This window comes from Diadema antillarum, unplaced genomic scaffold, assembly GCF_040938485.1.
Source record: "Diadema antillarum isolate AM-2024a unplaced genomic scaffold, OU_Dant_1.0 seq00001338_RagTag, whole genome shotgun sequence".
NCBI lineage: Eukaryota > Metazoa > Echinodermata > Echinoidea > Diadematoida > Diadematidae > Diadema > Diadema antillarum.
The window spans coordinates 520123-664301 of NW_027272107.1; the positions used below are offsets into that span (position 1 = coordinate 520123).

General features: G+C 39.4%; 2 protein-coding genes across 2 annotated transcripts; one reads left to right on the top strand and one right to left on the bottom strand.

Moving 5' to 3' along the window:
• Positions 1-5380: 5380 nt before the first annotated feature.
• On the bottom strand, positions 5381-117619 carry LOC139708458 (serine/threonine-protein kinase BRSK2-like). The gene is given in 17 exon segments (XM_071620411.1): positions 5381-6414; positions 7851-8034; positions 8764-8890; positions 10803-11090; positions 12846-12969; positions 14460-14560; positions 15608-15626; positions 15629-15719; positions 17214-17271; positions 17795-17829; positions 18955-19101; positions 20709-20777; positions 32340-32490; positions 35625-35765; positions 37217-37302; positions 107483-107577; positions 117456-117619. Coding segments are annotated over 17 exon segments (2073 nt in total). The 5' UTR covers positions 117526-117619; the 3' UTR covers positions 5381-6127.
• Positions 117620-129667: 12048 nt separating this feature from the next.
• On the top strand, positions 129668-138944 carry LOC139708459 (lipoyl amidotransferase LIPT1, mitochondrial-like). Its single transcript, XM_071620412.1, has 9 exons — positions 129668-129826; positions 130864-130922; positions 132371-132545; positions 133138-133296; positions 134536-134643; positions 135309-135455; positions 136736-136804; positions 137905-138076; positions 138817-138944. The coding sequence occupies exons 1-9, from the start codon at positions 129710-129712 to the stop codon at positions 138942-138944; spliced, it is 1134 nt and encodes a 377-aa protein (XP_071476513.1). The 5' UTR covers positions 129668-129709.
• Positions 138945-144179: the final 5235 nt, after the last annotated feature.

Consider the following 144179-nt stretch of genomic DNA (forward strand, 5'->3'; position numbering starts at 1 on the left):
GAGCACAAAGCTTACGTCAAGGCTTCATTGGTATCATTGGTATCAATGAAAGGGAACACCCCTTCCCCCCCCCCCCCAAAAAAAAAAAGAAAGAAGAAAAGCACCAACAAACTTACAAACAAACAAACAAACAAACAAACAAACAAATTACATACATTGCACTAACAGAAACACAGCAGACACAAAATATCAAAATGATTCACCATTTACGTGCCCACGCACTTGGCTTAATATTAAAGCTGTTTCATCGGTAAATAATTCAGCCAAACTTTATCGAAACAAAAAGTTAGCATCTCACTTGCCTGTAGTAATATTTCTCATTGCTGGTAGGACAAGGTGGCACAATATGAATTACGGGACCTAGATAAGATCCATGCATTGGCAAGTACATTGTAGTTTCTAGACATTTCTGCCAATCGGCACACAACAAAGCAGAGAAGGGGTTCAAAGAGGATACTATGACACGCAATCAAATAAGCACACACAACCTACGTATCAACAGGTAAGAAAGACGGACATTACCTAGGACATAATAAGGCCGAGCATCCGAGCTCCCCCCATCTCATCCCCCTCCCATTTACGTAGCAGTGTTTTTGGTACTAAACCATGGAGCCCATTAAGACCCATGACGATTAAACAGAATCTGTGCAATAGCTGCAGTACAGTTAGTAGTGGATGGCAGTATGAGTGAGGTGAAATAAGCCATGAAATGCTCATCAGCAAGCCAGCCAGTTGAAGGCTTACCTCATGAATCATTGAACACCACGGCCAGCCGAGTGCCAGTGCCTGTCACTGATGCAGATTTTTACGACCTCGTTTGTACTTGTACCTTGCCAGCCAACCATAAATCATAAAGCGTTTTTCACTTTCCAAACAAGATTATTCTCATGTTTGTTTTTTTTGACAAATATCTATTACATTTTGTTAATTGTATGTTAATTTTTACTGGGAATCATGTCATACAAGTATTTCCCCTCCCCCACCCCCCCCCCCCCACCCCAAGAATCTATCATTGCACAGTGAGAACCAGCTTACACATACATCGTACATCGAGGTCTGTTGCATGCTGCTTATATTATGTGCTACAAGCTGGCACGCAAAAAAACATGTATGATATTGCAGTTAAAACTTGACGTCCATTTTTTGTCTTGATAGGCCATTATTAAACAGAAATTCAACTGCACATCTTCACTGAAAACCCTGACATTTCTGCAGGAAATCCACCCAAAGAAATATCATGACGTCAAACACAGCGTTTGGGTGCAGTCAGGAACAAACAACAAAATGGTAGCCAACTCGCACTTGCACTTTCACCATCCCAAAAATAGATGAGCGGTTATCTCTGCCGGCTTTCAAACCATTCTCCACAAACAACTCAGCAGCCCTGCAACCTGGCCAAATCCAGTGACTCTTGATGGGTCCAGTACCAATTAAACAATGAATCTCATAATTATCGATGGGGATTATGAAGATTATATGAGCCCTTTCCATTGATGGTTCAAGGTTTCATGAAATCTGTAGCAATCGACTATTAATTCAGCAGGCCAGCCAAGGGAAGTGTCAATCAGCAAGTCCAGCAGAGGAAGGGGGTGTACTAGTCTTTTTCAAGGACCCTCAGGTTTGTTACTACATATTAAAGTAGCAATGACAGTCGTGAAGCTAGGTGCATTAAAGGGACTGTACAGTACTGGTTAAGGTGGGGATTCGTGTTTTGAACATTCCTAAGTGAGATAATGAGAAACCTCCTGTGAAATATGAAAGAGCATGTAATTTTAAGAAGGATTCAACGTTCATTTGATGAAAATTGGTTTTCAAGTGGCTGAGATATCCAAAAAAGTGATAATAATAAAAGGCGACAGGCCACGCCTTTTATTAGGATCTCTTTGTTTCACCTTGTTTTTGGATATCTCAGCCATTTCAAAACCGATTTTCATCAAATAAACTTTTGATACCCCTTAGCATTGCATGCTCTTTGACATCTCATAGAGTGGTTTCTGAACATCTTGCCAAACATTAAAAGCTAAATCCTCACCCCAACCAGAACTGTACACACCCTTTAATACCAGGGCTTTGGGATTTCTTCAAATGTGACAATTATTCATGAGCCTGGAGATAGCTTAATGACAAGCCACTCCTGCCAAATAATCATATACTAGTAGTTACTTTGACCAATAAAACTGCAAGATACATGTATATTAACTTCTTTGAATGACATGGTTTTGATCGGTTGTGACTTTGCTACACACAACGGTAGCGAAATTGAGTAATTGAGAAGGTTCCCATCCTTTGCTTGCTTTTCTATCTTAAATTCACTACATACAGGGAGCCTTGAATTAAGACTAGGCCAATGCAGGATTACACGCAGAGGAATTCAAATGGCGATAAACAAGCAACATACTGCAACACAGGACTGTAGCCTTTGGTTTCAAAAACCACAGAGGCCAATACAAATCATACTCATTGAACAATGTGATAGGAAATAATAACAGAGACTCCAACCCACAGTACCTTCTGATCTGGAGATTCTCCCGCCTGAAACCCCTAGCAAACGGGAGACTCAAAGTTGATGTGTGCGAAGCGTGACATTCCCAGGGTTCTAGATGCTCTCTGGTGCTATCTAAGGCTTATTTTTTCAACATATGATAGAAAAATGTAAGAAATCCTTTCCAACAGGAGACAAAGAGCCAGGGCGGGAGAAATTAAATCTCAAACGGGAGAACGGGAGATTTTGCAAAAATGGGTTTTCGGCGGGAGATCTCCCGTCGAAAACGAGAGAGTTGGAGTCTCTGTAATAAAGCCGTTGGTGGTGGAACATCATGTTGCACTAGCACACAGAGCAAGAGAGGGCAGCAGACAGAATGTCCTTTAGCAGCATGATTCACTACCTTCTGGAATGGCTGAAGCACCCGTCTGTGCACACTTCAAGTCATGTAGACTGTCAATATACTTCAAATGAAACAAACTCGTCTCAACCCTGTATATCATTTTAAAATTGCACATTTTACTCATATTGGACTGTTTCAAATGACGGGCAAGAAATACCCAACATTCACCTCGTCTTGTAAAAGAATTATTCACCGAAAGACTTCACGTAGGGAGTAGATGCAATGGGACTTGTATGCTTTATCCCATGTTTTTATTAAGTCGTGAAATTAGATTTCACTACTAGTGTGCTGTCATTAATTTTAAGGAACTCTTTTTATTCCCCTTAGACAAAAGTTCAAATTATGTTATCTTTAATATGCATGCATGAATAAAAAAACAAAACAAAACAAAACAAAAGAGTTCATATATTTTCTTCCCAGTGGTTGCAGAACCCTACTGCATTGTCTCCTAGAAAAGCATCAATGGTGAATCTCAGATCACCAAGCTTGAATTCAATGGTATGAATAGAAAATGAAGGAAAGTTGTTTGAACAATGGTGGGCTTCATTGCATGAAACTAAATACAACGACTCCAACCCCAAGCACCTTCTGATCTGGAGATTCTCCCGCTTGAAACCCCTAGCAAATGGGAGACTCCAACTTGATGTGCGCGAAGTTCTTTGGCCAGGGTCCTGGGGCCCTGGAAGCTCTAGGGTTCTAGATGTTCTCATGCTATCTGAGGCTTATTTTTCAACATACGATGGCAATAAGTAAGAAATCATTTAAAGCGGGAGAAATTAAATCTCAAGCGGGAGAACGGGAGATTTTGCAAAAATGGGCTTTCGGCGGGAGAGTTGGAGTCTCTGTAAATATAGACACCATGATATGAGGAAAAGAAGGTAGATTGCACAGTCATAAGTAGAACAATAACAAAAACAAACACAATTCACCTCAGTACTCTTAGCACGTGAGTAGGATGTCTCATTTAAAGGTACATAGCATCTCAACAGGGCACTACATGTACCTGCACTGGTGATACAAGTCACAAATACTGCCACAATTACTCCGTCTCAGTTTCTTCAAGGACTTAGGGTTGGGGTTATAATTGTGATAGGGTTTGAGGTTTAGTTTGATGTGAGGATTTAATAAAAATTTGATTTAATAATAAAAAAATTAAAAAGGTGGATGGTAATTAAATGCTCATTTTTCTTCCTAACTTGTGAACTTCAGTGCCGAGTCTGTATATGCTGAAGGGCTCTCGGTCCACTTAAATGAGGTCACCCAAGTTGACTTCTTTTTCCTTTAGATGAGCATTGGTCCAAAGATTCTCCTTACTCTACACTTTGACTGGTATCTGTGGCATTTTCAGGGTGTGAACGAATAGATGCATTCTTCTTTAACATCAAATTTCATCTACATGTAAACTGATAAGAACTCACAAAACACATCAGATAGTTCTATTTAAAATGCACTTGTTTTGGTCAGGAGAACAAGAAACAACAGTTCAATGCCCTGTTAAAATGATTACCTATTGCTGATGAAGATGGGCATTAACCCCAACGTCATCAGCTATGGCTGATCGAGCTAGATACATTTGTAGTGAGGTACAAATTTCCAGGAACTGAAAGCTCCGTTTTGGTCATTTCAGGAACACACTAGACACTGCTACAACGAGATTGATATAACCGGAGATGGGCATAGATACAGCGATTCCTTGTGGAATCACATTACCATCATTTCTAGATGGAGGAGAAAGACTTCAAGTTTAAAGCTGTGTAGTACCCAAAATCCATCCTCAAGGATCTGCCCAAATTTTCATGTTTAAATAATTGGGAAAGACATGAAGCTGCACGGCTAAAATGAACAAAATATACACTGAAATATAAGGTTCAAATTTGCTCTATTAAGTAGTTGGTCATACCATAAACACAAGGCATAAATTCATGGACTATATTCTAAAGTTGCATGGGCCAGCCATATGCAAATCAAAACTATAAGAAATGCAGGACATTGGACTCTAGTATTGAATCGCTTTTATATGATGAAAAAAAAAACAATTAACCCTTTGTGTGTTTTGTGTGCTAATTGGCACAGGAAAACCCATAGCATTGTACACACTGTCCAAAGTCTTTGGCACAGAAAGGGATAAGACTGTCTTTTCTCCTCAATCTTTCCTCTCCATCAGTTAAATGCCTCATTTTGTGTACTTCAGTCCTGGAAGTGGTCTTTGCACAATGTGGGGAAAGTTTCTTTTTCTTACATGCTGCTGAAGAGGTGCTGTGAAATGTGTATCAAACATTTTCTGCCATGCAAAACGATTGCACATAAGGTTCGAACATCATTCCATCACTTTAGAGTGCTATTTTTAGTTGTATGCAGTAAATCCTACATCGCTGCCTGGGGAACTGATTAATAGCGACAAATTTTCTTGACTGTGCTTCACTCTTTGATAATTTCATGTTAAAACAACAGCTAACCTGAGGACCTCCTACAAAGGCTTCAAATGGGTGGTGGAATCATGGAGTGGTGGAATGGATGTGTATCAGGCAAATAAATATTCAGGAAAGGTACACTGTACAAATTACATAATGTGCTGTTTAAGTACACACAAAAATGCACACATTATTGCAAATACTGCTACTCATCTCTCTCAGCCACAGCGTGAGCGAAATCGCAGCGGCCATTTTTGCGCAGCGAATCCAAGCAATGCGGATCTGCACGTTCAAGAGAAAAGCCACATGCTCTCGTCTGAGGCTTTATACCAGCTTTCTGCCAAGACTATACTATGAAACAGCATTAACAAGAACATCGACAGCAATGACAAAAAGATCACAGCAGTTATGTGATAAGCTATTGCAACAGATTTGATGGCATTCTCTGCTAAAGACTCGTGGGCAAGCAACATCATACAGTCTTCTTTTTGGTTTGTTTGTTTCTTCCTTTTTCTTTCTTCCTACCAACTGTTGAAGCTTCTGCTACAGCTACATATCACAAGGACAATATGTGAATATAGAAGTTTTTTTTATCAGCAGCTTTCAGAAATTCAAGAAAAAACTAGACAGTATGGCGATAGATCCGGGACACTGCCTACAAAAATCTATCTCGAGGACTGATCATACATAATTATATACATGTGTACTGGTAAAATTTCATCTTACATGTATGAAATTGCATGAGGTTGAGGACAAACAAACAAACAGACAGAGACATGAGAGAAAAGTGGTTGGCATGGCAACGGGATGCTCTCATCATCATTGTCATCATCAGCAGATGTTATTTGACACTTGGCTACAGGCACGATCCTTAGCATCCGCCATCAGGCCCTCCCGCGACACGGAGCGGCCGTCCGCGAAGACCTCATCCCCGTCGTCCTCGCTGAAGGAGGGGTTCACCGGCCGCGGTGACACGGCGTAGTCCACGCTCGTTGACGACGAGCTGCCCGTCGAGGAGGAGCGGATCGGCCCTGGGAGGGACTCAGTGGAGTTGACACGCGACGATGATAGACGTGACTGGATGAGCTCCACCAATCTTCGGAATCTCCTCACAGGACCTGGATAAAGCCCAGACATTATCGTTGCAACAATTAATACCTAATATTTGACCGAATAACGGAAATGACTTGGCTCAAAACATTCAAGCCAAAGAGAGAGAAGAATTATTAAAAAAATGACATCGGCAAGAAGCGTGCAGTACTGTTGCAACTTGGAATATGTATTCACAAGCAAGCTTGTTGGCATCACCGTTGCCAAACCTAGAACCTTAACATCATTAAAAAAATGCTTGAAAAATACTGTTAGAGTCTCTACAGGGAACTACGAGCAGACAAGGTTATACTTGTTTACTGTATATGCCGTATATTTCGCAAGGTTTTTATTTTCACGAATTTTGCGAGTCCGGTGTTATTCGCGAAAAGACACACGAGAATAATGACTCTGATCCCGATATGAATGTGACGCACATGTATTCATGTCTCTCTTTGGTACAGTACTCCACAATCGCGAATTCAACCACTCGCGAAATCGTCGGGAAGTCCCGATTCACAAAAATTTAGACTCGCTACATATATGGCATATACAGTAATCAATGTCCATCATTATGGGCATCAGAAGACTTCCTGTCACAAAATTACATGAAAACAGGTGCATGCATGTGAGGCAGAGCCAAGTTTGTTTAACCCTAATGCTGTGTTTACACCATATTCCCGGCGGTCACGGCAGCCATATTTGCCCAAAACGTAGTGAGCCATGGGTAGATGAGACATTCTCCTGTTTTCCCCTCTTGTATTCTAGTCTTGTTCATTTCAGTCCTCGCCCCGGAAAACATATACACCTGTAGCTATCACAAGCTGTTTTCACGGCATCTGGTCAGGTTAGACTTGTTTTCACGGCGTCTGGTCAGGCTAGACTATCAATATTTTCCGCTGCGTCCCGCTACGAACTGCCTGCAACCCGTCTTGTAATGGCTTTGTATAATGTACGTGTCGTCATGTTTTGTTACGTTCATCTCCCATTCTAGTATGGCATACAAGTTTTATCATTAGCACCGGGACTGCCGTGGCAAATTTTTTTGACTGTTTAAAAATCTGACATGGCATCCACGGCAATCATGGCCTGTCACGTTTGCCTTTCCCATCTCAACACGTTGTTTCACGTCCAACCAGTTTTGTCCATGGTTGGCCTGAAAAGTGATTGCTGTGGCTGCTCAAAACACGATGTAAACACAGCATTACCATGTTGTGCTTGCTGCAGTGCTTTCTTTGCCATTAAGAACAGAAGTCTGCAAATTATATAACTTATGAACACAGATTACCTTATTCCCTCTATTGTGTTACCATGACCTTTATTGTTAGACTGAGGCACACAATGACATCTGAGTGGGTTTGCTACTCAACGACTCAGTCAGGCTTGCATGGATTACTGAATACTGATGAAAAAGACCTTCTAGAAGATACTGTTGCCATGGAGACAAGAAGTGATGCATTCTCACCTGAAAGCAGGAGAAAGTGGAGGATGTGGACGCAGTTCTCCTTGGAGGTATCCGCCCCTCCGTCCGGCATCAGAATCTCCACCTGGAACTTGATTGGCTTGGCAAAGACCGCACCCGACCCCGCCCGTTTGAACTCCGCCCTGAACGAGGTGGTCGACTGGACGCTATGGCTCATGTCTGGTATCTAGGGAGGTGAGAGGAGAATGGGAAAAGTACGCTAAAATTAAGTTCTTGTTATACTTAATCTTACCAAATATGTCATACCACTGTCTTTAGGAATAAACTTTCTCTTTTGTTTCCACTTTCCGACTTGCCTTGGTATTTCATTAACCCCAAAAGGGCGAGAGGCAAATCTGCCCCCTGCTACATTTCGCACGATAATTCTGTAGTGCGAGAAGTCCTCGTCAGGTTTTTAAACCTTTTTTTTTCTCAAGTCTCATGCAACTTTTGAGACAAAATTTGTGGCGTTGGTGCATACTGTTATGAAGCCCCCCCCCCCCCCCCCCCCCCCACCCCAATACTGTAGCATAGCCCCAAACCCAGGCTGAGTAGGGTAAGCATGAGTCAAGCTACAATGTACAATGTATCTCATCCTCCTTTTACTAACAAAGAGTACATGAAAATTGGCATTCAAAATGTTTATACTTATCAAACCAGAAATTTTTGAAGCCCTTCCCATTCATCTCTGTCTGACCACTATTGAAATATCCTAAGAGAGAGATAAAAATACTTTCTTGCTTTAAGATGTGAGTGACTATAATTTTTTCATGTAAGTTTTCTGAACTTTGTCAGGAATGAGAATGTGGGTTGAACATGAACCACTTTACCCCTCCAGGATAAATAAAAGTGGTGCCCATATTCAAGATTGAAAGTCTCCCCTTAAATAGGGGCAGAATAAAAGATCCAGTCCTACCGTAAGGAAAGCTTGAACCAGCTCAGCCTTGATGGATCCCAGCGACTTGTCCCTGACGGCTATCGATAACTCCTCGTCCACCCTGTCCGATGCCATGAAGCTGCTGAACCATGACTTCTTGGACATTCTGCAGCAGATGCAAATCAAAATAGATTACAATCATTCACCTAACCAAATGTGTCAGGCCTATGGCTTTTTCACACTTATTATTTTAGCGATGGACATTTCTTATCTCAAAGTTTGGTTCAGATATTTGTGACCCGCTACAACAAAAGGATCCTAAAGTCGCTGACGGGCAAGCCAATCATGGCCCAGAAAAATGCTATTTTCAGGCCTTTCCTTTGATCATTTAGCTTCGAAATTTCGGAAGATGGTAGAAGATACATTAGACTACAAAATTATGTTAAAAACAGAAATCCAAACGTTTAGACAGATTTTGGTGATCTGACTTCAAACTCGATTTTCTCAGCTCACCCGTCAGCGACTTTAGGATCCTTTTGTTGTAGCGGGTCACATTTATCATCTTCTGTGCAACTGGTCTGAATTAATATTTGATCCTCATAATGAATTGTAGAAAACAAAGCTTGAGCACTCAAGATTGGGATCTTAAACATTATCTTGAGAGGGAAAAATGCTTTGAGTAGGGGTGGTGACATACAGGCAAAGATTCTATATGTGACCGTGCACCACAAAACAAACAAAAAGTCGCACTCCTTGATTTTACGTAAGGAGTCTTAACAGGTGAAATGGGTCAACACAGTCAATCTTAAGTTTTTCATATTTTCTGAAAGAGCTATCTTTCTTCCACAATATTATTTAGTTTGGGATCATAACACGAATGGGAAAGTGTGTTTTCAGCAGTTTTTCTACAACCCCTTTTTGGGGGAGAGTACAAGAATGATCAGGTATGTATTAGAGGCCCCTTTTCATTTCTTAAAATCGTTTGTACTCTCTTCTAATAACTATTGAAAGGATAATAAAATTGTATTGAATAAATTGATGACGGCTATCCCAGCAGAGTTAGAGCATGATATGAAACTGGTCTTGAGTGGGATTGTTATGATCGTGATCTCCAAACCATTCATGCAAAAAAAAAGGAAGAATGACACAATAGCATTCAAATAATTGCTGTTTGGTTATCCATCCAGCTCTGCATGTACAATGTATGTGGAATTTCATCATTATCACATACCTGCCAACTCTGAGACTTAATAAATCTGAACAAATAAAGAAAAATTATTCAAAAATCTGAACTTTCATAAATTTCATATACTGTACTATTAACAGATATTTCCAAAAATCAGAACACAATGAAATTAAAGCATTTTCGTTCAGTGAAAAATCTGAATATTCAGATTGAAATTGAACAGTTGGCAGGTATGTAATCATCATCTTATATTGATCGGGGGGGGGGGGGGGGGGGGGGGGGGAGGGTAGATATGTAGCTATATAAACATAAAAACATAATTCATGCAGAGTACAATGAAAGATGCAAGGAGTCTCAGGGACAGGGGCATTGGATGGACTGTCTCTTCACTGAATGGGGCAGAGATGCTCCCGTGACATCTTGTTCATCTTTTCGACAATATGTGACCGTGCATCACAAAACAAACAAAAATCGCATGCACTGATCTTGTGTGAGGATTTACATAGGCTAGGAGAGCCCATTTGAATTGAGTTATACATCATTTTAAAGCTTAAAGTCTTCTCTTTCAGAATCTGCTCTTAATTAAGAATTCATGTCTGGCGACTTTTTGTTGGTTTTGTAATGCAGGGTCACATATTATGATGTCAAAGTTCAAGTGTCCCTCTCAAAACTACAACGACAGAAAGCTGGGAATGAGACAGACGCTTGCATCCGTTCTTTTGATCTTTTGATGGTGTAGCATTACAGAATAAAGAACAAGACCCGATGACAAACACTTTCACATAAGTATGCATTTTACACTGGCAAATCTTGGCTTCTCGCAAAATTCACATAAATTTTATGCATGCGACAATTTCTGATTGTACGGTAAGCTGACGGATGGCGCACTCACTCTGGTGAGTTGTCTGGCGTGAGGGAGAGTTCGTCCGGTTCGGCCGGTTGCATCTTGCGCCGGTGGAAGCGGGGCGAGCCGAGGATGGAGTTCTTGAGGCTGTTGAGGCGCGCCCTCCAGGGCGTGGACTGCTGCTGCTGCTGGGAGGAGGTGGCGGTGGGGCTGGCAGGGGGTGTACTACCACCACCGGAGCCTGTGGAGACCAGACTGCTACCGGAGTGCTGCCGACACACCTGCCGCGGGCTGTGGGTGGGTGATGCCAGGGGGCTGCTGGTGACACTCCTAGACCTGCAGGGTGGGGCACAGAGGGGTGCATTAGATCCCATCAAACTGGTCTTTGACCCCATTTCCACAAAGTTTATGGTGTTGAAGTAAAAATCATTGTTTTGAAGTACACACTGTAGTTATAAAATCTTCATGGTAGCACCATATAGATTTGAAACCCGGAAATATGTTCTGCTGTTTTCTCCGCATGGCTGTTCCCTTAATTTTCCATGGTATCGTGTCATAAGGCCTCTCACTGAATTCATCATTCTTATTGACATTACTCTAAAGGATTAATCACAAGAGAACAGGCTGGAGTAACATTTGAACGTGGCAGCAACACTAGTGTACATGTAGTTCAAAGCTCATCTCTCGTGATGGTGCTAGAAGACATTCATCGGCAAAAATTTGTGTCCCAAATGTAAAGTAAATCAACCCAAAGGCAGAAATTTGCTAACTTTGCTTCATGACACATGATAACAGATATTTCTCCTTCATCATCAATTGACCACTTGCAAATTGTCTATAAATTCCAATTCACACAAACTATTTTGCTAGGGGTGAAATGTGCTGTATACAATAAATAAAAAAAGATAGGAGAGATACAAATTGGAGATCTAATCTCCTTTTACCAGTTGAGGATGAACTGATTTTCCTACAACACGCAATTCACATAGACACCTGCCCGAGTTTACTCGGGACTAGTCTTAAACAGGTTCACCACTGGTAGCAGCGACATTTGATGCATATATGTATGTGTAGGTCATTTGTTTCACAAAACATCCTTCCATATAAAAATTTTGTAATAAAGCCTGAAATATAAGGAGATATCACTATTTTTCTCCATAAACCATAACTGTAGACGGTTTATTCTAGAAACAATTTTATACCCCCCCCCCCCAGATCTCGGCCGTCGATCGCGCAATTGCCATGAAATTTGGCACGCGCATTGCCTGTGGCGTAATCTACCAAGTTATACAAAAAGAAATGGAAATTTTCGTCAAAATAATTGATTATGCTAATATATGCATAAAATCATACATTTTGCTCTAAATCAGAAATTAAAGCTCCTAGAATCCTAATTTTTGGTGAAAACATTCTTTGTAGCATTCCTAACAATGTACTTGAAGAACAAATTTGGTATCAAAATCAATTTCTTATGTATTTTATTGTTTTATGAATTTCTTATGTATTTCTCTGTTTTTTCGACCTTTCGTTTTATCATTTTTTTCTGCAAAATTTATGACAGAACCTATATCAAGCATAATCATGCTAAAATTAATTAGTTTCAGCCTATAAAAGTGAAAATAATCAGATCTTTATGAATATGAAGAGAAAACTCCATTTGCATAGACTTTATACACAAAATAACGTTTTTGAGCCATTTTCGATCTGACAGGCATGTATAAAACGTTATGCAGTGTCGTAACGGTATGCATGATTTTTGCGAAAATGGTGTCAAAAGATGCGCGAGACTTGAAAGTAAAAAGTCAGCGAACGGCGCGGTCAAAAAATTTCGCGTGGTGGAGAAGTCTCGAAAAATGTCGAGGGGGGGGTGATTCAACCCCCCCCCCCCCCCCCCCCCCCGGCCTTTTTAGGGTTAAAACTATGTGTACTTTGAAGCACTAAAGCTGGGTTTTTGTTTCATCTGCAAATGTTAAATAATGCTTTTAACCCCCTGAGGACAGGCTGATTTTGCTACAACAGGCATTTCCCACAGACATCAGCCTGAGTATACTTGGGAATAGCCTTCAGCGGATTAAGGAGAGATGGGCTCACCCTGAGTTGTGATGGGACATGGCACGCCTGGCTGGTGACATGGATCCATCTCGAGGCATATCAAAGGACTTCCTCTCTGATCTCCTCCGGTGGTAGGAGTCCACTCTCTTCCTGGGCGGGTCCGCTGCTCGAGAGAGATGGGCAACCATTAGCACCCGCATCATTTTTTATTCAGTTATTTTTTTTTGTGCTGCAGCAATACAGGTATGATTAACAGTGTACATCATATCATCAAGGAAATGACACACCAATCAGTGACTAGATAAACGTGATCACATGACAGCAGACCATTTGTAAAGTTTCCCCACGAGCAGATTGTTAATCATTATGTAGAGAAAGCATAAACTGCCCAAAAGTACCATATTTCTACTCGTCTTTGAAGTTGACGCAGCACTGAAAAAGGAGTAGGCCCTACGCAACAGCATATAAAGCAATTATGCAAGATGTTTGTGCGCTTGTGAATTATAACAAGATTTTGAGCACTAGTAGCAAGCGTTTGCACACTCACGAAGCGCTTGGGCAACAGATGAGACAATATATGGTGTATCATTGAGCAGCCAGTAACAACGGTAGCCTATGGGGAAATAATCTATTGGCCTATGCATTTCGTTCAATATGCTCTCATTTTGTACAGAAAAATGAGAAGACAACAATATGTTGTCCACTCAATATATAGATGATAATGCATTATGTTGTTACTACAGTCCTTAAACCTTGCCAGTCATGAGAAAGGAGCTTTTAAAGACTTTATGAAAAGAACACTGTAGAAAATATTATCACCTGGCAGGTCGGCCTTACAATTCATTTTTTGCACAACTTAAATTCAATAACACAAAAGGTTAAAATCTTCAGCTCTTGTTTAATATAGCGATGACATTTTCACAATGACAAATTGTTGTGTATAAACATACATAAGCTTTGGTTTCTCTCTCTCTCTCTCTCTCCCTCTCTCTCTCCCTCTCTCTCTTTCTCCAGTTTTCACTACTAAATACATCTTCTGTCTGAAAAGGTAAATATTATGTTTAATAGAAATGATGACATTTACATACAATATAGATTTCTCATATTTCTGGAATGACACAATACATTGTTACACTCAAATGTCAGCCACAGAGGAGACGACTGAGCTAGAATGACATGCTTGTCGTCATGGTAACATTTCAGTCATGGTGAAGTCTTGGAAATATTTGCATCCTTACTACCAAGAAAAGTTGATGGAGACAGAAAATTCCAAGGTTAAAATTTTATGCAACCATAATTATGTACTTGAGAAAATGTTTCATTCCTCATGACATGTATGTATCTTATTTGCATACAAAATTAAATAACTGAACATAATCCTCCTGCCAAATGTGTTGCCAATTTAAGGAAGTTTTCAATTCAACAGGTATTTGAAGGTTTTTGATATTTCAAATAAACAGTAGGATATTACAAAATTAGGACACAAATGAAATCCATTCATTTATTTTTTCAATCATATGAAATACTGGTATGAAATAATAGAAATCAAAACAGAAAGTTACAGCTGCAAACAACCAGCCACGTTTATGGTTAAAAAGCTTCACAAGTTCCTGCATCATGGGACACATGAACCAACAAGGACTGGAAACTCACCAGAATCTGATCTTGTCCTGTATTCCAGCTCATCTTCAAAGCTGGGTTTTCTCTGTTTTCTGTCTAATAGCAGTGAGTATATCACCTTCTCTGAATTGTGGCTGAAAGATAGAGAGAAAAATATTATATATAATATATAATGATGATGGATTCCAATCAAACAATCAGCTGAAAGCTATCACGTGATCAGATTTTAGTATTTTTGCCGAAAGGTCCAACTTTACTTTTCATCACGTGCTGGTACATTAATGACCACGACTTCAAAGTGCTGGATTGCCTACATATTACAAAGATATTGTAATAGTTAGTGTGTGTGGTTCAGTAAAGTTCGGAGCTGGTGCCTGCCTTTTTGAAATCTTCCCACAATGGCTACTGTCGAATTCAAATTGTGTCACCCATTCTATAAAACAAATAATGCACATCACTTGGTCAGGCTCAGGGGGGATACATTCATAATTTGTACTCAACTGACACTCTCTGTGTGATATGATTATATTATTTGTCACTGTACAGTACTATCAATAAGGCATTAGGCTCTTGTAAAGACATGGCCATTATAGGAAAGTCACAATGTCACCATAGCATACACTACAGAATCACTCAATAAAACATGGATGGTTTTTCCCCATCAACGAACTGTGAACACAAAGCAATTCTCGGTATCACCAATGCCTACGTAGGTGCCATGCGCAGAGCAGCGTTGTAGATGCATTATGGGATGGAATAGCTCAGGTGACAAACTTGCCCCAGTTTGGCTGCACATGCACTCAGATCACGCTCTGTCTTTTCCAGAGGTATTTTTTGTTGAAGATTTCTCGCTTTCCATCATGTGACTAGCACATTGAAGCCCTGCAGTAGTGAACCATGACTCAAGTGACTGCAAATCAGTAAAACTTAGAAACTTTCAACTCTTTAAAGCTGAATTATAGCCAAGAAAAAAAGGGGTAACAACAGAAAAGCAGACAAATAACTCCAGTGGATCGTATGGAACTGCGACTCGCGTGAGACAACCAGAAGCAAACAAGGGCACCAAGGAATCCCACAGTGCAGCTGTGACAGAGCTCTTCAGCAATACTGAGAATTGCTTTGACTGTACACTATTTATCACGGTCTTCGCTAATGGAGTTAGCCTCCCCGGAGAGTCTTACTGGGGTGAGAGAAGATCCTCAGGAGCTTCTGTTTGTCTTTGAAGCAGCCGAGTGAAGCCATGCTGGCGATGACATCGGGATCAATGTCTTCGTCGCCGAGGATGGGAGGTATCTGGGATGGATGATGACAAGAAGATTTTAGACCTTTTTTTTTTTCAAATTCAAATGAATTTGTTAGGAATTTTCTGTATCGAATGTATATTACACATAAAATACAGTCATTTCTTTTTGTTTACAAGACAATAGAACATACAGTGTGTACATCCGAATATAAAACTGAGATATGCGTGTACAGATTGAAGAAAAGAATAAGAGAACACATCAATTGGGAACCACTCAGGATAAAGTGAATCATTATGATCTGACTGTTATGGCACATGTACTGGGAGTGTGAATGCAGAAGACTGTCGTTAAATAAGCACATAGCTTGCAGACTGTCGTCAAATAAGCATATACCTCAGTCTACATATTATCTGTGGTAAGCTTCAAACCATGAATACAGTCAGGCAAGGAGAGATTTGGCCCTTTCTCCCCTGCAAAGTTTTTCTCTAACCCCACAAGTTACTCATCTCCCCCCCCCCCCCCCCCCCCCCCAATTTAGTTCCATCAACTTCAAGGGGTCAAGTTTGGCCCTGGGTACTACTCTCATTAGCTTGCTAAAAAGATTCATCTGATTGGAATATCAACTGGTTGAAAGTTCATTTTGTCACAATCAGTTACAAATTACCTTTGCTTGATGAGACTTTCGCCGACTAGATCTGTAGGCTTCTTCAGACCGAACGCTGTGCGAGAGACTTCCCACTCCATAAAACAACAAGGGAAAACCTTCAACCGAGACCTGGGGCAATACTCACTTTCCTCAATATACGATCCCATTTTCTCAGATCGGCGTGCGCCAGCTACGTCGGCTAGTGGAAGTCTCTCTCGCAGAGATCGATCTGAAGAAGCCTACAGATCTAGTAGGCAAAAGTCTCATCAAGCAAAGGTAATTTGCAACAGATTGTGACAAAATGAACTTTCAACCTGTTCTCATTAGCTGTTGTTTAAAGTGAGCTCTCCACATCATTAGTCCAGGACTATCTTGTACTGCACTGATTTGGAAGGCCATATCAAACAATTTCTAGTACCCCCAGGCCATCGATACTACATTGTATGTGGTACCTATGGCAGGTTGTTCTGTGCAAACCTGGGGCCCCTTTCAATATCAGTGACAACTGCCACATTTCTAAGACAAATTTTCTCTCAGCCAATCAGTTGCAAGGATTCAGTAGCTTGTCACATCTATGAAAACTTGTCACTGGTAACAAGTTTTATGAAATGGGGCCCTGGTCCCATGTTTTATCAAACATACCAATTTGTATGTTTTCAGAGCATGCCTTGGTGAGGTATTTTAGTAATTGAAAAAAAATAGATACTAGATAATTATGGTTGTTTTTTCATGAAACATGAATTTCAGTTCACTGATGAAATATTACTGTGAAAATGTTCAAGGGAGTAGAGTGGTGTCAGTTATAAAACTAAAGCTCTACCACAGTACGTAAGCTGACCCAGGAGTTTTTGTGTTTTTTGTGTAATTTGCATATTAAATCAAACTCTAGGATCTTACCTTAATGTGATGCTTCTTGGGAAGATCTGACTCGGGTTGGTTGTCATTCCTCGTCCCTCTGGAATCATATGACACAAAGATAAAAAAACAAAATCAAAATGAAACAGAAAGCACTTCACTAGGGCTGAATTAACGGACAACAAAATCACCATCTAAACATACGACCACACATATCATTTCCTCACATGCTATAAACAGTTCTAACACACACACAACGTTTTGCGTTATTACAGTTTTTAAGGGTTCTGCAGTCTAAAACGATCTACTTCATGGGGTTTCTTATCATCCATTTCTACATGATAGCATACTCTTACAAGAAAAAAAGGAATAAAAAAGTAAGATTTTTTGAATAGATAAACACGTATGGAAACATTATGTTCCATGATGGCTAAGTACATACTGTATGTACAGTGTATGAGGCATGACAGAGCTTACCTAATGCATTTTCATCTGCAAAGTTCTTAAGAATTTGATTTCTGCCATTCCTCCTATATCACACAATTATCTACTCATTGGGGCCAGAACATAATAGAAATGTGCAGTTATTTCAAAGACATAAAACACTGTACAATGATACTTACAGTACAAACCAAGGATGCCTCTGTATTTGTGACAGCTGTAAAGAATCAAAGAAAGGAAAGAGACTCAGAACAACAAAATAATTGAAGATGTTTCATGGATCACATTCAACATCCAGAGATTACAGATATGCAATCACAAAACATGCATACAAATAACCTAATATATTACTCTTCACCAGCTGGGAAACATAACACACATTGTAAAATTATGATGCACTTTAAATTGCATTTCTGCGGTGACAGCATTAAACATTCCACTTCTGATGCTAGCTCACTTCTATCTTTCTGATAGTGGAAAGCATGTCAAGTATTCACAGAAAAAAAAAAAATGGTGCTGACCTGGAGGTGTAGCTTTACACAAAGTATGACCCATAGAGATGCATACCATTTTAACAAACGATTTGGCACTCCGTAAGCCCGGCTGTCATCATACTCAGGTTACGCAATTTGAAGCACCATCATCAGTTCTTAAGATGTACAGTACACACTGCTATCATGGCGGCCACATTTCAGCAGTCGGCAATGAAGATCCCAATTCACCCTTGTTATGATGCGTTTAACGTAATTCCAATTACAATAATTTTCTTTTCAAAATCCTTTCTTCTAAAAAACTCTTGTATAATTCTGGACTTGGTAATTTAGAAAGGGATCAGTTTAATCCACAAACTTGGCTCATTATTACTGTTGTATTGTCGTCTGTGGACTGATAATGTATAGACTGTAGTGGTACTGATGCACATGGATGCACTGCCTATGCCATTACTGTAGCACGGGGCATTTTATCATGACACTGTTTGCTAACACATATGCTGTACACGTATCATAATTAGAGAGAGAAGAAAATAACACCTGATATGTTTCCCTTTATTTTTCACTATCCTAAGATCATTAAGACACCACAAAATCTTCCTGCATAAAGGATTTAAAAACTTCCTTCACCTATTTTTGGGAAACCCAGGGTACAGCACTAAAAAGAAAATAATGAACAAAATGGTAAATTTGTAGTTCATACCCCAGGGTACTGAATGCAGCATATGATCTTATACCAATGCACGACCTACATTATTCTGTAATTGATGGTACTGAAAGGAATTTGCATAGTATGTGTACAGGCGAGTTGGTTAGTTTTGCCAGCCCACACACATCACCCCAATACTCACCGTCAGCCGCTTGTCTGCATTGACCTCCACCATGCCCCGCAGGAGGTTCTGGCAGTCAGGCGGGACGAAGTGCGGAATGTGAAACACCCCCCTCTTTACCTTCTCCAGCAGGTTACGCAGGTTGTCATCGTCAAATGGCAGCGCCCCCTGGTGGCGAAACGCATTTAAAGATTTGATTCAGAGTAGCGAGTTTACTGTAAAACCAGAAATTCTCGCATGCACGAAACTTTTTTCTAATTTTGAGAAGGGTCAAGATTTGTGAAAGTAAAATATGCACAAAACTTTTTCTCTACACAATGCACTGAATGCTAGAGGCAATTTGATCACACAAAGTTTCATGCCGCAAAATAAAAAAGGCCATCAGCTTCACTTCAGGAAAATGTCATGCCGTGAATGTTTATGGTTTTACAGTATGCTGGATAATGTTACAGAACTAACTGTGAAAAGGATGCCAACCTCGTAAACAGCATTGCAGTATTCTGAGGGCTAAAAATACATGGTGCAGTGGCGGATCCAGAGGGGGGTGCAGCCGGCGCACGCCCCCCTTTATTTTTTGTTAAAAACAAAAGAAATAAAAAGAAAAAAAAATGAAATGAAACCCGGAAGTGGCACCAGAAACATTAGTTGCGCCCCCCCCCCCCCCCCCTACAGAATTCCTGGATCTGCCCCTGTGGTGGGAAGAGTATCATTTACCTTCACTGCAACAGACAAGTGTAGGATTACACTTTTGAAATTAAACAGGATTTTCCCTGAAACCTGCATTTCTTTATGTTGACCAAAAAAAAAAAAAAGATTAAGTACAAAAAAGATACTGCAAAAAAAACATTAAGCTGGCGTCTCTCCTGTAACTCAATAGGCTCCGTAATGTGATTAGTGTTGCTATGAGTTTCTAACGCCACCTGTATGATTAGTAAAATGTAACATTATGATACTGAGCTCTGACGTTTGCAGGTGTCATTGAATTAGTGACTCTAAATAGGATAGCTTGCACTTAAATGGAAACTTCTTGTCTTTTCTCATTTCCAATCCATCTTCTTGGGTCTGACGTCAAGAAAAAATACCACCTCACATGAAACACACAAATGAGTGTCTGATGTGAATTGAGAGCTTCAGGGAAGCAAGACCAACAATGATCCAAATATAGCTGCCCTCGCAAAACACAAGAAGAAGAGAGGAAGGTGCTGTCTTAAAATTCACTCTCTTTAAAAATGTACAATGCAGAATCCCTATAGATTCTGCCACAGATTAAGCCTTAACATGCTACAAAATATAAAGTGAGTTCCTAGCCGGTGCTCGGATGCTATTAAATCCTCCAGTGCAATATTTACCGTAAAACATATATTTTTGCATACATTTGAATTTTGCAAATCTTGCGAGAGTCAAGATTTTTTAAATTAAAATGCACGCTAAAGTTCTTGTCTACACTATATGCATAGAATTCCAGTGGCCATGCCCTAAATTTTCATGCCGCAAAAAAAGGCCGTTGGCTCCAATTTGCGAAAATTTGATGCCTTGAATATTTTTTTATTCATACAGTATTCAAAGACTTTAAGTTTAAAAAGAAAAAAAAACCTATACAGAGCACTACGGCAAAAGTTTTAGGAAGTGGATCAGTTATTTGTTATCTACCAATCATGTTGTAATGGACCATCAATAGAATCAATGGGACTTTCTGCATATATCGCACCATACAGTTGCTTTGTCAGAAATGATGAAAAAAAAATCAAAAACTTGAAATAAAATGATATACTTACAACAAGAAGGGCGTAGAGAATAACACCAGCACTCCACACGTCTGCCTTCCTTCCATCGTACTTTTCACCCTGCATGGAAGGAGAAAAATCAAAATGCAAAAGAAAAGAATGATGCAATATTAAAAGCAGCACAGAAAGGGAGGTTTTATATAATACAAACCAACTTGCCCACTTGCCCCTGGTGACCAAAACTTTACTCTTGGGCAAGTAATAATGAATGAGCACTAACCTGAAGGCTTACTTATCAAAGTTACAATTTTGAACTATATTACAATACAAACAAATGCCATAGAGCAGCAATTTTTCTGCATGTAACGACTTAAACCATGGATCCCTTGCCCAAAGCCTTATCAAGCAAACGGGGGAGAAATATATATATATATTTTAATTTACACTTCTTTACACTTCTTGTAAAAAATAAAATAAAATAAAAAAATAGAAAGACACTAGCATCATAACCCAGCCTGATAAAGACACAAAACAGCCTGTATTACTGACATCTTTTTTTGATCTTACAATGTACGTCCATCGGCGTGCTTGCCCTCACCAACAATTTTACCAGTATCAAAGGAACAAGATGCCTTGTGATGTGTGGATGCAGCATTCAGTGCAATGTGCTAATGAGACATACTTTTATGCCAATTCACATGAAAAGAAAACAAATACTCAAATTGGCAATGTCAGGGAGCAAAAACCAGACGGATAACTTCATTTCAGCAATACTTAGACTAATTCCATCATATCTGTACGATACAAGGTACTACAAATAACTTAATTTGCACATACCTTGTATTGTATGCAGTACAATAATGCAGGGTGAGAAAGTTAGAAAACACAGGAGGTGAAAAAGAAAAAGTACACTTGACATGAGCAGTGCTCTCATGAGCTTATTGTTAGACTTGTCTACTCTCCCCTTCATGAATATTCATGTTTGTGTAACACATACATACAGAGACTTCAACCCCAAGCACCTTCTGATCTGGAGATTCTCCCGCCCGAAACCCCTAGCAAACGGGAGACTCCAAGTTGATGTGTGTGAAGCGCGAAGTTCCTAGGGTTCTAGATATTCTCTGGTGCTATCTAAGGCTTATTTTTTCAACTTAGCAATAATTAAGAAATCCTTTCCACCGGGAGACACAGAGCCAGGGCGGGAGAAATCAAATCTCAAACGGGAGAACGGGAGATTTTGCAAAAATGGGCTTTCGGCGGGAGATCTCCCGTCGAAAACGGGAGAGTTGGAGTCTCTGTACATAACATTCCTCCACACACAAAGTATGCTGTACTCTAGCTGTAACAAATGACGATCTGATGAGGTTTTTGTGTACAGCACATTGTAGGTTAATGGCTAGTACTGTTTCACTACCCCCCTCTCAAAAATGTCTGCATGTTTTCAAACTACGCAGTATGTCGTGGGCGAGTTTTATACCACGCTGATCCCATGCGATACAACAGGAGATCTGCTGCTGAGATACCATTCTAGCTGAAAACGTGTTACGGTCACTAATGCATGCAAGCACGAACCCCATGACCCTTGTATTACTTTATCTCTATATCAGGGCAGATAATAAGATTCCAATGTCTGAAGCTGATATTTATTTTGTATTAACGTCATGCCACATCAACTATCATTTGGTATGAAAAGCACAGGTACAAATCTAGGATATTGTATTAGAAAAAAAAAAAAAGATAGCTTTACTGACAACCACTGAATGCAGGCCTGTTCAATTTTTGTCATATGTTTGAACTGAATTCTCGCCTGTGTAAATCATTTGATATCCATTCTTCAATATTGTACAAAGAAAAATAAAACTTTCAGGTATCATTCATGCTTGGAAAAAAAAAGCTCAGGTTTCACACGATAATAAACTTTACACTAAATATCACACTAGACTATATCCTGATTGTACGTGTAAATAAAACTTCTACTATTTTAAATTGCCTTTAAAAGGAACCCATACCTACAAATAGTATCAACTATGGGGGAAAAGATCTGAATGCAAATTACTGCATGTGTTAGTTGCAAAGTTTAATGTTAAAGCTACATAACACCACCCATCACCATCAGATTGTACGAAAAGAGTTCAATTCAAATTTTAATGGCAATGCCACAAAAGAAATACATCCATTGTATCAGTGAGAAGAACACTATGGCTTTATATGAAACTGCATTTATATGGAAGGAGCCTGCCTACCATGCAGACAAAGAAGAAAATTGACATTTTAAACAAAATGAACTGAAATCTAGAACAAGAGACCCGCGGGTCACGCGCTCACCTGAGTATCGCAATTTCACCTTCCATGCATTCTTGCACACTCTTACCTGAGAACGTTGGAAACTTTAGGTCTGCATATGGATCCCTCTCCCCCCCCCCCTCAACTCGGGGGGGGGGGGGGGGGGGGGGGAGAGAGGGGGCAGGCAGTCCTGGATCTGAATCTGCAATTAACAAACTTGGAACTAAAGTCATCAATGTACAAACTCATGGTATTAACTTTGCTTTATCATTTCTGGTTCTAGAGCAGAAGATTTTAAATATTCCTTAATGGGGGGAGGGGGGGTGGGCCCCCTAGGGGGCCCCCAAGAGGGACATGGTGCCCATTTGAAGGAATTGAGATTCTATCCCCCTAGGGATGCTACCTGCTAAGTTTGGTCAAAATTCATCTTGAGGTTTTCAAGAAGAAGATGAACATGTACAATTCAGGCTCCATTACAAGTGTACAAATGTGTAGGACTTCTCCCAAGCCCTCTCCTGGGTCCTAAGGGCGTGGGGGGGGGGGGGGGAATGAATCCGCTAACCCCATGAACAAACTTGAAACTACAGTCATCAATGTACTTACTCATAGTATCATCTATAAAGCCCTATCACTTCTGGTTCTAGAGAAGATTTTTAAAGGTTCCTTAATTTTAGGGGGTTTGGCCCCCTAGGGACCCCCCAGGTGGGCAATGGTGCCCATTTGAACAAATTGAGATCCTATCCTCCTAGGGATGCTACCTACCAAGTTTGGTGAAAATCAGACATGGCGATCTCAAAGTGAAGATGAAAATGTACAATTTAGGCCCCATTAGGACCCCTCCCCACCCCCCTCCCCTGGGTCCCAAGGGGGGCACCCCTGATTCCCCCATGAACAAACTTGAAACTACAGTCATCAATGTACTTACTCATAGTATCAATTAAGCCCTATCACTTCTGGTTCTGGAGAAGAAGATTTTTAAAGATTCCATAATTTTAGGGTGTTTGGGCCCCCCTGGGGCCCCCCCAGGTGGGCCATGGTGCCCATTTGAACAAATTGAGATCCTATCCCCCTAGGGATGCTACCTACCAAGTTTGGTGAAAATCGGTCATGGGGTTCTCAAGAAGAAGATGAAAATGTAAAAAGTTTACGCACGACGCACGACGGACGACGGACGACGGACGACGGACGATGCACGCCGGACGCCGGACGAAGAGCGACCGCAATAGCTCACTTGAGCCTTCGGCTCAGGTGAGCTAAAAAAAAATAATAAAAAACGGTGTAGCGGCTCTCCACTTTTCTGTCGGGGCTGAAGCAACAGATGAATACAGAGACAAATATTGATGTGTTTTTTATGCAAGTGCACTACCTCTATGGTACTACGATAGATACATTCAGCTGGATCATAGCACATCCTTTAAAATCTAGGAACATCTCCAAGAAGAAAAAGGGAAGCCACATTTTGTAGTTTGCCGACGCTCTCTGATGCCGACAAGCTGTCATGGTTGTCGTGGCAACATGCAGTGTAATAAAAACATGATGACGTGGTGTCGCTTTCCTATAAAATAGATGCATAATAAAGTAATGCAAGGCAGTTTCTCCTTTCACAGATTAGAAAGGTTCACTCACCGCTAAAGGTTTTGATTCTAATTCTCATTTTCCTCGATCTTTCTTGCGTTTTTCCTTTCCTTTCTTCTCTCCTCATGCCTCTTCCTTCTTCATCTCCTTCATATATTTCTCTTCTTCTACTTCTTCCTACTCCTCTTTCATCTTCTTTCTTCTCCTTTTCCTTGTTCTTTTCCTTTTGTTTCTTTTCCTTCATATATTTCTTCTTTTGTCATTCTTTCTGTCTACATAATAGTGACCCGCCACAACAAATGCATTCAAAAGTCGGGGGAGGTCGATTTTCAGAAAATAACATGATATTATTCCCTTACTCTTCCACTGTAATTTCATATCTAACACGATTCATAAAAGAACTTGGTTGTGGAGATATTGATGATTTTAGTAAAGCATGTGAAGGGGTTTAGGAAATCAGCATTTTGAGGAAACCGCCTTCAAAGTTTTCCTTCAGACGCAATCGTGATCAAGGGGAGGCAAGACAGTTTTCACCTTGAAGGTATGCGCCTAGCAACCTCCGCGATGTTCATTCAAGCTTAGCGCCAGCGGTCTCTACGCACGACCAATCAGTAACCAGGATGCCATGCACTAGCCAATTAAAGATCACTCCCTCGTTGCTAGGGGCGGAGTCTATGTGCAGCGTTAAATCCAAATCTTCGGACACGTTTCCGTTCCGCTGAAAGTCGGAAAATCATGGCCGAGAAAAACACGAATTTCTTGCCTTCTCTTTGATCATTCAGCTTCAAAATTTCAGCAGATAATAGACAAAATATTAGACTACAAAATCATGTCAAAAACAGAAAGTCGATTTTCTCGGCTCAGCCGTCAGCGACTTTCGGATCCTTTTGTTGTGGTGGGTCACGTACAATTTGTATTAAAGCAACACTCTTCTACTTCCTCTTCCTTCTCCTTGCCCTTTATTCTTCCTTTTATCTTCATCAACTCTTCTCTCTTTCTTATTTACTGTTATCATCATCACACTCTTCATCCTCATTACTGTACGAGCTGAAATTTTCGCGGTGGTTTTATTTTCGCGAATTTCGCGAATCGCCTTTGAACCGCGAAAATAACAACATGCGAAAATAACAACGCACAAATAGTTACGTTCAGTTAGACCTTCGCAACCGTGAAATTAACAACACGCACAAATGTCCTCCAAGTAGCAATTCGCGAAAATATCTGTACGCGAAAATTTCAGCTCGTACAGTATCGTATCATCTTCCTCTCATTCATCTTCCATCTCTCTGTTTTTTCCCTTTCCTCCCTTCTTTCCTTCCTTCTTTCCTTCTGTTTGTCCGCTTTAGGCTTCATTTGATGCATCACGCCTTACCCCGGGGTACCACGTTGTGCAGCGCCACCTAACGTCCACTCGAGGACAGCCGCAGAGAAATGCATGCACTGTGTATGCGTCTACAGTCATTCCCATGCCACTGCATGTGATACTATGCATGTGTGGTATGCTGTGCTAGCAATATAGCGTGTGCTTCAGTGCAGTGCAGTGCAGGCAGTGCAGTGGCTAGCGCACGCTAGCTCAAATAATTTCCCACTTTTTGGCACCCAGGGTACAACCTTTAAAAAAGAAAATAATACTTCAACAAAACGGCTGATTTTTATTTGGTACCCCGGGATACCATTTATTTCATCACTTACTGTAACATGAGAAATGCTTGCTTGCATTACAATTTCACAAATTTTGTGAGAGCCCATACTCGCGAAATTAAAATGCACGTGAAAGTTCTTGTCTACACATTATGCACTGAATGCCAGAGGCGCTCTGCGAAAATTTCATGCCATAAAGAAGGCCATCCCTTCCAATTCATGAAAATCTCATGTTTACAGTACTGCTTGCTTTCCAGCCAAAAATCATTCAGCACATTTAGATTTCCTGCGGCAAAAGAACGTGCCAAGTTTGAGGAAACCCTATACTTCTCTGGGTTATTGCGTATGATCGGGATCATTTTTGCATCAATACTTCATGTGAAGTCCTAACAGTGGATTGTTCTGTCATGTTGCAAAAGCATGTAAAAGTTTTGTACCAAGAGTCTCACACTGAGCACAGTATGAGTCACGACATTAAATTTATGATTTGAACCTTGTACCTTGTTCCCCAGATTCACTTTGTCAATCTATTGAAGGTTTGTTTTTTTTTTCCTGTTTTGAAAGTGTGTGATGAGTTAAATACTAATTTGTAGTTTCTCCTATAGCAACATTTTGGCGCAAAACAATTGGTAATAAATTTTCCATAAAATTACCTGAGTGTGAGCATTTGTCATGTGTTATTATTTGTCAAGTTTCTTGAGAATCTGGGGGGCATTTCATGAAGCGTTTTGTCAGATAATTCGTCTGACAAAATTTTAAAAGCTACTGAAATCATTGCATCTGATTGGCTGAGAGCAAATTTGTCCGACAAGTTGTCGGACAAAAATGCTTCATGAAATGCCCCCCAGAAGCTTTTATTTCGCTTGAGTGAATATAATAATGGTCGAAGTTTAGACACCATCCCAACACGTGAATTGACAGAATGAAGCACCGTGCCAGGTTTATTTATTTATTCATTTTTTTTTAATTGCAAGAGCTGTATGCATACAATATCACCATGAGTGAGTTTATCTTGCAAGTTGGACCTTGCTGGTGACTCGCAGTGGACATGAGATGTTAGTATTATCCATATATGAGAGAAATGTTTTATAGTGCCCTCCCCCCTTTGGATACGATACAGTGGCGGATCCTGGGAGGACCGCAACCGGCGCACGCCTCCCCTTTAATTTTGTAAATGCGCCCCCCTCTTTACGGAATTCCTGGATCCGCCCCTGCGATATCAATACATTATATACCCCTCTGCCATGGGAGGCAATATTTTCAAAAGTTCTCAATTTCATACGTATCAGTTCATGTTACACATTTTGTGAAAGTACAAAACGTCGTTAAAGATACCATCGATATACAGTCGGTAGTTGTTGCATTGGTAATTACTGTCATGAATGTAAAACCAGTAGTACACATTAAACCCTCTTTTCATGTTGTTTGGAATTGCACTTGATCCAGGTACTAGTAGTCTCAGGCCAATTCTCACCTGAGGAAATATTTCTGTACTTTGGACTTCAAACCTGTCATTAGTTAAAGTATGTGTGTCCCTTTTGTACTGTAGCTCTGAACACTGGATAATTTTCATAAGCTGGTACATGTTGCATATAGCAGGGCTGCCAATCTCACGCATTGAGTGTGAGACTCACGCAATTCGAGCAATTTAGACTGTCTCACTCTGATAAACAAATCTCACGCTAAACCCCCAAAATGGAATGTACTTGACTACAAAAATAAATATATCTCTAAATTCTCTGATATTCCAAATATCGATATCCCCAAGCCCAAAATTTCGAGATTTTCCCGCGCGGGTGTAAAGCTTAACCAATAATAATCGTTTTCGTTTCGCGCGCAAAGACGAGCTATTGGATTACGATTGGTTTCTACCTATACCACGTGAGCGTAGCTTGTACTTTTGGCAAATTACAGTACATGTATGGCTATGACGTGTGCTTTACATCGCTTTACATACACTGACTGTGTACGTACGGCCGCACAGCAGGCCGCCAGGTGCTAGCCAGGAGGTCGCTCCGCTCCCTCGCTGTGTCTCACGCCAAACTCTCACTCAAGGTTGGCAGCCCTGATATAGGTACACTAAGTTTAGACCTTTCCTCAGAATGATAAAACTGGATATTTCTTTACGCTGGAGAGGGAAACAATAACTATAGATTTCTGGTGAATTTATTTGGATCCGCCCAAAAAAATTCCAATTGTTATTCTTGGTACAAGAGGGGAAATGTATTCTGGAGTCACATTGGGTTAGTTCTCATTTACTTGTTCAATATTTTTGTGTATTACAGTAAAAAATTTCATACACGATGTTGGGAGACATTATGCTTCAACCACGCAAAATATTATCAATGAGATTTGCAAGAGGGATAAATATGACCTTCAGGTTTCTGCTTCAGTTTTCTTTTAATGACTAAAGAAAAAAATGAAAAAACAATCAACAAAAAGAGAGATAAGGAGCATTCTTGATTTCCCACCTTGGATATGATGTGGTGTACTTTTATTGCAGAGGCAATATTTTTGGCTTGCTATCAATTTGCCATCATCAGTTAAATTATTACTTAATTTTCCACAGATACAAACACTGTGACATATATGGCGCATACGGTAATTCACAGATGAGCCAATGCGATTGTGCTCGGGACAGCTACGGCAAAATCATCTATTCATGAAAATGTAAACTCTGTACCTTCAAGCTTTATACTTTACACACATAATCGGCTTTAATGTTTAAGTCTAAGCACCATCTGTTCCAGACATAATAGCAAACTTAACCCTTTTTTAGTGTCGCTAACATCAGCATGCTCACAGTTTGACGGTTGCATGGCACTTTGCACTGGGGAGGGGGGAAAGGGGTTAATCCATTTGGGTTTGGGGATGACACTGAGAGGATTACATCCCGAATTGCTAATTAGGGTGATTATCACTGGCCGTAATTGATTCAACTGGCAAGTGGATTGAGGGATTAGTTGCTCTTGGCAACAAATCTGACATGCCTTCAACTATACCCCCTTGCCACCCACCCCCCCCCCCCCCATGTGGCTGTAAGGGAAAAGTAAATTAATTAACAGCAAATGGTCTCACTTTAACTACAGACTTACATGCTCTTTATACCCCACATAAAAGTGGGGAATTTGCTATCCTCTCATCATTAACCCGTTGAGGACAGTATGATTTTGCTACAACACACATTCCCATAGACACTAGCCCGAGTACACTCTGGACTCGTTCTCAACGGGTTAAATTCATATAGACGAGAGAGAGAGCAGATGGAATTTGTTTAATTTGTTAAGACTGCGCTAAATCCCAAATATATTTATCAAAACTTGCCAATATGAGACAGAAAGATGAAACTTTAATATTCTTTGTGTTGCCACAGATATGCTGTATTAAAATTGAACACTTGAAACAGTTGTTGAAAATTCTGTAATGGAAATGATTATTAATGAATAACAAATGGCTCTGATGTATGATTTTTTCCCACTCATCCTAATGAACAATAACAATGAATAGTAAAGAAAAAACAAAACAAAACAATGAACACATCCATGACCAAGCAACAGTAATGTTTTTGTTTTCTCTTTAATTTGGGGGGATTTGCTGGGTTAAAGGGGAGGGCTAACCACAAGAGAAATCTCAAAAGCGAAGTACTAATTCACTTTATCAGGTTGTTCATTACCTTCGTCACACATCATTACATCTCTCAAGCTCATGCTTAAAGGGACTGTACAGTACTGGTTGAGGTGGGGATTCATGTTTTGAACATTCCTAAATGAGATAATGAAAAGCCTCTTCAAGAGCATGTAATTTTAAGAAGGATTCAACGTTTATTTGATGACAATTGGTTTTCAAATGGCTGAGATATCCAAAAAAGTGCTAATAATAAAAGGCGACATGCCACAACTTTATTAGGATCTCTTTGTTTCACCTTGTTTTTGGATATCTCAGCCATTTCAAAACCGATTTTCATCGAATAAACTTTTGATACCCTTTAGAACCGCATGCTCTTTGACATCTCATGGAGTGATTTCTGAATATCTCGCAAAACGTTAAAAGCTAAATCCTCACCTCGACCAGAACTGTACACACCCTATAACACCTTGTCTTGCTATTTGCCTGGAAAAAAAGTTATTGACCTTTTCTGACATACATGGATATGGTATTTCAGAAGAGGGTGAAAAGGCACAGCAATTTTCACCAGCCATGTTTTACGAAATCACTGTTTTGGGTCATGAATTCTGAAAGTATCACACAAGTTCTGAGTACTTTAGAAACACCGAACACACAAACAACTGTGGAGGGAAAGTGCACTATAAATCTATGTAAACACAAAAATGTCTATGGAGGAAAAGTACACTTGTTTGCAGTCTAGTGTTTGAATGGAAGGTAGTTGCAGCACAGATCCAATGGGAGAGAGATTCAAACGGACCGAGAGCAATCAGCCGGTATTAATTAGCCATCATTGATTGATGACAGTGACGTATGATAGATTGATGATTCAGGGTTCAGCGAAGACGAGCAGACTCCCCCATCCCGAGGCATGATTCTACCCTGATGAGTGTCAGTCAGTCTAGATTCAGGGCGGTCTATCGAAAGCTAAAACAGGTCGCAGCATTTATGTTCACTGCCTCCTAAATGATTCTACTGGAATTTGCACAAATCTGGCTATGAATTTTCAATCGCAGACATGCGGTAAATGTTTGAATGAAAAAGCAAAGCAACACAAGAGAGATGATCTGGGAAACTGTTACAAAACTCTTCCTCCAGATTACTCCAGATCAATCAACCCTTTATCTTTCAGGTACTCCACAGGCAGAGGACTTGTAGATTATGTGCAATATCAAGAGCTATTGAACGAGTGACTAAAAACAGTCAGAGTGTGGTGACTATGCAAGTATTGGAGTGGAGTTGAACTTTTCAGGGCTTTATTGTTTTATGTGGTTATCTACAGTCTGAAGGACAGAAACGCAAGCATGACCACAACACTGTCGAGGAAAAGAAAGGAATTGTCCTACGAAACTTCCATTGCAGCCAATGTTACATATATTTTGTTTGTTTGTTTGTTTGTTTGTTTGTTTGGTAGGGTAGCGGGAAATGATCACACGCCAACAGAAAAAGCTTGGCAAACTTTTAACTTTTTAAATGAAAATGTTAGTTACGCAGAAGCAGGCACAATTTTGTCAGAATGAGTTATAGAACACCTTATTGTACACTGTATATTGTTCTGTGGTCTCTGTGTTAATGCTTCCAAAAAATAAATCAAGCAAGGAAGAGAAATACTGTATTAAATGTGGCATACATTGCAAAGTTTCTACTTAAAATTCACAAATTTCCTGAGTGAAATGATACAGAATGAAATTATCAACTCCCACAAAGGTTGCTTCCTGTAACACAAATGTAACACAATGTACAAAATTGTAGTCTGCATAGTGGGCAATCGCTACCTTTTTGCTTGAAAAGGGATCAAATCTATTTCTTGCTTTTTTTTCTCACCTTCCTCACACATTTAACCACTTGCAAATCATCTTTAATACACAACTCCTAAATCGCTGAAAATATCATAGTCTCGATCTATGTGGCGTATGTAGTATTCTTAACCCCCTGAACACTAAACCGGAGTATACTCAGACAGGTGTCTGTGGAAAGTGTGTGTTATGGTAAAATCAGCCTGTCCTCAACGGGTTGAAGAGGAATTCTTGTCTGCTCCCCCCCCCCCCCCTCCTACCCTACCCCTTCCCCACTTTAGGACCAGGCCATTTCTACATTGGGGGTGGGGAGGGGGAGGGGGAGGGGGACTGCTACTTACCCTAATGACCTCTAGCCAAGCATAGTTGGGGGAGCCACAACTGGTCTGTGAGAGGGAGCGGTCTAGCTGCAAGAATGCCATCCCAAAGTCAGCCACCCAGATATTAAAGAGGACTTCTTGTTTGGTCCTTCTTCCACCCCCTTATAACCGGGCCCATTTTAACATGGTGGGGGGATGCTACTCACCCTTATGACCTCTGGGCAGGCGTAGTGGGGGGAGCCACAGCTGGTCTCTAGGAGGGAGTGATCTAGCTGCAGGGATGCCATCCCAAAATCAGCCACCCAGATATTAAAGAGGACTCCTTGTTTGGTCCTCTCCCCCCCCCCCCCCCCCACCCCCTTATAACCACGCCCATTTTAACATGGTGGAGGGATGCTACTCACCCTTATGACCTCTGGGCAGGCGTAGTGGGGGGAGCCACAGCTGGTCTCTAGGAGGGAGTGGTCCAGCTGCAGGGATGCCATTCCAAAGTCGGCCACCCGGATGTTGTTCTTGTCATCCAGAAGGAGATTCTCTGGCTTCAGGTCTCGATGACTGCAGAGGAGGAGGAGGAAGAGGAGGAGGAGGAGGAGGAGGAGGAAGAAGAGGAGGAGGAGGAGGAAGAGGAGGAAGAGGAGGAGGAAGAAGAGGAGGAGGAGGAGGAGGAGGAGGAAGAAGAGGAGGAGGAAGAGGAGGAAGAAGAGGAGGAGGAGGAGGAGGAGGAAGAGGAGGAAAAGGAGGAAGAAGAGGAGGAGGAGGAGGAGGAGGAGGAAGAGGAGGAAAAGGAGGAGGAGGAAGAAGAGGAGGAGGAGGATGGAAGAAGAGGAGGAGGAGGAAGAAGAGGAGGAGGAGGAAGAAGAAGAAGAGGAGGAGGAGGAGGAGGAGGAGGAGGAGGAAGAGGAGGAAAAGGAGGAGGAGGAAGAAGAGGAGGAGGAGGATGGAAGAAGAGGAGGAGGAGGAGGAGGAGGACAAGGAATGGTCACAGGAATAAAGTGGGTGAAGGAGAAATGTATTTGACTTGTATTAAATTCAATTCCTTTCACTTAAACATAAAACCCTGTTCAAAGTAAGAATGAGGTTTTAGCCAATAGACATAAATTTGTGCACAAGTTGCGTACAATGTCAACCCGTTGAGGATGGTTTGATTTTGCTACAACACGCATTTCCCATAGACGCTTGCCCGAGTTTTCGGGCCTCATCCTCAACAGGTTAATGCTGCATTCCTACTGTTGTGTGATCCCCTATGAAAGCCATAATTAACCATTCGTAGCTGATTGTGGAATGTATCACAATCTGCGCCACTAATGAATCATGGTCTGATTTGTGGAGTAATCGTTGTGATCATATCAGATCTTGACGTCAGTCATGCAGTCACGTTGATCATACGACTATGAACAATTCTATAAACGTCCAAGACTTTTCTATGATCATCAGAACTGCCACAACTGACCTCATGATCTGATTAGATGTGATACAATCAAGATTACTCCATGATTCCGACCATGATTTCGAGAGTGGAGCAGATTGAGATAGACAGTATAAACAAAAATTCTATTGATCAAATATCAATGGTCAACTAAAGGATGATTAACAGATCATACAACAGTGGGAACCCAGCAAAAAGATATTCATATGAGTGGGAAAGGAATAGCACATCAAAAAGTCTTGGACACCACTAATAAATGCACAAGATACAAATGAATAGCGAAGTGCCGAAGTTTGTGTGTGTGTTAGTACGTGTTTGTGTACATGCAATGTGTGTGGTTGTGTGAGAATGTGAATTGTCTCCTGGTTCATACTGTATATACAATAACAATGTAAATTTGACTCTTTCCTCCAGCAAAAAAAAAAAAAAAATGATAGTGCAAGAAACCTTTTAGGTGCTGAAGGGTTAAATGACCATCTTCCCTTTGGCCCGGTGCCCAGCTTTCCAGGGATTTGTGCTTTGCCATTACAACAGACTCAACTTCCTGAACGACTTCCTGCTTTCATCTACACAAAGTGTCGGGGACAAGGATCCAGTTTCCGCTCTGTATTCAGAGCACGACGACCTGCCGTTTGTTGGGTTTTAGGGGGGAAAAAGACAATTTGGTCTCGCGGGACCTTCTGAAACAACTGAGCTGCATTTGAGCATGGCTGTCTATTTTGATATCTGTCATATCAACATTGTAGGGATGTCTGAATATTTTAGGTTTCAAATATCATCCCACAATGATAGAACTCCTCAAAAAAAGAAAAGAACTACACACACAACGTCCATCAAAATATATCTATAACAGACAACAAAAAGACAACCTGCATACACTATAAAAACCACTAAATTCTGTTTCCCTACAAAGCCTTCTGTGTGTGTTTGTTCATGAACCTGTCCTTTAAGCTCACCTGCTCATAAAGACTACTTTAACCTGCTGTTCTCCAGTGATCTTTGTATTGGTATGCCACTTAGAGTTTTACTGTAACTGGCAGCGAGTTAGGCTGCTCAAATTGCATCACTTTCTGAATACTCTGAAACTTACAAGTCTGAAGTCTCACAGTCCAGTCTGTAACGTAAAGTCAAGGGGATTTTAAGCTGGGGGTCGTGGAAGAATTCAAATATCACGGCTTCATTGCATGGGACTTTAACCCGTTGAGGGCGAGTCCCGAGTATACTTGGGCAAGCGTCTATGGAAAATGTGTGTCGTAGCAAAATCAAACCGTCCTCAGCGGGTTGAAGGAGAGTGAAATCCAAATGGCTTGAGTGAAAGCAGCAGTCTGACAGTATAATATCATAATCATGATGATGATAAAAATATAATAATATTACTAACAATAATGATATTATTACTATTATTATCATTATCATTACAATAATTATCATTATTATTATTTTTATTATTATCATCATTATTATTATTATTATCATCATTATTATTATTATTATCATCATCATTGATATTATTATTTCATCACTATCTATTTTAATATCTATCACTATTAGAATTGTATTGCACAGTTCCATAGGAATATACTATTTTATACTGTTCAGAGATAAGTATTTTAATAATGAAGTTTGATTTATGGGAAGATTGGACAATTCTCATCATTCAGTACACCAACTCATTCTCTAATTGCTACACGAATGTGAAAGCCACTATCAAGGTGCTTATCTGTATACTTTCAGGGAAGTGAGAAACGTTGTGCTGAAGAACGAAGGAGAAATTTGGAAGTGACAGGATATAAACATTGCCAAGCATCTGCTCAGCTGCACTGAACCACCTGACAGCTCAGAGTTAAAAATATCTGGAAGTCTGTCAGACCAGGAGCTGATCGACTACACACGCACACATCCCAGACTTCGAAGGAAGTGAAGGGCATTGTTACGATGCAACAGACAATTTTGGGAGTAACAGCCACTATACAATTGTGGTCCCTAACCTTATATTACCTACCCCCCCCCCCCCCTTCATCTCGCTTATAATACTGCATGCTGTTATTGGTGAATCATATTCAGCAATCACTGCTGTCCATAACAGAGAGGCTGTTCACCCAATCTCTGATTCCCATCATGTTCCGCTCGTGCCTCGCTCTCCTTTGCACCCTCCTCCCGCCCCAAAGCCATCCCTTTTTTAATCTTCCGCCCCAAACACTCCCCCAGTGCGACAATGACCTCCGTTGTCTGTTTCGAGCTCGGCCTTGAACCGCTGACTCACCATATTGAGAAGCTGTGACAGAAGTCGATGGCGGAGATGATCTGTCGGAAGAACCTGCGTGCCTCGCGCGGCGTCAACCGACCTTTCTTCACTAAGTAGTCGAAGAGCTCGCCGCCTGATACGTGCTCCAGGACGAGATATCTGACACGAAGAGAGGATAACATGCAATGGCAATCAAAGTGGAACAGTCCCAACAAAATCAAAATATACACTCTTCTATAAGATTAAAACTGGAGACAATTTTTACAGATTTATTAGTATTCATATTCATATATAATTGCAAACATTGAAACTGAAACCAAAGTTTCATTGTGGGCGTGTTCGAACGTCATGAATGTATTAAAAGTGACTTTCAACCAAACATATGGTACGCAGGATTGTTTAGTATTTTTAAAGCAATTGTGTGTATCAAAAGTAACCAGGTACAATTCCTGTAATGACTGCTTTTCCAACAATTCTATGATCTTATCACAGCCCAAGGTAGAGAAAAAATTGACCAAATGTTTGATCAATGGAGGCATATTATTGCCCAAAAAGAATGTAAAAACCCCAAATTTTTCCATGTGGCAACTGGCACATATTCATGGTGTATAACATGACAGCAGAATATTTTGTGTGAAGAAGATGGTCATAAAAACGAGCCCAAGAAATATAAAATCTGCCACCTAAATCTCACTTTTCATCTGCGTGAACACAGGTTTACAGGATGGAGGTTGGTACGACATGTTTACAAAGTACAGAGCTAGAAGTAATATCTATGCAGATTTAGTCCCCAGACAGTAAATCTACAAAAAGCATGATTTCTGCCGTCTGTCACTACGACATGATGCTGTGATTATTCCTGTCTAAAACCTGATGTTGTCCTGGTTACTGTGAACTTATCCATGCCAGTTCACCATGACAACCTATCAAAGTTATAACGAACATCAATTCAAAAGGTTTATTAGTATTTTATACATGTTTAAATTCTACAGACTATCATATGTTTTCCTTGATGAAGACTAATAGTTCCATCTTATTTCTAAAACCTATCAAGACAAATGTTTAAGGAACTGGAAAAGTAAAAAACAAAGGAAACTGAATGTGGAATCGTCCATAGTACAGATTATAGTGCACATGAAATTAGGCATCTAACACTGATGTGCATAGGCGTAGAAGAAAAAGAAATCAAAAGTTTCATTACAAAACAATACGGTCTCAAATTTCACATTTTTTTGAAACATTAAAATTCAGATTGCAAAGCGTTAAAACTGTCCCTTTTAATTTAATCATATTCCTCTTTTTTTTTAGTTATTCAAATCACTAATGGTTTACAGTTTTCTCAATTATTGCACTATCCGATCTGTATTTATATCAGAGTGGTGATGGTTAAAACTATTGAAAATGAGATTATGCCAAGCATGCTTTCCATACTAAAGAGGATCATGTTCTCCTTCACAATATCACTTTATTTATAAAAGCACTTTGTTTAATAGAATAAAACAAGTATATGAAAATGTGAAGACGAGAAAAAAAATGTGAGAATAGATACATATGCAAATTATCATAGGAACATGGGTTAAATGCATGTAAATGTTTAGATAGATACTCACAAGTACTTTCTGTTTTCATAGACGTCGTAGAGGCCAAGTACATGAGGGTGTTCAATTAGTTTCATAATGGCAATCTCTCGTTCCACCTGCCAAGAACAATGAAAGATCACTTAATCAATTTGAAGTGAAGCCATGAGTGCAGACATCCATTTTGTTTATAAAGAAATATTGCAAAAGCAAAACAATTTGCATCCAAAAAACTTTCACAAACTTTGCCAAGATTCTCAGAGTAAAATGCACCCAAAATGTTTGTCTAGACACAAAGCGTTGAATGTCAGGGGCAATTTGCGAAAGTTTAATGCCGAGAAAAAGGGGTCGGCTCCAATTTGCTAAAGTTTCATGCCGCAAATATTTCTGGTTTTACAGTAGACTTCACAACTCCCCATTACTGTATACGCTATTATATTTTGCGAGTCTAAATTTTCACAAATCGGGAATTCCCAACGATTTTGCAAGTGGTTAAATTCGCGATCGTGGAGTCCTCTTCTGAACGGAGAAGTGTTCACACGTACGTCACATTCACATCGGGATCAGAGTCAATATTTTCGCTTGTCTTTGATTTCACGAGTAGCACCCGACTCGTGAAATTCGCGAAAATAAGAACCTCGCGAAATATTCGGCATATACAGTATCTGACAACTCATCCAAGAATCAATGTAGGAAATTTTGGAGTGTTTCTTTTTTTTACTTTCATCATATGTACATTAATTTGGAGAATAAAAGAGAAGATGATCAATATTTAAAACCACACAGAATTCTGAGACGTGAATATGAAAGTAAGACTTGAGTAAAATGGTGAGTATGGCCGAACAACTGTGTACCTGTCCATACGATGAAAGACAGAATGCCATGTCATAAATACATCATAACCAATCGAATACATACACAAAACCTGGTTTGGTATACAAATGATTGTTGATATTTATGATACAATCTGTACACTGTGTGTGAGTTTGGAATCTGCCACTCTCGATTCATTATTAATCTTTTATGTGCCTCTAGAGGCACACAGTGTAGCCTTGATAGCTTGCCACACTCTTTTATCAGCATTTAGTAATTCATCCGAGCTTGTAGTTGTACAGTCAGCAAGCCTACTCCAGGGGGGTGTTTCATAAAGCCGTTCATAAAGTTACGAATGACTTACGAGCGACGAGTGATCAGTTCTTGTCCTGAATTATTGAAATTCTGATAAGTATAGCACATCACAACTGATCACCAGTCGTTCGTAAGTCTTTCGTAACTTTATGAACAGCTTTATGAAACAGGGCCTGGGTGTAGCAATGTAGCTCATTCCAAGAAAAAGGCCGTAGTGACACAATTTGGGGATTAACAGTAAGGGGATTAGGTAATTTCTATTTAGTGACAATTAGTTTCCGAGACATCTGTGCCAATTCAATGGCGAAGAAGGCAGGCACTCCAAGTGCAGGCAAAAAGGCGTACGAAGCACATAACATCTTCTATTGCATAATTTGTGATGCAAGGGCTCCTATCTGCAGAAAGGTCATTGGATGCATACAAGTTTATGCCATGTGGAAATATTATCATGATATATTTTCCTTGTGTGGAATTATAGCGGTTGAGATAGATCGTCCTAGCCACCTCTGTACACAGCACACTCTGCTCGACCTCACCAACCCAATACCGACACGGATTACCATCTAATCTCCGTCGGGCTCGAGCAGATACAAGTGGCTGCGCCGACAGATTCCGTGTCGCGAAAATGAAATTTGACACACCCGCCCTATGTGAATTAATTTTGTATACATCGGATACAGTGTGCTGTAAATACAATTCCCAGAATGAGGTACAGTGTATACACCTGTACGGTTTTATGCACCTCAGCAGTTAAACGAGAATTTCTTGTCAGGGCGGTCAGGGTACACATGGATATTGATGTTGAATTGGCAGAAAACTTTGCAAACATGCTTTGTTGTGTCTACAAAGTGACATCTACAGTATAAAGACAACTACATTTGGTGATTAAATCCACCAACTAATGGCATGTTTTGATATTAAAACATTTCAAAATTACTTTGATTGTTCTGGGCTTGGTCAGGCAAAGGGGAGAAGGTTTGATAGCGAACTATAAGATGATTAATTTTACTGTCTGCCTGTCTGTTTATACAGTAGCGTGAAGATGACACAGCCAATTAGATGTAATCTGTGCAATCTATAAATCATTTTATATGCTGTCTCTTGCTTTTAATTTCACAGTCCCTTCTCCAGACATCTACAACAATTAATTTGTACGTATTAAAGTAATAAAGTGTACGTATATTTGCCGTGTGCTATTAAAAAATCAGACTAGAGGAAGGTTCCACAGAGCAATCAAGAAGATTATGTGTTACATGGTGACAAGGGACATGTAAGCCTCTGCAACAATTGCTCCGGTCTTACTTTCTTTAAGGACTTTAAAAGGGTTACGGGTAGGGTTGCAATAGGGTCTTAGGTTTAGTTTGATGTGAGGATTAGGATTAGTGTTATGGTTATGATTGTGGGTACGTTTTATGTTTGGCTGAGCGTGCAGATATTCAGGAGCAATTGTTGCAGGAGCAAATCGTCGGGTGCCCGTGCATTGGCCGCTAACGCAATACAATTTGTATTGCGTTAGCGGCCAATGCACGGGCACCCGACGAAATGCCACGGGGACATGTTACAACATACAACCGTATGCGATAACAGAAGAAAATATGGGTTTTCAAATTCTCTGTTGTCAAAGATATAATCAAATTTGTCAAGCTTTTAGAAAGCCTCCAATGATAGAAGGAAGACTTAGCAACTCTGTATTTAAAAGAGAGAGCCAAAATAGCATTTAACTGCATCTTTCAATACTCATTCCCTGCTTGGTTGAAGTTTACTTTGAATATGATGGAATCAGACTGAAGTGAACTGAACTGAAATAAACTGATTTAGACTGAATTAAATGAAATCAAGTGTACTGGAATTAAACAAACACTAAATTTAAATTGATTAAAATTGAAAAGATTTGAATAAAACTGAGTCTGGATGGAAATGACTTGAATTAAACTGAATAATAGTAATCTTCATAAAACGAAGAATTGCTGATTCATACACAAGAGGAGATCTTGTGAAAGACCCGCTAGCAAGGAGAGATGTGGCTGGTCCAATTAAATCAATCTTCATTGGCTACCTACAGAGTACATATGAAAACCACGACAGCACCCATGAGCGAATATGTGCATCGACGCATTACATGGTCATTAGTAATGATAAGACTTCAGTCAAGATTCCTCAGCTGTGTGTGTGTGTGTGTGTGCACTTTCTCACTGTTTTTTTTGTTGTTGTAAAGATCAGTAATAAAGCTGTACACAGGTTGTTACAAGGATTATTCTCAAATACAGTATGTCCCCCCCCCCAAAAAAAAAAAAAAATAACAATCAAATTTTCGCGTTGATAACACCCAATATGATTAAACTGTCTAAATGCTACTTCAGGGTCTTAAAATATAACATATTAGCTCTATTTTGCAGAAACACCCCCATTCAATTTGGTTAAGCGGTCACAGAGAAATGTGGAATGTTGTAAAGCATGTGGTGGGTCTGATTCTTCCAAGTTTAGCAGTTCGATGCTTTTGTGTGTGAAAACAATAGACAGAACTTGGAGGGAAGAGATTCCGGGACATCCTCTACAAAATTCCTCATTTCTCTTTGACCACTGAAGCAAATCGAATGGGTTTTTTTTTTTTTTTTTGTAAGATGTGGGCAATGAATTGTAGTTTCATACCCTTAATTTGTATTTGGATTGATTCACTATTTTTAAAGATATCATCGCAGAGGGTCCTGTTGTAATTTTTTGGGGGGACATACGGTGTATCCGGGTGCTGTTCGTTATTCCGAAGATTCGCTATTCCGAAGGTTCGTTATTCCGAAGGTTTGTTAATCCGAAACACACAAATTCCCTATACCTAGTGGTTCGTTAATCCGAAAATGAAAAAGAGTTCGTTAATCCAAACATGTGTGGTGTTATTCCGAAGGTTCATTATTCCGAAGATTTGTTGATCCGAAAATGAAATTCGGAATAACGTCAGATTATCTGTGAAGTCACCTTAATATTTCATCTGGTATGGTATACAATGTAAAGCATTTTATCCTCTGATGAAACTGAATACTGTATACGCTATAATTTTCGCGTACATAAATTTTCGCGAATTGCCTCTGTCACACATTTTCGCGAGTGGTTAAATTCGCGATTGGGGGACCAGAGAAAATATGAAGTGGCAAAGAAAGTGTGAATTTTCAACTTACTAGCAAATAAGAATGATACTAGTTATACACTGCATGAAAAAAACTTACCAAACTCTGCGAACTAGTAAGTTAGAATTCAACATTTTTGAAGTGGTTAAGTCCATCGCGCTAGATTTCTGACGAGTGGTCCCCTTGCGATAATGGATTGGCTCTCTACAGTATTCGTAAGTAGACGTGGACGTGCGTAAATAAGCTTAGCCAGTATGGTCTGTTCGGTAAGCCGTGACATGGTATACTAGTACTGAAATGTTCGTATCATCAAGGCAAGGGATTTATTTTGGAAGGTAATATTTTCGCGTGTTGTTAATTTCGCGAATAGCTCCCGACTCGCGAAATTCGCGAAAATAAAACCCCCGCGAAATATATAGCGTATACAGTACATGGAGTGGTGGTAGAGAATGTTTAAGTAGTTGATTGAGTATGCAAGGCAGACTCAGCTTGGTAATCTCAGAAAATAAGAACGATCCAACAATTATGGTCCATCCATGCGCAAGCATTTATTAAGCGTTACATAATCCCTTTCCACAGTCAACTACATGATTGTGCCATCGAACAATGGAAATATTGATCGGGCACAAGGTATGAATAGAGCGTGTGCTGATGTGCTCACAAACTCTTTTGTTAATGTTATACAGAAAAGACACATGTATAAAGGTCAGCAAAGTCAATCTACTGAGCTCAACCTTGACCACTATGTACATGTACATTACATCTTTAACCCACTGAGGACGAGTCCCGAGTATACTTGGGCAGGTGTCTATGGGAAATGCGTGCTGTAGCAAAATCAGCCCGTCCTCAACAGGTTTACGAGTTTTACGGCAAAACAAGAACACACTACATCAGAGAAAAGGCAAATAATACTGCAATACACGCAATTTTCATGCAGAAAGAAAACAAATATCAATAGAAGAAACCCTAATGTTTCTATTACAGCCATTTAAGTGGGGAGAATAGCACAAATTAACATGAATTTAGGTCATAAATGCAAGCAATCCTGTCTACATCTTGGGAACCTGGTATAGCAAGTTCCCATCTGTTGACGCTACGGGAACACCAGGTTCCCATAAGGAACGGGTTTGATACGAGATAATCATACTCGGTCATTCTGTATGAGCTTTGGCTAATCATATGATGGATAACATGTGATAACATCTTCACATTTGTCACCACTGCGTTCCTTAATTAAAGAACTTAGTATTTAAAACCACAAGCATTCTTGCCTCTTAATGTGAGTACCCTGGAATGAAAAACCAAAGTATCCAAGAAATGTTTGGCTTTTCGACAGCAAAGCAGGGATGATACTGGACCTACATAATTTGTATGTCGCTTGTGGGGTATTTAGCAAAAGGATGGGAGAGCAGATTGTGAAAACCTGTGCATGATAGCTACTGGTATATGACGCGTTATGTGTGTGTTTTCAGAGTACAAATGTATGTGCATGCACAAAATGGACGGAGGGATGGATACGACACGCTGCACTTTGGTCCCTAATTGCACATGTGAACTATGCTAATGAATTCGGCTAATGGGGGGTGTCGGATTGACTGTCGGGGAGAAGATTCCATGGCCGCAGATCCACCGAGTGTCAATGGCATTGATCTCCGGCCAGCGGGATGGACGGACGCTTGGCAAGTTACAGGTGAAGGGCTGTACCTTTGTCTGGTAGTCAAGGGTGGGGATACAATTGTGTAGTTGTCAGGGCTAGGGAAATGAGGGAGGGAAGTGGTATTAAAAGTGTGAAAGCTACAAAAGCTGCGATGGATCACATAATGGCTACATGCTGTTAGATTTGCCCCACAGCTTTACAGTGTAGGAGGTTAAAATGGAGCCCACACTCCCGCATAATAATTAGTGACTGTAATTAGTGAGCAATAATCAATAATTAGCTTTTTTACACACATAAAGCAGCGAGGGGCCATGTTGCCGTGGCCAGATCATTTCAGTTGTGATAATCTTAATTTGAATGCCCAGCACATGGAGCCAGCCTAATGAGCTGCAGAGGGGGGCGTCCACACACACAACATGGCTGATGAGTACACTGTATGTGATTCCCAGAAACATGCAATGTACGTAGGAGGATAAATTGCTATTGATCTTTAGCGAACGTCCTTCTGCCTCTAATGTGAGGAATCTCCCCCTCCCCCCCCCCCCCCCCATACACATACCCACCAGACTTCTTGACAAAACCTAAAATACTGAACCCTTTATCCCATGTTTAAAATCCATGGCAGGGAACAATTTTCCTAGTACTGCACTGCAGTTTGCTCTGCATTTTTTTAAACTGCTCCACAAACTATTTTTTGTACCTAGCAGTTTCATTCCACAAAAGTGTAAGTGGAATCAAATTCAGTTGGTCTCAGAGTACGTAGAAGGCAACAGGCTGAAATGAGTTAATGATTACTGCAGTCCAGGAGTTCAATCCAAATTAAAGAAAAGGAAAGAAAATGAAAGAAGGGTTTAACATTACACTTGCTCATGAATAGAATACTCTTTCCTTCATTTATGCTGCAGCATTTTTGTTAAAATGTACACCTTCAATACATAACTGAAAACCAATTAGAAAGCATTTCTTCATACCAAACACCAAGTAGCTATAAAATCACAATTTCAAATGCCATACTATACATTTGTACATTGTACAATAATGTACACTCATGTTTGGCTTTCCTAAGAAGAATTAAAAGTCTATTTGATGAAATTCAATTTTTAAATGGTTGAAATATCCAAAAACATAAATAAAAACAAACACACGATTCCTCTGTATGCTCTTTGATACACGTAGTTCATATTAAATAAGTGGTTTCTGATTATCTCACAAAAACATGAAATCTACATCCCTATCTTAACAAAACCTATACCATCCCTTTAAAATAAGCAGGTTGAACAACCTTCAGAAAATTCTGCAACCCACACAGTTTTGTATCTGACAAACAACATATTAGGCTCAAATGAATGATAGTCATTACTCTACATTCTAAAGTATTATTAATGTCTAACAGTAATTATAGGCAAAGACATAGCACCAAAAACACAAAAACAACAAAATTAGTATGGTTTTTCGTGGTTGATGAGTTGATATTCAAGCCTTTAAATTACATGTATATTGTATGTGCACAGCAAGAGTACTTCAATAATTCAGGCTGCCAATATTTTCATCCTTTTCATCGATTTATTTTCTATCTATTCTTCGTCTTTCTTTTTGCTTACTTGCCCAATCAGATTAAAGACATAATTTACCATATGGGCAATTCCATGGGAATATGGACATGGCACTAAAATTTCAGCTTTATCATAATGCAAAAGAATTACTCATTATGTATTACCCATATATTGAAGTTAAAGAAACTCAAAGAATTATATCAATCGGTCAAATATTTCCCGAGAAACAGCTACAAATGTTTAAGACAATTTTTCAGTCATCCAAATTGCTAAAATGCATGCTTAACTTAATATAATTTTTTTTAATAGAAAAATTCTGCTAGCACTTCAATTAATTTATTTTAAAGAAGCAAATTGGTTCTACTTCAGTCTCCCATGAGGAAATTTTTATGCCACCTTCAAAAAATTCTAATCACCACATGAAAGTTCAGCCCTTGAGCCATGTAACGCGAGTTACCGAAACAAGAAATATTTTTCATTCTGAAGGAAGCAGTGGAGGTAATTTGTTGGGAATCATAATTTTCTAAATTCATCACACCCTGATACTGTACACAGGATGCTGACTTGAATATAGTCCAGTCAAAATAGGGTTTCACCCACCACTAATTGCAACAGTATGAATTCCACTGCAGTGCAACTTGTTATGGGCTCCTAAACACCATACTAAAAGTCCCAAGAAATCCAATGGGGTAAAGTGGCTAAATTTGCATAATATGCAAATTAGCTCCATAATGATAAAAATACAGTGTTTCCATGAAAACTATGCTTCTAGGTTTCAGATTGGAAAACCGAAAGTGTTTTAACGTATGTTTACAATGTCAGCTAGTGCGATGCAAACATTTCCATGGACATGATCTGGGCCTCATTTGCATAATATGCAAATTAGCTCCCATAAAATTTGATAAAAATACAGTGTTTCCATGAAAACTATGCTTCTAGGTTTCAGATTGAAACACCGAAAGTGTTGAAACTTATGTTTTCAATGTCAGTTAGTGCGATGCAAACATGTCTATGTACATATTCTGGGCCTCATTTGCATAATATGCAAATTAGCTCCAATAATGATAAAAATACAGTGTTTCCATGAAAACTATGCTTCTAGGTTTCAGATTGGAACACCCAAAGTGTTGAAACATATGTTTGCAATGTAAGTTAGTGCGATGCAAACATTTCCATGTACATATTCTGGGCCTTATTTGCATAATATGCAAATTAGCTCCAATAATGATTAAAATACAGTGTTTCCATGAAAACTATGCCTCTAGGTTTCAGATTGGAACACCGAAAGTGTTGAAACATATGTTTGCAATGTCACTTAGTGCGATGCAAACAATTCCATGTACATAATCTGGGCCTCATTTGCATAATATGCAAAGGGTACCGAGCCAACGGAATATTCAAATACACCAAAGTGCCCGATATGAGCATATCAAGAGTGTTCAAATGTGACATTTCAGTTTCTCTTCACCAAAAACAAACTTTTCAGCATTAGAAACCTAGCATGAATAATTTTAAGCGAATAATAGTTTGTTATCAGAAAGATAATGATAGCTTATCCATTAATTACTTAGAATCAAATAATATAAACAACTGTCAACATCTATAACTTGTCCAATTTTGTAATTAATGAACTCTATTTGGAGAGGTGCTTATTCGAATCTGGATGATTCAGCTCTTGCACCCTTGAGGGTTTTGAGATATTGAAGATAGCACAGTCAAAGGAAACTCTGTGGGTAGTGACCAAAGTTACCCCTATCGATCATATCCCCACGGCCATTTGCAAAACATGCATCAACCAACGCGATTTCCGTTGTTCTAAGCGTACAAGATTTTTTTTTTAAGTCGTTTGGCCGTCTAGCAAAGACTATTTCTATGAAAGTATATCTTTAAAAAGTGGTGCACATGAGTCAAAGCGACTCGGAGGGAGGTACCCGAATTTATCCCTATACCCTCACAGCCCGGTACAAAACACAGTATATACACGTGAATACACCCTCTATAACCCTCTATAACGTCCTTTTCGTTTCATTTCCATTAAATTTCAGTGGAAGTTATAGAAGAATTATTGTTCTACAATATCTATAAGATGAAAAGGTGAAATCCTAAAGGCAATGAAAAACATGCAGTATATACAACAGCGAAAAAAATGTTCCATGGGTACATGCCTCTGAAAAGTTCTTCCGCCTGTCTAGCACATACTCTTTTATTTTCGTAAAATGCAATTCAGGTAATACAGGAGACGTTGCTTTACAATATCTATATTGTCAAAAAGTTGGACATTCAAACGCAAGCCCTTGAGAAGTGCCCAAATCACCCATACCTTGACCTTCGTGGTCCCAAAACAGGTTAACAAAACATGCATTATATGCCGAAGCAAATTCAGTTGTACATGCACGTAGAAAGTCGTTTTGCCGGGTTGTAAATAAAAACACTTTACTTTTCATGATTTTTAAATGGTAGAGACACTGCTTTACAATATTCATATAGTCAAAGGGGTGCACACTCAAAGGCCACCGAGTGGGATGTGTTCAAATCATCCAACCCCCAGGGCAATATAGGAAACATGCACTATCATTTAGCACGAATATGTTCCAATTTTCCAACGGTTGTACAGCAAGTGCCCTATTGTTTTCAAGAAATGCAATATAATTGAAAGAAGAAAAAATTGCTCTACCTTAACTTTATTGTCAAAAGGGTGAACATTTCAAAGCAATCCCTTGGGAAGCGTCCAAAATTACACCTCCTCTCAAGCCCCGTAATTACAACACACGGATACTATGAACGCAAATACTGATGTTCTTTGGTACATGGTTTTAGAAGTAGTTCCGGCAATACAGCTACACACTTTTATATCGATGAATGTCGTGGAAATGATAGAAGAAGCATTGCTTCACAATATCTATTCAGTGAGAGGATGCACATTAAATTCCAATCCTGTGGGATGTGCCCCAAAGTACCCCACCCTCACGGCAATATAGAAAACATTGAATATCATTAACGCGAATATACTATATGTTCCAAACGTACATGTTTCAAACTTCGATCATGCCATGCAGCATGGGCACTTTTGTTTTCAAAAATACATTGTAGTTAATAGAGGAGACATCCCTTAACGATATCCATATTCTCTAAAGGGTGAACATTAAAGGACAATCCCTTGGGAATGGTCCAAAATTACACCTACGCTCACGCACCCTTAAGACAAAACACAGATATTAGCAACGCAAACACCGTTGTTCTAGCGTGGATGGTTTTAAAAGTAGTCCCGGCAATACAGCGAATACACTATTTATCAATGAAAAGTTATGGAAATGATAGAAGAGGCTTAACCTTACCAGATCTATACAGTGAAGAGGATGCACATTAAATGGTAACCCTGTGGGATGTGCCAAAAATATTCAACCCTCACGGCAACTTAGAAAACATATAATATCATACAACGCGAATATATATATGTTCCAAACGTACATGTTTTCAAAATTCCATCGTGCTGAATAGCAAAGGCACCTTTGTTTCCAAGAAATGCAACTAATTAATAGAGGAGACATTGCTCTACAATAACTATATTGTCAAAAGGGTGAACATTCAAAAGTAATCCCTTGGGAAGTGTCCAAATTCACATCTACGCTCACGCCCCCTTATTACAAAACACAGATATTAGCAACGCAAATACCGTTGTTCTAGCATGAATGGTTGTAAAAGTAGTTCCGGCAATACATCAAATACAATTTTCATCGATGACAAGTTATGAAAATGATAGAAGAAACTTAACTTTACAAGATCTATACACTTAAGAGGGTGCGCATCAAACGGCAACCCTGTGGGATGTGCCAAAAATACTCCACCCTCACGGCAATAATAGAAAACATATAATATCATATAACGCGAATATATATATGTTCCAAACGTACATGTTTTCGAAATTCCATCGTGCCGTATAGCAAAGGCACTTTTGTTTCCCCAAAAAAATGCAACTAATTAGTAGAGGAAACATTGCTCTACAATAACTACATTGTCAAAAAGGTGGACATCCAAAGGTAATCCCTGGGGAGGTGTCTGAATTTACACCTACGCTCACGCCCTTTATGACAAGATACGGATATTAGCAACGCAAATGCAGTTGTTCTAGTGTGAATGGTTTTAAATGTAGGTCCAGCAATACAGCAAATACGCAAATTTGCTTTACAAGATCTACACAATAAAAAGGGTGCTTATTGAAGGGCGACCCTGTGGCGTGTGCCCCCGAAATGCCCTTTATCCTCTTGGCAATATAGAAAACATATAATATCATATAACGCGAATATATATGTTCCAAAAGTACATACTGTCAAAATTCGATCGTGCCTTACAGCAAGGGTATTTTTGTTTTCAAGAAATGCAATGTAATCAATACAGGAGACATTGCTTTACAATACTTATATAGTTAAAAGTGATGCACATTTAAAGCGGCCCCTTGGGAGGCGCCCAAAGTTACCCCCTCAACCCCGCGTCCCCATATGCAAAACGTGCATTGTGCCAACGTGAGTACTGTTGTTATGAATGTACTCTTACAGTTACCGCTAATTTGCATTTTATGTAAATTATTTTTGTACGACCAATTCGAAAAGGCATCTATCGTGTTCATTGACCTACAAAATATAAGTTTATACATTTAAATCTTTAAAATTGGATAACGGGAAGCTGAGATCTGTCAATTTCCTCTCATTTCAGGTGCTAATTTGCATATTATGCAAATTTTACTAAATTGCCCCGCTGGATTTTTTGGGACTTTTAGTATGGTGTTCAGGAGGCCTCAACAACTTGCTCTGCAGTAAAATTCCTACTGTTGCAATTAGTGGTGGGTTACCCCCTAAAAATCGCTAGATTGACTGGACTAATAAACACTGTTATCACCTTAAAGAATGTCAATGAAAAGTGTAACGCGAGTTACCATGTAATGCGAGTTACCGGCATGTAACGCGAGTTACCAACTATAAACACAAGTTTCCCCCAACATAAGCAAATTTTAGCACTTAATTGAGCTAGATTGTGGTGAAAACAATCAAATGCAGTGTTACATGTATACACACTATGCTGGACTGAAACAAAGGAGGGCAGCCTAATAAACTGTGATTAGCATCAAGGCCACTGATCACATGCCACATTGAAGAGTCTAGCCAGGCTTTCACTGCATGTGTACAATGTATCCCCCAGTGAATGAGACCATTCAATTTATCTTTTGAATTTCCTGCATCAGTATTACAGAATTTTTATTACAGAATGCTATAAAGCACAGCAAGTGTTGGTTCTAATCCTTGTTCGGTGGTCTACTGAAGATGACACCTGTCCCGAGATCAGGAGGTTGTGGGTTCGAATCCTGCTCGAGTATGTATGCCCATGATTTTTTATCATGGCTACTAATAAAAACACTGATCAATTCAGGGAGCTTATTAAAGATGATGTAGGGCAATTTGTCAATCAGTTGCAATGAAAACATCTCAACGGAAGAATTTCATGAATTTGAATAATTACGCAGTACCCACTGCATGCTATAAGGATTAGAACCAGCACTTGCTGTCGGGCGAAAGCACAGTGGTCTAGTAGAGATGACGCCTGTCCGGTGATCAGGAGGTCGTAAGTTCGAATACTGCTCGAGTATGTACGCCCATGACTTTTTTTATCATGGCTACTACTAAAACACTGATCAATTCAGTGCTTATTTACGTCGATGTAGGGTAATAAGCCAGTTTGTAATTACACTGTAGCTCATGTACACATTGGTACAAATGACCTTTCTTTTTTCTCAGTTGGTTCGGCACTTCACTTGTTTTCAAAGCAGCATAATGCATAAGCTTGCACGACATAACGATTTATGGAACTTTTACACATGTATGTTCAAAAAAAGAATGAACTTGCATTTCAGAATACTCCCATCATTATATAATTTAGCAGGCATCCATTTCATTGTTTTGTATTGAATGCAGTAACAGCTTATTTCCTTTTATATTGCAAAATACAGAATGTACTATTCTTGCTGTGAGGTGGATGTGCTGGCAAGCATCATTTAGATACAGTTTATAAGGATCGCATGAATAATCATCGCATCACAGATGCTTATCTCAGTGAATTTACAAACCAGAATGCCTGTTGGTACAAATGACCTTTTTTTGTTCACGCACAAAGTGGAATTACGAACTGGTCTTTTTGTCAATCAGTCGCAAAGAAATGTACTAGTTTTCACTCCTCACAAAGATAGGATTTGAATTTTTGAAAGATTGTAAGCTTTTTTGTAAACTTGTAGATAGGGTTTGATACTTTTATGTTTTGTTTTAAAAAGACTTTCAACATTTTTCATCTTTACACTCTGAAACTTACAATGCACTTAATACACCTAAATCATCTAGATATTCAAATATATTCAAGGTCTCTATGAGGAGTGAAGCTCTTATTAGTCTGAAACGCACTCTTCTATTGGGTTTATTAGTAAAATATTTGTTTAACATTTATTCATTTTACTATCTACACAAATAAGCATCTCTCAGAATATTCAACACAAGATTCAGTGCCATCAGTGGACATAATGTAACGCGAGTTACCGTAACGCGAGTTACCGACATAAAGGCTCCCTACTTTTTTCCAGGTCATTGTTACTCAACTTCGATATTGTTAATTTATGAGTCCTAACCCACTATCAATTCAAGGTAGGAAAACTTTTATCAAGATTGTCTAGTATGAGGAGACTTTCCAAAAAGAGGTCTTCATAGAATTGACCATGTCCTTTTTGTGTAACGCGAGTTACCGAAATCAAATGATCCAAGAATCCCAACATGTTTGTCCTTTATTTTTCTTTTTGGACTCATTTAGTTGGTGTATGTCTACTTAACCCATGATGAAAAAAGTAACTTGTAGATCCTACCAATTACAAAGATATTGGCACATTATCCCATAAATGTACCCATTATTTGTAACGCGAGTTACCGTGGAATTGCCCACTTGCAGATGAAACAAAAACCCAGCTTTAGTGCTTCAAAATAGTTCTAAAATGTGAGTTAGGGATAGAAACAACCAATGTAAATATTTGAATCAGAATAATCGATGTTAAGTATTGTTAAATATATACAAAATGTGAACAATAGTTATGATAAAAATGTTTTTAGAATAAACCATCTACAGTTATGGATTAATGAGAAGAATAGTGATATCTCCTTATATTTTAGGCTTTGATGGCAAAATTTTCACAGGGTATAACTGTTTTGTGAAAAAAACTGACCTACACATACAATGTATGCATCAAATGTGATATCTCGGAACATTTTTAAAATCACTGCTCCCAATGGTAAACAGTACCTTCAAGTGGGAAAAACAACTGATGTAAAATGCAACAATATATAAAATTCGTTGAAGATTGTATTTCAAAAGAAGTGATAAAAGTAGCCATCCACTTATAATACCAAAATTAATCCATTCTCATGTCCTGGCACTATGCCAGTGTAGATTATCATGACTGTGTTGTATAGCAACATGACAGTTCGTGGAAGACTTTCCATTTTGCACATACTGCAGGAAAAGGTCATTTCTGATAACACGCATGTTGTTTTCCAAATTCACTGAGATAAGCATCTGTGATATATTGTGATTATTCATGTGTAACACCCCTGTAGGGGTACGGGGTGCTAGGATGATAAAAGGATGAGAAGAAACAGGTTGATGGTTGTGGTATCAGCGTGCATGTATAGAATGACACACATTTATTACTCTCATTAAGTCTCAACAGACAAAACTGAAGCATCATCAAATACTTTAGAGCAATAATGTATAACAAAAGCGTAATAACCCTTGAACTTAACACAAAGTTAATCCACACAGTCAGTTCTTAGTTAAACGCATAAACTAAACTGAACTACATAACTATTTAATTCTGTCATAATCAGTACTTACATATGATATGTATTAGTTACCAATATTTCTAATCAATAATCAATTAACTGTCTGATTATGATCAAAATATTATTCCAACAAACTCATTAATTTCACTTCTCCTTTCCTTTCTATCAACAATGTATATAACCATGTTCAACACATATTTTAACGATATCTTAATATATCTACTCACAGTTTCCTGTCTGTACTAAATTCAGTTCCCATAATTATTCCATATCTGTTTTAGTCTTTCTTATAAAATGACATATAAATTATTATTAATTGAAGTGTATTGTAACACAGTTGGCCTTCCCTCCATGAGTGAAGTAATTCTAAACATGTGATTTATCCGACTAAACAGCTCTCTCACATTATAATTTCCAATCATATGCTATAACTTTTAGTATGAGTCTTCATACTAAAATGTAAAACTAAAACTGAAACTCAACCAATTATGTTCATTCCACAACCAATAACCAATTATTCTCCTAACCATTCTTCTACAGTTTTTCCCATAAGGAAAACATTTAAAATAACTAACTTCTCAACTTAATACTCTTTCTTCAGATAAATTACTACAACAACTCACTCACTAGTACAGAGCCAGCGAGCATAAACTGAGGGAGGAAGTCGATAAACTCTTTTCTAACAAAGAGAACCATGGCTCTTGCCTTCATGTATACATTAAACTTCCCTTATCCTCCTACATACAAACTTACTCCACTCTGTGAGCTGGGAGGACAACATCTTGCTAGAGACTGTGCTAACATACAGCACTTCCTGTCCCCTTGATAGTCTATAACACAGACCCTATAACTATTGACATACTCTAGCTTCTCTTTATATACAGTGGTAAATGCATCTATTGAAATAGCCTACACAACTCTACAATCAATGATATACTAGTATCTGATATTCTCAATGATACCTATAGATCAAGATTCAAGTAACATATATTCATTGATAAAACATTTATGTACATGTAAGGGGTCTGAATAATTCAGACTAGCTTCGCAGATTGGGGTTCCAACACACTGGCCGTAAAACTCTTAATCTCTGCCTAGTCAGTCCCAACATCTATTCAGTCTCTCTCAGAGAACAAAAGCCTAGCCCTCTTCCACAGGCACAATGACAAACATGCTGGTACTCTAAACGCTGCATCTAGGCATGAAACAAAGGACCAATTTGCAAACCTGTGCCCCATGGTATACACCATGTAGAATGCATATGTACAGATTGTGTGTACCTGCACTGCAAGATACACTCACATCCCAAACCTTATTGAAGGTCTATATATGCTACAAACTAGACATCAACACAACCCATATACACAAGTTATCTACAAATTATACATTCATCTATACTTTAGCATGTGCAATATACCAACACCAGTGCATTTTCATCTATCACTAATAAATCAAAGTTAACATATAATAGCACTCCCAAACTCAACACATACTAGCATGGTCATCCAGCCATATACATGTAGTACTTTATGACTCCATGAAATGTTCTCTCAAAATACATCTTATTTATATCCTATGAGTGTGAGTGCATTATCAATAATACACATGTCAATGGTAAATGATTACATTCCCTTTTGCAACACCATTAGAAATAATATAAAATCAGAGATGAGAAGAGACTTACCTAGGATGATAAAAGGATGAGAAGAAACAGGTTGATGGTTGTGGTATCAGCGTGCATGTATAGAATGACACACAAGCTGCTACGACTTCCTGCCACTGTTTCCCCTCACCCAAACTCTTTGGACTCCTCCATTCTCCAAAGAGGGGGGGGGGTATTATGTAATGGGGAGGTACAGATGATGAAGCAGGTACTGTAGCTTCATCATTGAGGAAACCTCTTATTGTGTACAGCAAGTAAAGTATAAAGTAAATCAAAAAAATAGGGGGGGGGGGCATTGTGATCTCACTCCCAGGATCACACTCTTCCCTCCACAAGAAATGTCGTCCTCGACATTTAACTTATGTAGTATTCACATCAAACCTGTAGACACTTCAAATATAACACGAATAAGTCATGTTGTTACTTTGCATGAATTGTAAACACTATCATCATACTGGGCATATCAGCATAATTCATCTAATCCAAATTCAAACTGTTCAATATCCTTATGAAGACCAGCATTAATGGTGAGCTCAATTCATTAAAGCTGAAATTCATGACCTGTCAGGCCTTAATTCATGAAACAATTTTACATCTGCGATGCCAGGAAAGAATGAATTAATCTTCATGAGTACTGTCTCATCTCTTAAACTGGTGTAACTTGGATCCTAAATCATTATACTGGCTTGACTCTACCAGAAACACAGTGTCATGATTTCATATCCTACTAAAATCGAGTGTTTAAACTCGTCCTATATACACCAATTTTCAGTTTCACAGCGCTGTGACTTTTCCCCATCGACACATACTCAATACATTTACATACCAGTAGACGATATATCCGCCAACGTGGCCGACAACAATTCATGGATTATACTTCAAACGCTGTTTTTCTTCGCTGGTCTAAATTCTCCAGTCAATCTCTCACAAAAATTGTGTTAATTAGTTACTGTGGCCCAGGGGAACTATACCATTGATTATGAGGGGGCAGAAATGTAAATGGCCATGGATGAAATGGCATTGCTTGATTGCCATTTGTAGGCACGCCACCGTTTCTTTCTGGTGGTAGCACACCTGGTTGGGAGAAAGTGTTTTGAGGACCTAAATGTCCCTGTTGATGGGTTGGCATGTAGTTTTGGTTAATGGTCATAGGGTAAAACGGAGGTTGAAAGGGGCTCTGTTGGGGAATCCCGTAGACTGGTTGGGGAGCTAGGGATGCAAGAAAATGAGGTTGGTAGTTATATGCAGTGGACATAACCTGTCCTTGGGTTGGTTGGGATGATGGTTGTCCTAGATGATCATAAACAAACCGCTCTGGGGGATGCCTGACTCGTTGAGGTCGCCTGTCCCTGTTGTCCTGCCAGATTGCTTCATCAGATCGGGTGTCGTCCTCATTCTCACTGTTGTCTGCATGGCCTCCGGTAGGGCTACCCAACACTGGTGCGGTGTCGTCCTCTGCCTCGGCGTGGCCACCTGCATCAGCATTGTAACCTTCTGCGTTGCCACCTGCATCAGCGTTGCCACCTGCATCAGCGTTGTCACCTGCATCAGCGTTGTCACCAGCATCAGTGTTGTCACCTGCATCAGCGATGTCACCTGCATCAGCATTGTAACTCGCATCAGCGTTGTCACCTGCATCGGCGATGTCACCTGCATCAGCGATGTCACCTGCATCAGCAATGTCACCTGCATCAGTCGGTTGGAGGGTAGGGTCATCCTGCATAGGGGCCTGTTGGGTCTGAGTGTCAGGAAATGGGCGAGTGACAAATAGCTGGATATCATCGTCACTATCGTCAGCCATGGGACCACGGCGTTCAATGACATCCCTTTCATTGGTTTTTCTCTTTGGAGGTCTGAAAGTACTTGACTGGGTAGCACGAGAGTCATTTTGGGGTGGTCGGGCAGGCAGTAGGTTGCAAGGTAGAAGTAGATTGCGGTGTAAGACCCTGACTTTTCCCTGACCGCTTTCTGGTGTCAGCTCGTAAACAGGGATGTTGTCTCCTTTCTGCTTTACCACAACATACACCTTATCCTCCCAGTAGGATCGTAGTTTGGAGGGTCCTTCTGATGGATGCACATTTCGCACAAGTACCCTGTCACCAGGCGAGAGCACGTTAGATTTGGCCCTTTCATCATAGTGGAGCTTTCTCCGTCCGGCTGCCTGTCCAGCATTTCTGGCTGCAATGTCGTAGGCCTGCTCCATCTGTCTGCGCCAGCGTGTGACGAAGGCCTCCTTGCTCTCAGTCTGTCCCTCCTTCTCATGCTCAAAACCAAAGGCAAGGTCAATCGGTAGTCTCGGATGACGGCCAAACAACAAGAAGAAAGGGGAGAAACCTGTTGTTTCATTCCGCATACAGTTATATGCATGTACCACCTTGTCGACGGATGCCTTCCAGTTGGCCTTTTCTCCTTCTGGTAGTGAGCGCAGCATTCCTAGTAAGGTGCGGTTGAACCGCTCAACTTGACCGTTACCTTGAGGGTGATATGGGGTCGTCCTAGAATGGCCAATACCGGAGAGTTCTTGCAGTCTTTGGAAGAGGTTGTTTTCGAACTCCCTCCCTTGGTCGTGGTGCAGACGTTTTGGGAAACCATACTTCAGACAATAATGGTTGAAGATGATGTCTGCAGCTGTTTTCCCGCTCTTGTTCCTTGTGGGGTACGCCTGAGCAAAGCGAGTGAAGTGGTCTACGATCACTAGAATATATTCGTAGCCACCTTTGCTCTTCTCCAAGTGAACAAAGTCAATAGAGACTAACTCGAATGGATGGGTTGTTTCGATGTTGACGAGAGGCGCTTTAGTAATCCTTGCTGGCTTCTTTTGTCTAAGGCATTCGCATCTCTGCGTGATGAACCGCGTGACATCGTCCTCCATGTTCGGCCAGTAGAAACGTTCTCTGGCCAAATGAAGTACTTTCTCTGGTCCAAGATGGCCCATGTTGATGTGCAGCTCCCTGTAGACCAGGGCACGATATTCTTCGGGGAGGACGAGCTGAAGACATGATGCGGTTCTACGACGGAGAATACAGTACTCATCAATTTCCAGCTTCTTCCATTCCCTCAGAATTTGGCGTGTCTGTCTCGGCAACTGCTGCCTCTCTCGGATGCTTGGTGGTTTCCCTTCGCGATACAGTTTCAGAGCTGCTGATATTCCTGGGTCTCGCTCCTGTGCGGATTTTATCTCCATCATGCTGAGCTTCTCCAGTGGACCATCTTCTACACAAGGATCATTACCATTTACAGCATTCACTGCCATGATCCATGGAGCACCTTCCTTGTGACCAACTTGGATACCTGCACAGACAGCACTGAGTGTTGTAGGGGAGATGCACTCAGTGAAATCATGCATTGTGAAGCAGTCCAGGGGCTCTCGGGAAAGGGAGTCGGCGTCCACATTGATTCTTCCAGGTCGATACTTGATCGTGAAGGAAAAGTCTGCTAGTTCTCCCACCCAGCGTAGTCCTGTAGCGTTGAGTTTGGCAGAAGTCAGGACATATGTGAGGGGATTGTTGTCGGTGTACACTGTAAAGGGTGGTGAGTAATACAGGTAGTCCCGAAATCGATCACATATGGCCCACTTCAGTGCGAGGAATTCTAGTTTCCCAGAATGGAGGTGGTATCGTTTCTCTGCTGGTGTCAAGGTTCGCGAGGCATAGGCAATCACCCTGAGCTTCTCTCCCTGCTTCTGGTACAGCACAGCTCCAAGTCCCTGGTTGGACGCATCCGTGTGCAGCACGAACGGCTTCTCGAAATCTGGAAATGCCATAACTGGTGCTTGCAGCAGGCTGTCAATCAAGGAGCTCAGGATCTCATGGTGGTGGTCCGTCCACTCGATGGGGTGATTAGAAGGGAGTACGTGGTCATTCTTCTTGCCTTTTCCTTTCAGCTTCCCTCCTTTGTTCTCAGGGGAGATGGAGAGGAGGTTGTACAGATGTCGAGCTGTCTTCGAGAAGTTCGGAATATACCGCCTGTAGTAGCCCACGAGTCCAAGTACTCGCCTCAGCTCACCTACTGTCTTGGGCGTCTTTTCTCGAAGAGCTTCCACAGCCTGAACGTCTGCTGGATCTGAGCGATGGCCCTCAGAAGACACGATTCTACCCAAGTACTTCACTTCCCTCTCAAAGAAACGACACTTGGATGGCTTCAGTTTAATTCCTTTTGCTTTCAACCTCTGAAGGACTTGCCGTAGATGCCTGACGTGGTCCTCGAAAGTTGAGCTGTAGACCAACACGTCGTCAAGGTAGACGTGACAGATGTCACCACTCAACTCCTCCAGGCAACTCTCCATGCATCTTTGGAATACAGCAGGGGCATTGGTAAGGCCAAATGGAATCCTATTCCATTCATACAATCCCCAGGGAGTGACGAAAGCTGTCATATGCCGGCATTCCTCTGCAACAAATCCTTGGTGGTAAGCTTTCCCTTGGTCGAGGGTGGAAAACCACTGGTTTCCACCAAGGCTGTCGAGGACATCTTGAATGCGAGGAATGGGCTGTCTGTCTGGGATAGTCTTGGCATTGAGGGCTCTATAATCAATGCAAAGGCGCAGTGATCCATCTCGTTTCCTCACACAAACCACTGGAGAAGAGTACGGGGAGGAAGATTTCCTTATCCAGTTCTTCTTCAAGAGACCCTGGATATAGTCCTTGACTTCACGAAGTAGTGGACGAGGGATAGACATGTATGTCTTCTGCACTGGGACTTGATCGGTGAGGTTTATCTTCATGTGAAGGTCACTGATATTCCCAATGTCTTCATCCCCCATTGAAAATGCTTCCTTCTCTTCTCGCAGCATCTCGAGGACCATAAGCTTCTGGGGAGGGGACAGGTGGTCAAGGCAGAAATTTGAGAGCCAGTCATCTTCAAGGGTTGTTTTGATTTCACCAACACTAGCCTGTTTGGCAACTGGGATTGATTCGATGCCAGAGATTGGTTCTAATGTAGCAATCACAGACTGTTTTGCTACCACTATATCTCCCTTGGAAGAGTTCGTCACCACTACTTTCACCTTGCTGAACTTTCCCTTCCCGATCTCCACAATCGCTGGGTTCACCTCCAGGGATTCATGTAGTGAAGTGTCAAGGGCAGGTTCGAGCAATGCTGTATGACCGCGTAAGTCTCCGGTGTGTATCTTGCAGGTGAAGATTGAGCTTCCAGGAGGGATACGTCGTGTGGTCTTCCCTGATCGTACTGACGTGTTGGGCATTGTGTATGGTGTCGTTATGAGGTCGACAATGGCGTTGATTGTTGGCTGAGGCTGACTTGGAAGTATAGAGGACATGACTGCCCCTATCTCTGAACTTGAGTTGTTGGGGACCAAGACAGCTTCTGCAATGACATTGTACCCCAATATAATCTGGTTATCCATGGCATTTGTTACAAGGAATGGTACCATAATCTCAGTCTTTGTTGGCTGGTCCAGGCAGACGCAGAACTCAACATATCCCAGGAATGGTATGGTGGTGCTGTTGGCAGCGGAAAGTTGTAGAGAGCCATCAGGAAACAAGGAAAAGTAGAAATTACGCAGTGCGTAACATATGTCCCCGCCGGAAGTAGCATTTTGTAACAAAATGTGCAATATAGGTAAAAAATCAAGGTCAAAGGTCAAAGAAGTCAAAGGTCAAAATTCTGTGTAGAAGTTTTGAAGCCCTCACCTAGTGCCATCACATAAAGCAAATGGAATCGAAATTGGGTTAGAAATGGCGAAGGAGTAGCATTTTGTAGCCAATGTACAATATAGGTCAAAAATCAAGGTCAAAGGTCAAAGAAGACAAAGGTCAAAATTCTGTGTAGAAGTTTTGAAGCCCTCACCTAGTGCTATCACATAAAGCAAACGGAATCGAAATCGGGTTAGAAATGGCGAAGGAGTAGCATTCTGTAGCAAAATGCACAATATAGGTCAAAAATCAAGGTCAAAGGTCAAAGAAGTCAAAGGTCAAAATTCTGTGTAGAAGTTTTGAAGCCCTCAACTAGTGCCATCATATAAAGCAAACGGAATCGAAATCGGGTTAAAAATGGCGAAGGAGTAGCATTTCGTAGCAAAATGTACAATATAGGTCAAAAATCAAGGTCAAAGGTCAAAGAAGTCAAAGGTCAAAATTCTGTGTAGAAGTTTTGAAGCCCTCACCTAGTGCCATCACATAAAGCAAACGGAATCGAAATCGGGTTGGAAATGGCGAAGGAGTAGCATTTTGTAGCAAAATGTACAATATAGGTCAAAAAATCAAGGTCAAAGGTCAAAGAAGTCAAAGGTCAAAATTCTGTGTAGAAGTTTTGAAGCCCTCACCTAGCGCCATCACATAAAGCAAACGGAATCGAAATCGGGTTAGAAATGGCGAAGGAGTAGCATTTTGTAGCAAAATGTACAATATAGGTCAAAGGTCAAGGTCAAAGGTCACGACTGAAATTCTGTGTAGAAGTTTCAAAGCTCCCATGTAGTGCTATCATATAAAGCAAACAGAATCAAAATTGGCTCATAAATGACAGAGAAGTAGCAAATTGAAGATTTTGATCACACACGGACGCACACACGGACACACGGACACACGGACACACGGACGGACGGACGGACAGACGGACGGACACACGGACACACACACGTACGGAGCCCGTTTCATAGTCCCCTGCTCGAACTCGTTCGGCGGGGACAACAAATCCGAGATTGGTCGAATCTCCTTCCTTGGATGATGCTTCCTCAGCCATCCCTTGGAGAGGACAGAAACCTGGGCTCCCGTATCCCATAGCGCCTCAGCTCTCTTCTCTCCAATAAAGCAGCTGATGTTACACCTCTCACCCACTAGTCTGGCCACTCTGAGTCTATTCCCTGGACGATGGGATGTTTCTACTGGTTGTCGGGACGAGACTGGTTTGGGCGCTCCATGTCCCGTCTGGGCACCCCACTGCCGTTTCCCTGGCTGCGACATCCTCGGGCAAAGTGCTCACTGCTCCCGCACCGGAAACAGTGGGTACAGTTGTCTCCTCGGCCGGCCTCTTGGCAACTGGTACAGCCGCGTGAACGACGCTGACGTGGAGGAGGTTGGCGGGGTTGCTGTGTCTGCATCTCCTTCTGAATGATCGATCGTATGGCAGCTTGCATCTCCTCCCAGTTGGGTAACCCTGACTGTGGCTGCTCAGTTCTTTTCGGCTGCTTGTTTTTGGTGTTTTCTGTTATTTGTTGCGCAGAAACTTCGCTGACAGACGGGAATTTGCTTGGTTTAAAAGCCAGCTTCTGTCTCCTCTCTGCCTCATTGCCAACAGCAACTGTCAGTGCTTCGAGAAGTGTCTCATCTGACCCGTCTTTATTTAGGAATGGCTTGAGTTCCTGCCGAATCACATCACTGTGTAACCCCGTCGTGATGGCATGAAGAAACATCTGTTGTACCTGATGCTCCTCATACGTCACGCCGGATCCAGTCTCTTTACAGGCAAACAAAATCTTTTGTCTCAAGTCCATGGCCCTGAGGACGAAGTCATGCTCCGTCTCTTTCCTGTCTTGCGCTGTGGTGGAGAGCTCTTGGAAGAGTGAGGTGGCATCCTTCTCCCTGTAATGAGCCCGGAGAATCCTTCGCAGAGTTGGAAGGTCTAGGCCAGCTCTTCCCTCGAGGTAACTGCGGAGACGTAATCCGGGAACAATCGCTCTTATCACTTGCTCCACTACTTCCTCTTCCGGGCATCCTTTTCTCAAACCACTATCTATCTGTCGGATCAGGCTTGAAAAAGATAGGCGGTCCTTCTGTTGTGGTTCACCTATCTGGCCGAAGATCTTAAATTCCCGGCGAAGAGATAGGTTTCCCACCTGAAGAGGAAGCGGGAGGGTTGCAGGTTGAGCTGGTTGGGATCCTGGGGCCTGTAATGGTTTGGCAGTTGTAGCTGTCTGCGTCTCCATTACCTCTTCCCTCACTTGTTGATCCGATCCACTCGTCTGACACTGCTTTTCATCAGCGCCCTCCTCATCTGCACCCTTTCCAAGAGCCTCATTCACCTTCAGCCATACCGCCTCACCTCCGTCGTCCTGATCTTCGACTTCCTCACTGACCAGGTACCGGTGCAGGAGTCGTCGGAGCCCAGCGCGTCCTTTCAACTTAGCCCCGGCAACATCCGCCTCCTTCAGATGAAGCATTTCAGCTACCTCGAGGAACTCCCCCTCAGTGCTCGCCTGTAACCTTCCGAGCACGTCGGTCATTAGCTCTTCCATCTGTTCAGTCATCGTCACTCAAACCCTGGTGATGACTTCCGTGCAGCTGAAATCACTCTCTTTGGCAGATATTACCAGGCTGGTCTCCAGTTCGCTTAGGGTGGGTGATGCATTAACTAGTAATGCCGCAGAAGTGTTGCAGACATCACTGACTTATACACCATCCGGGCAGTGCCTCCAGAAAATGTAACACCCCTGTAGGGGTACGGGGTGCTAGGATGATAAAAGGATGAGAAGAAACAGGTTGATGGTTGTGGTATCAGCGTGCATGTATAGAATGACACACATTTATTACTCTCATTAAGTCTCAACAGACAAAACTGAAGCATCATCAAATACTTTAGAGCAATAATGTATAACAAAAGCGTAATAACCCTTGAACTTAACACAAAGTTAATCCACACAGTCAGTTCTTAGTTAAACGCATAAACTAAACTGAACTACATAACTATTTAATTCTGTCATAATCAGTACTTACATATGATATGTATTAGTTACCAATATTTCTAATCAATAATCAATTAACTGTCTGATTATGATCAAAATATTATTCCAACAAACTCATTAATTTCACTTCTCCTTTCCTTTCTATCAACAATGTATATAACCATGTTCAACACATATTTTAACGATATCTTAATATATCTACTCACAGTTTCCTGTCTGTACTAAATTCAGTTCCCATAATTATTCCATATCTGTTTTAGTCTTTCTTATAAAATGACATATAAATTATTATTAATTGAAGTGTATTGTAACACAGTTGGCCTTCCCTCCATGAGTGAAGTAATTCTAAACATGTGATTTATCCGACTAAACAGCTCTCTCACATTATAATTTCCAATCATATGCTATAACTTTTAGTATGAGTCTTCATACTAAAATGTAAAACTAAAACTGAAACTCAACCAATTATGTTCATTCCACAACCAATAACCAATTATTCTCCTAACCATTCTTCTACAGTTTTTCCCATAAGGAAAACATTTAAAATAACTAACTTCTCAACTTAATACTCTTTCTTCAGATAAATTACTACAACAACTCACTCACTAGTACAGAGCCAGCGAGCATAAACTGAGGGAGGAAGTCGATAAACTCTTTTCTAACAAAGAGAACCATGGCTCTTGCCTTCATGTATACATTAAACTTCCCTTATCCTCCTACATACAAACTTACTCCACTCTGTGAGCTGGGAGGACAACATCTTGCTAGAGACTGTGCTAACATACAGCACTTCCTGTCCCCTTGATAGTCTATAACACAGACCCTATAACTATTGACATACTCTAGCTTCTCTTTATATACAGTGGTAAATGCATCTATTGAAATAGCCTACACAACTCTACAATCAATGATATACTAGTATCTGATATTCTCAATGATACCTATAGATCAAGATTCAAGTAACATATATTCATTGATAAAACATTTATGTACATGTAAGGGGTCTGAATAATTCAGACTAGCTTCGCAGATTGGGGTTCCAACACACTGGCCGTAAAACTCTTAATCTCTGCCTAGTCAGTCCCAACATCTATTCAGTCTCTCTCAGAGAACAAAAGCCTAGCCCTCTTCCACAGGCACAATGACAAACATGCTGGTACTCTAAACGCTGCATCTAGGCATGAAACAAAGGACCAATTTGCAAACCTGTGCCCCATGGTATACACCATGTAGAATGCATATGTACAGATTGTGTGTACCTGCACTGCAAGATACACTCACATCCCAAACCTTATTGAAGGTCTATATATGCTACAAACTAGACATCAACACAACCCATATACACAAGTTATCTACAAATTATACATTCATCTATACTTTAGCATGTGCAATATACCAACACCAGTGCATTTTCATCTATCACTAATAAATCAAAGTTAACATATAATAGCACTCCCAAACTCAACACATACTAGCATGGTCATCCAGCCATATACATGTAGTACTTTATGACTCCATGAAATGTTCTCTCAAAATACATCTTATTTATATCCTATGAGTGTGAGTGCATTATCAATAATACACATGTCAATGGTAAATGATTACATTCCCTTTTGCAACACCATTAGAAATAATATAAAATCAGAGATGAGAAGAGACTTACCTAGGATGATAAAAGGATGAGAAGAAACAGGTTGATGGTTGTGGTATCAGCGTGCATGTATAGAATGACACACAAGCTGCTACGACTTCCTGCCACTGTTTCCCCTCACCCAAACTCTTTGGACTCCTCCATTCTCCAAAGAGGGGGGGGGGGTATTATGTAATGGGGAGGTACAGATGATGAAGCAGGTACTGTAGCTTCATCATTGAGGAAACCTCTTATTGTGTACAGCAAGTAAAGTATAAAGTAAATCAAAAAAATAGGGGGGGGGGGGCATTGTGATCTCACTCCCAGGATCACACATGCAATCATTATAATGGGGCTTGCCCTTGTGACAGCACATCCACCTTGCAACAACAGAGAGTTTATTATCAAAAGCCTAGCGTTTGACAATACTAATGAAACAATACTTTAATAGCAATGTTTTTAGCCCACAATATTAAAATGCACGCTTCCCAAAATGTTAATTGATAGGGCATTCTGGTCACTTGGTCTACAGCTGTATGCAAATTTGTTTGTTTGTTTTTTGGTTTGAACATGAACTTCATGAATTGTTACATGTAATTGGGCATACTTAATGCATTATGTTACTTTGAAAACAAGTTTAATTTTTTGTTTAACCAATTGAGAAAGCAGAAAGGTTACTTGAGAAAATGTGCTTACCATGACTTAAAATCACAAACTACAGTGATGTACCTTATTGTGTATTTTGGTTCCTTTTTGCAGATAAAATATCTCAGGCTTAAAGGGTATTCACCATTGGAAGCACCGATTTTTTTTTTTTTTAATGTTTAAGTTATGACATTTGATGCATACTGCATGTGTACTGTACATGTAGGTCAGTTGTATCACAAAACATCCTACCATATAAAAATTTAGCAATAAAGCCAAAGGAAATATCACTATTTTTCTCAATAACCATAACTGCAGATGGTTTTAATAGTCTAAAAACAATTTCATTTTAACTACTGTTCATATTTGTATCTTTAACAATTTTTGATTATACTGATTATAAACATTTTTACATTGGTTGTTTCTATCCCTAACTCACATTTCAGAACTATGTTGAAGCAATAAAGCTGGATTTTTGTTTCACCTGCAAACAATAAATAGTGCTTTCAAAATACAGATACCCACAGCTGTATTACAATCTTTAAAGGCAGATGTTGAAGGCTTTTCTCCATGGCAGCTAGTGCACTGGTGCTGATAAAATGTATACTTCCACTGGTGACACTGTGCTGTATACAGGGTTAAGGGATACCAGTCAAACGAATGGGGCGACTTTTCAGCACACTTTGACACCCCTGCAGGTGGTCCTTCCGCTTCTTCCTTTATTAACCTGTTGAGGACGAGACCCGAGTATACTCGGGCAAGTGTCTATGGGAAAAGCATGTTGTAGCAAAATCGGTCTGTCCTAAAAGGGTTAAAAGAACCTGCAGCTTGGGGGAGAGATGGGCGGCACAATCGAATCGATCTTCATTCACGTCTCACTGGGGTACATTGGAAAACCAGGACTATAATAACGAATGGATGCTAAAGAATTGTGTGTATCAAGAGAATAGGAGCAATGAAGCAATCACTCATTGCTATTAACACTCAAAGCCATTCGAAATTTGTCGGCTGTGTATGTAGAGACCTACTCATAGGCCCGAAGTCACAAAGGTGGTACAATTGAAACCATGGTTTAAAACATGGTTTCAATTGTACCAAATTCGTGGATTCGGGTCATAGTGATCAGCGATAGAGGTGTCACATAATTTGTTACAGGGATTCCTAAATATATAGCGGTACAGTGTACATGCAAGTCAGGCCAGCCATACATTGCATGGTATGTCCATGCTACCACGTCTCTTTACTCTTTTGAAACTTTATAGTGATTCAAATATTCTTTCCTTTTTAAACCAGTTGAGGATGGACTGATTTTCCTATAACACACATTTCCCATAGACACCTGCCCGAGTATTCTCAGGACTCGTCTTCAACGGGTTAAAGTCAGATTGCCCAAGGCAGGGTTATGTGTTGTACAAGACTAGCTTTGACTAGTCCAGGCAACAAGCTGACCCTTGATGATTTCTTAGTAAGAAACAAATTTGGTTAAGTGCACATTCAGAGCTGTGCACTGGGAGTGCAGTGCTTTTGACCGTTTAAAGCCACCGTTTACCAGTGGGAGCAGAGGTAAAAAAAAACAAAAAAATGTTCAAATTATAAAATCACATTTGATGCATGCTAGAGTGTATGTGTACATATTTTTCAGTTGTATCACAAAGCATCTTTCATATATTAGAATTTGGCTATAAAGCCACTTGTACAGAATAGGAGTATCAATAATTTGCTCAATAAACCATAACTGCAGAAATTTAATAACACTATTGCTCACATCTTTTATATTTAACAATGCTGAACATATATGTAGATAATACTGATTGTTAGGTTAGTTGTTTCTATTCCTAAATCACATTTTTGAACTATTTTGAAGCACTATGTAAAGCAGTTTGTTCTTGCTTTGTTTTTCATCTGCAAATGATAAATAGTGGCTTTAAAATCAAAGACAGCTAAATCCTCACTGCCTTTCTCCAAGGGATCTTGGTTCCCCTCCAACTCATCCCTCCCCCCCCCCCCCCACCCCTGCTGTATCCATCAGCCATTTTCACTGCATGAGCAACCATTTCACAAGCCACAGGGAGCTGTGGGCTGATCAGCCCCAGCAAGGTAACTTCACAAATGTCTCCCCGTGCAGAAAGCGTGAAGCTGCATGTCACGCTGGTGGTTACAGTGCTCTGCGTTTCTTTTCTCCTTTTCTTCCTTTTTTTTTTCTTTAAACTCATCAATGAGAGAGAGGGGAAAAAAGAGAAAGTGTGCTATCAGAGCTCCCTAATTCATTCTTCTTTTTTTTTTTTGCTTCTCTCTCTCTCTCTATCTCCGTTTCTTCCCAGCTGCAAGAACACTTATAAAATTTGGAGGTCAGATCTCCACTGGTTTAATGCAGTGAAGAAATCGATCCTGAAAAGATTCAGACAGACACTTCTAGGAATACTCTAATGTCCTGCATCGTATATAGCCTAACAATTCTATACTACTCCCTCCTCTCAAAAAAAAAAACTATATAACAATATTACTATACATTATTATGTTTATTACATTTACTGCAGTAGATGTGAATACTGTGTAGAATAACCTTGAATTTATTGCCCCTGAAAAAAAAAAAACCTCCCTAATACCCCTATAGTACTGTATCATGGTTTAAATCAAATAATGGAAACACAAACATAAAAATACCAAGATGTTATAGCCAAATGTCATTATAAGCTTTGGATGTTTTGGGCAATGCGCTTTTACTGACAAAAAAACAAAAACAAAAACAAAAAATAATAACAAAAATTGAATGAAATTAAGTCATAAAAAGATTTTATTCAAATATAATGCATCCCTTTTATTTCATGATTCCCCATTTACTCTTCCTTGCACAACAATTGTTGCTTAAAATATAGTGTATAATTGAAAGGTACATTGTAAATATCACAGTAAACAGCCAATGAAAGTACATGTATGAGTTATAAAAATGTACACATAAAGATAATTAAGAACACCTTGACTTTCTGGTATCATCCCGTTGAGGATAAACATATTCTATTAAATACTAAAACACGCATTTCCCATAGATGCATAGGTTGCCTGAGTATACTCGGGACTAGTCTTCAATGTGTTTAACAGTGAATGTGTAGAATAAACCATAGATCCCTTAATATTCCTGTGGCTGGTGCCAAAATCTAATGATTGCTTCTTGAGTTTGATTTAGAAAACGTTCCTACTAACAAGCTCAACTGAAAGACATTTGCTGTCAATGAAGATCAAACATTTATTATTCACCTGTCACTCTCTCTTGGAAGAAGATTACCTTGTTTATCATGGATATCTAAGTTTAAGAATTTTGCAGCAGGTATTTCACAAAATAGTCATAAAAGTGAGTCAATTCCTCATGTCAGCACAATCATTGATGCAATTAATTTCTTTACTTTTTATAGTACATTTTTGATTTACCTATCTATTCATTTGAAAAGTGTTCAGCATTCATTCCTATATCATTTTATTTATCAAATTTAATTCATAAACTTATTTGTGACCCGCTACAACAAAATGATCCTAAAGTCGGGCGAGGTCAATTATTTGAAAATTGCATGATATAATCCCCTAATCTTTCTGCTTTAAATTGATATATAACACATTTTATAAAAACAATCGGCTGCGGAGATATCGATGTTTAAAAGAGAGCATGTCGAGACGTCTGGAAAACCACTGTTTTGAGAAAAGCGCCCTAAAAGTCTTCCTTTCAACGCAATCGCGATCAAGGGACATGCAAGTCAGTTTTCACCTCTGGACATTAGAAGGTAAGCCCTAGCAACCCCCGAAGAGTTCATTCAAGCACATCAGCGTCGGCAGTCTCCTCACCAACCAATCAGTGACCAGGATGTGAGAAGCGGCTGAGCATAGCGCACCCCACCCACACGCAACAGACGACTGGGCAGTGTGCGAGCTTCACGCTTCGGTTAACAGCAAGCAGCAAACTGACCAATGAGATCACTCTGGTCGTTGTTAGGGGCGGAACCTATCTGTGGCGCTCAATCCAAATTTTCGAACCAGTTTCTGCTTCGTTGAAATGCCAAAAAAACATGGCTCAGAAAAACGCTATTTTTTGGTCTTTCCTTTGATCATTTTGCTTCAAAATTTCGACAGATGATAGAAGACATGTTAGACTCCAATAATATATCAAAATCAGAAAATCGTAAGTTTTGACCAATTTTAATGCTCTGACTTCAAACTCGATTTTCACGGCTTCGACCGTGCGCGACTTTAGGACCTTTTTGTTGTAGCGGGTCACATTTTATCTAGCACTAGTACTGTTTACATAACCCTTTGATAATGTGTTTTGTTTGTCAATTGGCACATCTGGTGCAGTATTCACTTAGCTGATTGGCACAGATTTCTGAAACTAAATGCCTATGAACTGTGATTACAATGTCATACTTATAATCCTCCTAATCCTTACTGTGTCACAATTGCCTCCTGATGGACGAAGGCACCTACTGCTATACAATGTCTGTACCTTAGTGGGCTACTGGCTACCGTCCAGTCAGATCAAATTTGGCCTAATTTGGAATTAAGTTGCAGACTGAAAGGTACAGCATTGTAAAGGCTAATTGTTTGTACACGTGGAGGGTCCAATTTATCTTACTATTTAGCAAAACCATTCTTCTTATACATGTTACATCCAGTTATATTAAATGGGTTAGTCAAATACCGGTTAATACTTGGCTAAACGCAGTCTCGTGATGGAGGCACATTCATTATGTTCACCAATGGGCGAACATTCTCGTAATGTTCTCCCATGAGAAGACGTTTTCACGTAACAAATGACAGAAGGCCTAGGACCGCGCGCACACAGTGAATTTGGCTCTGCGCGAGCGAGCGATCGAGTGCGTTGTGCTGGTGGTTGACGTTGACATATTTGATTTGACGTATTTGACTAACTCATTATAATATAACAGATGATGACTTTTGTTGTCGGGAACATGTGCCAAATGTTCCACCCTCAGGGTTTGAAATGCTATTTTGGGAGGCTAAGTCCTGGACTTCGTCTCGGGATTTTTAACCTCCCTCAGTAGCATTTCAAACCCTCCGGGTGGAACATTCAGTATGTTCCCTCCCCCGCCAGTCATCATCTATATAATGAAACAAATAAGTTAACCCTGGTTGTAAGAATCAACAACTGCTAGGTTTAGACTAGGGACTAGATCAAAACAGAATGCCCGATGCTTTGCTGTAGAGACTCTTTTCATATCTACCTCTGATAATGTGGAGGGCATTATACAGTCACAAGGCCATACCTTTAGATTACTCGATACTTTAGGTTTCTTGTGGCAAACATATTAGAGAGAATGCGAGTACGCAAGCTCAGGTGGAGGAAAAAAAAAATGTCCCCAAGCTCGCATAGACTGTGTCAACACATCAGATGATCAGAGAGTAGTCTACTAGATCAGACCTTTTGCTTACACACATTTTGTATGCCAAGCATATCTGTACTTGTGTTGTGCCATCAGAGTCAAAGTATTGTTTTGTTTTAAATAATCACACTTTGACATGTTTCATACACAAACACACACCCACAAACACACACACACACACACACACACACAATCATATATACACTCACAAAAAAAAGAACCTCGCCTGAGATGAACTGTTGACAAACAGTGACCCTCATTTAAAAAGTGGAAGGTATCAGAAGATACACATCAAAGCTTTTCTCCAGTTTAAGGAGGGCAGGTATTACAAGTCTGTGGCTTTGGCAACATGCATTTTTCACTGGAGCAAACCTTGGATCACCCTGTACTCTTGAACACATTTTTAATTCATGTTGAATGTCTTTTCTTGAAACATTTTCTGTGTGCATGAGACTTTTGCAAATTTTGAGAGGAGCCATGATTCGCAAAATTAGAACACATGCCAAAGTTCTTGTCTACACAATGCACTGAATGCCAGTGGAAATTCCAGAAATTGTCATTCTGCAGAAAAGACTGTCTGTTCCAATTTGTGATGGTTTCAAGCTACAAATATTTCTGGTTTTACAGTATAGTACATCTAACATGCAGCAGTTAAGTACTGCATGTGCCATATCGTGAGGTCTTTCTTTTTCACGAATTTTGTGCGTCGGGTGTCATTCACGAATCTTAAAACAAGCAAAAATATGAAATCTGATCCCGATATGATCGAGCAGTGCATGTGTACACTTCTCTGTCCATTGCTGTACTCCACAATTGAAGACCTGAATATAAGAACGACCCAAGTCCAATATTTGGCCAAATTCAGTTTGACATGGGAAATTGTAGCTTATGCATGGACTCATCTTGTGTATAAATGATAAATCCTAATTACCCCCGGAAGTGCCTGAAATGAATGAGTTAAATCTTATATTAATGTGAGAATGAAGGACTTGGGTCATTCTTACATTCATATTATAGCGCCCTCTCTCATCCTTCTCTCATCTCTATAGCAGAATATCATGTATATGAATCAAAGAACGACCCAAGTCCATATGATTCAAAGAACGACCCAAGTCCATCACACAAAATGGCCTCTCCACAATTAATGTAAATGTTAATTGTCATAATGATATATGTTCTAATTACACAATGTTGCCTTCCCATCACAGTTAAATAGAACATTGTTGGACAAATAAAAAAGATATGAAGTTTTTTTAAGTTTACTCGAAATGGTCTCCCATGGACTTGGGTCATTCTTATATTCAGATACTCAATTGTAAATCTAACCACTTGTGGAATTGCTGGGAGGTCCTGATTCTCAAAAAATTAGATTCGCTTAGCCCATTGAGGATGGGCTGATTTTGCTACAACACGCATTTCCCATCATAGACACTTGCCCCAGTATACTCGGGACTCATCCTCAACAGGTTAATATATAATGGCATGTACAGTACTTGATTGGCGTGCACAACAGAGATTAGCAATTGCTGTGGCGTGACCATGTACAAAATGTATTCCTACAAGTTGTAGATTGGACCCTGTTTGAACTCATTTAAAGATTGCACACACACACACACACACACACACACACACACAAACACGCGCGCACACACACAAAGGATACATACGCTTACACACCAGCATACTCAAATCCAGAACTTGTGAACTCTTTCATTCTCATTGCGTACAGGTCTAAATGTAATACGGTACACAATATCAGCACAATATCAGCACAACATCTTTTAAAAGCTGGTACTCTACGGGTTAAAGTGAGGAAGTAAAACTGCCTTTCAGGGATAAACTCCAATTAGCCCACTTTGCTGTTTGAGAACAGGCGGGAAAACTTGGAAAGCCGGCCAATCTAGCTCTCAGGCGATCTACCCGGTGTGCTGTACCACTCTGACAAGCCTCACTGGCGAGGCCCGAAAATTGGCTCGTAATGGCCCCCTCCAGACATTGGAAGTCTTGAGAGGACGTAGGTCAGACGCCAATGCAGGTACACAACTTTATTACCCTACAAAAGCCATCCCAGAGTTAGCATTTCCGCAAGAACCTTAAAATCATCGACATCAACTCTTCATCCACAACCTACACGTACCATAGTTCTTGGGACTGTTCTGAAATCACTCAGCAGGAGTAGACCGTTTGCCAGTTTGTTTGCAAACTAAATTAGTAGAGCAGTCAAAACAAGCTTGAGATGTGGTATAAAACCTAAAATCTTGAGTAATTTCACTTTCATCCATTTATAGTCCACCTGTACACTGTCTTTTGGATACATGTCTCAGAATTTCACTGGTGTTTCTGCCTTCGTGAGACATTCGCATGCTGTAAGAAGGCTGTTCTACACTTGAGTGATGCAAATGCAGCCATTGTTACATTACAATGTAAGTCTCCATATATCAAGAAGAGAAAACAATATACTTTTCTTCAACAGGAAAAGTCAAAGAGCAATTAGTAAATTGATACTGACAATGATCATGGACTGTGCACAAGCTGTCAAAACTGCTGGGACCAGACGTGAAGGGAAAACGATTTCTTTCGGTTTCACTAAGGTGTTACGGGATATCAGGGAAGGCACACAATGATTGGATGTCATCACCATGAATGTAAATTGAGCATCCATCGATACTGGATGAAGAAGAATCACACCTCTCCTTCGCGTTGGCAGGTCGACCTACCCTTCATGATAATGACTCGGTGATGTGAATAACCTTCTGCGCAAGGCAACGATCATAATTACCCCATTACCTTGAGAGTCAGAATGGCGTTAAATCATTCATGAGATATCGAGTCATATGGTATCCAAGGTCATCCTATAAACTGCGGAGCTAAATCCTTTTTACACTGAGAAGTGCTTAATTCTGCACATTATTTACATGTACAGTACCTATTGAAGAAAACATCGACTTTGAATCCTTCCTGTGCCTCCATTGTACATGAATGTCATGCTTCTTGGTCCTTGATCTACAAAAGTATTCCTCTCTTAAAGGGTCCCTGAAATCCAAATGCATGCTGATTTGTGTTGATTTATGATGATACCCTCAACATCACTTTTGTGGTGAAATGAATATCTAGAAACATTCCATATATTTTTAATGATTTCTTTTCTTCTATTTTTCTTCAGATTACTTGGGAATGCCCACAAAAAAAAAATCCTTCCAAACCAATATTCCTCAGATGACCTCATCTGTCAATCATTGCTAAAGTACTGAAATGTTTAACAAAAGATATTGGAATGCACCTTCCCCTCAACTCAGTATAACTTGCATGTTCCCTCGCCATGTCTTTTGTTAGTCACATCAAATATCACAGAAACATGCAAGTTTCTTGAATCCCCTAATCCTTATTGTGTCACCATGGCCTTCCTGCGAGGATTGAGGCACATTTCAAGAGATACACCTACGTTTGTAAGTGGATTTGCTATTAAACTTAAAATTAGGTCATGTTTGAGAGGGATGCCAGAGAGACTGATTACTGATGCAAAAACTTGGCAAGTTTATAGCTGGTGCCTGGGTGCAATAAGGTTGAAACAAGAGTAAGATTCACCGATACCATGATACAGAAGGATGAGTACATATGTTGCAATGTGTATTAAATGTGATGTACTTCAGCCCGTTGAGGAAGGGCTGATTTTGCTACAACACACATTTCCCATGGACACTTGTGAAAGTGTACTCAGGACTCGTCCTTAACGGGTTAAGTATTACCACTACTTTGAATGAAGTCTATCCTTGCAAATCATGTGGAAATGGGGATAGACATCGTCAGAGGAATGCCACAATCAACCTTTCTGTCCACCTGTGAATTATACTAAAATCACACTTTGACACCTGGAGTCTATTTGTACAATACTTTGTATGCATTTTGTACTGTCTTGGGCTGGTCTTGAGTATTATTAAGCACCCTGGATGTCACAGGTTTGCATATAATTTGGGGATATAAGAGTATATATCAGTCATTCACTCAAAACAAAACTTTGAGGATTGCCACTGCCTGATGTTCATCATTCACTACAGTATGCTTACTTGCATTGGACTCTCCTATGGAGTATATAGCATGTTATCAACACTCAAGGTTAATATAATCATCAGCATAGAAGCTTTTACTTTAAGAGTCTGAAAATGACAGACTAGGTGATGACTCTGCCAGTATATCACAGGGGAGAAAACACACACAGTATGAGCAACTTAGCCACAGAAGTGCGATGCCTCACGGGTAGGCAGTAAATTGAGTGTGTGGGACACCTGCAGGGCATAATTTGGACTCTCCAGGAGTACACCATCACACATGGGGTGAGAACTGTCACCCCTACAGTGGAAATGGAGGGGTGGCTTTTTCATGGATTGTCATTATCCTTGATGTATCCAAGTGCAGAAAGTAGACCCACCAGCCCTTCCTGAGAGCACCCACATTTTGGACACCACCCTAATTTGGGATGAATGGAGCGCAAACAATCTCAGGAATTAGGTATTAGTCACCACAGGGGTGCATGACAGGTATATGAAGAATTTAAGGCTCCTGCTGTTCCATAATGGAGAGGGGGGGCGATGAGGGACTGTCAAAGTGGTAGTGGGTGTAGGATGGATTACCCATCACCCTTAATGTCATTCCTGTGCAATCACCTCTTTGTCTGTCTATATTATTATGTCCTTCGGCAGTCAACCCCCAGTTCACGTCATCGAATGCAACAAAGTCCAGCAATGTGGGAGTGGTACCATGGCAGCGGCCAAAAATTCAGTGGGCACAAAAAGGGTTTAGTATTCTGCAATATATGCCCCCCTTCCCTTATTGTCATTCATTTATTCCAACTCAGTATTAGCCCTCCAACCCCTCTCCCTATCAGTGTCGACTCTTTCTATCCATCTCTCCTATATACAGAACTGTAGCTATATCTGTCATTATCAATGAGCACCTCTAAGTATCCCAGTCCCTTTCCCCCTCATCAAAATCTTCCCGCTTGCTCACCCTCCCCCCCCCCCCCCCCACCACAGACACAAAGACATTTTATCATTTTGTGCTTGCCGGTTTAATACCAGACCGCCATCATCATTCACTGTCCATGCTTATCTGTATAGTTTGCTGCCTTACAACTGTACATCTAAGCCCCTTTCCCCACTTTTTGTCATCAATGTTTGCTTGGAGGCCTGCAGACTCCCCTCCCCCAATTGCTCCACCCATTCCCCCCCCCCCCTTATTACTGCCTGAGGTAGTGTACTGTACCCTACTCTCCCAGTCCCACCTCTCCACTTCCCCCATCTCTTCCATCAGTCAGCGGTGCTTGTTTCCATCATCAGCACAGGTCCCAGTCCCTTCATCACCTAAATTTGTGTCTGCTTAACCCCCTTTTACCATCATTCAAGGTTGGAAGCCCATTCAAGCCCCACCCCTCCTTCTCCCCATTCCCCCCCCCCCCACCCAGATTTCCTGCCCTACCAATAATGCTCGTCTGACCGTGCCTGCGTCAACCCAAATTCAATTTGCACGCGGTGCGGCTGAGAAAATGTCCATTACAACCCGCTCCTGCCACTATTGTGCATTTTCCCCCGCCATAGGTGTCGGCACTGACCGGCTGGGGTGAAGATCAGAGAGCTGCCAGGCGCTAGCTGCACACTGCGGCTAACAGGTACCAGCCTACAGCGGAACAGAATGCATTACCACACACATGTTGTGAATACGGCCAGGCATAGAGAAAGACAGCAGTTGTCTCATCTAATGTGCACATTGTATTCCTTCCCAGCTCATCTGCCCTTGCATAGAGTGGCCGATATTATCGGCCTATTTTGATTGACAGATTACTTCAAAGGCTATGACACTACCACTCTATAAACTCATTTGTGATTGGCTGACAGTGTAAGGAAATGATTTCCAGCGTGAAAAAAGCTTCCCCACCTTTAACCAATCAGGAAAGCTTTCTCAAAGTCCAAGAAATTGTGGTGCCCCGCCATGTTCATTTGCATTCAGACTGCAATGTATTGTGTACAGTTTTGCCATGTGTGGAGAACTTACACGAATCTGTATATGTGGGACTGTAATAGAGATCGCCGCGAGCGATGAAAAGATCGTACACGTGGGTCAATTTTCATCTATTTTATCTAAGTCAAAATAGTAAAACATGAAGTGAAAAACATTCAGATTAGGGATTTCAACATCTCTGAATTCTGTGAAGGGGTATAGTTTCAGTAATATCGGCCTCATAAATGATCTGAAGAATAGATGAACACTGCACATTCGGTGCAGGAGTTGCAACTGTTTACTCAGCACTAACAACAGTGCAATGGGTCTCTAGTCAGCCGGGGCCAGCGGGGCAGGGTGTAAGGAGCAATAGGGTTACAGTAGCTTCCTGCTGGCGGCCTGAAGCTGTACAGTCTTGATGTTGGGGTATGTTTGACTGTTTATCATTATTAACTCAACTTCAGTTCAATGCAGGTTTATCATAAAGAAAATGACTGCTGTAATAGTTAATTCTGTTTCAATAAGGAAAGTGCAGAAAGTCGTAGATTAGCATATGATGATCAACTGGAATGCATGGACACTCCAACGTCTGAATATTTCAATAACATTTTTTATCCTTAGATTATCTTATCATTATGGCATTATCATAGGACAAGATTAATATAAATTTGAAAGGAAAAAGCACAATTCAATTTATATTTTCAGCTTGACAAGATACAAACACGCTTTGTCTACTTTCAGGCCAACATCACTCACAAAATCAGAAATTACACAAAATGTGTGAAATCTAGGTTGTAATTGCCACAGTTAAGGGCAGCGAGATTCAATTTATCAGGATTTCAGCAGCAGCTCCGTATCCCAACTCCCATCGGGTCACATACTTGTATATACTTCCAATACATATATGCACACCACACAATTCTACATCGCATGGCCACTATATCCCCTGGAATCTCCACTTAATGTGGGCGACCTAATTATACATGTACAACAGCTACAGTAGGAACTAGTTGAAGGTACTGTTTACCATTAGGAGCAGTGACTTAAAATATCTTCGAGATATCACATTGATGCATTGTGTGTATGTCACGTGTATCACAAAACATCCCACCATATAGATATTTTGCAATAAAGCCTAAGATAGAAAGAGATATCACTATTTTTTGCAATAAACCATAAATATACAGGGTTTGTAGAAACATTTTTATTATAACTACATGTATTGTTCACATTTTGTACATTTAACAATACTTAACATTGATTATGCTGATTCAGCTTTTTTCATTGGTTGTTTCTATTCACATTTTAGAACTATTTTGAAACACTACGACTGGGTTTTGGTTTCACCTGCAAATGGCAAATAATGCCTTTGAGAGTCAGCTAACTTGCTGCCTACCACACCATGACTCCCTGTAGAGAGTCTTTGGGGATTCACGTCATGCCAGAGCAAAGGGGTTAATGGTAAATTGAGTCACGTTATACTTACCTAGTACATACAAAGGTAGTACCGGTAGTCCCTAAACTGTGCATTACTATATTGCAGTTTTCCCTAGATGCTTGCATGATAAGATGCGCATTTCATATCAAGCCATACATAGATCGGTCCAAGTCTTTCACACTGCCAACATAGGCTATGCATCGATAGGGGCAGCAGCATCTAGCCAAGATATTAACATAAAATGATTGAATTCTCCAGGCTAGGATCCATTTGCTGCTCACACACCCTATATAGCCATCTCCACAATACAGGGTTAGAGCAGCACGCTCCTGCATGCAGACAGTACAGGGGTTGTACTTTCCTGAATAACATCACCAAAACATTAACCCGTTGAGGACGAGTCCCGAGTATATTCAGGCAGGTGTCTATGGGAAATGCGTGTGACATAGTAAAATCAGTCTGTCCTCAATGGGCTACGAAACTCTCAATTGATATCTGCAAATTTTCATACACATACATGTACATCTACATTGTAAGAGACTTCTGATGAAAGTTAATCATAAAATGCCAATTTTCAAGTGACATTTAAGGTTTGTATAGATCTATCTACTCACATAAAATGTATTAACCCGTTGAGGACGGTTTGATTTTGCTACAACACGCATTTCCCATAGACGCTTGCCCGAGTATACTCGGGACTCGTCCTCAACGGGTTAAATATGAAAAACGATGATGATGATGATGATGATGATGATGAAACAGCATTTATTTAGCACCATTTATCGGTAGAAACATTCAAAGGCGCCCGGCTCCCGCAATGTGTCACACATCATTCACAAAGTTGCTGAAAAAGATAAGTCTTCAGTTCAGATTTGAAGGTATTGAGTCTGTTACAATTCCGAAGCAGGACTGGTAGAGAGTTCTACAGACGTGGTGCAAAAGAAGAGAAAGCTCTATCCCCATACATTTTATGTATCATATTTACAATTTATTAGAATCCTACTGATACTTTGTTGTTTATTAATGAACAGCTGCATAAAAAATATGTACACTTCATTGTTTACACATTGTTATGTTTGATATTACTGATTGTGTAGGGTTTGCTTGTATTCATTGTGCTTATAGATGTAATTATGTAATTGTGATGTAAAATTTGTTTGTACTCTCATGATCATTTTGTTGCAATGTAATGCCAGTGGAAGCCAAATTTCTATGTCTGACATAGACTAATAAAGAAATGAATGAATGAATGTCACTATTAAAATAAAGCCATGCTATCATACTCGACTGAGTTTACGAAAACTTAACATTGTACATTTCATTTGAATCATTTGGAAGGCAACTGACTTCAGTGGTATGCTTGTAACATTTAATTGCATATTTCATCTAAAAACATTCTGATATGTTAACAGAAAAAAAAAGAAAATGCTATTCATCAAAACTTGCATCAAATTATTACTTACTGCATTAAGAACATGTGCAAATAGATCTCAAAGCATTGGTTTTGTTTTTGTTTCTTTTTCTAATGAAATGTCAGTTGAATCTACTATTAAACACTGAGGGCAGTATTCATTGTCATTGTCCAATAGTCAGTCTCTATGGTTTCTACTTCTTGGGAAAGCTCCCACTCTCCAATGAATATCAACAGTACTCTGTAAATAAAAAAAAAAAAGGACAATACCAGAGTCTGAGTTTGAAGACTAGTACATTAGCCGCATCAGTCAATATCTACTTTAGATAACAAGCGACACTGACACACACATAGATGTACACACATACACATCTATGCCAAGAACCATGGCTGTGTTCAAACTGTACAGCTCCTGTTTTTCTGGGGTTGTTTACTGTTTAGACGTACATACTAGGTATTGCTAAATGTTATGGATGCATTCAAATAGTATGGAATAAAACTGTTCTAAAAGTAAATACGGTAAGAGTATTGTTGTGTTGTAGGATCAGAAATGGGGCATTAACATTACTGGATAAGATAGCAAAGTCTCCATGCATGTACTTCTACCTGCCCTTGGAAGAGAGAAAAAAGTAAGGGCAACCTGATTTGCATGATGAATTAGACTGGAATAAATGTGGATGTCACTGGATATAGGGGTAGGCAAATAGATTATATCACTAGTCTTCACACACTAAAGATCTTTCTTCCTCCCCTTCTCATTTTAATGCCACACATGTGTACACGCGAGTCTGTTTGTTTCCTCTTTGCTTTAATTGTCTCCTCTTTGTACACTTATCTCTTACTCTGTCTACCTCCAAATTTTGTTTCTCCCTTCCATACTTGCCATTTTCCCTGTTTTTTTCCATCCCCCTCCTATCTCTCTTTCTGTTTCTCACACAACACTTAGTGTATTTCTATCTCTGCACTTTATTATACAGTACCTTTCACTCAATCTCTCAATCTTTTTACCATCAATTATTTCAATAGGTATTCAAAATCTCTTCCCAATACTGTATACGCTCTTATTTTTGCACATATACAGATATTTTCGCGTATGAGATCATACACATTTTTGCAAGATGTTGTTTTGCAAATTGACGCTGACACCGACGCTAATGTACTATCACCAAAGCGCATTGAGACAATTTCACCTGTTGTTAAATTCGCAATCCAACTGTGACTCTCGAAATTCACGAAAATGAAACCCTCACGAAAATAACAGCTTATACAGTAATGTACGTACCTCAAACTTGTCCTGTGCTCTGACGGTCTGTCCATTTCTGTTACAAATGTAATTCTCACCAAATTTGAATTTACACTTTTCTTTTGTCTTTACCTGTGATTCCCTCTTCTATCAAATACCACACATCTTTGTTCTCCTTTGTTTTGGTTTTTTTTTTTTTTTCACTACAATCATACTGCCTTCTCTCCTTTGTTGTGTCATAACTTTATCCCTCAATCTGCCAATCTCCCAAACACACTGTCTTTTCTCTATCTTTTGGTGGTCCAACTGGGCAGCTGAAATATAGAATTAATGCTTATATTTCCTTTTTCTTTCAGGCGACTTCCTTTTTTTTTTTCAGGCCACTGCACTCCCCTTATTTGGAGTAATTTTTCACACTCGGCCGGGTATGATGAGTTTTGCGTGAAATGGGTGAAAATCTCAACACAATAAAAATTTCGATTTTAACATGAATATTGTCAAGGATTCTATTTAACATTTTATGGGTGGATTACTTTTGATATTTTTTTTTCCTTTTTGTGTACATTAAGATGCAAATCAGCTATAAAAAAAAGTCCAAGAAAGCACTAATTTGATTTTTCTTTTCATTATTTTTACTGTTTGTTTATTCTTTTGCTGATGTCACCTTGACTGTATAATTATCCCCACCCCCCCAAAAAAAAAAATGTATTTGCAGACCATTTTTCAATTGAGAAACAGAAAAAAAAAAAAATGATTCTCATGCTCTCATTTGCCAGATTGGTATGAAATATAACAATACATGTACTTAACATGTCCTCCTACATTTTTACGACTTCAACAGTTCTGAAACATGAGCGCATATGGGGTAGTGGCAATCTGGTTTGTTTCCATGTGTACAGGCACCCCTACCACTGCATGCATCTTAAGTGTACATAAAATGTACCAGTCTGAAGTAGCAACCACACAAAATCTATTCAGAAAGGCTCATCACACACACTTAACCCGTTGAGGACAGGTCTCGAGTATACTCGGGCAAGCGTCTATAAGAAATGTGTGTTGTAGCAAAATCAGACCGTCCCCAATGGGTTAATACATGTACTGGTTTCAGTGCCTTCATAGGAAGGATTGTGTTTATTGTGTGTGTGTTGGGGGGGGGGGGGGGGTCTGGGTTGTACGTGTGTGTCTGTATGTGTGAGGGTGTGTCAGCGGTTTGTTTTTGTTTTGTTTTTAGTTTTTTTTTTAAATGGGGTATAAGACTGTAGGAGCAGTCATGTGTGCACTGTCATGTACTATGGGGGTGGCTGTGTGGGGTTGTGTGGGCTAGAAGGTGTGCTGTATGTAGGCCAATGTGTGTACACCTGTATGTGAAAGTGGTTGTGTATGTTCATATTATGTCTATGACATGTTTGTGTATGCATGTGTGTTGTGGGTTTGCGAGTGTCCATGTGTGTGTGAGGTTTTTTTAATTTCTTAAGGGACGAAGTCCAAGAGGACACATGTTTTTGTTGTCAAGTTTTGGTCTTCTTTACGGCACCACACTTGTGCCTCTACCATGGACAACCAATCTTTTATATACAGTAGATCTTTAAACACAAAATAAATTTAAAAACAAAGATAATTCCAAAAAAAAAAATCAGTATAAACAAGAACTTGTATCACTACACCAGGCATGGATATATTATTGTATGATGTCAATCCAGGCTCTAGGGAACATTTCATATCAGTTTTCATGTTTTAACCCATTGAGGACAGGCTGGTTTTGCTACAACACCCATTTCCCATAGACACCTGCCCAAGCATACTCGGGACTCATCCTCAATGGGTTAATGTTGCTTTACTGTAACACTGGATGGTTGACGATGGCTAAACATTGTTTTCAATGATTTTCAAAACATGTATTTGTAGATTTAAACTGGAATTTTTATTTATGTATTTATTTATGTACTTATTTATTTATATATATATATATATATATATATATATATATATATATATATTTATTTATTTATTTATTCTATCTATCTATTTATTCATTTATTTATTTAGTCTTTTTCAACAGGGTAGCCCCATCAGTAGGCAGGTACTGTTCTTCCTGGGGGCCCTGCACATTATAAAAGATAACAAAACAATGATATTTACACAAAGTACAGCATACATGGACAGTTACAGTTCCTCTACTGAACCTGAATACAATCACACACAAACTATACAATGACATAAATGAAACAAACAATGATACCATGGTGAGCAACCCATGGGTAATACATTGCATACATGAGAAGTCGGGATTTATTCACAGTGTCTAGCAAGTTCACACCTGAAGAAAACTAAAATTTTAAATATGTTCAAATACAACCTGCACAAGCATGCATCATTTATGTTCATTTTACTTCCCAGATTACCCCTATCCATTTCTTTTGATGAAATTGCATTATGCAGTAGAAATTACATGCAATATCATTCCACAAAAATTGTAATACATTGTCTCATTTGGTCTTTGATTAAAGAATTTCCTTTACAATCTACATTACTGTTTATTTGTGGTGTTGAACACATGAACTAATTTTGATCATAAATGAGAACGATTGCTAGTTTGAAATGATATGACTGTCGTATCTTTTCCCTGGCAACAATAACACTCACATAATTATCAAACCAAAAGTATGGGAAATAAAGAGACAATGGAAATCCATTACCCTGCTTTTGTTCAGGGTTCAATAGTTATCACTTACTTTATTGAGCATATCTTGCCCAGGCATCATGGCAAAATTGTTTACAACTCACAGAAACCACGATGGCAAAGCCTCACACTGACTGCATTCTGGGACCGCGCGACCCTCAGAATGCTGAACTGCTGCCAGCGTAATTGGAAGAGATGTTCGGCATTCTGCAGCTGATGCACCAACGACCCCTTGGGCACACAAACGCTCATCAAACATTCAACGGCAAGGAGGCCTTTATTCTTAAAGGGACTTTAACATAGTACTTTCGCCATGCATTTTAGGTGAATAATCCTCTTCTACTTAAGAAAAACAGGATAAAATGCCTTTTACCCTTTACACTTGCTTTGCACTTCAATGGCATAATGTGCCTAATTATCACACTTATGAACACTCTTTATCAGAAGCTCCCTAAGATTTCATGTAAAAATGCCACAGTCCCACATATAAAGGCCCATGTGATGCAATACAGTATTGATCAGGGAAGAGACTTTTTAATCTCTCATCATTTGTGACCGTGCACCACAAAACGAACAAAACTTCGCACACTGATTTTGCGTGAGGACTGAAAATAAGTGAAATGGGTCAACCTAGCCGATCTTGCCTTTTTCGTATTTTCTGAAAGAGCAAGTCTTCTTTTACATTAAAAAATGCTAAAATTTGGGATCATAAAACAGGCGGAAAAGTGTGTTTTTTGAGCAGTTCATCTCGAACATCTTTGGTAGAATAGTTTGATAAGGTGTGTCTTTAGAGTCCCTTTTTCATGTCTAAAAAACCTTGTACACACTCTCCATTTTCAACTCTAATAACTTTTGAAAGAATAGCGCTACTGCTTCGAAAGTTGGCATTAATTATGGACAGAATGTATTAATAAGGCATGCTTAATTTCAGTTTAATCTGATAATCCCTCCATTGTTGTTACTCAGGTGGTTTACTTCCTGTTTTTTTTGTCACATTCATCACACAGCCAGCACAGTTTGGTAAAGACAAAGCGCTTGAATAGACACTGCACTTCAGAGCCTCTTTTCTCAGTTCACACTTTTCCTGACTTTGTGCTTTCTTTCCAATATTTAGATAGGTTAGGAGAGTCCATTTGATTTGAGTTATGCATCACTTCAAAGCTTAAAGTCTGCTTTTTCAGAATATGGTCTGAACTAAAAATTCATGTCTGGCGACTTTTTGTGTGTTTTGTGGTGCGGGGTCACATTTAATGATTACCATCAAGACATCCATGCAACAACCAGAATATGTCCCGACTGGTCAATGAAGCATGTGGACAAGTTTCATGAACAGTCTGGAATCTTCTAGAAGGATGCAGTGTGATACCACTTGCATTTCTATCTGGCATAACACTGCCCTCATGACTCTGTCATTTCTGTCTATTTGAGCCATCCTGATCAATATCTATCAATGACCGGATGAATGAGATTCAACTATAAGTAGGATGAAGAATGGCTGGAACAGAATTCAAACTTAGAATGTTAAAAAATGTGACCCGCTACAACAAAATGATCCTAAAGTCGGGAGAGGTAAAATATTTGAAAATTGCATGGCATAATTTCCTCATCTTTCTGCTTTAAATTGATATATAACACATCTTATAAAAACAATCGGCTGCAGAGATATCGATGTTTAAAAGAGAGCATGTCAAGACGTCTGGGAAATCACTGTTTCGAGAAAAGCACCCTAAAAGTTTTCCTTGCGACGCATTCGCGATCAAAGGACACGCAAGTCAGTTTTCACCTCCGGACAATAGAAGGCAAGCCCTAGCAACTCCCGAAATGCTCATTCAAGTACAGCGTCGGCGGTCTCCTCACCGACCAATCAGTGACCAGGATGCCAGGAGAAGCGGCTAGGCATAGCGCACCCCGCCTGCACGCACCAGTCGACTGGGCAGTGTGTGAGCTTCACGCTTCGGTTAGCAGCAAGCAGCAAACTGACCAATGAGATCACTCTGGTCGTTGTTAGGGGCGGAGCCTATCTGTGGCGCTCAATCCAAATTTTGGAACCAGTTTCTGCTTCGTTGAAATGCCAAAAAACATGGCCCAGAAAAACGTTATTTTTTGGTCTTTTCTTTCACCATTTTGCTTCAAAATTTCGACAGATGATAGAAGATATGTCAGACTACAATAATATGTCAAAATCAGAAAATCGTAAGTTTTGACCAATTTTGATGCTCTGACTTCAAACTCGATTTTCACGGCTTCGACCGTGCGTGACTTTAGGACCCTTTTGTTGTAGCGGGTCACAAATAATTGAGGCACATTTTTACTCTTTTCACCATTTCACTGCGATGCCTACTCGTTGTACCAGTTTGCATGAGTTTGTGAAAAATGCCCCAAATCCTTGTTTCCCATAAAAGATATGCACTACTTACAATGTACTTCATCCAAGTATAAAGTCATTTTTCCCCATAGGACTTAGAAGGAATTTCATTGCTGTGGTTTGAGATTGTAAATTCCTATGACTCCCAAAATTGTCTAAAAAGAACTCATTTGCAAAATATTAGGCTTGCAAAACACACACTTGTAGGCCACACACAGGCAATGCATGGCTGTCTCAATTTTTTTTTTTAATTATGTGGAATAGCATAGTATTTAAAAATCTTATACTGTACCTTTCTCTTTTTCAAGAGTATGGTACTGCGGATATTTATGTATGAATATAGAATGATATGTCAAATATCAAACCAGTCTGTCACTTGTATAACTGCAGATTCTGCCTCCTTAAATGTCACCTCTGAGCACAAACATATCCAAAAATATTCACTTCTTTTAAAGCACAAACACTTATTCCAAGGCTTCATATTCTCAAGCACCTTTGACACAATATGCTGACTTTCTTTTCAAAGCATTTGAAGAGAGATGTCCTTGTCATATCTTCCATGCATCTGAAAGGATACTCCCGTAAAAAACAACTGGGGACTAAAACAGATTCGCTGATATGTAAGTAGTCTTTGCTTACTGTCATCAACCCCCTCTTTCTCTGCTTCTCTTTTTTTATCTTGCTCTCTATCTCTCTTTTCCTCTCTTCCTTTATCTCTCCTATCTCTTTCTCTATCTCTCTCTCTCTCTCTATCTCTTTTCCTCTCTTCCTTTATCTCTCTCCTATCTCTTTCTCTTTCTCTATCTCTCTCTCTCTCTCTCCCTCCTTCCCTATGTCGCTCTCTATCTCTCTCTTTCCCTCTTTTGCGATCACAAACTGTCCTTGATGGATTTACGGAAAAGAAATTTCAGGCAATCAGCCGAAATCAACCGCTCCAGCTACAAAAAATTACAGAGCAATATGCAAGTAACTACAGCATGCACAGGCACATGCACACACACATGTGGATGAATACGTAATGGCTAATCCAGGAATATTCCATTATTTGTTACAGCCAATCATGAAATAGGTTGAACTTTCTCCCGAAGAATGAGAACAGAGGCCAGGCACGTAAATTAGTCCCTCGAGTTCTAAGGTAAGAGGCTTTTTTAATGTCTCTTTTCCATCATGTTCCGCACGAGTAGCATTCTTCTGTCCCTAAGAGAGGATACATGTAGAATACTTCATGGAATAAAATTATGCAATTTTCAACCCTAGAGGGTACACTGTTCCATTCGGTTGAAGGACAATGAGTATTATGTGCACTTTCAATAGATCCACAACACCAAAGCACATTCCTGTATCACAGGTTAGACTATTTATCAAATATGTTGGAGGGTCAAAAACATCCAACTTTGATTGGAAAGACATGTATGGTGTGACCTGCTCATTAAAAGTTTTCTGGCAATATCTAAATTTGGACACAAAAAAAAAATGAGGGAAATTATGCCATGTTTACCCTAGTTTACATCTTCTTCATGTAAATATAATTCATTGAAAGCATTTTACTCTCTTATAAAAATCACATTATCTTGGCAAAATAGGGAAGAGCAAGAGACTACCAGTACATATCATAATTTGTTAAGTTTTTGTGAGTCTGGATTTAAGATTAATCAAAGTCAATCCTCCTACCAGAAAAGGGAAGGAAAATGTTTAAACTCCCCTTAAAGGTGGAATCCAATTCTTCTGGCTCCTTGCAGCCAGCAGGAGAGCTCATCTCACCTTCCATCAAAAAACGCATCTTTTGACGTTGCCGGGGGATGAGGAACGGGGGAGGAGGAAGCGGAGATGGATTTTATAGTGCTCATTTTTTTTTTTTACAGAAATGGGCTCCACGGCAACGCTCTCCTCATACTCAATGGAGGAGCGCTCTCATCCAATCAGGGATGCCTTCCGTCAGAAATGCAAGGCCCCCATCAAAGATGCCATCTTGCAAATACAATATTTTGCCCCCCATTCCTCAAAATTCTTCATCTACTTTTCTATCAAGGAACTGGGTCAGAAGCCTTCAGCGTTAAAATATTCACAGGGAGATGGTTCCCCTGCCTAAATGGATGCCTGAAATCGTCCATTCAATTCAGAAAACCTTCAAAAACCAAATAGTGAGTGCACATTCTTCAAGCTGCAGTGGAAATACAGTACACAGTATGCTCTTGATTCCAAAAGAATCAACAAGGTTTGAACTTCATCATCCTGGCACTGTTGATCCTTTCAAAAGTGTTAGAAAAATCGACTGCTAAAATTTTTATCCTCTGCTCAGTGAAATCTCTGAAGCATCCTTTGTGTATTACCAGACAGATATAATTCTTTTAAAAATATATATTTACACAGAATGCAATTTTCACACAGGTATTTTGTACACATGGTAGCAAACACACTCATTTGGCAAGCATCCATTGAATCTTTAATTGAGGAATTTATTCTTAGCTGTCATTTGAACATGATTCTGTGGTTTGGGGAATGCCCTGTGGCTGGTGTATTACTTGTACAACAACATTTGTGGTAGTGTTGTTGATGTCTTCTTTTAATTTAAACTCTCATCAAACTTGCCTGTGCAGTGTGTATGCAAAGAAACCACAAATTCAGAGCTGCCAACTTTTGTAAAAGCCTTTCAGTACTTTGATGGCTGAAAATCAGTAATTTGCACCTATTTTGAGTGAAAATCAGTAATCCTCAACAGTGTCAGAGAATATCTCACAGACAATTATTTCTAAAATCAGTAATTTGCTTGTAACCTTTAGTATTCTTCTCCAATTTTAGGAGAAATTACTGAAAATCACTAGTTGGCAGCTCTGCAAATTGTTTTAATCCCGTAATGAAACTCGTACTACTCAGGTGGCCAGGGGACATGCTCCAGTCATTGTCTGGGCACAGGCAGTCTGGAGATTTAAAGCACCTCATTTGCAAGTGAGTGTTTTCTTTTTCCTCCTGTGCATAAAACAGTGGCAAATAAAACTATTTTTTGCAATGCAAAGCAAAGACCCTTAACTAAACCTTATTAAACTTCAATTGTGTGAATGTTTGAATCCAAATGAGTATTTTCAAAAGCCCAAATCACACAGCTTAACAGCTCTGAACAAATGTACACACATTATTCATCTTGCACATTTTAGGAGTAAAATGTAGGCTCTTTCCAGTATGTTAAAGACAAATCTCTTACAAATAAGCCTTGCTATTTACATGTAGTAATACCTCTGGCCATACTTGAAAGTTATTCACACACTCACTCAAAAGCTATTTATTTGGTCAATTCATCTTGCACATTTTAGGAGTAAAATGTAATCTCTTTCCAGCATGTTGAAGGTCAATCTCTTATAAGCCTTGCTACAAAATGTATTTTACAGTAATACCTATGGCTATACTTGAAAGTTATTCACACACTCACTCAAAAGCTACTTATTTGAACAATTTCCTATTAATCATCAAAGATATTTGAAAATTCCCATGAAGGCAACTGAGAGATATGACAAAACATGCCATTCTCAATTCATTTTAACTAAAATAACATTCAACATTTCAAGCTAAGAGAAACATAAAAACAAAATGAAGCATACTTTGCCATCACGATGACATGACAAGAAGTCCACGTAGCATTTAACATTTGAAGTTTTAAAGAAATATTTGGAAAAAAAATACAATAAAGCAGGATTTGCCAACACAATCACATGACTGCTGTTTTTACTTTGAGTTTTACAAACATCAGCATGTCATCAACTGACAGTGACATTTTTATAACTTCAAATGACATATCCTAGCTGTCAATTTTCTTCTTCTTTTTCGTCTTATGGATTTGAATTTCACCTGCTACATTTCCTGCTTTCATTTTACCTCACTCTGGAGGTGAGTGACTCATCACAACAAACTCTAAATGTCAGGCGTACAAAGGAAGCATTTATGTCCATCTAAAGAAGTACGGTAAGCCTTTTAATTCATCAAGTGCTCGAGGAACTTATCTTCACAAATCATCATTTTGTCATCATTGTTGCATCTTGATGTATTTTATACTCCATGTATGTCAGAAAAATATTAGACGCAATGTGTACAATATCATATTCATCTTAGAAAAAAAAAAATGTAAAAAAAAAATGTAAAAGAAGTGTCCAATTCAAGCCTGAAGCAGTAACTTGTACAGTATGCTACTATCAGATATGTGTATCTTTTCAATAATACACTGTAGTTGCTATATTATATGGACCAGGTATAGATTTAGCAATATAGAGGATCTTGATGATGTTCTGTATTAAGTGGATGTAACTAAAGGAGAGGTTTTTAGAAATGACAGATTTTTTTTTTTTATTCTACCTTATGAAAAAGTAATCATGAATGGAAAAAAAACACTGTTTTAAAAGGACAATGCACAAAACTCCAGAGATGTGGTCTCTGAGATTTGATGGGTTAAAACACACCACAGAGGGAAGTGAACCTCTGGGGTAAATGTCCCATAGAGCATTTCTCCATGGTGTGTGTGGGGTGTATTTGAGCATCATGTGCGAAGCTGATTCGTATTTGAAGAGAAGCACTCAGGGCAGCACAATGCATGCTTTGCATTGATGCCTTTTGTGTTCCACGGACGGATGGAAGATTAGACTGCACAAAGCGTCGGCATTCATATTTAATGACAAATAAAAACTGATGGGAAATCCATCGCTCTCATTGACAGCATGGGTCGAAGACCTGACTCCATCAGCTCCGCATTATGCCGTGATGGAACACCCGGTTAAAGACACTCTTCAACACTGTGGTGGTAACATTTCAGGAAACAAAGTGTAAAAACTTTGCTTACTGTAGAATAATTAATAAAATAATGATGTTCAAGTATCAAAAAAAAAAATACTCAAGATATATTATTCAAATTGCACAGGACATTACTCTATCAAAATCTTTTTAGACTCAAATGATATCAAATCTCTCTTGATATCAAAGGTATACATTCTGAACAAAACCACAACAGTAATAAAATGTTCTAGAAATGGTACAATGCTTTAAACTGCAAGCATTCTACAGGTTTTGGATTCATTGAGTAGTATGAGTCTGGTTATGCAAGGACTTTTGCTTAATATTGGTCAGCGACTGAAAGCCCAATTGTTCAATTGCTACACAATAGCTTGCTTGACTGGGGCAACTAAAATCACTGCTGAGTGTCACAAATGTACACACTAGTAGTTATGTACACGTACATGTATGATGTACTGTATGCCTGGCTGTTTAATGTGTATGTACACAGGTGGACCAGATTAATGGAGAACATTCTATGTGGTATAGATATAGTACATACAGGCTGACCAGATCAGTGGAGAATTTTCTAGGTGGTATACAATGTAACTACACAGTACATGCTTGTAGCAGGAAATACATTATAGCTCACTCAATCTAGATTGATTTCACCCATTCCAGAAAGTTCTGGGAAGTGCTTACATGTTTGGCTGAGTGAGGCACTGTCCCTGTAGCCCAATGTGATTGGTAGTTATTCTTGGTAATGATGTTTTGTACATAGTTAGGCAGTGAGTCATCCAGGTTTCCTGGAACTTGGACTGGCTAGTAGGTTGGAGAGAGTTATAGAATGTGCTAGAAGGGGTGAATAGATAGTATATAAGCTAGAGAAATTCTGCAGTAGGCAGAGTACCCAACACCTCTGCTCTGAGAGTTACGTCACTTCTGGCTCTGAAGTGACTTGTTATAGTCAGTCCTGTGTTACCTGCTGACCTGTTATGTTTGTGGAGATAAGGCCTGGGAGACATTTTGCCTGCAGATAATTAATTTGCCTACATTGGAGATAGACTCCATATTTTTCTGTCAGTGGACATTGCTACGGCAAAGCTGTGATGGGCTGGATTCTTAGCTGAACATTATTAAGTGAATCATCATTCAACGCATCAACTGGACGTGGTCGTCACAACGTTTGGATTCTGCACGTTTCGCCGTGGACATATTTCGTGGATTCTACCCCGGATCTATAACGCGGACTATTGTAACCTGTGCCTCTGGATTTACGTCGCAGGAATCATTCATCGGTGCATCGCGGATCATTCATTTGTGCATCGAACATCGCATCTGGACACTACCAGGGAACTGTAGCGGCTTTGTGATAGTTTGGATGCATGTAAGTGATTCCATTACCGATTTGTAATTGTTTCTATTGATCATTGTTGTACTGATATGACGCCGATTACCAGTCTGTACCCACAATATTACTGTTAATAAACCGCCTGAACATCAGTTGATTGTTTCTTTTGTGCGATCATTCTCGGAGTGATTTTGGTCGTAACAAAATTGGGGGCTTGTCCGGGAAGTGAATTTAAGCCAAAACTTAGAATTTGGAACGTTCCGGAATCCAGAATATTAGTACAGACAAAATACCGGTTAAGTTGATTGTTCAATTGTATATTGTGTGTATTACAGTGTGACAATGTCAATCAGTACAATGGATGTTCAGGCATTTGTTCAGAGGACAGATTTGTCCCTCAAAGATTTGCAAAGGTTACGCAAATGTGATTTGACTGCTATTGCACAGCATTTGAATGTAGATGTTCCACAAGGTGCAAGAAAGGCAGAGATTCTTGACTTAGTAGCTGGTCACATGGAGCTCAAAGAAGAAATTGACACTCCAGATCAAGCTCAAATTTCTGATCAAACACGGCTTGAACTTGCTAGATTGGAAATGGAGAAAGAGAAGATGAGATTAGAAATGAAGGAAAGAATAGAAATGAAGAGAATTGAAAAGGAAATGGAGCAACAACTGAAATTGCGTGAGATGGAATTGACTCATGCACAGACTGTTGGAAATCATGAAAGGGCTCCCTCTGAATTTGATTTGGCCAAGAACATTCGATTGGTGCCAAAGTTTGAAGAAAACAGAGTCGATGCATATTTTGTGTCATTTGAGAAGGTGGCTGACAGTTTGAACTGGCCACAGGAATTTTGGCCCATGCTCCTTCAAAGTGTGTTTGTCGGCAAAGCAGCCGATGTGTACTCATCTCTCTCAAAAGAGCAATCACGTGACTATGCTACAGTCAAGAAGGCAGTGTTGAATGCTTATGAGTTGGTGCCAGAGGCGTACAGACACAAGTTCAGAAATTCGTACCGCAAACCAGGCCAGACACATGTTGAGTTTGCTCGTGAAAAAGAAATGATGTTTGATAGGTGGTACAGATCCCTGAAAGTGGATCAGGATTTTGATAATCTACGTGAGGTTGTTCTCTTGGAAGAATTCAAAAAGAGTGTTGCTTTCAGTGTGAGGTCACATTTGGATGATCACAAAGTGACAAGTTTGCATAAAGCAGCCTTGATGGCTGATGAGTATGAGCTGACCCACAGAAATGACAACAGACCACCTTTCAGGAATTTCTCTGGAAATAAGAGAGACAAAATTCATTCGAGCAGTCCAAAGAATGTTGGTTCTGAAAAAGGCACGAGTTCTGAAACTTCATCAGCACCAAAGCCTCAATCTGACAAAGGGTCCAGTACAAGTGCAAATGTCATCAAATGTTTTCACTGTAACAAGACAGGGCATGTTAAGTCACAGTGTTGGAAGTTGCAAAACAAAACAAAGAAGGACTTGGGATTTGTCATGTCAAAAAGTGTCCTACCTGAAAACAGTGTCCCGTTCAGTGAAACACAGGCCATTGAAAGTCAATCTCCCAAATTCAAAGATAGGCTGAAGCAGGTGGATGAGAGCTATCGTAGCTTTTTGTTTGATGGTGAGGTGACCCCATGTACCTCTGGTGAGGCAGGTAAGCCAGTGGTCATCCTGCGGGATACGGGGGCCTCTCAGTCGTTGATGGTGGATGGTGGTATGACTTTTCCACCAGATAGTGCAGTGAATGCAAAAGTCTTGATTCAGACTGTTGATGGCAGTTATATGTCAGTGCCACTGTATAGAGTGGATTTGAAGTGTGACCTAGTTTCTGGTCCTGTGACTGTTGGAGTTGTTCCTGAGTTGCCTATGGCAGGCATTGACTTCCTGTTGGGGAATGACTTGGCTGGGGACAAGGTGGTTGCGTCTCCAGTTGTTTCGGATAAACCAGTGGTGGTTGCTGAAACTGAGCAGTTGCAGGAGGAGTTTCCTGGGATTTTCCCAGATTGTGTTGTGACTAGGTCTCAGGCTCGTAGAGCTGTTCAAGATGATGCGGATTCTGTTGATGAGGAGGAGAATTCCGGTGTTTGGTTGGCAGAAACCTTTTTCAAGGATTTAAATGATGGGGTTGCTGTATTAGGCTCCGAGGCTAACAGTGATGGGCTGTTTAGCAAGTCTTCCTTGGTTGAAGCACAGCAGGCAGACTCTGAGTTGAAAGGCTTGTCTCAGACGGCGTGTTCTGAGGCTGAGGCTGAAAAGGTCCCTGAGTGCTATTATGTCAAAGATGGCATATTGATGAGGAAGTGGAGACCTCCCCATAGGCCAGCTGATGAGGATTGGACGGTGGTCCGTCAAGTTGTTGTCCCTCCCTGTTACCGCGGTGAGATCTTGAGGATTGCTCACGAGTTACCTGTTGGCGGCCATTTAGGCGTCAGAAAGACAAAGGATCGGATCATGAGGCATTTCTATTGGCCAGGGTTGAATGTGGATGTGGCTGAGTTTTGTAAGACTTGTCACACATGTCAGGTGGCTGGTAAACCACAGCATTCAGTGAAGCCGGCGCCATTGATTCCGATACCTGCGTTTGAAGAACCATTCAGTCGGGTTCTAGTTGACTGTGTTGGACCTTTGCCTAGGACTAGGTCAGGTCACAAGTACCTCTTGACAATCATGGATATGTCTACACGGTTTCCAGAGGCTATCCCATTGCGAAATATCACTGCTAAGACTGTGGTAGATGCTCTAGTGCAGTTTTTCACTAGGTATGGGTTGCCCAAGGAAGTGCAGTCTGACCAAGGGTCAAATTTCATGTCAGGCATATTTCAAGAGGTGATGTATCGTTTGGGTGTGAAGCAGCTGAAGTCGTCAGCTTATCATCCCCAATCCCAAGGTGCGTTGGAGCGCTACCACCAGACCCTAAAGACAATGATTAGGGCATTTTGTGAGGAGTATCCCGAGGATTGGGATAAGGGCATCCCTTTCCTGCTGTTTGCAACGAGGGACTCCCCAAACGAGTCGACGGGTTTCAGCCCATTTGAGTTGGTGTACGGTCATGAAGTCAGGGGCCCACTGAAGCTCATCAAAGAGAAATTCATGACGGAGGATGATGAGGTCCATCTACTTGACTACGTGTCAAAGTTTCGTGAAAGGCTTTCAAAGGCTTGTGAGGTAGCTAGGGAACACTTGAAAGTGTCACAAGACTCTATGAAGAGAAAGGCAGATAAAAATGCCAAAGCCCGAACTTTCAACCCAGGTGACGAAGTTCTTGTACTGCTGCCCATACAAGGTGAACCACTGAAAGCCAAGTTCAGTGGCCCATACTGTGTCAAAAAGAAACTCAATGATGTGAACTATGTGGTCAGTACGCCAGACAGAGGCGAAGAACAGAAAATGTGTCAAGTCAACATGCTGAAAGAGTGCTATGACAGAAAGTCAGTTGGTGTGACATAGGTAGTGGATAACACAGTAGAAGTTAAGGGTGAAAGGTTTTCACCTCAAGTCATACATAGTGTTCAGTTTATCCATTACTGATGTATGCAATTTGAGTTTGACATGATTGTATAAGCTCCAACAATCCGAGCAATATCATTGTAAAAATGAAAAGAGAACATGGAATGAATACAGCTATCCAAAAGACATGTGATAGTATGTGGTTATTGTGGCTTGATTTGGATTTTTCCTCACATTCGTTGTAAATAACAATGAGAAATTGTGAAGGTAAAAGAAACCCTTGCTACAGCAAGGCTTTCTTTTTCCCATGGGGGATGGTGTCACAAATGTACACACTAGTAGTTATGTACACGTACATGTATGATGTACTGTATGCCTGGCTGTTTAATGTGTATGTACACAGGTGGACCAGATTAATGGAGAACATTCTATGTGGTATAGATATAGTACATACAGGCTGACCAGATCAGTGGAGAATTTTCTAGGTGGTATACAATGTAACTACACAGTACATGCTTGTAGCAGGAAATACATTATAGCTCACTCAATCTAGATTGATTTCACCCATTCCAGAAAGTTCTGGGAAGTGCTTACATGTTTGGCTGAGTGAGGCACTGTCCCTGTAGCCCAATGTGATTGGTAGTTATTCTTGGTAATGATGTTTTGTACATAGTTAGGCAGTGAGTCATCCAGGTTTCCTGGAACTTGGACTGGCTAGTAGGTTGGAGAGAGTTATAGAATGTGCTAGAAGGGGTGAATAGATAGTATATAAGCTAGAGAAATTCTGCAGTAGGCAGAGTACCCAACACCTCTGCTCTGAGAGTTACGTCACTTCTGGCTCTGAAGTGACTTGTTATAGTCAGTCCTGTGTTACCTGCTGACCTGTTATGTTTGTGGAGATAAGGCCTGGGAGACATTTTGCCTGCAGATAATTAATTTGCCTACATTGGAGATAGACTCCATATTTTTCTGTCAGTGGACATTGCTACGGCAAAGCTGTGATGGGCTGGATTCTTAGCTGAACATTATTAAGTGAATCATCATTCAACGCATCAACTGGACGTGGTCGTCACAACGTTTGGATTCTGCACGTTTCGCCGTGGACATATTTCGTGGATTCTACCCCGGATCTATAACGCGGACTATTGTAACCTGTGCCTCTGGATTTACGTCGCAGGAATCATTCATCGGTGCATCGCGGATCATTCATTTGTGCATCGAACATCGCATCTGGACACTACCAGGGAACTGTAGCGGCTTTGTGATAGTTTGGATGCATGTAAGTGATTCCATTACCGATTTGTAATTGTTTCTATTGATCATTGTTGTACTGATATGACGCCGATTACCAGTCTGTACCCACAATATTACTGTTAATAAACCGCCTGAACATCAGTTGATTGTTTCTTTTGTGCGATCATTCTCGGAGTGATTTTGGTCGTAACATGAGCAAGTACAGTGTACAACAGACTGCAGCTTGTTAGTTCGAAGCATGGGACGACTGCCCAAATGCACACATGGGCAAGTACAAATGTACACGATGTACAGTACAAGTATGTACAAGAAAGTCTTTCTCAGCGTGGAGGGGTACCTTCAAAAGAATTTGAGAGATCTAACCTCGGTGAATGAAGACAGAGCCATATGTTTATATGGTACTCCAAGACCACTAGCGTTGCTGGAATTTCAGCACCAAGACATGCCGTGAGAGAGAGAAGGGTGCCTAAATCGGCCATGGGCAAAACAATTACAATTGCAATTTCTAGAGCAAGCTCTGCATCATGACTACATAATCAAGTGTTGTGATACCGTTGGCAGAGGGGGTTTGCTACTCTCCATTTCCGTATGACGACTTTTCTTTCATAACTCCGTGAAATAGATTGAAAACAAAAGATAGAGGATGTCCCCCTCAAACACAAAGACAAAAAAAGTGGGGGAAAAATTGCATTGGAGCAATTATTCCAACCTTCCCGTTTTCAAGAAAATTACTGCTCTTGAAATCAACCTTGTGAAAGGTCACAGTCGGATGCCACCTATCCTCCAGTCATGTGACGCATTTGGTTGTCTTGGCGATGACCTTTCTCACTTCTGTACTAGGGGGGTTTTTGATATTACTGATGCAGCAATCATATCTTGGGATCATCATCACTCAAATTTTCATTGCATTGACTAGTCTATTAACTGCTGGGAGTCAGCAATACAGTCATTGTCACATATTGTACTCTGCACATCGCAGAAACGTTCATGTGATGAAGCGGAAAATATTTTGCTGCTGTACAGCTTTATCGTCGATAGAATGCATTGAAATTCTCTCAGACTCCAAAAAAGCAGCTCTGTATGTAGATGTTCAGGACAAGCTGATTTTGCTTTAGCACATTTTCCAGACACAGTTTTCATACAAACTGTCTGAAAAGGAATTTCAATCAGACAATTTTATGGACCAGAACCAGTCTTAAAAACAAAACTTTAAAACAAAAAGATGAACTCATACTCTGAAAGCCACAATGAATCCAGTGGCGACTTGAGAATTTAAAGTGTGAATTTTACAACAAGATTATCAGCAAGATGAAACTGAATTTTTTCTGTCCTACAATGCTCATTTCACAGAAATTTGTTTTGCAAGAATTATTCACACTAACTATCAACTTTTAAGAACATACACTAAAATATCATGATGTTCTCAAACATACTGCACAATCATACACAACTGATGTATTTAACATTGTGGCTACAATGCACAATGGTTTCCACTTGAAATATGTTTGTACGGATGTAGGAAGGAAAACGGTCTACACTTGAAATACAAAATGCATGATATAGAGAGCCTTCTGAATAATTGTAGAAAGGTACCTGTACATCATACATGTAACTCCCATTTAACATCTGATGGTAATTGATCCAACAGATCAACCTTTAATTAAATCATGTCCACATAATCTGCAAGTAATGATCACCTTTAATTCGCATCCCAGTTACTGTTGTGTAACAGATTGACTTCCAATGAACTTATGGATACATACCCATTTCTTGCAGCGTCTCATACATGTACTTTGCTCATCATTTAATGGTTCTTGTTTCTCATCATTATTTTGTTTTACAACTGTACAACTTCAAGTTGTTTGAAAGCAAATGTAGTCATTTGCACCTCTAGACAAGTGATGTTCATTATCCTGAAGGTTCGTTTATCAAAAAAAAAAAAAAAAAAAAGATTTGTTATTTAGAAGGTTCTTTCACCCCAAAAATGAAATACAAGGTTTGTCAATCTGAAATCAAAAAGAAGGTGCATATCAATGAACCTTACATTGTTTTTGGATAAATGAATTCGGAATAATGAATCTTTTTCCATTTTCGGATTAACGGGCCTTCACAACAATGAATCTTATTTCTTTTTCGGTTTATAGAACTTTAATTGGAATAACAAACTGTAACCATGTAGACTAAACAGGAATATGTGATGAGATGCATTCGTGTATTCTTCTCTTTATAGTGCAATTCAACTTCTCGGTTGAGGCAGGCAGTTCAGTGTGTCGTATCATATCCAGACTCATCATCTAAAGAGAAGATGGGATGAACACTTGAGGCTGAAAGAAGCTTATTACAAAGGTGTGTTTTTCTAAATATAACAATGCCTCAAGACATATTGGTCAGCTAAAGTCTGATTACAAGAAAGCATGCCCTATGCTTGTAAGAGCTCTTGATAATTTCATGAACAAGAAGAGAAAATAAGAAGCCTTAGGCTACACCTTAATACTTGGCAATATCATTATCAATGCAAGAATGAGTGTTTGTGGGACTATATCCAATAGATTGAGTATACCCATTATGACTGCAATATATTAAAGTAAATTTGACTTTTTTTTTTTTAGGGTCACATAACATACAGTCTGAAAAATTTCATTTCCATTCTCTTTTAAATACAATGGTATTTTGAAAATATGTTTTTTGTGATTTGGGGTGTTATTTTTCATACATTTTTTATTCACTATTCACTCATTTTTTATCTGGGCTTTATTTTTGCTTAAACTTTGAGTCATTGTTTATCTTGGTTGCAGAATTATCAAATGCCTCTTGAGTGTTTAATCTCTAATATGTTGCTGTCTCAAATTGGCATAATTTTGCTATCATTTTCCTGACTTTGGGCAGACTTGATGAATTTAAGCACTTCAATCACATCTTTCTCTGATAATGGACAGACAGCATTGCCAATTTAATGATTACCAATGGAAGCTGATCATTTCTGCAGAAAAAAACACACAAATCATATATCAACAGTACATCATAAGATTTAGCATCATTTCTGCTCAAGTTTAAAGGTGCTTTGATCTTGTTATCACAAAGAGCAGGATATTGGGCAGGTCTTCAAACTGCCGTTTTGCCTTTTCGTTCGAGGTCTATTATACATTTAAAACTACGTTGCAGGGTTTTAAAGGCATCGCTTGTGAGCACAGCCAGGCTCAATGCCATTGATAGATTCTGAATCCACATGAATGCAAATTCTTCCACCATTTTTCACAGAAAACCAGGTATGGACATTCTTTATAGAGTGATGCACGTATGTATTATGCAGTTGGCTCTGAAATCAACATGCAGAGCGACTCTCTATAGAAACTGAGTTCTTTTGAAGCCGAGGCTCGTGAGCAATTTTGCCTGAAAAATGACCGAAAAAAAAAAATATGCCAGAAGTCAAAAAATGTTTGAGTTCAATTCACCTCTTCTCCCAATGCCCATATTCAAAGACTTAATTTTGTTTGAAAAAGATATTGGAAATCTGACATAAGAATTCAACTGTACAAGTTAATGCAAAAGGCATTTTCTATGATCAGTTGACAAAGATCTTTGAGGAGATGGCAGAGTATTTACTGCAACTCAAATTCTAACAATTGTGCTTCTTCTTTCCTTCTTTTTTCCCCTTATAAAATGCTGCTTAAATTTCCTGGGCAATGCAGTTTAATACCTACATGTACAATGTCAATAGATAATGCTACAAGCAATGCTGCAATACTCAAGTTACATAATGTAGTCAAAATTGCAACAAATCAGTCTTTGTTTTTGGTTTACACATCACGTTCAAAAGTATTCCATGGAGAATTTACATCATATCTCATCCAAAGTAAAAATTAGTGTAACTTGTTTCCGAATTTTCCTTTAATTCCAATTATTTCCTACAAGTATAAAAATAACCTTTACAACCATAACACACCCTTTGCATTTAATAGCTTTGGGAGAAGTCGAACTTTCAATGTATAAAGGTGGTACAAATCTTATAATGTACACTATTTTCAATGGATAGAAGATAATTCAGATTTCAAATGAGCCTTAACATGCTGCAAATGAATTTATTTTTTGTATCACTACAACTACAAGATGTAGGTTACATTTACATTCATTTGTTTCTTTCTTTAGACAATAAACAATGTAAAATAAACTAAAAAAGATATATTCTGCAGATTTCACTCCATCCATTTCTTGGATGATATCATTCCATCAAAGATAATGTTCTTGTATAAAAAGCTATTTGACTGTATGTACTGGTGTTGCTAAAAATTTTCCCATACTGACTGCGATAAAATACACTCATGACTAATTCTAAATGAGAGAAGGTGATATCTAGAAAAGGAGAAAGAGTGAGAGAAGAGGAGATAAAAGCCACTTTGCTATTAACTATGACTAAACATTGCATTGTTTTAATGCATTGGTTTGCCGAACAGGTGGCATACTGGGGATGTGTTTGAGAGACAGTATTAGGCCTGAGTGGTTTGGGTTTTTGCCCCCACTCAGCCACAAAATGCATCCATACCAGTCATGTACAGGCATCAGGAGAGAGAGAGAGAGAGAGATGGAAAGACAAGAGGATATGTATACACACAAATGTGTGTGTATGTGTTGTCTATGTGTGTGTGTGTGTGTGTGTGTACATGTACATTTTCCTAAAAAGCACAGCAGCCTCAATGCAGATATGAAGCAGCGCATTATATTTTTTTGTGTGTGTTTGTGCATCTGTGTGAGAGAGGGTATTCATTCACAGAATGCTAGGCCTGTCTGCATTACAGTGCCTGTGTGTGTGGTTGTAGTTGTGCATGTGTGTGTGTGTGTGTGTGTGTATGCATATGATAGTGAGAGAGAGAGAGAAAGAGAGAATTTTGGGTTGCAGTGGAGGCACCATGCATAGATGTGGTGATTTATGTACAGAGAAAAGGGGTTTTCGTCTCTTCTTCGGCTGGCATCCAAGCAAAATGCATGGAGCTTGTATTGGATGCATGGTGCAAGCAAACGGCCACAGTTTGCTGCTCATTGCAGCTAGAGGTCCTGCGGGCATAACAGTGCTAGATTGAAGGCAATCAAAGAACCCATTGCTCATTTAGCCAGGAAAAAGGAAATGTATTCCGTCTCAACTGGAATGCCTCTACTCTACAGACAATTGCATAAATTCCAATACTTCATGTGATATATAATACAATATTTTGTTACGACCAAAATCACTCTGAGAATGATCGCACAAAAGAAACGATCAACTGATGTTCAGGCGGTTTATTAACAGTGATATTGTGAGTACAGACTGGTAATCGGCGTCATATCAGTACAACAATGATCAATAGAAACAATTACAAATCGGTAATGGAATCACTTACATGCATCCAAACTACACGTGTATAACAAAGTCGCTACAGTTCCCTGATAGTGTCCAGATACGATGTTCGATGCACAAATGAAGGATCCGCGATGCACCGATGAATGATTCCTGCGACGTAAATCCAGAGGCACAGGTTACAATAGTCCGCGTTATAGATCCGGGGTAAAATCCACGAAATATGTCCACGGCGAAACGTGCAGAGTCCAAATGTTGTGACGACCACATCCAGTTGATGCGTTGAATGATGATTCACTTAATATTGTCCACCTAGGAATCCAGCCCGTCACAGCTTTGCCGTAGCAATGTCCGTTGACATTAAAATATGGAGTCCAATGAAGGCACATTAATTCTCTGCAGGCAAAATGTCTCCCAGGCCTTATCTCCAAAAACATAACAGGTCAGCAGGTAACACAGGACTGACTATAACAAGTCGCTTCAGAGCCAGAAGTGACGTAACTCTCAGAGCAGAGGTGTTGGGTACTCTGCCTACTGCAGAATTTCTCTGGCTTATATACTATCCATTCACCCCCTTCTAGCACATTCTATAACTCTCTCCAACCTACTAGCCAGTCCAAGTTCCAGGAAACCTGGATGACTCACTGCCTAACTATGTACAAAACATCATTACCAAGAATAACTACCAATCACATTGGGCTACAGGGACAGTGCCTCACTCAGCCAAATATGTAAGCACTTCCCAGAAAATTCTGGAAAGGGTGAAATCATTCTAGATTGAGTGAGTTATAATGTATTTCCTCTTACATGCATGTACTGTGTAGTTACATTGTATACCACCTAGAAAATTCTCCACTGATCTGGTCAGCCTGTATGTACTATATCTATACCACATAGAATGTTCTCCATTAATCTGGTCCACCTGTGTACATACACATTAAAACAGCCAGGCATACAGTACATCATACATGTACGTGTACATAACTACTAGTGTGTACATTTGTGACACCATCCCCCATGGGAAAAAGAAAGCCTTGCTGTAGCAAGGGTTTCTTTTACCTTCACAATTTCTCATTGTTATTTGCAACGAATGTGAGGTAAAGTCCAAGTCAAGCAACAATAATCACATACTATCACATGCCTTTTGGATAGCTGTATTAATTCCATGTTCTCTTTTCATGGATACTATTTACAATGATATTGCTTGGATTCTCGGAGCTTATATAATCATATCAAACTGTTTTGCACACATTAATGAATATGCTAAACACATACACTGGAAATAATATGCGGTGAAAACTTTTCACCTTTGATACTCTCTTCATTTCTATTCTTTCCTTCATTTCTAATCTCATCTTCTCTTTCTCCATTTCCAATCTAGCAAGTTCAAGCCGTGTTTGATCAGAAATTTGAGCTTGATCTGGAGTGTCAATTTCTTCTTTGAGCTCCATGTGACCAGCTACTAAGTCAAGGATCTCTGCCTTTCTTACACCTTGTGGAACATCAACATTTAAATGCTGTGCAACAGCGGTCAAATCACATTTGCGTAACCTTTGCAAATCTTTGAGGGACAAATCTGTCCTCTGAACAAATGCCTGAACATCCATTGTACTGATTGACATTGTCACACTGTATTACACACAATATACAATTGAACAATCAACTCAACTCGTATTTTGTCTGTACCAATATTCTGGATTCCGGAACGTTCCAAATTCTAACTTTTGGCTTTAAATTCACTTCCCGGACAAGCCCCCAATTTTGTTACGACCAAAATCACTCTGAGAATGATCGCACAAAAGAAACGATCAACTGATGTTCAGGCGGTTTATTAACAGTGATATTGTGAGTACAGACTGGTAATCGGCGTCATATCAGTACAACAATGATCAATAGAAACAATTACAAATCGGTAATGGAATCACTTACATGCATCCAAACTACACGTGTATAACAAAGTCGCTACAGTTCCCTGATAGTGTCCAGATACGATGTTCGATGCACAAATGAAGGATCCGCGATGCACCGATGAATGATTCCTGCGACGTAAATCCAGAGGCACAGGTTACAATAGTCCGCGTTATAGATCCGGGGTAAAATCCACGAAATATGTCCACGGCGAAACGTGCAGAGTCCAAATGTTGTGACGACCACATCCAGTTGATGCGTTGAATGATGATTCACTTAATATTGTCCACCTAGGAATCCAGCCCGTCACAGCTTTGCCGTAGCAATGTCCGTTGACATTAAAATATGGAGTCCAATGAAGGCACATTAATTCTCTGCAGGCAAAATGTCTCCCAGGCCTTATCTCCAAAAACATAACAGGTCAGCAGGTAACACAGGACTGACTATAACAAGTCGCTTCAGAGCCAGAAGTGACGTAACTCTCAGAGCAGAGGTGTTGGGTACTCTGCCTACTGCAGAATTTCTCTGGCTTATATACTATCCATTCACCCCCTTCTAGCACATTCTATAACTCTCTCCAACCTACTAGCCAGTCCAAGTTCCAGGAAACCTGGATGACTCACTGCCTAACTATGTACAAAACATCATTACCAAGAATAACTACCAATCACATTGGGCTACAGGGACAGTGCCTCACTCAGCCAAATATGTAAGCACTTCCCAGAAAATTCTGGAAAGGGTGAAATCATTCTAGATTGAGTGAGTTATAATGTATTTCCTCTTACATGCATGTACTGTGTAGTTACATTGTATACCACCTAGAAAATTCTCCACTGATCTGGTCAGCCTGTATGTACTATATCTATACCACATAGAATGTTCTCCATTAATCTGGTCCACCTGTGTACATACACATTAAAACAGCCAGGCATACAGTACATCATACATGTACGTGTACATAACTACTAGTGTGTACATTTGTGACAATGTTCATAGTTTAAGACCTTCACAATCCAGTTTCAGTGGGCTAATTGTGGTATATGTAGCAATATTCCTCAATTGGAGATTCAAAAAGGAAATTTGGCAAAAATTGGAAACTCTACATGTACAATGTACATAGATCTATTCATCAAAAATACATTCCTTTGATTATATTGTTTGACCAGAATAAACCAGTACTTGTCTCCAATCTATAGATCTGTATTGTATAAATTTGCATTCGAATATGTACAATGTACGTGTATTCATGTGTTTACAATGTACAGGGCATCTATTGTATATCGTCAGCAGAGAAAAAGAAGGACTTTACATGTATGTATATCACAGTTTTGGGGGGTACTGAGTTATTACCACTGGTATCTTGTTGTGTTGAACTTGATCTCCTCTACATTACGGTATCAATTTAAAATGTTTATTTTCAGTAAAATTTTGAAAATTAAAACAACAAGGGTTCTATTTTTGCCCAATATTTGGAACAATACTTCTTAATCTACACACATCTGACTTCATATAAAACGTATTTCTATTTTACAAAAATTGATTTTTTTTTCTCGTTTTCATGCTCAAATCTAAGAACACATGGCACCCTTCAGAGGTTCTCTGATGATATGTTGTAGACTTCACATCTACCTAAGACTATTTGACAAAACAATCAAAAATGGGCATTAACCTTTCACAAAGTGACCACAAATTTGAACACACCCTTTTAAAAATGTTGCTATCAAACAATGCACAAGATCTGGTGAAATTTGTGTCTACATTGTACGTTGATTCTCCTGCTATCAAATACAACGGTGAATCTTTAAACCCATACATTGTAGCTTCAACCGTTGTGGGACACATCCAAGCCCTTTGAGAATAAATCAAAGTACAGATCAATATGCAGTGGGTTAAAGATTTGTACAGCAAAACTGGAATATTAATCTCATTTAGGACAGGATCCACATAAAAAGTGTTTCTTGTATCAGTGGGTTAGTTACACTAAACACTGTTTTTAACAAATGCCTCTTTATGTACAATGCCTTCTTTGTTGTAGTAGTACAGATCCCGTTGATCATCTGTCATACTATTAAAAACAACAACAAAAGTTCTTTCAAGATACATCATCAAGAAATATTCAATATCAACAACAAGTACATGATTTCCACGTAACTATGTACTTCAATCTCATCAACCATGTCGTATATCACATCTCCTTGACTTTAAAGGGGTCGTACAGTTTTCGTTGAGACCTAAATTCAGGTTTCTAACATATTTTGGCGAGATAATGAGAAACCTCTTAATACGAAATATGAAAGTGCATTAATTCTATGAGGAATTCAACAATTATTTGAAGGAAATTGGTTTTGAAATGGCTGAGATATCCAAGAAAGAGCGATTCCAATAAAGTGTGGGACCCACACTTTAACGATTGCTTTGTCTTTCTTTGTTTTTGGATGTTTCAGTCATTCCAAATCCGATTTTCATCAAATAAACTTTCAATTCCTCTTAAAATGGTATGCTCTGTAGTATATCATAAGTGTTTTCTTGGTATCTCGCAAAAAGTTAAAAGCCAAATTCTCATCTCCAGTTACCGACATAAAGGCTCCCTACTTTGTCCAAGTACTGTATCATCCCTTCTAAAGGCCAAATTCTCATCTCCACCAATACTGTATCACTTTAAAGGGACGGGATAATTTTGGTTGAGATGAAGCTTCAGGTTTCCATCACTTTTGTGAGGTAATGAGAAACCTCAAAAATCTATCAAATATTAAAGAGCATTGTACAATTCTCAGAGGAAGTCAAACTTTATGTGACAGAAATTGGTTTTCAAATGTCTGAGATATATATCCTAAAACAAAGAGGTCCTCATGAAAGTTGGAACCCATCTTTTGAGTTTTGAACCCATCTTTTATTAGGAACACATTATTTTACTATTTTCTTCTTCTTTTTTTTTTGGGATATCTCAGCCATTTCCAAACTGAATTTCATCAAATAAACTTTGAATTTACCTTCTAGACTTGCATGTCTTTAGTATAAGCTTGTAAGTGGTTTCTCATTACCTCATAAGCAGGGAAAATCTGAATCCCCCATCTCAACCAAAACTACACCATCCCTTTAAATCTATGCACGAGACTTGTTTTTTTTTTTTTTTGCCAAGTGCTCTAGATAATTTCCTTGAAATCCCAGGGAAACATCACTTGTATCATCTTGTCATTTCAAGATTGGCTCTTGAAGAGATGAAGACGATAAGCTTTCAATAGGAGAGGCTCACTAAACAGCAAGCTTGCATTTAGTGCTGTAAACACCAGCTCACATTGTGTTAATGGTCCATTCTCAAAATGCATTTTTCATCTCTTCTGATAACTCTAAATACAGAAAGAGATACATGTGTACAATACAGAAAGATACACTGTACACTGTAGATACAAGTAGATCTATACAAAATATAGAAAGATATATTGATTGATAGATAGATATATAGATAGATAGATAGATAGATATAGACAGATAGATAGATAGATAGATAGATAGATACACGTTGTAGATCTACAACGTAAACAATATTGTAAATTGTATTGTATTGTATTGTATTGTATTGTATTGTAATGTATTGAATTGTATTATAGAAGTATGGTATTGTAAATTGCATGCATCATACAATGTATATATGAACAACATTCAGGTGAACTTTCAATTTGAAAACTTTCAAATCTTAGTAATCTGCAATCTTTTTTAAACGGGCAATATCAATGATTCAGTTGTGACTGCTGAAATTAAAGAAAATTAATAAGCTGTGCAATTTTTCTTCATGAAGCACGAAAGCGGAGAATGAACTGTGGAAACCACTTCACCTTCATTAAGACTGATTCACTCAGCTTTTCCTTGTTGATGATCTTGATTGCCACCTTCTTCCCTGACACGCAGTGAACTCCAAGTTTTACCAGACCTGTGTGGAAACAGAGACAGAAGCAGAGCAAAAAGAAAAAAAAAAGAGAAGTTAAAGCATTATCTGTTCTGTTGAGGACGAGCAGATTTTCCTGTATAACACACACTTTCCATACGCACCTGCCCAAGTACACTTGGGACTAGTCTTAATGGGTTTACAAAAAACACAGTTATCATGGATGCTGATAAAAAAAAAATAAATGCAGTATACAATACGCTGAGGGCTGAAAAGGCACGTTTTGGGTGCAAAAACAGACTATTTTCACCTTTCCTGCAATAGGCATGTGTAGGAGTCACAATATTGCAATACATTTTCAATGAAACCTGCATTACTTTCTTTTGTATCATGTATAATATTGTATAATAAACAAACAAGGAAAAGTAGAAATTACGCGGTGCGTAATATATGTCCCCGCCGGAAGTAGCATTTTGCAGCAAAATGTGCAATATAGGTAAAAAATCAAGGTCAAAGGTCAAAGAAGTCAAAGGTCAAAATTCTGTGTAAAAGTTTAAAAGCCCTCACCTAGTGCCATCATATAAAGCAAACGGAATCGAAATCGGGTTAGAAATGGCAAAGGAGTAGCATTTTATAGCCAATGTACAATACAGGTCAAAAATCAAGGTCAAAGGTCAAAGAAGGCAAAGGTCAAAATTCTGTGTAAAGTTTTGAAGCCCTCACCTAGTGCCATCACATAAAGCAAACGGAATCGAAATCGGGTTAGAAATGGCGAAGGAGTAGCATTTTGTAGCCAATGTACAATACAGGTCAAAAATCAAGGTCAAAGGTCAAAGAAGTCAAAGGTCAAAATTCTGTGTAGAAGTTTTGAAGCCCTCACCTAGTGCCATCACATAAAGCAAACGGAATCGAAATCGGGTTAGAAATGGCAAAGGAGTAGCATTTTGTAGCAAAATGTACAATATAGGTCAAAAATCAAGGTCAAAGGTCAAAGAAGGCAAACATCAAAATTCTGTGTAGAAGTTTTGAAGCCCTCACCTAGTGCCATCACATAAAGCAAACGGAATCGAAATCGGGTTAGAAATGGCGAAGGAGTAGCATTTTGTAGCAAAATGTACAATATAGGTCAAAAATCAAGGTCAAAGGTCAAAGAAGGCAAACATCAAAATTCTGTGTAGAAGTTTTGAAGCCCTCACCTAGTGCCATCACATAAAGCAAACGGAATCGAAATCGGGTTAGAAATGGCGAAGGAGTAGCATTTTGTAGCAAAATGTACAATATACAAAGTGTAGGTCAAAAATCAAGGTCAAAGGTCAAAGAAGGCAAAGGTCAAAATTCTGTGTAGAAGTTTTGAAGCCCTCACCTAGTGCCATCACATAAAGCAAACGGAATCGAAATCGGGTTAGAAATGGTGAAGGAGTAGCATTTTGTAGCAAAATGTACAATATAGGTCAAAAATCAAGGTCAAAGGTCAAAGAAGTCAAAGGTCAAAATTCTGTATAGAAGTTTTGAAGCCCTCACCTAGTGCCATCATATAAAGCAAACAGAATCGAAATCGGGTTAGAAATGGCGAAGGAGTAGCATTTTGTAGCAAAATGTACAATATAGGTCAAAGGTCAAGGTCAAAGGTCACGACTGAAATTCTGTGTAGAAGTTACAAAGCTCCCATGTAGTGCTATCATATAAAGCAAACAGAATCAAAATTGGCTCATAAATGACAGAGAAGTAGCAAATTGAAGATTTTGATCACACACGGACGCACACACGGACACACGGACGGACACACGGACGGACGGACACACGGACGGAGCCCGTTTCATAGTCCCCTGCTCGAACTCGTTCGGCGGGGACAAAAAAACACAAACTACATCACACTGAAAAGAAAATAGTATCAGTTGGCATACTCTGAGTTCAAAATACAAATTTACAGTTACAGTGTACATAAAATGTAGTATAAAATTACATACAATGTACACAATCCAACTTTTATAACACATATCACTTTATGATTTTATAAACAATTTACAGTGTTACTAAAATATTTATTTTGTTTGTTCACCTGAAATATTAAATACCCTGTTTAATATTAAATAGAACATTCATTGGCATATTGTTCATGTTGGCAAAAAAAAAAATGAAAAGTTTTCATCTCTGATATTCAGATGAGCCTAGTATTAAGTGTATTAACATGATCCAAGTAATTTAATTTACTATCCAGATCTACGAAAAACTTGATAATTTCCCTATCAAGTTGGTTTGTACAAGTGTAAGGAAAAATTAATACCTATAGATTCTTCAATCTTCTGTTTCTCTACACTGTATGTATCAGCATTTTCAGTTTGTGGTTTGAAAAATAACCTACTCTCAAAAAAACCAAAAAAAAGGAGTAAAAATGTTCCTTCTTGAAGGAGTGGATAACTGAAAAGAGTGAGTTTCAAGTTAAATTGTTAAGAGTGAATTTCGGGTGAAAATCTTCATTTTCACTCATTTTGGAGTGACCTCAGGGATCACTCCAAAATCTTCAAGTGATCCCTGAGGTCACTCCAAAATGAGTGAAAATGAACATTTTCACTCAAAATTCACTCCAATTTATTACTCGAATGTCACTCTTTTCTGTTATTCACTCCTTCAAGAGCGAAGATATCTAATCTTCTTTTTTTAAAGAGTATTTGTTGCCAGCAAAACCTGTACCACTAAATGTATACATATGGGATGCTCTTCTTTCCAGATCTTACCCTGGAGCTGAATACAATCAACTTCTAATAATACCATCATTTAAACTGAAAGGTCAATCTTTACATAAGGCGGATCATACTTGACATTTACAAGGAACTCAGCGCACCTTAAAAACCGATCCTGACGTGCATTTTTTTCATCGTACACTTGTACATTGACAGTGTCAGGAAAAAAAAACCTGTTTTTTGTAACTCATTCCTGAATCTGTTAGTAAGTTGCTGGGAAAAATACTTATTAAATCAGCAAAACAACAACGACTGAACAATCCACTTTAAAGCAGGCTTGTTTTTAACGCACTGCTCAACCATCTTCTACCAATTGGTGATGTACCGTATTTATTATTAAAGCTGTTATTCTTGCAAGAGCTTAATTTTCGCGAATATCAGGAATCACAGTTGGATTGCGAATATAACAACATGCAAAAATGTATCCATTCATGAGCTTTTTTAATAAAGCATTTAAAGCGTTAGCATCGATTCGCGAAAACAACATCTTGCGAAAATGTCTAGAATATGACCTCGGCGCGTCATTCGCGAAAATATCTGTTTGTGAAAATAACAGTGTACGAGTATACAGTACAACACTGTCAGTACTGACGATTCTGGTGTTTAATCGACCAAACTCACCCACTTTGGCACTCGATCCAATGCTGTACGATACATGTGTATGTATTGTAAAGCATCTGATGATTTAGTTGTGTTTTTGTGTAAAATGTCCTTGAACACTTTTAATAATCCCCTACTTTGGCCATTTCAAGCAGGTACGTGTCCCTGTTTTTGTCTTTCATTTTAAATTCACTTCGTGCCCATATTTTTGGGTTGACTACCATGCTGCCAGTGTGAAGGTGACATGATTCTGGATTTATTGTTTTAAACAAACCATGGAAACACAAAACAAATTCATAAATATGAAACATTTTGGCCATCAAATTTGAAAATGCCAAAGAACAATGTCAGTAGGTTTGGACTGAGGATGGCACTTGCTGTTCACAGTTCAATCCAAGTTTTGGCATAGATAAAAATTAAATTAAATTATGCATAATACAACAAGTGACATCTACTTGTGTTTATTTTTTAACACATTCCCAACCCTAACCCCATGCCCACCCCCCCCCCCCCCCTTACATAAACCTGCATTATTTCATGGGTTTTTTTTGTGGGGGGGGGGGGATTTCTTCTATCACATATCATTCACAATGAATGACGAATAAACTTTGCATACAATGGCATCACAATGTTTAATGTCCAATCTACAAGCAACAGTTTAGAACAGGGTATTGTGAGGTTTTGAAGGTATGGATTTGTTTCATTTTTGTTCATTCTGTTCATTCTTTTAACCCATTGAGGACGAGTCCCGAGTATACTCAGGCAAGTGTCTCTGGGAAATGCGTACTCAAGCTAAATCAGCCAATCCTCAATGGGTTAACATATACATTGTAGTGTTTTGGGGCTTTCTGTCTTGCTGCTTCCTGCCATAATGCCAGTAATAAACAAAATGTCAACTACAGTACCTGTAATTTGATGCATACATGTGCACAGTTCCCCACAGTCTCGAGGCCTCAAAGTGTGATGAGTTCCTACAATGATTAAATCTTTTGTGATGGCACGTGTGATGTGCTTGCACCACAAGGTTGTAGTACATTAAAAGTGCTTGCTAAAAAAAAAGAAGAAGAAAAAAAAAAAACTTTGATGGCATGATCAGTCTGAGACCAGACTTTGACCCTGTTTTAAGTGCGGGGCTGGGCCGAGCCGCCAACTCGCAGCGGCGAGCCGCAGCCGAGGCCGGCCTCAATTGCGGGGCCGAGCCCCGCAATCCTCTCCGTTTACAGTGACGGGATCGGCCTGGGCTTTTAATTCAAACCTTTCAATATTTTGTCGTAGTGGCGCTCTGCTTGTAAACAAACGCAATTTGGTATAGTCTGGTTTCCAGACCCTTTGCCAACTGGACTCCGCAGCGACGAAGTCACCGTTCGGCAAAGGACTTTGCCGAAGGAAAAATATCCCTTGCAGGACAAAACTACCTTAAACTATACTTATTATGTACTACTACTACGTAGTTTTCGACGTTGAGGGGGTTAATATCCTGAATTGCGAAATAGTATGGGCAGAGGGTCTGGAAGCCAGACTAAATTTGGCCCAGTTCGCGTACACTGAGAAAAGGTCGGGCTTGGCCGCAGCTCGGCTGTGGCCCAGACCACCACCAGAGCGTGGCCAAATGCGCGGCCAATTTTGGCCCCGCATTTGGCCTTTTGGGTGTTTACACTGAGATGAAGGCCAGGCTCGGCCGTGGCCGAGCCCGGCCTTTTCGCTCACTGTAAACGGGGTCTTTGAGCTCTGACATATTCAGCCCAAGTTAAAAAACAAAGTTCTTGTTCTCCAGCAAATTGCAAGAATCAAATTCAGTCAGTTGCAAAGCAACGTCACAGACTGTCAACTTCTACACCCACTGGGCAGTGCACTTTATGGTGGCAATGATGATGCAAATTTATGAAATTCCTGACTTTGTGGTTTGCTCGTTTCTATGGATACGTCCTTTGTCAAAGGATACAGTACTGGAAATCCTCATTGTTTTATGAGACTGAATGTGTATTGTTACCCATTATAGCCTACATAAAAGATTTGTAACAAAAATTACTCTCAAAGTATGCTGAAAGCTACTAATACTGTATTTGAAAATTAAACTCTCTGTTTCTCTACCCTTCTCTCTCCCTTTCTCACTCCTTTTTCCTATTGTTAGTTAAACTAATTATAAACTGATATTTATTTGAAAACGTTTATTAAACAATGATGTTACAAAAGAATCATTATTTCTAGAACAAATAACGGGAAAAGCACTCGGAGAGCACAGACCTCTACCAAGCAGCTCATTTCCATCCATACACGCACGATAAATGCGAATACTTGCTTTTAGTGTGCGAACCTGTGTTGCACGTGCGCATACTTTTGCTACAAACTGTACAAGTGCACGATGACATGTTTATCACTCAATATACTCAGCGTGCGGCCAGTACAAAATCAGCACATAGCTCTTGACCAATGAGATCGCAGGATTCCCGCTACCCATTCTATAATATAAAATTAACTTTCCAGAATGCAAGTTTCATTCAAATGCATCCACAACTTTTTGAGTTATTGAATGCTATAGACAAAAATGTTGACAAACAAACCAGCGCCGATGAAAACATAACCTCCTTCCATTGTGGAGGAAGTTGTAACAATAATGATGGGCCACATTTATTTACCATGATAGCATCACAGTGTACAGTAGGTAGTTAATCCGTTTATATACCTTGCACTCAAGACAAGAAGCCTTGTAGAGTATCAGTTTTAGAATGGGAACTGTACTTGACATCACAGTCACATTTATGAAAGTTGCTTGGTACACTTTCATTAGCTTCAAGGTATTGATCACTACAATTGTAGTTACAGATGGTTTTATACAGACTGTTGACAAATTTGTTATTGTTATTAAGTTGTTTGCTCTATAAAAGAAAAAAAATTGTATTTAAAAATGTTTGGGGGTCATATTAAGAAAAAATTATAACACTTGTATTTATTGAGAGAAATAGAAATGCTACAGAAAGTAATTTTGTGTTAAGTTCAAATAATTCATGAATTGTATTTTTGAATAAAGTAGCCAACTGTTCTGTAAACAGGTCTACAAATTAAACTAATGGAGCTCTGACATGTACAATGTACATTGTACACCATGTGTACATGTAACTGTATAAAATGCATGAGCCCTGTGGTGCCATGGAAACACAGCTTCACACTGATCATGGCACAAACCAACTGTGCCACCCGACAATGATATGTGGACAAGTGTCTCACATCAATGCAAATTCTGACATGGAGGCCACCTTCAATGAAATTGGCATGCTCCACTGTACTGCACATTTACATATTTATGAACAATGCATCATATGTGGATACATTTTGTACGACTAATTTTATGCTCTCGGCCTGGTAAGATGAGTTGTCATGTTTTTAATTCACTCTGAATCAAGACATCAATTACTAGAACATGACATTGGCAAACAAAAATATTTGCATGCCTTTATTTTTGCACTAGTTTCTAGTTGCGCAAAATGCATGAAAATTTTATTACCGTGAAATTTTCACTTTTACAGTGTTACTCTTTACTGCCATTGGGCTTGCTATTATAAAATCTCCTTTAAAAAGTGATGTCACGTTCAAGTCAACTGTGATGACTAGAATAAAATCAAACAAAAAAATGATATTATCTAAAAGTTTTAAGTGAAAATCTGAAATAAAAAAAGAACTTGATGGACCATTAGTTTTACATGTCTTTTTTGTAGTGATATTTAATAGTCCCAGCCCAATCACCAAATTTACACAGACATTGTAGCTGCCATGGCAATGCAAAAATTTCATAAATCCCTGTGCTCAGAAAAATATTTAAATGATTTAAAGTTAAAAGCTAGGTTCCTAGACACAAGCAAAAAAAAATGATGAAAAAAAACTTTGATGCTAAAAATTTATGTTTTTCTATTCTGATTTCACATAGGAAAAAAAAAAACAAGAAGGAAATTTAGCGAAGATTGACTAACCACCAGGAGACATGGGGGTATTTCATTAGGTGTTTTGCCCCACAAATTTGTCACACAAGATTTGCTCTCAGCCAGTCAGATATAAGGATTTCAGTATTGTCAGTAGCGCTTCACAAAATGCCCTACTACCTCCCCCCCCCCCCCCTTTCTCTCATGACATTATCACAATCATCTCATGTGCAAAATATCATGGTTCTAACTATATCATCGCTTTTTCATTGAAACTGTGCTTTACATTAATTTTACAAAGAACACAAGACTGCGAAAAATCAATCTTGTGACACAACTTCTCAAAGCCTTTCTTAAAATTTACAGTACTGCAGCTCCACATACATTGTAAACTTGCCTTAGAACTTTTCCATGATTGAAAAGTAATTGCATTTCAAAAGTTTTAAAAGAAAAAGCTATTAAAATCATGAATGTTTGTTAACTTATAGTTAAACACAGGCTCGCATTCAGGAGCGCAATGGCCAGTGACAGGCACAGAGTCACCAGAGCGTAGTATCAAGGGACTGGACAGAAAAAAAAAAAAAACAGTGGGTAACAGTTACAATCAATACCCTGTCCTCAGTCAATTCCTTTTGAAAGATTAAGACAATATTGATTACTCCTTACTTGGACTGACGTCAATAAAGGTACAATCCCCTTTAATAAGCTTACCCTAATCCCCTTTCAAAGTAAAGGAAATTTAACAATTGCCTTCATTGAATTTACAATGGTGTAGGTTCTTGCAATATGAATTTGGTAGGAGATCTACCCTGAAAAAGACAAACAAACAAATCATTTCTCATTTCCCATATAATGTACAAATTGTAGGCCCACAGAGAGGGGACCTCACTTTTATCACTGAGAGAGGGTAGAACTCTATCACAAGGCACTATTTACACTTTAACCCATTGAACATGAAGAACAATTAAATCACCACATATCTTATGATCTTACTGTTTAATTCCAAAAATTGTGTCATGTTTTATTCGCTGGACACTTCATCACCTTGTTCGTCTTGAGTAGACCCTCTATCTTCATTCTTTCAGAATTAACATTTTCTCTTCTTCACTCAACAAAATTTGTTTTGTGGTTTGTTTGTGTTTGGGAGGTTGTTTTTGTTTTCTTTTGTTGTTGTTTTTTTCCTTTCACTGTTCATAATATTAGTTACTTCAAAGTCAGGGTCATTCTCTGTATATGTGACTCTGCACCTCAAAACAAACAAAAAGTCGCCAGACATGCATTTTTAGTTAAGACCATATTCTGAAAGAGCAGACTTTAAGCTTTAAAATGATATATAACTCAAATCAAATGGACTCCCCTAACCTATCTAAATATTGGAAAGAAAGCACAAACTCAGGAAAAGTGTGAACTGAGAAAAGAGGCTCTGAAGTACAGTGTCTATTCAAGCGCTTAATCTTTACCAAACCGTGCTGGCTGTGCGATGAATGGGACAAAAAACAGGAAGTAAACCATCAGAGTAACATAAATGAAGAGATTGTCAGATTAAACTGAAATTAAGCATGCCTCATTATCACATTCTGTCCATAATTAATGCCAACTTTCAAAGCAGTAGCACTATCCTTTCAAAAGTTATTAGAGTTGAAAGTGAAGAGTGTGGACAAGTTTTTTTCAGAAATGAAAAAGGGATTCTAAAGACACACCTAATCACACTATTCTACCAAAAATGTTCGAGATAAACTGCTAAAAAACACACTTTCCTGCCCGTTTTATGATACCAAATTTTAGCATAATGTAAAAGAAGACCCGCTCTTTCAGAAAATATGAAAAAGTCAAGTTCGGCTAGGTAGACCCATTTCACTTATTTTCAGTCCTCACTCAAAATCAGTGTGATCGACTTTATGTTCGTTTTGAGGTGCACGGTCACATATTATAGTCACATGTAGGCCTTACCATCATTAGGTCAACATTTTAACACTAACTGTTACACCTACAAAACTGTACCTGACATTACATCGGCCGAGTATCAATAGTTTATTATAATGAACAATTTGATTAAAAAATAAAATCAAACATTACATATCATACGAATGTGGCAACTTGACACACTTGCACCTTATTACTCAAGTCTAGTGGTACGTGTTCGAAAAGCAAGAAAACAGACACACATAAACAGCAACAAAACTGACTTGAATTGATCACATCTTGCTACAAACACACACACACACACACACACACGGGGATGGGATAAAATATTGATAATAAATCTTATGTTAATTAGATCACTGTATTCACACAAATTCAAACATAATAATAGCAGACAGCGGGAATTTAAATAAAAAAAATGTTCGTGGAATTAAACACAAAGCTCAGTCTATCAAATACTAGTAGCTCAGGGTGAGTCGTATTGGTTGTACTTGCAACCGCAACTAGCTATCATTCTGGCAAGCTTCGGCCCCGTAAATGGCCTAACGTTTAGTCGACGGAACAGTCAAACACTCGTTAGCCAAGGTCAGTGTGAAGTCTATTGTTGGCGAGGGAGCGACCTCGTTTGTAACGAAAGCACAGTGCGACTGGGGACACTGCGGCGGTACTCAGTGTAAATAGAGTGAATGTATGGGTATCACAACTGTTTTGTCTAGCTGCTGCTGAGACGACTCATACAACTCACCAGTTTGGCCTTTTCCCAGCGTTTTCTCCAGCTTATAAGGTCCAACATACTGCGTATCACCACTCGACATTTTGTTAGGATGTTTTAGGTGATCCGCGTCTGATTTATTCCGATATTTCACTTCTGATAACCAGTTTTTCCCCGGGCAGTACTCTGCTAGCAGTCTACATTTTCCCTTTCTCTGTGTGTGTGGTCTAGTGTCGTGCGTGATGCATAGGTTACTGTATGCGCTACTTTCTACGGCGAGAGAACACGCGCACGGAATGCAGAGCGCGAGTGTATTACCGTCTGTACGCCTTCCAGCGGAGTTCTCGCTGCAGCAGCGCTGCCTGATCATGACAAATTATGGGCACTCTCACTTTATACGATAGAGGGCGTAATAATACATTTAGTATGGACGTAACATGGTTTTCTAGAAAACATTTTTCCTGGGGGAATCTCACAACTTTGATTCTTACAAACTGTTGTCTTGATCTCATTTCGGGATCTCATGGACGGCACCACGGGCATCTTCTATTATAGTAGTATGCTGACTTTTGCAATAACTTTAGATTCTTTCGTTCAGATAGGATCAAACACATTACCAGAAATATTACAGAATATGAGTCAGTTTTGCAAACGAGCTACTAAAAATCGGTCGATGTTTAATCGATAAGTTTGTTAATCCGAAAATGAAGTAAAGGTTCGTTATTCAGAAGGTTCGTTGAAGATGTTCGTTACTCTGATCCGAAATGAAAATAATGGGATTCGTTAATTCAAACATGTGGCGTTAACCCGAAGGTTCGTACACTATAGTCCTGTACATAAGGCTCGTTATCCCGCGAAGGTCCGTTTATTCCAATTGAATGAAACATAAGATTCGTTATTCCCAAGGTTCGATAGCCCGGAAATGAAAACAAAAAGTGCATATACGGTATACTATATTAACGGACCTTCTATTCTATACGAACCTACAGTTTCTCATTCGGATTAACGAGCCTTTGGAACTACGAACAATGTTTATGTTCGGATTACTGTATTATAATCGGAATTAGGAATATTTGGACTATTAAGGAACCTTTGGAACAACAAACGTTATCTCTTTGGAATAACGATCGAATCTTGTAAAAAAATAAAAACGAACCTTCGGAATTATGAACCATCGGTATAGCACCCCAGGCTGGAAATCACCATCGGAGACAGAGTGAGTAGAATGTTAAGATAAAAGCCTTACGTGCGAAGCGATGTGACGAAGAATAACCGTCTATTTATCTTAAAAAGAAAACAGAAGTGACACCATCCCTTTCATCCTTTCGAAACGTGATTGAAATAAGAGAGTTGCACTTTCATAGAAAAGTGAAAAAAGAAGGTCCAGGATTTAAAGATTATGTCACTCAAGCGTCCTGTGCAGAAGAACCATGCACTTTCCGAGTGAAAGCAGCATTTGACCCCCCCCCCCCCCCCCTAAAAAAAAAAAAAACAAAAACAAAAACAAAAAAAACTAGGAAACTGTTTATCTCGATTTCTGCGGGTAGTAAGCCGCCAAGGTATAGGTACCTATAGGTAGAGAATAAAATTACTCTCCCACAGGTAAGACACAATTTGAAAACTTGAGTGGGTAAACCCCAGATGACATCAGAGTCTATTACTCGGAGATCAACTTTTTAACGAGTTTTTGTAAGTTTTGAGCTGGGCGGTCACTGAGTGATATTTTTACCGTATTCTCATCCGAGTACATGATACGCCTGATCTTTCCTAAATGGAATAATGGGTCAGTATATACTTTTGTTTTGACAATTGTTTTCATGTATAAACGGTAGAGTGAGATTTCGCGTTTTAGTTAGCAAATTATAAACAAAATAGTTACATCGTGTCCCTTTCTACTAAAACGTTATTGCTTTTCTTAATTACACTTCTTTGTCAATGTATGATTTATTCTAATCACTCTTTTCTTGTCAATTCTTCGTTTTTATCACCTCCCTCTATTATACCTTTATATTATCATGCTGCTCCATCGTTTCATTAAGACTATTTTCGTATAATGTATAAATACAGAGTTGATGTCCCCCCAGAAAAAAAAAAACAATGGATATAGAATCGGACTTTTAAAAAAATGCAATTTCAGGGTTTGAAATCATAGCTATATTACCTACATCGTGCAGAAAACCCCATTCGATTTGGTTGTGGTCACAGAGAAATGTGGATCTCAAATTTGTACTGAGCATGTCAGAAGTCTCTTCTCTCCATGCAAGTTCTGTATAAAAAGACGCGTCATCCATCGTGCCCATGCATGCATGCCTGACAAATAACAAGTTATTCTTTGTGTTCTCTGACCAAGAAAAACCAAACGAAACCAAACCCAAAAAATTAAAAATGCTTGAAAAGGGGGCAGTTCCATTTCATTGTCATAAAGAAAAAAACGAATCACATTAGAAAGGAAGCAGATTTCTGAATTTTGCAAACATTATTAAGGTGTGAAAATTAATGAATGATTAAAGAAAGTTACGAAATTATTAACTCATTAAAAACTAAATTGAGGTCTTCTTGCTTTTTGGCTTTCTGATTTCCATTATATTTTTGTCTCCCCATTTTTCATCAAGATTATCATAACAGTAATTTTACGTTTACATTTTCATATTCATAATTATATTGATGTAATGTTGTGCACGAAATTTGAATTCATTTGTTGGTTGGTTGCCCTGTCACTTGTGAGCAAAATAATATTTTTATTCATATTATAGATGTCCAGAACATCCAAGGGTTAGTGCTAAACTATAGATTGGACCCATGGCATGTAACGAAGATTGACATTAATTTCTCCAGGACCACTGAACCAAATGGAATTGGGTTTTCTGCAAGATGAACGTAACAAATTATAGTTTCATACCGCGAAATAGCATTTAGATTGTTTAATTGTTTCGAAAGTATCAGTGCGATCAGTCCGATTTTTTTTTTTATGGGGGGGGGGGGGGGTTATGGGGGTGGACACACCTAGCACAGTGTAATAACCTCTCTTGTTTCTTTGTTCTCTCTCCCATCAATACAATATTGTGGTATATATCAATGTTATTGGCGTACCATACGTGCTCTCAGTTCTGTGTTGTTTTTGTTTTTTTTATAATATAGTGTGATCGCGAAACGCGTGTCGACCCACTGTCAAGAAAAGTTCGTTTGTTTGTTTTTTGTTTGTTTTTTTGCCTCAGTTTTCCGAAAAAAGTCACTAACAATGATAAACTGCTTAGCGATAGAATCACTGATGAAGATTCTCCTCTAGATTCCCTGAACAATTACAATTACAAATTTTGTATACTATGTATACATGTATAGGCCATTTCTATTCCAAGTTTGCTTGCATGACAATAATTTGCGAGATAGGCCTATACTTAGAAACCACTTCAATGTTAAAAAAAACACCATACAATATTCCAAGAGGAATTCAAAGTTTATTTGAAGAAAATAGAGTCGGTTTTGAAATGGCTTGTAAAGGGGGCCTATAAAAAAAGAGTAAAACAACGTGATCCTATATGATAAAGTTGGCTCCCACCTTTTATTAGGATCGCTATATTTTGGATATCTCATCTATTTCAAATCCAATAATTTTAATGTAATAAACTTTGAATTAGTCATAGAATTGCATGCCCTTCCATATTCAAAGGAGGTTTCCCCCGTTTCTGATTATCTCACAAAATTACCATGAAAAACATTGGAAAGTATATATGGCAACCTGAAACACCATCTCAACCGAAACTGTGATATCGCCGTCTCTATCCTGCCGCCACGACCTGCCATCTTATCATCCTGCCATAACAATTGTTGTAAGTGGTTGTCAGTGACAACGTGCAAATATTATAAACCCTAGCTTCTAGTAGGCCTAATACGCCGTGCCAGACTAGAAACGGAAAGCTTTCTCCTTTTGATTCTCGTTTGAAGGCCCTATTCACCTATTCAGGACCTGCGCAGTGTTTTCAAAAGTGTGGGGGCCCACTTCCGGGTTTAATGAGCTAACAAGCAAAAAAAAAAAAAAGGTCCTCAGCTAATCTCTCCCCGTCCACTTCCGGGTGTTTTCACACTGTAAAAACATCGGTGTTAGATTTAACACCACGGGTGTTAAATCTAACACCGATCAAACTTCAATAGAGGACCACACCCACAGGTGTTAAAAATGCACTGTGATGGTGTTGAAAAGTGTTCACCTGACACTTCGTGGTGTTAATTTGACACTGTACCTGGTGTTATTTTGACACTGTAGTGGTGTTAATTCAAAAATGACACCACGTGGTGTTGATTTGATATTTGTTGGTGTTAATATCAATCGTTTAACACCCGTCCAGCTTCAATAAGAGACCACACCAGCTGGTGTTACTTTGGTGTAAATTTATTTTCACATTTTTTTCAAACATCTAGTATTTTAATGTAAAATTCTTGATCGTCTTGTTTAAATTAAAAATCAACAAGAAGTGCAGTTACTAAGAAACTCTTCAAAAAACAGTTTAAAATTTGGAAATGACACCCGGAGGTGTTGATTTAACACCATAAATGAGCACCGAAAATTCAACACCAGCTCGGTGTTCACTATTTAACACCGAACTTTTTGCAGTGCACCTGAGCTGACAAGCAAAAAAAAAAAAAAAAAAAAGAAAAAGGTCTTCAGAGAAAAAACAACCTTGCTGCCGCCATACTTCAAGATCTCTATCTATTTCTATTTTAGTGCCACTTACGTACTTCCGGGTTAAAAAAAGTGTGGGGGCCCAAAGTGATGACACCTAATGTATTCCTTTGTATAGTGCACAAAAAGTGTGGGGGCCCGAGCCCCCACGGCCCCCACTGCGCCGGCCATGCTATTTCTTTTCGTTGAGAACCGCCTGTTGGCCTGTATTGTTTGGTGTCTATTATACTGTTGTGTGCAAAAAGTGATTGCGAATTTTAGTTTGGCCTCGGAATTGAAAAAAAAAAGTACAGCTGAATCATAAAACCCCTTCGAAAGCGACATAATCATAACTAGCCTCTGTTACGATTCTCTCCTTATAAATCATGCTTCACTGAAACATAGTAAAGTGCATATTAAAAAGATCAGTGTTTGCATCTACAGATCAGGTCACTTTATTGTATACCTCGATCATTGAATTGATGGGGGGGGGGGTATCGTTTTTTACAGCTTGACGAGCCAAAGCAAATCAAGAAGTAAAATTTAAACAAGAAAATGACGATTTAGAATATTTTGTTCTTATTTTTCTCCACTGGTATCTTTCTAGGCCCCATCATATTAATGCTGTAGAACCTTAAAATTTCTTCATGGCAGTATGCTGTCAGTTTCTGCATTCTTCTCCCTTATTCTTCTCCCTTATTTTTACTTCTTAATTCTCCATTTTCTTATTTTGTTGAGGATGTTATTTTTCTTAATTATCATCGTTCTTCTTGTTGTCTGCTTCTTTCTGTTTTTTTTTCCTTTTTTCTTCTTTCCCTCTTTTAGAGCAATCATATATATCATGCAGTTCACGAATTCTGCGCTTTATTGATCCGTGTCGGTAGTTGGCTTTCCATAGGTTTGTTTTTCGTGGTAAGCACTATTTGGGCACCCGTCCCGCTTCATCATGAATATTCATCAGGCAGTAAGATACTGTACTAGTAAATGGCAGAACGCTGGATACGTGCAAAACGTATGGCCGGGAAATGTAAAAATCTCGAAAAATTGCATCAACGGGGAATGTTAAAACGTCTCGCCGGGAGATGGAAAAATGTTCAGTTTTGCCGAGAAATGTAAAAACGCTACCGGGAAATGAAAAAAAATATGTATTTTAACGGTATTACGGATACATGTAGATGATGAATATTCATGATGAAGCGGGACGGGTGCCCAGATAGTGCTTACCGTTTTTCGTCGGTAAGCACTATCTGGGCACCCGTCCCGCTTCATCATGAATATTCATCATCTACGTGTATTCGTAATATCGTGAAAATACATACTTTTTTCATTTCCCGCTCGGCAAAACTGAACATTTTTCAATCTCGCGGCGAGACGTTTTGACATTCCCCATTGATGCATTTTTTCGAGATTTGTACATTTCCCGGCGATACGTTTTGCACGTATCCAGCGTTCTGCCATTTACTAGTACAGTATCTTACTGCCTGATGAATATTCATGATGAAGCGGGACGGGTGCCCAAATAGTGCTTACCGTTTTCGTCGGATCTACAGTAACTTCAAACGACGTGGCCTCGTGCCCACGCTCGGTAAGCACTATCTGGGCACCCGTCCCGCTTCATCATGAATATTCATCATCTACATGTATCCGTAATACCGTTGAAATACATATTTTTTTCATTTCCCGGCAGCGTTTTTACATTTCTCGGCAAAACTCAACATTGGCATAATCGTGATATAGTCCCCACCTCTCCGTTGGGGACTATTACAATCCCACCTAGTACCTACCTAGTTGGGAGTGTAGCAGGTATTGCGTAGTGTGTACAGCTGCACCAGTCTTGCGGATTTTGACGCAACTGACGTCATGATTGGTCAATAGCCGTGAGACAACACACACTAAAGTGACACACACACACTCTTCATACAGTACTGCGTATCTCCGTGTATCTCCCTCTATTATATGGTCGTGATATAGTCCCCACTCTATGGGAAACTGCGTGCGAATTACACGTGGTGGGGACAATTTCACGACCATAGAGTAGCCACTCCCCCTCTGTTATGCTCGTGATATAGTCCCCACACAACGACGAACTTTGCGTGTTTTGAATGGAGGTGGGGATTATTCCAACAGTATATATACTCGTGATATGGTCCCCCCTCCACGGCGAACCGGCTGCGTTATGTATGTCAGTGGGGACAATTTCCACGATGCCTAATGCGGATCGCTACTCAAATCTCTCTCCTTCCTTTTGCCGCCAAAACATGGCTATACCGACATTAGCAACAATAATGTTTTAGTTCATGCATAAATCTCGCGTGGATTAGTGACGACAACGTAAAATTCCAAAATCTCTAGAGAGATTTTGAGAGAACGGGATCGGAAACCTGTGCCCGTTTCTAGACACGTTACGTTTTAAACTTGATTTGAAAAATCTTTCTCCTTCCTTTTGCCGCCAAAACATGCCTATACTGACATTAGCAACAATAATGTTTTAGTTCATGCATAAATCTCGCGTGGATTAGTGACGACAACGTACAATTCCAAAATCTCTAGAGAGATTTGGAGAGAACGAGATCGGAAACCTGTGCCCGTTTCTAGACACTACGTTTTAAACTTGATTTGAAAAATCAAACACAAATTCCCCAAATTGCAAAATTGTACCATTGCGATTTATATTCATTGCGTTGCTGCGAAGATATGCGTGTGAATTCGTATGATTCTGTCGAGATAATTTTTCAGTGCCGACTGAGTTGAAATAATATGTGTGATTTTCCTTCCTTAAGTCGCCATATTTGTTTTGCCTATAAATTTCTATTGCCATACTCGGAAAATGAATTGTTCTCGCGCTCCGATTCGCAACATTTAACCGCGCTGTACGGTGCAGGCCCGTCTGAAATAAAAAAAAAACAAAAGTCAAGTTTGTTAATCTGAAAACGACAACTTTCGGATTACTAGTTCGTAAAAACAAACATCTTTCCTTTGTCGGACTAATAACTTTGGACTGAGATTTAAACCTTCGGCATAGCGAACTGTAACAATAACTTGCTACCTTTTCTTTATTGACATTTCAGGAAGCAGCATGCGTTTCGGTAGTTTGAAATGTGTAAATGTTGCGATTTCTTTCCCGTGCTAGTGCAGATTAAGTTCGGTCACGGCGAAAGTTCCTGTAGCCATTACGAAATTTAAAAAAAAAATAATGCAAGTCTTTTCAACAATGTATAACGCACTTCCGCATAGACTTTTATTAGTTTTGTACAAAAACTGAAAGTCCGAGATTCTGCAACGCTTAAATTGCGTTTTAATACAGCGTTGCGTGTGGTTTGATGGACTTGCATAATATGGACAGTTGCGTTTGAACGCAATTGAGTTTAACTGAGTTTCCTACACATAGTTTCGTATATGAATCCAAACGCAAGCCTTGACGTTCCGTGTGATTTGATGGACTTGCATTTGATTTTCAGAATGGATCTTGATTTTTAATTTTGCGTACGAAATAAAAAAAACAATTAATACAAGTTTTTTCAACAATAACGCACTTCCGTTGATGTTTAGAGATGCGTTTAAACGCAGTTTCTATAGTTTCGTATATCACACAAAATCGCAAGTCTTCTCTGGCGGCTGTGCTCTTCCGTTGAAATACTAGTACAGCGTTTTCGTGTGATTTGATGGACTTGCATTTATTTTGATTAAAAAAAACCAATGGAAGTCTTTTCAACAATAACGCACTTCCGTATATATAGATGTTCAGAGATGGTTTTAAATGCAGTTTTTATAGTAGTAATTAGTAAATAAAACAAAAATAATGCAAGTCTTTTCAACAATAACGGACTTCCGTATATGTTCAGGGATGGTTTTAAACGCAGTTTCTATAGTTTTGTATGAAAACCGTACATCTCTGCAACGCTCTTGCGTTTGAATACAGCGATTTTTTTTTATAAATTTCTAGAGTTGTCTTTAAAGGCAAATGAGTTGTGATTTCATACACCTGCATTTGATTTGGGATTTGCATTTAATTACATAGTTGCATTTTAATTAATTTTCTAGTGAAATCATGAAAACGCAAACAAAATTTCACATGACAAATACATAATCATGTGAAATAATACGTGAAGTATGCAAGTGGGGGAGACCGTTATCAATAAGAAAATCGTTTGCTTTGGACAAAGGCCTCTCAACATTATGCCTTGATTGTTACATTTTTTTCTTTTTAACTAGAGGTATACGGAACACACGTAGAACACAATACTGCATAACATAAAATCTGTTTTGTACACAAACTGCAGCGAAAATTATGACTAAATGAATGAGATAATAAATGAATAGGAAATGAATAAAGAAATAGAATAGCTGAATCGACCCACATCAAAGCCTTAAAATTCAAAGTAGTTTTCCGTTTATTCAAAAATGTAATAACATCTATGAAAAAATAACTATAAAAATTGCATCAAGTAAAGAGAAAATACGGAAAATGCATTTAACTGACATAATACTACAGCAATAGCAATGACATTGCATGATCATCATCATCATCATCATTATCATCATCATAAATCAATATAAATACAACGACGCACGCACCCAACTTGCGCTTGCATGCCTCGGACGGGCCAACCGAATTCTTAATTGTTATAGGGTAATTGAAACATTTTCTTTCCTTTTGTTCTGCTAAAAATATATTATAGGCTACTTGTTTTCATCACATTGTTCAGTGTAGTATTCTGGCGGTAATTGAGTCAGGGATTGTTTTTTTTTTTCTCCCTCTCTCTCTCTTCTCCCTCTCTCTCCCTCTCTCTCCTTCTCTCTCTCTCATTCTTCCACTCAAAGAGGAATCCGGTACAATGCTCTAAACGTGTAAAGAAGAAAAAAAAATTGAAGTCACAATATTATGTAAACAAAAATCGGTAGAACATAGAAAAGGAAAATGACAAGAAAAATGATTGACGAGAGGCAATTCGAACTTCGAGAAAGTCACACAAAAACAACAACAACAACAACAAAGCAATCATTTGTCCGATAAATCCAAGCAAGATAAACCTTGTGGAAATTGTCCCCACTGCCATATATAACGCGACGGGTTCCCTGTGGAGGGGGGACTATATCACGAGTATAATACTGTTGGAATAATCCCCATCTCCATTCGAAACACGCACAGTTTATCGTTGTGTGGGGACTATATCACGAGCATAACAGAGGGAGGAGCTACTCTATGGTCGTGAAATCGTCCCCATCACCGTGTGATTCGCACACAGTTTCCATAGAGTGGGGACTATATCACGACCATAATAGACGGAGATACACCGAGATAAAACAGAGTGTGAAGACCAAGCGTCTTCGGTGAAGACAGAACTCCCGTGCGCGTTGAGGTGACCAATCAAGACGAGAGCAGACAAGCGCAGCACAAGGAGATATGTACATGTACAGTTGTGTGCAAGGTAGCTGTTGGGATTCTATTAGTCCCCACCGGTGACGTTATACCCGAGGTGGGGACTATATCACGATTATGCCCCCTGCCCTGAACATTTTTCCATCTCCCGGCGAGACGTTTTAACATTCCCCGTTGATGCAATTTTTCGAGATTTTTACATTTCCCGGCCATACGTTTTGCACGTATCCTGCGTTCTGCCATTTACTAGTACAGTATCTTACTGCCTGATGAATATTCATGATGAAGCGGGACGGGTGCCCAAATAGTGCTGAGCGCCTCGACTATTGTGCTGCATTGCATGCAGCCATGCTCATTGACGCTGTGTGCTCTCAATGTGTGTGTAGTAGGTGTGTGCTGCTGTAGATCGATCGGCATGCGGCGCTCGCATTTGCGCTTTTCTAGCAGAGTTGCTGTCCAGCCACAGCTAGACAACCGAGGTTGGTCGTCCGTCAATCCTAAGACAAATTACCACTTTCACGAAGTGCTTATCATGAAATGGCAAATATGTGGTGTTTCTTGCATTTTGGAGAAGTTCTGGCAGTGATTTAAGCTTCAGACTTCACTCGCGTTTGGTGACATTTTCAGTTCATAGAAATTTCTAGACCGGGTCAGGAACTCCCGTTGCCATCCAAGCTTCAGCACCGAGGTAAGCCGCCCGCCCTCCCTCCCGTCCACTACAGCTCGTGGGCGTGACGGGTTACTAGACTAGACAGGGGTTCTCTCTTCACTACACTGACTGGCCTGTCGACTGTCGCTCCCCAAGCCAAGCCCTGCTAAAACTACTTTTTAGTACTTAGCCAAGCACTAGCCAAGCCCTTCAGAATTCGATTGGCTTCTCAGCCTCGAAGTGGATACAGCTATCGTCTGTCCCCCTGGCTCTGAATTCCGTAAATTTACTCATTCATTCATTCAATTCATTCATTTCTTTATTGGTCTATGACATGTCAGACATAGAAATTTGGCTTCCACTGGCATTACATTGCAACAAAATGTTCGTAACAGTAGACATAGTTTACATTACTCGGACTCGAGAGGATGAAATTTCGGCCAAAAATGAAAAATAGATACAGGTACCTGTAGGCTCTACAGACTAAAGTATGTACAAATACGAATCGAATTACGATGTATGATGAACCTGTGACTAACACTAATGTGGGCTGTATTTTGTAATCTTGCCTGATTAAGTGTGGTCAGAAGAACTCTATTTTATTATCATTTTCTGGCAGTGTCAAAGGGTGCGTTCGAGTGCTCTAAAGCGAACCAAAGCGAACTGAACTAAAGCGTACCGTACGGTACCATGCCACAATTTTGGTGCGTTCGAGCGCTCTGTGGAGAAAGCGTACCTCACGAGTTATTATTAGAAAAGATCACGCTTGTTTACAGCAAGAATGTCATTCACCTCTCGCTTGAACTACTTACAGCTGTCCCGAACAAAGAGAATGATGTTTTTGCATTGTGACGTATGCGCTTGATACGCGCATGCTTTACAAAGAACTTTTGGTACGCTTTGGTACGCTTTTGCAGTTTTGGAGCACATCGGGAAGTGGTCCACTTTTGGCTCGGTACAGTACGGTACGGTACACTTTAGGAACGTTTGAGCACTCCTCTGGCGCGGATACGGTACGGTACAGTTCGCTTTAGGAGAGCGCTCGGACGCACCCTATGACTGCACTGCTCGGGACACATAAAGCAACCTGCTCTGCTCATACAGTGTACAGGTAATTCATCAATTAAATGCCATCCAAAATTTGACTGTCGACTACCAGAGCAGAGCTACATAAATGTATACACATTATTTAAAAAACAAAAAACAAACTGTGCTTTTGCATGTGGTTGAATGTGGCATGGGAGCTAGGTTGAACTTTGGTGCAGGATTTTTTTTTTTTTGCACAGTCTACAGATACACACCATGTGTGTACAATAATACCAGAAGTACTTATTGAATGGTCTTTATTCATGCAATAAAAGAAGAGTCTGCATTTAATTAAAGATGAGACACATCAGTAACTCACCTCTTGCATATTAAAGTTTGCACCACCACACTCATGACCATTTTTTTTGTGTGTGTTGTAATGAATTATAATACAATTCTGCTTGAAGTCTCACCGATCCCTACTTCATCAATCTACATTGTATACTCTTGCTTTCTGTTCAATATTCAGCATGGCATTGTTTCGCCTGAGAGCTTCTGGGGCTGCAACCTCTTGGATGTGGGAATATAACACCAGGAATTGCCAATGGAAAAAATTGAGTCCTGCATTCTCTAGCCTTCGGAGATTCGCAAGCACGAAGCAGCAACAACAAGCTAACAAAGAGAATGTGACAGTAAGGAAAATTATAATCAGTGATTATCAACAAATGTTTTAGAACATTGTTAACACACTCATCTACACGTGTACATTATACTTTTTTTTTAACGAATGTATCATACAGTGTACGTGGTACAATCAATTTGGATATTAGCTACCACCCCAACTCATTTAGAATTAGAAAACAATGTTCTCTACAGTAAGAATTACTGTCTCACAGATGTAGACAAAGTAATGCATGCACCGACTTTTTGGAAAAGCAGGATGTTCACTACATTGCACCTTGCTATGTATGTGGAATATTTAAATTGTCGGAATCCTGTTGGTGTATTCTTTGGGGGTTTACGATCATGTACCAAGTTCAGAAATAGTCTCATGTTGCAAAATTGTAAACAACGAAAGTTACGTGCACCTGATCTTTTCCAACATTGAAATATCCATGTTTGCAGCAATGGCCAATTTTGGGTTGGTCCATAGATTTTTCCATGAAATGCAAATTGTCAGCATCATGAATTTATACCAGGAAATATTTTTCCATGCTCCTCCATGAAGAAATGACTTGTAATCATTAAGTGTGTTTCAGAATCACCAAACTTTAAATAGCGATTTAAATACTCTGTGGAAGGAAGAACTCTGTGGAAGGAATGTACTCATGATTGACCACTGGATGCTTGCAACCTCTTTTTCTAAAATCAGCTTTTCAAATATCAGTTAGGGTACAATTTACTGTACCTGCTTGCTACAGTGTCTATCAAAGGTTTTGAGTTGGGCTTTGTCTACATTTTCATCAGAATTTTGTTTTCCTGTAGCATTAGTCATTCTGATACATGGGGTGTGGATTACATTGCTCCACCTATTGTACATGTAATCCATATTTTTATCAAATTTTACCAAATTTTAGAAGGAATTTGTCTGTGACTTCATATTTCTTGTGAGGTGTTGTTACAAATGTAGTTAAATGCAGCATCCTTCGTTCACTGTGTATTGTAGGCTGCACGCTTGGTAGATGGCAAAATCAGCATAAATTTCATTCACATGTTGTTCCACCCTCAGGGCCTGGTGTATCTATCTACTTCCAGCGATGTTTTCTGCAACTTGGCGTTTGAAGATTGGTAAGACTCATCTCTTTCACATCTGTTGTCTTTCTCAAGATCACCCTGTGCATAGGTTAAAGTGATGGTCATAGTTGTGGTCGAAATGGGGATTCACATTCTACTTTTTTGAGAGATAATTAGAAACTTCTTATGAAATATTAAGGAGCATATACTTCTTAGAGGAATTTTCAAAGTTCATTTGATGAAAATCGGTGTTGAAATTCGCTAAAAGATATCCAAAACAAGTCAATCAAATTGGTCCTAATACAAAGTGGGTCCCATCTTTTATTAGGATGGCTTTGTTATGGTATCTCTGCCCTTTCAAAACCAATTTTCATCAAATAAACTTTGAATTCCTTTAGAATTGTATGCCCATTCACAAGAGGTTTCTCATAAATGAAAGAAAGATATCATTCAGAGGGGTGAAGGCTCAGGTTTGAGTTTCTTCAGTTTGTCTCCCTTCAGTTTGTCTCCCTCTACAATAACAAATATATTTATTTCATTTATCCTATGCTTTGTCCGCCTTGGACTACTTAACATAACAATGTCGGAATCTCGGAGCTTGGGTATTTGTTCCATGTTCATCGTGTCATTGCCGGCAACCAGGGACAGCCCGGTGGTAGTGTCGCTGCCTGGAAAGCAGTAGATGACAGGTTCGAGTCCCACTGGTTCCTTTTTTCCGACATGTTTGTTGATTTACAGATCAGCAGTTGCGATCTTAACAAATTTTCATTTGTAGAGGGAGACAAACTGAAGAAACTCAAACCAGGTTTCTCATATCTCAGTAAAAAGTTGGAATCCTGCCTAAATCCCCATCTCCACCAAAACCATGTAGCATTCCTCGAGGTGGTATGAGTAACCCAAAATCGTAGCTGGGTAAGCCTCACCAGTCCATTCAACTGATGTGTTGGGTGCATATTCGTAACTTTACCATGTAGTTCTATACAAAATGGTGTACAGTATTTAAACTGGAGACCTACTGTATGCCTTGTAATATATTTTGCAAATATAACATTGTGTGAAATGTAGGTAAAGACAATTTCTTATTGTGGTTGAATTCACAATAAAGACACATTGCTACTCCTGAGTGGGCTTGCTAACTTCTAAACTAGGCCAAGCTTGGAGGGATTACTGAATGCTATAAAGTAATGAATAGGCTTGGCAAGTTAGGCCAAATTTCTGGGCCCATAAAGGGTTACTAGTAATGAGAACATTTTGGGGTAAACAATGTTGCAGGGTGTGTTTGACAATGATCTCAATTTTCTCCTGTTTACAACACAAGTGCATCTATATGATTTTTCTAGCACATGCAGTGAGTGGCTGAGATATAATTATGTAGTCTTTTGCTATGTTTGTTCGCATCGTACTTAAATTGCCATAAGACCAAACCATGATTGCATATATTGATTTTCAATATCTCTCTGACTCGCAATCATGCTTTTCTGACTACTCTACTGCTATGCCAGGGTGTACAACAACACAGACCTCTCCGAGACCAGCATCATGCTTCTCTGGCGGAACGATCCCTGCGTCGTGATTGGCCGACACCAGAACCCTTGGGCAGAGGTCAACCTGCGGCAGCTTTGGAGTTCACAGGTCAAGCTAGCAAGGAGGAGAAGTGGGGGAGGGACCGTGTATCATGTGAGTGGGATTTTTAACCCGAATCAGGCTGGGCTTTATTGGCTGTACTAAATCCAAGGGGGGTTGAATTCAGTACCCCAAAATCTCAGCCATCAGTGGCGCAATCGGGACAAAATTTGGCATGCACAACAATCATGTCGAAATGTACAATATTGTGTCTTGAAATTATTTGAATTTATAGATATCTAATTTTGAATTGATTATGCTAATTAATGATAATTATGCTATGAGTTATGCTACTGTGGATGGTAGGATACCATAATTTTCTTTTTCAGGTGTGAAAAGTTGCTACCATAAATTGATTGATGGGGTATAACTTTAAATGTCAGAAATGCTCTCTTTCCCTGTAATAGTAATTTATTCTATAGACCTTTAAACTTTTCTTCAATACTTACAATATCGGTTTGCTAGTTGGCAGTACACCATGGTTTTCAGATGTAGAAGTGAAAAGTTGACATCACAAATTTATTAATAATATGATGGTTTGATGTCATATGTGCTGTCTTTCCTAGTACGGTAATGGAATTCATTCTTTAAAGCTTTGACATCTCATCACGCCTGTGTACCAACTTCTACCTCCCCATCCTCACAGGACCTTGGTAATCTGAACATCACCTTCTTCACCTCCCGAGAACGGTACAACCGGTCCGAGAATCTCAACCTCATCTCAAGGGCCATCCAGAGGAACTGGCCGCACCTCAGCGTGTCCATCACTGAGCGAGATGCCATGGTCGTCGACAACTTCTTCAAGATATCCTTTTATTGTAGTGTGGACATTTGTAACCGCCCAACTCAAAACCCACAAAAAGAAGGCCAAAATGAATTTTCACTTCCCCAAAGGAGTTTCAAAGAGTAAACTCTAAGCGATATAATGATATATTTAAACTTAATAAAAATTGTACCATCTTATCCTGTTTAAAGAATGGTTGAATTAGGAGTCACAGTTTTATAGAAAAGGAAGAAAATAGGATATTTCATTTGGGTCACCCAGGCATGCTGTGCAGAAGAATGAAACTATTTTCTCTTTCCCAGAATATGGTATTTAGAAAAACTGCTATTAAACATCTTAGTGTTTGTTTTGTTTTATGCTGCCAAATTTTGACTGTAGGTAGACAAAAGATCGACTTTCCCAGATAAGATAAACTTAAAAATCCAAGTCTGTCAACCCAATGACATTAACTAATCCATAACTTTTTATGGGTTTTGAACTGGCCATTCACATTTAGATAATTCTTGTCAGTCAATTGATGACTGCTTCATAATCCACATATGAAATTCAAAGCTATTTGCTCTGGACCATGCTGAATAAGAAGATGCAGTCAATCACAAGTGAGAAACTCAAATTTAAGTCAGGTACCAGCAAATCAGATTCAGGCAATAATTCTGCAAAGCGAGAAGACCTCATCGTGAGGTTCCTTGACCTCGTTTTATTTTTCCACGACCAAATTTTCAACATCTGCGCATACCATTACAAGGCCACGCCCATCTTTTAACTGCATGTCACCCCAAAACGGGCACAATTTTGTGAATTTGTGTACATTTCTAATGGAAAACAATGCTTTGTCAGGAATGAAAACCTGAGGGAAAAACATGACGGGGGGGGGGGGGGGGGGGAGGATATCCCCCCCCCCCCCATTAAGGTTAGTGTTCACAGCTCTGGTACCTACCACCACCCACGCTGTGATATGGCAAATCCTATAACTAGTGCTTCCATACATCCAGTCAGTACAGTGTACAAGGCGGCTGCTCCTTGCATACTGTAAAACGAGGAATGTTCGTGTGCATTTTAATTTCGCAAATTTTGCGAAATTAAAATGCACGCGAAAGTTCTTGTCTACACTATATGCATTGAATGTTAGAGGCAACTCGTGAAAATTTCATGCCACGAAAAAGGCCGTCGGCTCCAATTCGCGAAAATTTCATGCCGCGAAAATGTTGTGTTTTACAGTACCCCTTACGTTCAGATTCCCTTGACTAGTGTTGCGTTCACATCTCGGGGACTTCATCCAAACTGGGAAGGAAAATCGCCTACCACCACTGCACCCTACTGCACAGTGTGAACACACACAAGCTGAAGGCGCTCCTAAATGTAAGCAAGGTACTGTCCCCAATTCAATATATCCTTTTACTTTTCTCTTTGAAAATAACAGCAAAAGAAATGCCTGGTCAAAGAAAGTGAATCTATAGTTAGTCTAATACTGCTATGTTAAGTCCGATTAATTTCCATTTTGCCTGATGGTGAAGCCATGAGTAAAAAACTGGAATGAGTTGAGAAGTTCCACAATAGTTTTTCATTTAGTTGAAAATTCAAGCATGAGAATAGACTTCCAGTTAGTGATTAAAACCATATTGTTTCTCAGCTGATACAATGGTTAGGCAGGGGCAACAAAAATTATCAACCCCAAAAATGAACAGAAAAAATTGACATCTTTACATTTATGTAAAAGAAGAAAAACAAAAGGAATTTTTTTTTTCGACAAAACAAAATACATGACTGTAATATTTTCTTGATAACTTTCTAGTAAGCAGACCATAGACAAACATATCTCCTGCTTTATTGTTTGCTTGATTCGGAAATACAGTAGTCTCCACTTAATTTGGTAGTGTCTGGCAGAGCACTTCTTACCCGATTAAGCGGAAAGTACTGTACCACAAAGTTAATTCACCGACTTTGCTCCTGCTGCCTGTATTCTGCAATATGAAGAATCCTGCAATTTCATTAACCATGACTCCCCTTTTCCATGCATGTGTGATATACCATAGAAAGGATTACAGAGCAACGCTACAGCCAGTGTTCGAAGCACCGTCAAGAACCTGGCGGACATCGAGCCAGCGATCTGCCACACTAGCCTGATCAAGTGCATAAGTAACGAGTTCTACAGCCAGTTCGCTCCCTACAAAGAAAATCAGGTATGGGACTGCAGAACGTTGCACGTTATATGATAAATTGTCAGAGATTTGTTATGCCGTGTAGCAAGAGAAACATAGTTCACCATTCTTTTTCTTTCCTGAAGGCGATAGTTGGTTGTAAACTGATGGCAGGTCGATAAATGTTTAGGATGTTTAACAAAACAGAGTGCTCTATAGAAGGAAAATATTTGTCAAAGTGTGGGATTTCATGTTCTTGTATGTTCAGCCTCGTATGTAAAAGAGTGACTTGGTCATTCTCAAAGCAGTATATTAAAAAAACACAAAATTAGCAAGCAAAAACAGACAATTATCAAAAATGCAATTAAAGGTTTAATGCCAGTGAGCCAACCAAGCCTATGTTGTGTGGATCGATCAGTGTTTCAATAAAACAACCATCTTCAAAATGAAGATGATGTCTGTCCAGTAGACTAACTCAATTTTTTGTCTCATGATATTGGAGACTACTGTAAAAGTGGACATTTTTTTGAAGTGTTTAAATTATTGTGCAATGTTGTGTGATGTGAGATTGGTACAAAATTAAAGTGTGTACAATTTTTGTTTTGCTTTTTTGTTTTTGTTGTAGTAGTACTCATGTTTGCTAGCCCTGTAGCCGTATTTTTTCCACATCTAGTTACTTTTACCTTTGTATATGCTCCTGAAACCCTAATGGCTGTGGCAGCAGTGGTAAGCTTTTTGAAGTGCCAGCTCATTTGCCAGGACTGTTCACGATGCTGAATATTTTCAAATTTAATTTACCTGGCGGCGCACGAAAGAATTAATCACACAAAAATTTCTGCTCTTATAGTAAGTTGAAGAATAATGTATTCATACTTCACCAAATGATGAGCAGTACAAACAAGGCATCATAGACATGCCAGCAAGGAAGCCTTCTGACTAGCCCATAGGACATCATTACTGAGCATGTTTCCAACACTGCACACTGGCACTGGTCCGACTGTAACATGTCCCTGACCAGTTAAAACCACCGTCGGACCAGTAACTTTTTCAGGAATGGACCAGTAGAACATGCAAAAAATGGGTACCTACTGGTCCGACAGACAGGTCAGACCAGTAGAAAAATAAAAATGGGTTAGTATGCAGCCCTATGTTCCGATGTTAGTTAAAAATGTTTAATTGCTGCTGACTCAATTCAGGTCGGAATTTCACCCAACTACTGTTTAGGTGCCAATGCGATTATTCCTGATGGCAATCTAATTACAGCAAATGCTCTTCTCAAAGTACCTTGATGTGGAGCAACCTTTTCACTCTCCTCCCCTCAGATATACAAGATTGACCCAAAAGATGAAGCCACGTGGAATGGTCTGTCTGCACTGCAATCAGAACTTGAGGTAAGTTTACATCAGTGTGCAGTTAAACAAATAACTTGAAAAGGGCGCCAACTGAAACAAATGAAAGAAGGAGAAATGTCATTCAGCGTTTCAGTGGTATAAACGTGTCAGATGTGTGATAATTGGTTGTGTTGTTTCTGGAAAGAAATTATCATCTTGTTATTTTTCTTCGAAGATGTCTGGGTCATTGTACTTTCACTCATCTGTTGCTAAAGTGTGTCATTCCATTCTTGTCCATACTGTGCTGTAAAACCAGCCCTCCATCTTGGATATGATGTGGTGAGTGCTCTCAGAATCACCAGAGCATATTTCAAGTGTTAGTTCATACCATCCATCCAGTTTACAGGTCCAGTTTACCTTTGGGAGCAGTGATTTAAAAAATTGTCAAGATCTCACATTTGATGCAGATGTGTAGGTCTGTTGTATCACAAAACATCCTACCATGTAAAGTTTTTGCAATAAAGCCTAAATGTAAGGAGATGTCAGTATTTTTCTTAATAAACCATAACTGTAGACGGTTTAGTCCGGAAACATTTTTATTTTAAATGTTGTTCACATTTTGTGTATTTAACAATATACTTAACATCAATGATACAGATTCAAATTTTTACAGTGGTTGTTTCTATCCCTAACTCACATTTTAGAACTATTTTAAAGCACCAATGCTGGGTTTTTGTTTTATCTGCAAATGGTAAATTATGCCTTAAATAGTTACACAACTTGATTATCTGTATGAATTCTTTACGTTTTCTTCCAAATCACCTCCCATTGTCTTGGAATATAGAAGGGTGAGACATATCAGGTGAATGCTGATAAAATGCTGTAGAAATGACTTCACCCAGTTCCCCTTCAGTGCTTCTCACAGCCCATCGTATACAAAACTTGCTTCTCAGGTTCAAAATGAGGGCTTCTGCTAGTAATAAGGAAATTGCCTCTAGTAGTGTGTCATTTTCATCTTTGAGAAATATTTCTAATCATAACTATCAGGCTGTGTTGGATTAATTTACAGACTGCAAGGATATTTGGCATGCCCATGATGAAAAAAAAAAGAGGAAAAAAATGTCCATTTGACTGACTGTATGATTTTACGACAATTTCAGAGTTGGCAGTGGGTATACGGGAAGACTCCACGATTCAGTGTCACGGAGCAGCGAGGGGGAATCACAGTCATCGTGCACGTTCATCACGCCAAGATAGAGGGTGTCGTAGTGCAGGCACCAGATGGCTGGTTGGATGTTGAGCTTGTTCAGCGCTTCACGGAATGCTTGCACGGTTAGTGAAAAGACAGCACATGTGTCCGTCATATCAGTCTTGTGTGTAAACACAAGGAATGTCCGTAGATACTTGCTCCAAGTGAGTTTGCTTTTGAAAATAGTAGTTTTGAAACTGTAGCAGCACTTCTCATTTGAATGAAGAAACCATATTCTAGTACTCCATCTTTTTTGTTTCTTGCTATTGCATAATTTGCCCACGTGAACCATAAAAGGAACATAATAGGTCTTGAAAAAATTGAAGAACAGAAACAACAAAAAGTGGCAGTGATTAGTGGCTGGAAGTTGATGGTTGAGTGGAAACTGGATATAAAGAGATCTGATGTAACAAAATACCTGATATATAACAAACTAATTTCTCGGGTCCCTATGAATTTATTTCCTTTGTTTTGTATCGTTTATTGAATAACTAATATAACAAAATATCTGAATATAAAGAACAAATTGGCTTGGTCCCACAGATCTCGTTATACTGAGTTTCCACTGTTATATTCTCATGTCCAATGCACCACTTCTCCTCATTTTAGTCTATGACTGAGCCAGTAGTCATATTATTGATTAAAGTAAGAGGGTGGTAATGCTTGTCGCTCCTTTCCAATCAGCAGTTTCTACCACTTACAGCATCACATCTCTGTAATTACATAGTAGGACATACTCCTCACTTGAGTAATCTATGCTTTGCCTCTATAAACCTACAATGTATGTCGTTGTTGTCTACGTCCCCCATCATCTTGATTCCAGGTCAGCACTTCTGGTCCCAGAGCGTCGCTGATGCGGTGTCGGCTCTCCTGGGAGACGAGAGGACAGACCACAACACGCTGAGGAAGTACCGCCTCCTGGCCAGCATGATTCGGGATGCGGCCAGTTGATGAAGAGATGGGGAAGGCTGATGATGATGATGATGATGACGATGACGACGACGACGACAACGACGATGGCGGTTATGATGGTCATGGTGGCAACCTCAACGCAGGCAGTGTGTGAAAATTTTAGCTATGATGGTGATGATGGTGATGATGATGGTGATGATGGTGATGGTGATGGTGATGATGATGATGATGATGATTATGATGATGATGGTCATGATGATGATGATGGTCATGATGACAACCCCAATGCAGGCAGTGTGTGAAAATTTTACCAATGATGATGACAATGATGGTGATTGTGGTGATGATGATGTTGATGATTATAGTAATGGTGAGAGAGACGACAGTGGTTTCCTTGAGAGTTGAACTGCCCTTTAATTTGGCATATCATTTTGATGTGTGTCTGAGGGTTGACGTCAAATACTTAATAGCAACCTGGCCAAATTTGGTGTTTTCTGGGAAACGTTGAATAGAATATTCCACAACTTACTTCAAGTTGGGTTCTGATTAAGGCATTAGCGTTCTATTCCTCTGATTTTCCTCTCCTCCTGGCAATTATTAAGTCAACTTGAGGGTGAAAGGTCAATCGTAAAATGGCAACAGCACCTGTGTTGGTTTGTTCGGCAGGGATTACTGCCAATGCCATCTCTGTTCTATTTCTGAACAAAAAGCAGACATTGTGTGTGAGTCCGATTTACATCAGGGTATATTTTACCAAGTGTGCATTTCAGAGGTCTTCAACATTCATAATTATCCAGAGATGTACATGCTTTTTTATGCACCTTTAGAATGGTGTTAAATGCACAATACATTGTCTTTAGTTGTGCACCAAGTTAATGTGTTTTTAATCACTTGGCTCTACAGTATACACCCAAGACCTTCTAGTTTTTGTGTTGTATTTATTTTCAGCAATTTTACGATAGAGAGAATTGATTCAACTGTAAGTGGATTGTTGTCCATAGTTTCCTTTTGTCTCTTCGCAATAATTTCATCAGTGTGCAGTGAAAATATGTGAGTTGATGTGTATTAACTGGAACAATTTTATATTTATTGAAGGTTCCAGTCGTTAAAGGGATAGTACAGTTTTGGTGGAGATGAGAATTGGGTTTTTAACTTTTTGCGAGATACCAAGAAAACACTTATGATATAGTACAGAACATACCATTTTAAGAGGAATTCAAAGTTTATTTGACGAAGATCGGGTTTGGAATGACTGAAACATCCAAAAACAAAGTAAAACAAAGCGATCGTAATAAAGTGTGGGTCCCACACTTTATTAGAATCATTCTTTTTTGATATCTCAGCCATTTCAAAACCAATTCTCATAGAATTACATGCTCTTTCACATTTTATAAGAGGTTTCTCATTATCTCACCAAAAAATGTTAGAAACCTGAAATTAGCTCTCAACAATAACTGTACAATCCCTTTAATGGAATAGAACCACGCAGAGCCAGGATGCCTTGTTTAAAAAAGACATGTTCCTCAATATAGGTTGATTCCCTCAAAATTATTAATTGTGAGTAAGCATTGTCTTGCATTGCACTCAGATGATATCTTTAGACCAGTAGGGGGATCCTGCACTATGGTTGTAATGTTGCAAAATCTCACGATGTGATGTTCTGAGTAAGTGTACTATGCAAAGAAAGGGAAGTTAAATCAGTCACGAGTCTGGCAATTTGCAATCGTGGAAGACCTCATAATCTGGGTTTGCAAATGCAGTATATTCATGTGTGTGTTTTATCTACCTCATTCTCTTTGAACGTGAACAGTTCTTGCAATAGTTTTGAATCAACGTTAGCAGGATGCTCCATGTGTAAAGGAGTGTCCAGTGCTCTCTTAGAATATTTGGCTTGCCAGAAAACTTGAGGGCTGAAAATGGCTGTTTTTGTTTTGATTTTAAAAGTGTTAGCAAGGGTGAAAAAAAAGTTTGTCTTACAGGGGCATCCTTTAACAGTGGTACATGTGTGCTTGACAGCTACATGTACATTGTACTTAGTAATACATCATAGGCTATTTCTGTTCAAATTCATGAAATTCTTCCGTCAAGATTTTTTTTTATGCCTCTGCCACGAAGTGGTCTACCATATCTATTGAATGCCTGAAGATATTTTCTTGAAACTTAGTGTATACATGTATTACCCAATTAAAATTCTCTGGTGATAGTTTGGGTCATGAGATCAAAGGTCAAAGGTCAAAAGGTCAAGTAAAAATATTAAAACTTTTTTTTTTTCTCCGTACCTTGGAAAATTGTTCAAGGTATCTTCATGGAACATAGTATATACGTACTGACTGGAAGTGATTATCTAGAGAATGTAGGGTTCATGGGGTCAAAAGTCAGGGGTCAAAGGTCAAGTGCAACACTTCAAAATTTTACTATTTCCCTCATATTTATGCAATGCCAGCAGGGTTATTTTTTTTTTTACACTTAGTGTATGCATGTGTAACCTAATAGAAATTCTCTGGAAAGTTTTTTTTTCTTCTTTTTTTGCCTCAAAGGTCAAAAGGTCAAAGATCGAGTGAAAGTGCTGAACTAACTTTTTCCTCCATATCTCGGAAGTGGCTCAAGTTATCTTGAAATTTTTATTGCAACTGATCAACAAATTGCCTTACATTGACGTAAATAATGATTACTAATATTTAAATATTTTAACATTTGTCAATCTGTTGCAATAAAAACATCTTGACAGAAGAATTAAACGAATTCGAATGATTATGCAGTACCCGCTGCACAATATGAGGATTAGAACCGGCACTTGCTGTCGGGTGGAATCTCGGTGGTCTAGTGGAGACGACGCCTGTCCGGAGATCAGGTTGTAGGTTCAAATCCTGCCCCGTTTGTATGCCCATGGTTTCTTTTATCATGGCTACCACTAAAACACTGATCAGTTCAGTGCTTATTTACATCGATATAGACTATTTCTGGTTTCTCGTCCAGTCTAGAATTTAGTGACCCAATCAAGGGCAGTACTTCCTTTACCACAGGCGATGACGTACCATGTCGGTACTGTGCTGAAATAGCTTACTTTAGTGTACCTTGTAATTTTCACAGAATTTTTTTACAAAGCAAATAACTAGAATGTCTCTCATTTTTTTATGTAAATAAAAGTGCTACAAATTTATTTAAGAATTCAAAATAGTGTATTTTATCTAAGAGTGTAGAGGAAATTTATCATGACCACATCAATTTACAAGTATAGTGTACAAAATTCTCATAGACTGGATAATGTAGGGATGTGAGGGAATGTAGTGAGATAAGAGGGTGAGAGGAGCTTTTTTATTGTTGCATCAGGCTGTATTGAAGAATATGTAGCTCTACCTGCAGAGTGAAGCATGCAAGAGGCTGAATTCACAATAATTTCATTTATGAATGTTGTCAAATGTGTTGCCAACATGCATACAACAGTCAAAATCAGCAAGGATTTCTTGAATGATGAATTTGTTCAATATGCCCACCTTTTTTTTTTTTTGTTGTTGTTGCTAATTCCTGGTAGCATTGATCTTCAAATGTGTGACTTTGATTTTTTTGAGTTCTCGCGAGCATAATCCGAGACTCTTGTATTAACATGGTGTATCTGTCATAGATTCTGAGCGTTCTCATATATTGTGTCTTTAGATAGGGGTGGTAGGTTGGCTCAGTTGGCAGCTCATTTGCCTCCAGATCCAAAGGACCTGGGTTCAATTCCCCTAATCTAACCTGGCAATGTAGGGTGTAATCATACCGTCCCACTTATGTAAGAGGCAAACACTCTGTCCCTCGGATAGGACATAAAATGGAGGTCCCATGTGTGAGAGAGTCACTACTCATGTACATAACAGATCCCACTTTATTCATTCATCACAAAGAGCAGGGTGTTGGTCCCGCCTCACACCCAACTGGACTCAATGAAAGACCAGCTAGTGCAACTGAATACGGGCTATCCAGCCGTCTTGTCAGATGAAAAATAAAACAAACAACAAACCATTCGCAACTGAGTTCAGCCACTCCCTCTCCAAATAAAAAAGAAAAACAAAGTACATGTTGAATTATTCATTACCTTTGCTAAACACTTTTAATAAAGTTTAATGAAGGTGTTTTCACCAGCACACTGTAGTCATCTGCAGACCAGGGAAATCTGTATTCAAACTAGAGAAGAAAGCAAGCACAAAAGCACACTAAAACATTTAATACCTTGATGATGCCCAGTAAAGACCAAAGACTTGTAGAGGACCATTCAACAGATCAGGGCCCCGTTGCTAGAAACTTTGCGTTTAAACGCAAGTCTGTTGCTGAAAGGACTTGCGTTTAAACGCAAAGTTGCATTTAAACGCAAGTCCCTTGCGATCAAACGCAACTTTGCGTTTGGTGTAGATCAAATGCAAACAATCAGTCACAACGCAATCAAAATGGCTGCCTATGTGGTAGAACTTGAGGAAGGGGAGGAGGCACTCCATCAAGCTCCTCGGCCTCATCGTACATTCAAACAAAGGTTCTCTGCCTTGGACTCCCTCACTGACGAGGAACTCAGAAAGAAATATCGTTTCAGTAGGGATGGTATCATGCATATTGTTAACATGCTGGACGACCATCTACAGCGCGCTACAGCATGGAGCCATGCCATCCCTACTGAACTTCAAGTTCTAATTGCCCTCAATTTCATGGCAACCGGCTCAGTATTTGATTCTGTTGCGAGTATCCAATCCAATCCTGAGCCTGGAGAGGTTGATGTGATGTATTCATTCGGTGGCAATTTATACAGTCTGGATCAAGTCTATCTATTAACCCATTATGTGCTTTGACTGCAGATTGGTACAGAAAAACTCATAGTGTTGTATACACTGTCCAAAGTCTGTGGCACCGACAGGGTTAACCGTCTGTTTGCAGTGATCATCGAGTTTCGGGTTGAAGATGTTTTATGTTGCCTCAACAGTACATGTATCTGCACTAAGGCTATTCAAAGAATTCAGGTCTTTCTTTTACTAGTCTCGCCTAATTGTATGGTGTGAATCAAGTCTCGTCTAACCTTGTGGTGTGAACCAAATCTCAGTCTTCCACACTTGAACCAAACTCGCATATTAAAGGAAATTCACAGCCTACTGAATGTCATAGAATGTCATACACCTTGTATTAGTTGACGCAGTGAACCATGTCATGCAGTGGGCACTTGTCCCTACAAGACTGTTTTTTTTAGATATCAAAATACTGTTATTCAATGGAATCTCATCGTAGTCTTCTCCTTGGCACCACTTAAATTTT

Bases quoted from the DNA above. Each gene is read 5' to 3' on its own strand.
- LOC139708459 (XM_071620412.1), top strand. From the start codon at position 129,710: ATGTGGGAATATAACACCAGGAATTGCCAATGGAAAAAATTGAGTCCT. The intron at 130,923-132,370 runs GTAAGACTCATC...CTGCTATGCCAG, and splicing joins AACTTGGCGTTTGAAGATTG to GGTGTACAACAACACAGACC. The intron at 134,644-135,308 runs GTACTGTCCCCA...GATATACCATAG, and splicing joins CGCTCCTAAATGTAAGCAAG to AAAGGATTACAGAGCAACGC.